The 144,179-nt window shown below is 47.2% G+C and overlaps 1 pseudogene; it reads left to right on the forward strand.

Annotated features, from left to right (window-relative positions):
- Positions 1 to 75,368: 75,368 nt before the first annotated feature.
- On the forward strand, positions 75,369 to 77,214 carry LOC146194412 (uncharacterized; annotated as a pseudogene).
- The last annotated feature ends 66,965 nt before the right edge of the window (positions 77,215 to 144,179 follow it).

The following is a 144,179-nucleotide window of genomic DNA, read 5'->3' on the forward strand; positions in this document are numbered from 1 at the left end:
CTGTACCAACAACTTCTACCTCAGCTGTAACACAACTCAACAACCTCAGACGTAACTAATTACTGGAGTGAATTGCAACACTAGAAAAGTAGCTAAGTATTTAGTGAAAAAAAAAAAAAAAACCGATTACTGTATCGCCGAAAGTTGACGAGTTGGTTAACATTCATGATGGAAAATAGCGCGAAAGTACACGAAGGACGGAAGGAAGTAAGACACGGACAAGCACTACTCGCAACTGCAGGGTTTATTGCTGAAGCACGCAATAAATACAGGTCACATGAAAAAAATAACAGAAAACATAAAAGGAGAGAGCCGAGAGAGAGAGAAGCAGCTTCCTAAATGGGAAGCTAGGTCATAACATAGGCAGTGACACACAGTAACACGTGCCACTCATTGCTGGGGCGGAAAAGAAATATACACAACTAAGTATAGATAAGTAAAGTCAATGTAAAATAGAGTCTAAGAAATCAAACTCGCAATCTACCAAGTTAACCGACAGTACGCTGACGCACAAAGCTTGACATTTTTTAATATAGTAAGCCTCCATAATTTCACGAACCAGCTTGTCACGATGTCTAAAAAGAACGGTGGCCATAGAAAAAAGCGGTGTGCACTTTTGTTTTTCCTTATGGTCCTCTTTAATGCTACAAGCGCGGCAATGCTTCGGAAGATTCCCAGACTGTTCTTTTAAGGAGTTGTGGTGTTCCCCTAGCCTAACGTTGAGACACCGCCCCGTTTGTCCTATGTTCAACCCCAGCATTGAGTGGCACGTGTTACTGTGTGTCACTGCCTATATTATGACCTAGCTTCCCATTTAGGAGGCTGCTTCTCTCTCCTTTTGTTTTTTCTGTTATTTTTTTCAAGTGACCTGTATTCATTGCGTGCTTCAGCAATAAACACTGCAGTTGCGAGTTAGCGCTTGTTCGTGTCTTACTTCCTTCCGTCCTTCGTGTACTTTCGCGCTATTTTCCTTCATGGATTACTGTATCTTTACTTTTCCCAACTTTAATGCTAGAACAAAGCCCGCTCAAACTGCTATGAACTAATGCGGCTTGCTTGCATTTTTCCGCCATTTTGATTCTGAACAAGAAGCGCTTTTTCAAAGTTGTCGCCGCTGATCTTGTAACGATTCCCCGTGAAGATCGCAGCTGTACTTAGCACTCAAAGTAAGCACTGGAGGTTGCGGTGTTGTTATACCGTACAAACATCTTTCACTCCCGGTCGTAGTTTACCAATGCTTCGTTGCTGGTTTCTACTTCCTCGATAAGCTGTCGCGCACCATTGTTGGCGCTGTGACGCTTCGGGTGTTTATTCGGAGCACAAAACACGACTTGTGGTCTCGAATCATAGCACGGGGGGTTTTAGTTTCTGAGCCAAAAAACTTGTGGAGCTCCTGATGTTGCCCTTTACTACGAACTCGTTCGGCGCAAGGTACACCTAGGGCGAAGAGTGCGAAGGGCGCACATACTACAAATAATAAAAAATACATGATATGAACGTAAACGTGAATGTAAGCCGCTCTGTCCAAGTAGACAAAAAAAAAAAATAGATCAAAAGACACACGGAGGCAGATCCTCGAAGCGGCCTGTCGTCGCCTGGGGTTTGGAGAGCGACTTCGAAAAATAAAAACACGCCGCTCGGCCGCATCGGCTGAGAAACACGGAACTTCACCCTTGTTGAGCGTCGAGAGTCAAAGTTTATCTTCCTGCCCCGTGATGCCGGTTTGTGGGTCCGCTTCCTTTCCGCCCTCCCTTTGTCGCAGTATACCGCTGCCCTGACTGCATGACAGTGCTCCTTAGGAAAGTGAAACTAATACCCCTAGCAACACATTATATGCAACGTAAATTATTGCGAATAGGTAAAGTTATATATGGTCGTGATTGCAATGCAACTACGCCACATCATTGGGCGTACAAGTCTGACAAGTAGCCCAGCTACATGAGTGTAGTAGCCCACCATATTTTCGAAGTGAATCTTCTGTGGAATTCTTATTTTAATGTGTTCCTTCTGTAGTTAAGACATTTATGGCGTTAGAGCGGAGTACACCTCGATATTATTGTGAAAAACAAAATCGCGTAGCATTACCGTTCCCAGAAGCGTAATTTAAATAACCTCAACGTTTCCACACAAATCGTCTTCGAGGGTTATTGGAGACTGCAGTAGCTATTTGTGCGCAGTAGGGACTTTTTAATTGCCGCACAGTTTATTTCGGCGCCACCAAAATCAGTGGCGTGTTGCATGTTTGACTCATAAGACAGAATCTAACTAATAATATTACCAATTTCGCTTTTAAACAAAAACCAATTCTTTTTAACATAGGAGGAGGAGGAATCAACATTTATTAAGCCCGAAATAATTCGGTGGTGCATGCTTGCACCAGACGGGGTGGTTCCCTAGTTGCGGGACCCATATGTTTCCAGCAGCTCCTGGCCCCTGTCTGTCAGTGCGAGCTGGATCGATAGGGCGGGGCTGGACAACAAGGTCTCCCATCGCTCAAGGGGTTGGGGATTGGGGGTGTTGGCGGGAAGGGGAGGAGGGGGGGGTTTGAGTTTGCATTCTGCCAAAACATGCGGCAGGGTGCCCTTTTCTTTTTTACAAAAAGGACAGAGCATGTCGTGTTCCGCAGGGTACATGCGGCTCATCAATACGGGATGCGCAAGCGATCCCGCCTGCGCTCGGCGCAGGATCGTCTGTTGTTGCCTGGTGAGCTTGGGGTGCGGTTCTGGCAGTCTGCACCTTTCCTCTCGGTACATACTTGTAATTTCCCGAAAGCTGGTAACCGGATGCGGTAGCTCTTCCGGCTCGTTCTCGCCCCGGATAGACATTTCTCGGGCATGGTAGTCTGCGATGATGTTGCCTGCTACCTGCGAGTGAGCCGGGACCCACACGAGCTCTATAGCTCTTCCCGGAGGCTTGCACTTGGATAGAATGGCTCGGGCCGCGGAGGATATTACCCCTCTGCGGAAGCTTCTGTAGGCTGTCTTTGAGTCAGTGACCACGGTGTCCACGCTCGGCTGTGCGAGTGCGAGGGCCATGGCCGCTTCTTCTGCAACTGCGGCGTCTGTTGTCTTTATGGACGCGCTGACGATCAGCCTCGTTCATGATAAACGTCAGTAGGAACTCATAACAAGGAAAAAAGTATTATGGTTTCTGCCTATTCAAGATATTCTGTGGGTCTCTTTCATCACTATCTCCCTGCGTTCCTCTTCAACCGATACAGCCAGTATTGATATCGACACCTTGATGATTCTTAACCAAACTGCAGTGAGAAGGCCTCTTCCATATTCCTCGAATTAACCTGGTGCTGTGCCAGCTGCATCCATCTGGCTCTTGCGAACTTCTTAACCTCCTCCGCCCATCTGACTTTCTGCCTTCCCCTTCTACGCTTTCCTTCCCTTGGAATCTCATTTGTTACCCTAAGCGACCATTGGGTGTCCCCTCTACGCCCTATATGCCTTGCCCATGCCCATTTCTTCTTCCGGTCCGGATATGCGACTACTTCTTGTCCTAAGTAAAAATATTCGCCTACTACTTCCAGTACTTTGCTACCCAATGTAAACTGCTGTTCCTTTCCGAGACTATTGAACATTACCTTAGTGTTCTGCATATTGACTTTCAAGCCTACGTTTTTACTTTCCCTGTCTAGGTCATCAATCATTTTTCGCAATTCATCCCCTGAGTTACATAGCAAGGCGTCATCCGCGAAATGCCGATTACTGAGGTATTCTCCATCTACACGTATCCCTAACTTCTCCCATTCCAAGTCTCTGAATACTTCCTCTAAGCAAGCTGTGAATAGTACTGAGGAGATCGTGTCTTCTTGCCTAACACCTTTCTTTATGTGAATTTCGTTACTTTCTTTATGCAGAACTATGGTTGCTCTGCAGCCACTATAGATATCGTCTAGTACTTTAACAGACGGCTCATCTACACCCTGATCTCGCAATGCCTACATGACCGCCGAGGTTTCAACTGAGTCAAATGCTTTTTCGTAATTGTCACAAGGCTGCCTCACCTATTATACAGCGGAAGATGCGGGAGCTTATGGCTGGAATATAGAGCGAAATTCACGGGACTCCGTCGCTCCTCTGGACAAGATTCGACAAGCCGATGGGGCAGCGACCGCCTGTCCTTGACGCGGCTGCTGCATAGTCGGCCGAGGGTATAAAATAACCGACAGCAGCACGCCCTCACCAGTGCGTTTGGGAAGATTCAAACTTCCGGCCACTCCGCGGTGCTCCGAAAGCGTATTGTGTTCTTCGGGCCCGCGATCGACGCATCGTCCTCTGCACCTGTACGGCCGCCGCTACCGAGCAACACAGCCTTCGACGCCTCAGCAAACAAGAAAGACGTGAGAATTTCATTCGCCATGGACTGTTGTTCAATCGAACATTATTTTCGCTTTGTTAACTTTTTGACCTGACTTAGTAGTATTTTACGCTGTGTTCTTATGTAACTTTTGCTCATACTTATAATATCTGAAATACCTGCTTTATTATCTTTATAGTCTTCATATTTTTATCACAGTGTTTTGTTCATTGTCGGGTTATTTTTTTTTTCTCTTATCATTTATTTCTTCGTCTTTATCAATATCTTGTCGTGGCGTTGTATTCTCTTTCATTGTACTCTATTATTATCAGTGTAATTTTGGTCTGCTATTTATAAACCTTCAATTGTTTGTAAAAGAAAGCGCCCTAATTGTACTTATTCCTCAATCACACTCCGACACACGTGCTTCACGGGTTGACCGGCCTAACTTTTAAATGTGTTCACAAACCTCATAGAGGAACGACGGGAAATCGTAAAGGGGATCCCGCACCTCTTGTGACCGTAAAGGCGGGGGTTTGTGACATAATTGGCGTCCACGGCAGGACTGGTCAACCAAGTGTCGGTGAGGGAGAGAGGAGTAGGTGCAATTTTTTTAGTGTTGTATCCTAGCACTGCATAACGCTTTCCACCTAACATGGCTGATGCAGAGTTAGAACGGCTTGTTGAGTATGGCCGAACTTTTGGCTTTGAGGGTCAAGAGCTGCTCAAATGGGTAGATCAGGAGCGAGCTCGTCGCAGAGAAGAACGCAATGAGGAACGTACGCGGCGGAAAGAGGAGGCAAAACTAGAATCTAAACTACGGATGGCGGAGATGGAGAAAGAAAAGGAAATAGAGTCGCAGAAAGCCCAACTCCGGATAGCGGAGATGGAAAAAGAAAAGGAATTACTGATGCTCCGACGAGACCTACCTAATAATCCGGCAACTGACGCTAACAGCACCGGAGAGACAAGGTCAGAAACGGGGGAGAGTCAAGCTGCTCGGCCCGAACGCATAAGCCCGCACAAGCTGATGCCGGTTTTTAATTAGGGCAGGGACGACCTTGACGCTTACCTCATGCGTTTCGAGCGCGTCGCTGAGAGTCAGAATTGGCCTCGCGACCAGTGGGCTACAGCCCTTAGTCTATGTTTAAGCGGCGAAGCGCTCAGCGTTTTTAGTCGCATGTCTGCGTCCGAGTGCTTGGACTACAACAAGCTCCGGCAGGCACTCATGATTCGCTTCCGTATGACAGAGGAAGGGTTCAGAGAAAAATTCAGGTCTGCTAGTCCCCGGAACGAGGAAACGTGTTCACAGTTCGTGACGCGTCTTCAGAACTTCCTAGACAGATGGATAGAGCTATCGGACACAAAGAAAGAGTACGCAGATCTCTTTGACCTGATTCTAAAGGAACAGTTCCTTTCTAACTGCGCCACTCCGCTACAAATGTTTTTGAAAGAAAAGAAGGACACATCCTTCTCTGAAACAGTAGCAAGGGCAGAAAAGTATGTGGAGGCCCATGGCTGGTCAAACTTCGGAAAGCGAAGCACCCCGAAGAATAAGGCAGAAAACGCCGTCTCCAAGACGACCGAGAGAAGGGAAACTTTGCTTCAATCATCGGATGCGAAGAGCAGCGATGAAAAGAAATGTTTTATTTGTTCACGCACGGGACACCGCCCCGAAAATTGCCGGGCCGCCCCATCTGACGGATCGGGACCGCCCAAGAAATGCCACAAATGCGGAAAACCAGGTCATCCAAGCTGGAGATGCTGGGCAAATGGGGCCCCGAAACAGAGAGAAGAAAATCGGGAGTCCGCTGCGGTATGTGTTGAGAACGGATACCTCGAACTTAAGGATGGAGGGAAGATCCCCGTCATCAACGCTGGGTTCACCAGTAAAGAATGCGCCGTCAGGGAATGCTTACCTGTCGTAGCCGGCATGATCGGAGGCCAGACAGTCCGAGTCCTGAGAGACACAGGCTGCAACACGGTGGTGGTAAGAAAGGACTTAGCACGGAAAGAAGATATCACCGATACGAAGTCTCCAGTTTACCTACTTGACCGCTCAGTCCTAATTCTCCCAGAAGCTTGGGTCGATGTCGACACCCCGTACTTTCAGGGACGACTTCTCGCTAAGTGTATGGAGAATCCCTTGTACGATTTGGTGCTGGGAAATGTGGAAGGTGCTAGGCCAGCAGACGACCCCGATCCGAACTGGCACAAGACAACAGAAAGCGAGACTACGAAGTCCACTGCAGTAAAAGTGTAAAAGTTGAAGAGCTAGCGCCTGACACCGAGAGCCCCGCACCCATTTCGGATGCCGCTGAAGCTTGTCCGGTAGTGACTAGAGCGCAGGCGTGCAAGGATAAAACGCTGAAAGAGCTTAAAGTCCTGCAAGGCCTCCCTAGTGTATGCCGCGAAGAGTTGGTTCAAGAGCAAGAGAATGACGCGACCCTGCGCTCGTGTTTCGATCGCGTAGGCCCGCCGCAAGCGAAGAAAGGAAAGGGTAGCCACCAGTTTTTCATTGCTAACGGCGTCCTTCAAAGGAAATACGTCGCCGAGTCGGGCGGGGAGTACACTCAAGTTGTTGTGCCCCAAAAGTGCAGATCAGCTATTCTCAAGCTGGCACATGATGGGTTGATGGGAGGCCACCAAGGCGCGAAGAAAACCCTACTGAAGCTTCAGACAGAATTCTTCTGGCCAGCAATGCAGGCTGACGCTAAGCGGTTCGTTGCCTCTTGCGATCTGTGCCAACGCACAACTCCGAAGGGTCACACCACACGAGCGCCTTTGGTTCGAGTGCCCGTCATTGAGACACCGTTTCAGAGGGTGGCGATCGACATCGTTGGTCCACTCAACCCGAAGTCCGCTCAAGGCAATCGGTACATCCTGACCATGGTGGACTATGCCACTCGGTACCCTGATGCAGTCGCACTTCCTAGCGTCGAGACCGAAAGGGTAGCCGAAGCACTTGTCGAAATGTTTTCCCGTGTAGGAGTGCCCAGAGAGGTCCTCAGTGACAGGGGCACGAATTTTACGTCCGAAGTAATGAAGGAGGTTAGCCGTCTGTTGTCAGTAAAACAGCTGCATACCTCTCCCTACCACCCGATAGCGAACGGCCTAGTCGAACGGTTTAACGGCACGCTTAAACAAATGCTCAAGCGCATGTGTCAAGAGAGACCAACCGATTGGGATCGCTACCTGGCTCCACTTTTGTTTGCATACAGGGAAGTGCCCCAAGAAAGCCTCGGCTTTTCCCCATTCGAACTGTTATATGGGCGAAATGTGCGTGGACCCCTGGCTGTACTTAGAGAGCTTTGGACGAATGCAACCATCCCTAACGAGTTGCGAACGACGTACGAGTATGTGCTTGCTCTACGGGACAGACTGGAAAATACCTGTAAACTTGCCCACGAAGAGCTAGAGCGCGCAGGAGAGCGTTACAGCCGCTACTACAACATCAAGAGCCGCAAACGCTCACTCAAACCGGGAGAGAAGGTTCTTATTCTTCTTCCCACAGAACACAATAAGCTGCTCATGCAATGGAAGGGTCCCTTTTCGGTCATCAGCCGCAAGGGCGATGTCGACTATGAAGTGGATTTGGGCCATGCCACAAAAATATTCCACATCAATATGCTGAAGAGATACCAGCAAAGGAAAGACGACACCATTGTTGCAGCTGTCGGTGCAGTAATATCGGCAGAAGAAGACACAGACGCTGGAGAGATTGAGCTTCCTAAGCCCTCCCAGACACAGTCTATCGGGCATGTACAGATTTCCGAGAGATTGAGCCACGTACAGCAGAATGAAGCCAAGAAACTTCTGCAACAGTACGAAGGTATATTTTCGGACCTTCCGGGAAAGACCACGCTAATCGAGTGCCAACTGAAGTTACAGAGCGACCGGCCGATAAATGTAAAACAATATCCGCTACCGTACGCTTTGAGACAGGCAATTGCATCAGAAGTGGACGACTTGCTCCGATTAGACATCATTGAGCCATCGGAGTCGCCCTACAATTCCCCTGTGATCGCCGTACGCAAGCCCGACGGGACGCATCGGCTATGCATTGACTTTCGGAAGTTAAACGAAGTCATCGCAGACGACGCCGAGCCCTTACCACGTGCGGACGACCTTATCGCCTCGGTAGGCCGCAAGAAATTCTTTTCCAAGCTGGACTTATCCAAGGGATATTGGCAAGTACCGTTGTCACTCGATTCAAAGGCGATGACTGCTTTCACGGTTGGCACGGGGCGCTTTCAATTCCGATATATGCCCTTCGGTATTAAGACGGCGCCAGCCATTTTTACGAAGCTGATGCGGAACATCTTGGCCGATATTCCCGACGTGGCGTACTACTTCGACGATGTTCTCATTGCCAGTGCGACATGGGAACAGCATCTCCAAACATTGTACGAGGTCTTTGCTCGAATTGAAGCGGCTGGTCTCACCATCAAACCGCTGAAATGCGAGATCGGAATGGAAACCGTCGCATTCCTGGGCCACCAAATTGCGTCCGGAGAATTGTCACCCCTCACCAAGACCCTACAGAAGATACAAGAAGCTTCACGGCCGACAACAAAGAAGCAGGTCCGATCCTTCTTAGGACTCACGGGTTACTACCGTGATTTCATCCCGAACTATGCTGACCTAACCTGTCCTCTGTCAGATCTAACACGGAAAGGTCAACCTTCAGTCGTGAGCTGGGGCCCCGAGCAAGAACGGGCTTTCAAGAACTTGCGGGAAAAACTGGCTGAGGCACCAATTCTGAAGTTGCCAGACTTTGACCGGGAATTCGTCCTGCGAACAGATGCTTCTGATAGAGGTGTTGGAGCCGTTCTGCTTCAATCGCATGGCGGAATCCTGCACCCAGTTGCCTATGCGAGCCGCAAGTTGCTCCCTCGAGAGGTAGCCTATTCAACCACTGAGAAAGAGGCTTTAGCGCTCGTTTGGGGAATCGAGAAATTTCAAGTCTTCCTCTACGGGAGAAGGTTTCTCGTTCAGACGGATCACCAGCCTTTGAAGTTCATAAAAGAAACAAAATCTGCAAACAGCCGCGTTCTTCGCTGGAGTATTAAGCTTCAGGAATACAACTTCCGTGTCGAGTATATTAAAGGCAGAGAGAACGTGGGAGCAGATTACATGAGCCGGCTGGAATAGTTGTTAAGCTTGCACTACTGCATAGCTGCATTGTGTTGATTGTGTAATGAAAATCGTACACGATGTGCCTGTATATATGTGCACTTGATTGTTATCAGTGATCCGTGACTTGTGACATGTGCGCAAGACATGACTGAAGAACTACAGTGTTGTGGTGTGTGCGGGTTCAGATCAGTGCGTATATGGTGCGCGTCATGAACGGTAGTGAGTGACGAACGATCTTCAGTGCACTGAACGGACCCAATCTACTGCATCCCTCTATAGGCAATATTCTTCAGTGGGGGGCAGTGTCACAAGGCTGCCTCACCTATTATACAGCGGAAGATGCGGGAGCTTATGGCTGGAATATAGAGCAAAATTCACGGGACTCCGTCGCTCCTCTGGACAAGATTCGACAAGCCGATGGGGCAGCGACCGCCTGTCCTTGACGCGGCTGCTGCATAGTCGGCCGAGGGTATAAAATAACCGACAGCAGCACGCCCTCACCAGTGCGTTTGGGAAGATTCAAACTTCCGGCCACTCCGCGGTGCTCCGAAAGCGTATTGTGTTCTTCGGGCCCGCGATCGACGCATCGTCCTCTGCACCTGTACGGCCGCCGCTACCGAGCAACACAGCCTTCGACGCCTCAGCAAACAAGAAAGACGTGAGAATTTCATTCGCCACGGACTGTTGTTCAATCGAACATTATTTTCGCTTTGTTAACTTTTTGACCTGACTTAGTAGTATTTTACGCTGTGTTCTTATGTAACTTTTGCTCATACTTATAATATCTGAAATACCTGCTTTATTATCTTTATAGTCTTCATATTTTTATCACAGTGTTTTGTTCATTGTCGGGTTATTTTTTTTTTCTCTTATCATTTATTTCTTCGTCTTTATCAATATCTTGTCGTGGCGTTGTATTCTCTTTCATTGTACTCTATTATTATCAGTGTAATTTTGGTCTGCTATTTATAAACCTTCAATTGTTTGTAAAAGAAAGCGCCCTAATTGTACTTATTCCTCAATCACACTCCGACACACGTGCTTCACGGGTTGACCGGCCTAACTTTTAAATGTGTTCACAAACCTCATAGAGGAACGACGGGAAATCGTAAAGGGGATCCCGCACCTCTTGTGACCGTAAAGGCGGGGGTTTGCGACAGTAATCAATGAATGCTATGTATAAGAGCTGGTTATATTTCGAGCATTTTTATATGACCTGCTCGATGGTATGGATATGATAGATATTAGGATGGACTTTCTGAAAACCTGTTTGATCTTGAAGGTTGTCTTGATTTTGTTTGCGATTACTTCCAAGGAGCTCCGCAAGTGCATTCGAAGCATCCTTGTTGTTTGCCACATCGTTATTGTGATCCCTCCTTGGTCTTACGAAATTTCCGCTCTCGCCAATGTAACTGTAGTCGAAGTCTGCGCAGGGAATTTTGGACTACTGCAGTGAATGTTTCCTTGCTGCGTCAGTCCTTTACGGCCACCTGCCTTAGCTTGCATGTTGGAGATGCACACCTTAAGTGCTCAGAACGCGAGTCAAACACTCGATCACGTCAGGCACGTATGGCGGCTTGTTCTTGGCCATCACCACCGAGATCACGACGAGGCCAGCGCTCCCCACCAGCCTACGTCATGACTACGGACAAATGATAGAGGGACAGTAAATGAAGCTGCGAGCGCGAATTTGAAGCAGAGTCACGTGGGGTACCCTCGCCACTTTGCTCACACCCGTGATGAGTTTCATTCGCTGACTAATTAACGCACATTCCAAGTGATGGCATTCGCTGCTGGGAGAAAAGAACATGCTCAGGCCTTGTTAAATTCAGTGTGGTGACGGCTCGGCACGAGGAACCAACCGGTGCTGATGGGCATGATGACCGCTAAAGAACGGAATCGATGATCTGTTATTAAAAGAAGCCGCAATGGCCGAGTTTGCGGCGTACTTGACGTAGGTCAGAAGCTCGATATTTAGGCTTTGATCAAATATTTTGGCACGATAAGCGAGGGAGGTCAGGAGAGAGCGTTTGTGACGAGCTGTATGACACAATTTTCAGATCAAATCGCCCTGTAATGTTCTTTGTAGACACCATGGTTTACTGTCAAATTGAGTAGATTGCAAGCTGAGTATCGCCTGAAACCTATCTTTTCAATGTTCTTGCGAAAACGCGTTCAGACCATGCTGCTTGAGATGTATATCAACAATGCTCCCCGTCCAGCATTGTGCACAATACTTACTTCTGCATATTGTCGTGCATGTAATCCCATGAGAATTGACCAAATATCATTTTACCTTCCGTGAAGGTCCTGGCTTCAATAGGATTTTACTCTGCTCAAAGACCACGCAAGAGAGCTCAGTGGCGTTCGCCTGCGCGTGGGCGAAACTAAGACTGGAAACTGCACCCGCAGGTGTATACCTAGCCAAATGAAACGGAAATGTAAGAAAAAAAATGATTATTCGAAATCTTACCATTAAGCCCTGCATTTGCTTCATAAAAGGAGCGAATTGCAAGAATGTTCACAGATAGACATACTGTAAGCAATTTTCTTTCTGCATAATTAACTGATTACGATGCGCAGACAATAATAGCCATACCAAGATAGTCCTTAACAAGCTGTGACAATAGAGAGTTTTAGTACTGCGTAGTGAGCGCTACGTACACACAACCCACGTACTTTGCGGAACGCTACGGAAAGGGGACATACATGCCGCAAAAAGACTTTTAGTAGGGCGGAAGACCATACGTACGCAGGAGTCCGGACGCTAACGCGGCAAGTGCAGTGGCCTGTGTAGTGCCATCTCGCGGCCATCCAAAAATGAATTTTTCAGCCCAGTAACTCTTGCTTCTTTGCTTTTCCGACAGGCGAGAGATAACGCCCATGCTTCAAAGGAGCTGTTTTTGTTCATCGGTGTAGCAGAGGATGAGGATATAATGAATAACTTTGACGGAATCGGGATACTGCCCTCTGCAAACGTAGTTGAACGTTAAATTTAATAATATAACCCCGTGCAATTTAAATGCGGAGAAGCAAACCGTTGGGCCTAATGAAATGATGTCAAAGCAGTTATCTGAATTCATAGTGCGCCTATGATGTCCGCATTCAATGAAAATTACCTATGAACATCAAAGAACACATTGTGAGAAAATGCAGTCTCATTCGAGAGGCGGAGTGTATTTAAAACCTCGATAAACATATGGCGGTACAAATCGGAAGCATGGCCCATGGAAACACATGCAAAGAAATCTTACCAAAATAATTTTCCGGTTTAGGAGAGCACCAGTAAAAGCGGCAGTATGTTAAAAGTAAGCGAATGTTTAGAAGAAAAAAGTATGACAAAATATGCTACATAATTTTGGAGTCAATCAATTTTTAACGTGCCTCGACAAGTCTGCGTTATAACGACCTACATAACTCTGAAAACTAGCTGTGCGTTGGGTGCTTTTCGCAAACGCGAGAGCTTTTCGTATTTTCCTACATAATTTGTGCAGGCTACGTTCCTTCTTAAATACGGCCACTCAAATGATACGAGCTTTTAAGCTGAAGGCAGTCTTTACTCGGCACGATGAACGAACCAGGGCACAGCAGCAGACGACCAACAGTCCATCTGCCCACACGAATGTCGTTTGCGGTCGTTGGCGTCGTCTGCGATCGAACAGACCGTCGGTTGTGTCGTTTGCCATAGAATGGAGCGTCGGCTGCGCTGCGCCTGCTACAAAGGGTCGTTGTTTTCCGTTCTCTTGTTTTGAAGTTTAGACAGTGCTTTAGTGAATGTAGTTTTGTATATGGCCTGCTTACTTTGAATTATCGGTATTATTAAAAATTTAATACTTGCAGCAGCATATCAGGCAATACGAGAAGCTTGCGAGATAGGGAGAAGCACCCAGCGCATTGCGAGCCTGTACGCGGTATGAACGACTTCACAAAACATATTTTAGCGGTATTTATAAATAGACTACCCACGGAATGACGTAGCATACTTTTTCACACATTTATTCAAAACACTCGCCAACTTTTATTGATCGGTAGCTTCCATTGATACAGTACTAAGACGAGAAAGATGCTGCGGTAACTTGTGTTTAAATGTTTTCTAAGGGACGACCTACTAATTCGCACCCCTAAAAGTCTCGCGGTGTTTTATAGTTACTCCGCCTTTTCAATGGTGTTTCATATTTCAGTCTGGTTTAGGATGTTCGTGGCTGCTCTGTACCAAAGACAACATCACAGGTGCCCAGTGAAGACATAAAATGGCTTTGAAACATTTCGCTTCCACGTATTCTCATGGATGGTAAGCCCACTTTTCACCCCCAGTCTGCGGCGGCGCCCCGAACGCCCCCCTTGTTTGTAAACACGGCGCTGGTCTATAGATGTAAGGCCTACGGGAAACTTGGTGCTTGCTCCTTCTGGTTTTAGCGATCCTGGCGACGAAGTACATCAGCGCTTTCTCATATACGAGTACAACACGAAGACGGTTTAGCGAACAAACCCAGAGGTGGGGATTTCTGAGTATGCGAGCAGCGTGCTCGCAGTACGCAAGAATCGTGCTGCGTATGGAGCATGCGCAGTAAGCAGCACGCAGGCCGCCTACGTACGCAAGGGTTCCGTGTATGCTTAAGTACGCAGTACTAAAACTCTCTAATAGCGCGGCAGAAGTAGAAAGACACAAACCATGCGTTGAGGGACGTCGATGGCCTGTTTTGCACTTTTCTTTATTTTTGCCAAGCGCCAGCCAGTTCGAATTTAAACTTTATGAAGGAGAAACCAGATTCTCGCTCGGTGTTTGCGGAAAACATTAAAGATGTGTTCCACACGCAAATAGAGAAAATATTTCGCAATGTCCTTGTCCTCGTTCCACGCCTCGTACCCCACCTGGAAAAGAAGAGGACAACGAAAGATTGGAAATAAAACCATGTTCGCTCTCACGAGGAAACTGCAGCCGACTCGTGACAGACAGCGCGTATCTCTCTCTCCCAGGATCGTGTTGAACGGGCACACAGTGTTAAAAACGAGGCGCAAAGGATGTTAGCGGCTAACAGAGTGCACCACAGTATCTATAATTTGGGAAAAAGGAAACGCAGGTGTACAAATTACTGTTAACTTTGTACCTCGTCACCATTTGTGCGGTTTCTTTTCTGATTTCTCGTATCTCCTCTGAACCTTCTCAATGGTACGGTACTACAGTTAGTGCATTAGAACTCACCTTTGTCATCGGAACGTCTACTCGCATAAAGAACTCTTTTGAGAGCTGTAATGGCAGCGAGGAACCTTTGTGGAATATTAAATAAAAAATCACAGGCCCATCTCCATCTCGAGCCACTAACATAAAGTGAGCACAAAATGTGATATACTTTGCGATCCGAAATGCGATAAGGATAATTTATTTGTTACCTTTCCTTTAATTTTACTTTTCTTTTACTGTTGCGTTTTATTTCTTCATTTTACTAGGACGTATTTTTCGTGCATATGCGTTTTATGGTGTCTATAACGTACCCCCACTCAGTGTAATACCACAAGCAGAGCTGTGGCTGTGCTGAGAAGTCAACGTATATACTAAGCTAAATCTCCATTTCGCTCTCCATTTCCTCACAAATATCTCAATACATATCGTACGGTAAGGGCATGCAAAACAAAAGGAAGCGGAGTTGGAGCTTGCTTACTAAGATCACCAACTGAGCAGTGGAGGCGATGCCTGTTAGCTCATGTTTCGAAGACCCGAGAGCACTGTTACAAGGGGCAAAGACGGGCAGCCGTCTCCTTAGGCTCTTCGGATAAACAGACTCCACCCCCAAGTTCCTGGTCTACTTTAATGTTCTGTTCATTCATTCATGGCATCATCATCATCATCATCATCAGCCTGATTATACCCACTGCAGGATGAAGGCCTCTCCCCTATTTCTCCACTTAACCCGGTTCTGTGCTAGCTGCATCCACTTGACCCCTGCGAACTTCTTAATCTCATCCGCCCACCTAACTTTCTGCCGCCCCCTGCTACGCTTTCCTTCCCGTGGAATCCAGTTTGTTACCCTCAGCGACCATCGGTTATCCTCTCTTCGCACTACATGTCCTGCCCATGTCCATTTCTTCTTCTTAATTTCTACTAGAATGTCGGTAACTTAAGTTATTTCTCTGACCCACTCTGCACGCTTTCTATCTCTTAATGTTACCCCTACCATTTTTCATTCCATAGCCCTCTGGGTTGTCCTCAACTTAAGTAGGACTCTCTTGGTTAGCCTCCACGTTTCAGCCCCATAGGTGAGTACAGGCAAGATGCAACTGTTGTATACTTTCCTCTTGAGCGATACCGGTAAGCTGCTAGTCATAATCTGCGAGTGCTTGCAAAATGCGCTCCATCCCAATCGTATTCTTCTTGTTATTTCCTTTTCGTGGTCCGGATCTGCGGTTACTACCTGTCCTAAGTAGACATATTCGCCTACTACTTCCAGTATTTCGCTACCTAATGTAAACTGCTGTTCCTTCCCGAGGCTGTTGAACATTACCTTAGTCTTCTGCATATTGATTTTCAAGCCTACCTTTCTACTTTTCCTGTCTAGGTCATCAATCATTATTTGCAGTTCATCCCCCGAGTTGCTTAGCAAGGCAATGTCATCAGCAAATCGCAGATTACTGAGGTATTCTCCATCTACCCTTATCCCTAACTGCTCCCATTCCAAGTCTCTGAATACTTCCTCTAAACAAGCTGTGAATAGTACTGGGAAGATTGTGTCTCCTTGCCTAACACCTTTCTTTATGGGAATTTTGTTACTTTCTTTATGCAGAACTATGGTTGCTGTGCAGCCACTATATATATCTTCCAGCACTTTCACGTACGGCTCGTCTACCCCCTGATTTCGCAATGCCTGCATCACCGCCGAGGTTTCAACTGAGTCGAATGCTTTTTCGTAATCAATGAATGCTATGTATAAGGGCTGGTTATATTCCGAGCATTTTTCTGTCACCTGATTGATGGCATGGATATGATCGATAGTAGAGTACCGTTTCCGAAACCCTGGTTGATCCTTTGCTTGATTGCAGTCTAAGGTTGTCCTGATTCTATTAGCGATTACCTTAGTAAATACCTTATACGCAACAGACAGTAAGCTGATTGGTCTGTAATTTTTAAGGTCCTTAGAGTCCCCTTTCTTGTGAATGAGGATAATGTTTGCATTCTTCCATGGTTCCGGTACCGTTCTAGCACGATATCCCCCCCGTCCTTCAGCAAATCTGTAGTTATCTGATCCTCTCCAACTGATTTCCCCCTTTTCATACTTTCTAGTGCTTTCTTGACCTCGTCCTTCGTCACTGGTGGAACGTCTGACTGTTTTTCCCTACCGGCAATCTCATTACGGTCCTGACTCCTTTGGCTACTGTAGAGATCTGTATAGAACTCCTCGGCTACTTTGACTAGCTTTTCCATATTAGTGATGACGTTGCCCGCCTTGTCCCTTATCGCATACATCTGGTTTTTGCCTATGCCCAATTTCTTCTTTACCGCTTTAAGGCTTCCCCCGTTCATTACAGCATGCTCAATTTTCTCGATGTTATACTTCCTTATATCGGCCACCTTGCGCTTATTGATTAGCTTTGATATCTCGGCCAATTCGATCTGGTCTGTTGGATTGGAAGCTTTCATACTCTGGCGTTTCTTAATCAAATCTTTCGTCGCCTTAGACAGCTTGCCGGTATCCTCTCTAACTATCCTACCGCCTACTTCTACCGCGCACTCAGTAATGATATCTCTGAAATTATTGTTCCTTGCCTCTAGGGTAGTGTCGCCATCGGCTCATTAACCCAATTTTCGCAGTGAATCGGGTTCTGTTTTGAACCGCGCGAATCGTGAGGATCCGTAGTGCTCATACTGTGCTCTGCGATTTTGTGCACTTAAGCCATAAACCCCGTGGTATAGCTTTGCCGGGGAGAAAAAAATGACATTATCGGTAAAATGACATATCAGCAACCTTAGATATGCGGATGATACCACTTTAATGGCAGAGAGTGAAGTGGAACTCAAGAGACGTCTGATGCGCGTACAAGAAGAGAGTGAGAAGTTTGGGATTAAACTGAACATTAAAAAGACAAAGATCATGGCGTCTTGCCCTATCGTCCTGGAGCATCAATGGACAAGAAGTGGAAGCTGTGACAGATTTTCTCTTCTTGGGCTCCAAGATTAACCCGGAAGGAGACTGCAGCCATGAAATTAGGAGACGCCTGCTTCTGGGAAAGAGAGCAATGGTTAGCCTTGACCGCCTAGTAAAGAGCAGAGACATCAGTCTGCGAACCAAGATTCGTATAACTCGTGCTATGGTCTTTCCAGTTGTGATGTATGGATGCGAGAGTTGGACTGTGAAAAAGGCTGACCGCCGAAGAATTGACGCATTTGAATTGTGGTGCTGGCGAAGACTCTTGAAAGTTCCTTGGACTGCCAGAAGATCAAATCAGTCGATATTGTCGACCATAAACCCTGACTTCTCATTGGAGGGTCAAATTCTAAAGTTAAAGCTCAGCTACTTTGGTCATCTGATGAGAAGAGAGGAGTTGCTGGAGAAAGATTTGATGTTGGGAAAGGTTGAGGGCCACCGGAGAAGGGGTAGGCAGCGAACGCGATGGTTAGATGGCATCCTCGAGGCACTGCAGATGAAGTTATGTGATGTTAGGAAGATGGTGAGAGACCGGAAAGCTTGGCGTGACATGGTTCATAGGGTCACGAAGAGTCGGACACGACTGAAGGACTGAACTGAACTGAGTTGGCGCCATTTTTTTTCGGTTATTCGTAGCAAAACCGGTAGCGACCACGCCCGATGTTCATGTCTTCAAACGTTTACACGCGTTTCATACTTCGTCAAATACCGGAGTGGTAGGGAATAATATTGTTACGGGCGACAAGGAAGAAGCGGGCAGTGTCGCGGGCAGGAGCGCTCGCGCTAGGCCCGCGAACATTCATTCAACGTCATCTACCATCGCCATCGGTCATGTTCTGTCTCCTGTCTTCATCGGCTTGCCGCTTCGTAACATTTGGTGGAGGTGCTGGGTGCGACATCCCCATCCTCGCCTTGGAGCATCGAGGCCATCTTCAAGCCGGGCCATCACCGAGGGCCCAGGGACATCGCCGAGCAGCTTCGCCCCAGCCCTTCAAGCCCAGACCTGAACAACTACCACCGTCCAGCCCCCAGCCCGGACCTGAAGACAAGGAGAACAGACATACGAATCTGAACCGAGACGAAGGACCCGAAAGACCCGAATGATCCGAAGGAACCGATGGACACGAACACGCAACCCCCGCCCAAGCTGCCTGACGTGACCTCGAGCCATCGGTCCCATGGACTCTGGTGACGGATGGTTGACAGCTCCAAGGGAGGCGGATCACCCATGCATCAGACATCGTACCGGCAAGCCGCTCTATTATCTCTTCTTCCTCTTCTTCAAGCATCCAGACATGCCCATCATCATCCCATAAAATCATTAACATCGCTAAACTTCCTCGTCCACGATCGGGACGATCGCTCGGTGGCCCCGGGTCATGTTACGGACGACAAGGAAGAAGCGGGCAGTGGCGCGGGCAGGAGCGCTCGCGCTAGGCCCGCGAACATTCATTCAACGTCATCTACCATCGCCATCGGTCATGTTCTGTCTCCTGTCTTCATCGGCTTGCCGCTTCGTAACAATAAATGTGTTTGCTTGTCCATGCGTGTAATAAAACAGCCTGTTCTGTACTCAAATGTTGGCTATTTGTATTAAGTGGCGAAAATGTTTAAATCGTCACTTTAGCTCTGCTAATGTTTTTGTAGCAGCATAAAAGATGCGTACAGTTTTTCAGCTCGAATGCATTGTATGCAGCTTCTATCCGTTTTCCATAGAATTCATAAAATGGTAGCATCAGGGAAGAATAAATGCATTCATTCAGCGTGGCATAAAGCACAACAATGCAATATGGCTTGTTGTACCACTCAGATCCCATCGCAGATCCCATTTAGATTAAAAACAGCCAACTACACACGAAGACAACGTCATTCAACTATGGCCGCTGGCTTTATGTACCTACTGTGTTTTTGCCCATCACTGAAGTCGCACTTCTTTCCCTCGCATCTGTTGTTGCCGTCTACCCTCTCAATATTTTTTATTGTTACTGGGGTGCTTCGCGGCCACATCTACAGCATCTTTATCATCAGCCCTCACTGAAAATTGGTTTAGAGGAGAAAAAAGGCGCAGTATCTGTCACACGTTTTCCTGTGGACACCTGAACCGCACCGTAAGGGAAGGGCAGAATGTGGAAGTAAAAGCGTAAAGTGTGAAAGAGGCTGCGCAGTGAAGGGACCCGGAGTAATTTCGACAATCTGGGGACCTAAGGTGCGCTGAAATCGCATAGCACCCGGACGCATCTCCGTTTAGCCTCCATCGGGGTCGGGTTCGAACCCGGATACTTCGGTACAGTAGTCGGGCCCCTTAACCACTGCACCACAGAGACGCGGGTCAAACTGATAAATGGTTCAGTCACTCTACAGTGCTGTATAATGAATATATTCCACAGACAGTTCCTTTTTAGCTAATTTACTCAAAGAGGTTATCAATGATAAACGGTTCAGTTTTTTATTAGTAAGCGCACTGACAAAGACACTGTACGCGGATTATTTCATTATAAACCACTGAAGAATGATTGTTTACTTTTGTATTTCAAGCAGGTCTGAAAAATACCTCTGATCCTCTCCTTCAGTGTTTTCAACAGCAATCGCAGTATCATTGTGTTGAAGACGTAATTCTAATAAAGATCAGAATAAAATTACACTGATCCGTTGTACAGAGTTTAGGGTCCCAAAGTCACATCAGCTATGAGGGACAGTAATGACGTCATTCATCATCACCATCATCAAAAACAACATCATCCGGACAATACTGATAGCAGGGCGAATACCTCTCCCATATTCCTCATTACGCGTCATTACGCACATGTAAAGTGACCGTCGACATCGGCTGGGCCTGCGGACGGGCCTCCACGCTAGCGCTCACACAGTCCAGAGGCGCGCCGAGGAAAGAACTAGGCGCTCCCGTTGAAAGATCTTTGCACAGTGCAATGAAAGAAATAGCTGTGTTTCACCATCCAACTAACGTTCTCGTCGCGCGAGTCTTCAATGTTACCTAATACATTCCAACGAAGTAGTCGAGCTACGAGAAACCGGGGCATGCGAAACTGGATGCGCGAAAAGCGTTAGTAAGAAGGAAAGATGTGGTAACGGGAGGACGAAGGGAAACGCCGCAAGCATGATTAGGACAAAAGAGTTGAGTTAACGGGAAGCGCAGGCAGCGCGTCAGAGACGGCAACCACAAGCAGAGGCAGGACTTGAGCAAAGGCTCCATACAAGGAAGTCAATGACCCTTTCAGTAGGGCATTCATTGAAAACTCTCATGGCAATGCGTTTAATGTGTGCTGTCGATTGTGGTTTTCCAGTTTTGCAACGAAATGTGCTTGTGCAGCTGTAGTTCGAATACTGCATGTTCGAGAGCGAACACGTTCGAAGCGAAAACTCGCCTGTGGCGCCGTAATGCTTGTGCATTGTAACACCTAAGTTGACTTAAATGTCTCTACTCAATTTTGTTTTGCAATTGACACGTTTCACTCACCTCCTGAGGAATGCAAGTGACTATTTGCCTGCGGAGGTGATGGGGATGGTCTTAGCAGAGGTTGGGATGTCGCCGTCCTCCGTCATCTTCGTAAGAGTGGTAGCCGGGCTTGGAGGAATTAATGCTGGCCAGGTAGGCTCCGTCCGGCAACAGCTCAATGGTGATGAACTTTTTCCACAGTGTGCAGACCCGCTCGTAGCAGACACTGCGTGCCAGAAAGAAAAAAAAAAAAACAGTACGCATGCAAGAATGCATACTAATGAAAGTCTGCATACGTATTCAAGCCCATATAGCGGGCCATGCAACTTTGCAGCAATGATGCCGAGGCTCCAGTTAAGGTTTGTGCTGCTGTCTACTAAACACATACTACCGCACCCGAAGCCAACATTCAGTTTCGGCGGCATCAATAAATGATAGATCGTTGTTTTATTCGAGAGAGCAGCGCAGAGAAAAGTACGTTGCTGCCTTTGCTTCCACGTGCACACGAACACATTCATGCTTTATATTTGAATGGTGCTCACTGTGACATCACTGCCTTCATATTACACTAGTTTTTGCTGATATGTTTTAGCGGAATAGTATTCAAAGCCCCATGCACCGAAGCTCCGTTGCCAGCATTGGCGTTGCGAGCGAAAAATCGCAAGCATGCTGCTGGCAGGCGGTAGGTAAGTGGCAGCTGACAAGGACGAGCCCTGGACGTAGGGTTGTTGCCTGACGTTACGCGCGGTAGGAACTGCCAACTCGGATCTCTCCTTTCATATAGGAGGGTGATATCAGAATCAGCCTGTCATGCGGCTTGTAATAACGTTGCCCCTAGGCCACGCAGGAATCTTCACACGGCTTGGCTAAAGCGGGGCTTCATATGCGCGGCGGTATACTACAATTTTCATGTTTCATATTAGCGAAAAGTTTTGTTGGTTAGATTACAGGGTTTATTGTCGCAAGAGGACTTCTACTACGGGACGCCTTGTGCAGGTGTGCGGAGGATTAGATCACATGGGTTATTTGACGTGCACTGCGATCGCAAAGCACGCGGGAGCTTTAGAATAACCAAGCAGCCACACCGCATGAATGGTTGGATTCGAAGCTGAGCAGATGCGTTGCAGTGTCATGGAATAGTCCTGCACCCCGACCTTGAGTACCAACTGCAAGCTTTAGTCTACGGCCACCCCGAAGGCGTAAAATCGCACGCCACGCATGCTGCCTGGCTACTTTCGCTATGAAATGGGAATGATCTGACCGAGAGTAGAAACCTGGGCAAGTTGGTAAGTATTCATCTTGTTGTGGCACCACAGGGACAGATACAGAGAAAGACAGACCAAGTGCTCTGGTCTGTCTTCTTTCACGGCGTTTCTCACGGTCTTAAGAAGGTGGCTCGACGTTACGACGTGAACATTGTGTTTTCGTCTAGACATAAACTAGGTCGATTATGTGCTGCTATCAAGCGGAGAGACACTCCGCGTTTGAAGATGAATGGTGTGGTGTTAAACACTCTGATCCGTGGGTATAGAGTGTGCCTGCGGGGTGGTTTACACGTACCATTCCGTTTTCCTGCGGCCTGCACTATACGGGTCTGATGGGGCGCTGTAATAATGTGAGCCTACGTGAGCATGCCAGGTCACACGAAGGCGGGTCGGGGACACACTTGTACAAGCATATCAAGGGTCATGGTTACACACCGCTGTTCCATGAATCACGCGTTCTCTTGAAACATAAAAATAAGACAGTCCGAGAAATTGTGGAGGCGTTTAAAATAAAACAGACATCCGACAAATGTGTAAGCGCGCCGTCCTTATTGCTGCTTGATGCTGAATTTGGCTATCTAAAACATTTGATACGGTGATACGGTTTGGCACCAGGCCGGTTTTGATATGAGCCTTGTAACCATGGGACCGGAGTGCGCATGTGTTGCCTTTTGTTTCTTTGACATTCGTTTGGTTTTTTCATATATATTACATCTCCCAAATAATTTTGACAGTTGATAGAGGGCACGTGGTCTGTCTTTCTCCGTATCTGTCGTCGTCCCTGTGGTGCCACGACAAGATGAATGATCTGACGCCCAGAACAGATTCAGACCGCTTGTTTAATACGAAAGAAGTTAACCCCCACTGACAACGAAAGTACAGGGTAATGATTCACATTTTCAGCTATTATAACCTTGCTTCTCGAGGTAGAAGCTACGTGAGCTAACAGTCATCTCGAGTTGGAGGCGCGCGGTTGTCATGGAGGCAGGCGCACGCGCCGAAGCGCGCTGAGTATCGTGGATTCAATGAGAGGGGAGGCTATAGCGTTGTGGCTGAACGGGAAGAGGAGGGTCGCTGGATCACGGCAACCGTCCACAGGACTCGAAAAGACAGACGGTTGCCCTCTGGTCTATGTTCGTCACTGTATTCTGTGTTCCTATCGCGCTGCCTGATATTCAACGATGATAACCGAGCAGCTCACGTCAATATATTTAACGAGTGAAGCGCCGCGTAGTCACGTGTTTAGCGAAACGCTACAAAATACCGTAAACACACAACTCCATAAAATCACGCTTCAGTTAACGCGGCGAATGCTTCGACCACGTGGCGTACCGAGGGCTCGCTCGTAGGGTTGCCTGAAGAGAGGGAGGGAGGAGAGGCCACCACACTGTTTGAACAAGCACAAGGAAAACACCACGTAGTCTCGAGTTTGACATTACTCCACCGAATAGAAGAATCGATTTTAACTGCATCAACAAAATGCTGTCACAGGCCTACACCGGGGACATCTTTCTAAAAAGGGGGGGGGGGGGCAATGGTTAGGGCGCTCGCTCGCCTGCTGTGTCCAAGAATGCGGGGTCGAATCCCGGCCGCGGTGGCCGCATTTCAATGGAGGCGCAAAGCAAGGCGCCCGTGTAGTGTGCGTTGTCAGTGCACGTTAAAACAGCCTCAGGTGGTCAAAATTTCCGGAGCCATCCACTACGGCATCTCTCATTGCCTGCGCATTGAGATATGTTAAATCCACAAACCAGACCAAACCAAATCTTTCGAATGGGTTACCATTTGGTGCCAGTTTTTTCTTACATGTACAGGCGTCCGGCGCGTTCGTTAATTTGGATGTTGGTGCAATGATATAACTGCAACGACTGGAGGTTAACCTTGTACAGATAATCACTTGATATGATACGGCGAACATCGACTACGTGAAGACAAGTGGAGAAAAGAAGCCATGCGGGACACTCTCAACGACTGGGCATAGCATGACAGGCGAACTGTCGGTTAAGAACTTATCTGAGATATATATATATATATATATATATATATATATATATATATATATATATATATATATATATATATATAGTACTTGGACTGTTTTTCTCCGTATCTGTCCTCGTCCCTGTGGTGCCACAACAAGATGTATATATAATATATGGCGGACACCGTGGGTCCAGATGCTAAGCACGATATGTAGCTTTTTTATTTTACTTGTAATGATTTACATCCGTAGCATATAATGCTTATATTATTGATTTTCTAATGACACCTGGAAAACATTCCCTTAAGCTTTCCTCTCTGTCGGGGGCTTTTGGCTTTCATCGTATGTACCCCGTAACGAGTCTAGTATTTCCTGCTCGCAGCTAAGGTCACCACAAAAAAGAGAAATGATGAGAACTTTTTGACAACAAACTGCACAAAACGGCAGTATCCCGAAGGGCAATATTTGAGGTTCATTTCTTTTAGAGCAATTTTTCGAAGGGAAAAAGTCGTATTAACAACGTGCAGTTGAAAGAATGTGCTTGTTCAAAATACCTGGATGTCGGACCAGAAATAAGTTTACTCAAGGAAGTTCAGTTTTTCTTAAGCAAACTTCCAAGAGGAAATGAATAATTCGGGCCGCCAATAACCTTAATAATTTCAAGACCAGTTGCCAGTTTTGTTCTAGGAATCAGGTAAATTTAGGCAAACATCTTGAAGGTTATCACTGGCCGTATTTGCGACTAGCCAGAACTCCATGTCAAATACCTGAGATAAAGATAGTGGCTCATAAGATGCTTCCGCCCGTTATTGCTGCCACGATGCTTACGGAACAGGAGAGAGAGAGAGAGAGCGGTTGCTAGAAACGGGTATTGTACTATGGCAGGAGGTGGTGATGACGTACAACACGCGGACGATCTCCACCACGATCCAGATGGCTGTGAGGAAGAGCATGAAAGAGATGACCGCGAGGTTGACGAGACAGGGGCCACCCTCCAAGGCGCTCGCGACGTAGATCCAGGCCAGTCCCAGGACGATGACGTCGCCTGTGCCTGCCACAGTGTTGTTCGCTATGCGACGAAGGTCCTTGCAATTTTCGGGATCTCGGAAGAACTGCCGCAGCGGCTGCATCACGTGTTGGAGAGATTACGACAGGTTTGAGATGGTTAGCTTGAAGGCGATACACACCCGCACATACGCATGCGCGCACACACGAACTCCTAACACACACGCACGCCTACTCATACATGTTTGTGTGCGCGTGAGACATACTGCTCAAATATGATCGAGAGAGCACATTTCGGTACACTATTCATCGATTTCATCTATCGCGGTCCCAATGGCTCATTTAAACTTAGTTTAAATCATTGGGCACCTTTATCTGCTAATGTTTTTTAAAGAAGTTTTTTTTTTTTTTGCGTAACTTGTAGATACTAATTAATGCGCGCCAGATTCTCACTGCTGAAGGCCTGTATGATATTTATGCAAGAATGGTAGGTAGAAAAAATATACTTCCCCGTGGACTGTCGTATATTTAAAATGAATATCCCCACTTTACAGAAATCGGCAATGAAGAGTTGCAATCAACCATTTTATGCGGCGTGCTCTCCAGACTATTATTTTAATGTGACTCCTGGATGAATATGTTCATCCTTCACATCAGCACACAAATGCACATTTATTGTCGCATATTTTGCCTAGATTCCAAATTTTTGCGCTCTAAGAACCACGCTACCTGCTTAATTTTAACGCTCGTGTGTCAATGATGCATTTTTTGGGGTTTCTTGTTGCCTCACGTAACACTTTCAAAATTTTGCTTTAGACGTCATGCTCTGTTCCCTAAAAATTTATAAGGAGGCAAAATTGTGGTTAATTAGTACTTTAGACCATATCTTATTTTTGCCATACAAATAATGCGAGAGAGCGGCATTCTTTTCATTGCTCTCTAATAGGAGATTACCAACCTGAGTGCTGCTAGTTCTAGGATCACTAATTTCTCGACCCCCCCCCCCCCCCCCCCCATCGTGGTGGATCACAAAGCTCCGATATGCACCTTCTGCCTGTGGTAACCATGCAGAACATGGATGGATTAAAATTATCGGTTTGTGTTCAATTGTTTGGTTGACCTGTTGTACGTTACTGCAAAGAGGCGCGTGTTTACAGCATTTTCCACGGCTGCGCTACGCGAGTGGAGCCCAAAAGCAAGTTTTTTATAATGGTGATTGCTTGATGCTTGGACTACTGCGCATTTCCTGACAATTTTATACAGTGCTTGTTTTTAGTTTTGTATTCGTACATAAATACGCCCTTTGTTGTTGTGTAAATTAAAGTAAGCTTTTCATGAGCGCCGCAGTCATAAACGTTGTCAGTCTTATGTGACACATCAACAACAAAATAAAGATATTTAAAATGACTACCGCTTCTACTTTACCATCCTCCTCTCACCCCTTTAAATTTAGACAACCCCTCACTTCAGTTGCTGGGTAAGCCATTGTCCAGGATGAAAAGAAAGCGTGCGCACATTAACAAATTCTATTGACTTTTTTCTTATTTCAAAATTGCGATAAACCTTTTGACAATGCCGTAAGGATGTAGAGTCCTAGGAAAAGTGTCTAGAAGAAATGAAGAAATATTCTGTTCACTATATTATTTGTAGAATAACACCAGGTTTAATGCGGAAACGTTTTCCGTTTCAAAACAGGGATTTCGTCGAACACTGATACATAGCGCACCTCGGATAATTATGCACCTAATAAGGCTAATGTTTATTGTAAAAGGTGTTCACCGCTGCTCACAGCTTATTCCCAAAATGTACCTTTTCGAACTCCGGTTTGTATTATTTTTCAAAGCGTTCGCCGAAGCACCTTAACATAGTTGAGCTCGCAGCACGGCGCGCCATCCGACAGTGTTGTTTGGGAGAGATGGTGAAAGCGCTCGCGATATTCTGTACTGCCATTCAGTCCTCCCGAAAACGCATGTGGGGAGTTTGGAATGTTAGCGTCATGTAAAAAAGACAGCAAGAAGAATAAAAAATTTACTTGTATCGCTACGCAGCCCCTGTCTAATCATTATGTGACCTCTCCCACGTGAAACGAAGGTTGTATTGCCGACATAAAAACCTAAAAGAAACAAAAAGAAAGTGTAGGTGTCGCTACAACCAGCTGGTTTCAGAAGTTACAATATCGAAGTTGGTAGAATAAGCTGCGCTAAACTGCTCTCTACTTCAGAACTGTTGCAACACACCCTTTTCAGTAAGACGTGGTAAATTACGAATCGACTAGTGAGAATATATTTCAGCACATATTTCTGCTGCGAGACGTGCGCCCTTTGCGGCCATATAACAGATAAACGCCAAAGCAGCTAAGAGGATTCAAGTATGGATAGAGTTCGTATCAATGTCCCTTTAAAGTAGGTGTTCGGACAGTAGAGAACTTTTATGGACATGGGTGTGCGTCACTTTGTACGCTTGTACCGTTTTTTTTTTTCTTGTTGGTTTTTGGCGAGGGATGTTTTCTGAGAAGACGTTTTCTTCTCGACTTTCAGTTTATATGACTGCCTTCACAGTGGCAGGCAGTGAGCCCAACGTTTCGTTAGATGTTCAAACGCTCTGACTGAAATGTACGTTTCTTTAACACTATAGCTTCTTTACAGAGCAGAAACAATATATAAGACCATGATCGCAACCATAATCGTGCCACTCGATCACATCAAATATGTTGTGAGTTGATGTTCAGCACGTAACGTCACTGGGACTGGAATAAAGGCCATAATGCATCCCTTTGCTGAACGTATGCTCAGTTGTCGTGTGGAGGCAATTGAGATATGGGATTATGCAATGTTACAAGTGCTCTGCACAAGACGCCCACAATGTTCCAGCACATCGCAGCTGCACACGATGAATGGATCGAATCATGATAAGGAGAGCAGAAAAGAACCCGGAAGAAGTAAGCATAAAAAACGAACTCTGTGACTTATTTACTAGGTCAGTCAATAAAAGCCACATCATAGCGCCGAACTGATCCCAAGAATAAAATTAGTCTGCCTATTTAAAGCCAGAAACATTAAGCTCATGCAGGCCGAATGACAATGCGGATTTGTGATAGTACCGTGTGCCCTATTGAACGATGGTTGCAGATGTGACCAAAAACTTCAAGGGTGTGAAACTGAAGCAGACGCACGAATAACAGTGCAGTTCCATGGCAGAAAGCGTAAATGGTAGCGTAACTCCTATAGAAGCCTGCGTGCCGACTCTGAGCGAGGCTTAATTTAGTTTCCTTGCACCCCTGCGAACTGTGTTGCAAAGTACACGCGTGGCGTTGTAACGTCACGAAAGCTCATGACGTTACAGTGACGTATCATTGGCGGGGGATTTGATTTTTTTTATTTTACTTTTGGACAAACAACAAGGCTAACGACGACGACGGAAGCAGAACGATGCTCGGATAAGGCGGCAAAATGGACACCGTAACTGTTCAGCACACATTCCTTGACATGAAATTTTACTATGAAGTTTTACGTTTACTGAAATATTACGGCATCTGCAACCACCTTATCATAGCATCGTTCTGGCTCCGTCGTCGTTAGCCTAGCCTTTCGTCGCGCGTCATGTAAACGCCTTCTGGGGCTTATTTCTTCTGCAAGTTTCTGAACAAATAGGGCCTTCAAGTGAATTTGGCATGCTGACGGATTGGAATCGCATGGCTTGAGGGATTTCACTAAGGGCATAAATGAATGAAGCTGTGCTGCACCGAAAGCCAGGCTTTATTATTTCACGATTACGTACATAGACGCGTCATGACAATGCAAATCTTGAACTGTAGGAAGTCAACCACCGTTAAGTTTTCTGTCATGGCCTTCATGAAATCCTCGTGATAACAAAAATGACCTGAGCGCAGATCTCCAAACGAGACGCGGTGAGATTATAAAAGGGTAAGAGATTTTGGACAAAGTACATGTCAGTGTCAAAGAACAAAGAAAAACGAACGAAATAACTGTAACGCTAGCGTTAGAACACGCAGCTGTAAGAGGTTAGGTAGGAAATTCAAATGGGGAGTGCTACTGTTTAGAAGTTAATGCGTCCGAGATTTGTCGCAGATAGGTATCAATCTGAGGCTACAAAGTTAAATTTTCAGAATTTAACATATCCACGAGAAAGATCACTGAGAGTAAGAACATTCCTGTGATACCAGCTAAAGCACATTCAGCGAACGTTGGTGCGCTAATGCGAAGCAGTGAGCAAAACACGCCGCAAAGAGAGCGGAACGGAAGGCTCTGCGCACTGCGACACGGGTCCTGGGGCAATAAAATCTCACCTTCACCGTTCAATTAAAACAGATGCAGCGAGAGGCCGCTCATGTAGAAGTGTATCCGCAAAACAAGGCGCAAAGTTTGCAACGTGCCTGGGAGGCCCAGCTGGGCAAGCCAAGTCGCCCAGCTGTGACGCAGCGTGCCCCGTCGTCCGAAAATGTGCACATGCAGCTACAATCAGTTGCTCATCGAGCACACACAGTCTTCGCCTTGCTGTAATGCTCTACCACAACCAGCATAACGAAATACTTACTGACTTAAAAAGTTGGAATTTGAACCGGGCCGATGACGCACCTACCCCGCTGGTGAAAAAGTTTCGGCCTGAGCCAAATCTGAGCTTTGGGCAACTACACAGCGGGTACTAAATTTGGCCGAGAGAGGTCGGTAAAAACAAGTTAAAATATTATTATAAATATCACACATTTTTTCCTACGCAAGGAATGAAAACTGTATTCATTTCTGCGCATGAATATTATAGTTACTTTCTAGTTCTATGCAGTAATCCTATTTTTTTGTGCTTTATTATTTTGCCACAGAGTTTGTAGAGGCCCTTTGCAGCGTGCATCATCATCATCGAGTTGATGCCGCTGGCCATAGGCAGTTGCACGCGTTTTCATCCAAGCGACGCGACCTTTTGCATTGACCTTGGCAGTGTCGCTTTGGAAGAAACTGCAGCTAGACGAACTGGCCCTCTCGAAGAGCAACTGTGAAAAGACCAACCTTCCAATATTCGTCGCCGCAAAAGGGCACAAAAGCGAAATACCTTTCCGGTCTGTCGAAATAAAAGAGACATGCCGCAACGGGAGGCTGTCAGTTCTTACTTATCCACTTGAAAATACCGCAAATGGAATATTAGTTTGCCATCAGTAACTCTTCCGAGGTTAACCTTCATACAGCAGAACAGCACTAACTCATCTCGGTTTTCAAATGATGCGCAAGATATTTTCTATTTTTTTGCACATCGACAAACATTTGGAGCGGTGCAGGAGTATGTTCATAAGAATGGGGTTTCCCTGCGATAGATTTCACTGACTCAAAAAAGAAATAAGCAGCGCTCATTCCGTCCATTTACTTTACTTTCGCCTCCTTTTTTGCGCTCTTGTAGTTTATCTTGTTCGAGACTGAAAATATCAGCGCTAAGAAGTGACAAACGCAAGAGAGAACGACGAGAGGACGAGAAGAGAGAGATGATATTCATAACTCCTCAGGTGTGTTAATTAGTAAGTTTATAAAGCTGCTTGAAGTTTAACTACGTTTGACGTTTGTATCTTTTGATAACAGATTTTACCGAGAAAGAGAAGGGATTTGCACCGGATCCTGCGTAGCCCCAGTGCTTACTAACATTTTTTAGCCTTTATTTACCGCGCCCTAGAACCCAATTTGAGAGGGAGGGTAGTACTAAAGGTGTTCAGGTGTGTTGATGATTTTCTAACAGTTCTTAAAAAAAACAGAAAGACTTGTCTAACACAGATGCTATATGCACAGTTTTAGCCAACTTTCAAGAAGAGGGGCGCGAATTGGGTTTACCCATGAACCCCCTTTTGCGAGGATGTTTGCAGTTTTTGGATTTAGGTATTAACTTGGGCGAGCATCATGTGTGTTTGCAATACTAACCTTGAGCACAGGAGCTGCTGCCTTATTCCTCGGCTTATTTGAAGACTGTGAAACGCGCTATTGCTAACCTCTGCCTTGAGTCTGCACTTGTGAAGTCGTGTGAGCATACTATGCAGGCGAGCCTTGAAAATGAAGTAGATCGACTGGCTTTGACGGGGTTCCCATGCTTAGTAATCACCGGCGTTGCTGAAGCCCTCCTAAAGAAAATCAAACGTGCAATGTTTAAAAAGTCTTGCGAGCCCAGAAAGCCAAGCGTGAAACCAGAAGTGGTACCCTGCGTTCACACGGTTGCGTACAATGTGTAAAAGGTGGCAAATATGACATGGCGTGCCTGTCGTATTTTCCGCTCCACGAAAGCTTGCACAATTATGCGCGCGCATTGCGAGCAATGAAAAGAAGAGCGCTTGCAGCGAAACACATGGCAAGCAGTACGTGAAGTGCTGCTCAGGAGTGGTATATCAGATACCACTGACCTGCGGAAAATATACTGTTTATGCGCGCTCCAGGTATGTTCCGCCTAGAACCCTGTGTCAAGAGGCAGCCTTACCGCTCGCTTCCTCCGGACCGTGATGTGCGCGCGGCACACCTTGCACCTGTCGGAGCCCCACTCGCGCAGGCAGACCTCCATGCAGAGCCGGTGCGCGAATGCCATGGAGCCGCGGCAGTCGCAAGGCATCAGCAGGGACCCGCTCTCGTCGTCGGCCTCGCCGTAGCAAATGCGACACACGGCGGCGGGTGAATCCGAGGCGGGGAGGCCGCTAGCTAGTGCAGAGGGTGGCTGCGGTTCCGATTCTGTTCCACTCGCTGCCCACTCCACGGGCACGTTGTCTCCGTGAGCGCCCACTGTCTCAGTGTCCGCCATTCGTTTAGTACACCGCAGGTTTGTGAGCCGCGACAACTGCGAAGCGCAAAGCAGAAGAGAAAAGGTGAATGCCCTAGGTGCGAAGCACTCTTCGATGCATTCCATAAGCCCACCGCTGTGGCCGTCAATCTAATAAGGCGGGTTATGCATCGACCAGGATGGCTGCATTCATAAAGAAACGAAATTTTGAAAATTCCGCTGTAATGAGATTTCGGTCTGTAGTGACGGGCTTCCTGCGGTTAATTATTTGAAGCTTTTCTTTACCAATTCAACAAGGCGCTTTGACCTCCTCGGTGCACGTTTGGCGAGTAATGTCTATTCTCTGTTTACCAGCTTAGTGCACCTGGGACTAAGAGAATGAACGTACAGTACAGTAATACAACGTATACAAGTCTTATTGGACTTCGTGGGCATTTTATGGTGGGCATTGTATAGGGACAGACGGCGAGAGTGTCTGTTGACAAGCAGTAAAAGTTACCAGTGTAATCCATATTTGGGAACGTGTAATGACACGTTCATTGTGAGGCAATCGGCTTCAAGAGTAAATGAAATTCGCCACCGCCGCAAATTGGTGCAGCTCATACTCGATACCTCAGTGCCGCTGGCGATATCGCAGGTGTTGAGATATTAACGCGCGAAGGGGTAGGAGCAGCTTTTCCGTGGCGAGGAACCGCTTTCTCGCCGCCAGAAGCCGGTTCCAAAGTTGTCACCATTCCGGCTATTGTATTCATCGGAATCTAAGCCGCAACGGGAGATTTCGCTCACTTTTCGCGCCGAGTGATTAGTGAAAACGCAACATACGGTGACGGCTTTTAGTAGGGCCTCATTTGTCGTGAGCGAAGGCACCCTTAATTATAAACCCATTTAACAAAATGCGAGCAGTGTCGAAAAGACATAACAGTTTCTATTCAATTACACGGCATTTTGAGCCACTTACAGGGGCCATGTGGGGGAATATTTGCAAATTTAGTGGGATGCTAACGCTTCGCCTTAAGAGTGGAACCGACTCGCCTTAACACCGGTTTTTCATTCAGCGAATAAAATTACCTTTTCTGTTGCAGTTTGTTTTAGGGGAAACGAAGGCACAGTTTGTCACACTTATCAGTGGACACCTTTACTTGTCTGAGGTGCGCATGTCGTGGTTTCGATTCCTGTCTCAAACTTTCAAGCTGAATGGGAAGCGAAACTGTATGACAGCATCCCGAACCCTTCGTAAAGCGCGGTTGCGCCACAGTTTTGATATGAAATGGCGTTCTGTGTTTGGAAAAAATAACCAGGCTGCAGAGTCTGCTTTTCTGTAGACTACCAGAGAATTCACATCATTTCTGAAGCAGTAATTCTCTGCAAAGTAAAGGCGAACGCCTATTCCCACTTCTCATGACATCGCGATGCTCTGGGAATTGTTATTGACTTCACAACAGAACTGAGCAACAAATCATGCGGCCTGGTTACTTTTGGCAAACGCAGTAAGTATTTTTTCTGAAGTTGTTTTTCTCAACTCGGGTTTACGGCGACGGCTTTTCGGTCAAACGACCTGTAGACACGTCGCGTAACACGAACTGTATAGTGTATTTTTGGCCGGCGCTGCCACGTCGGACACAGCGGTTCGTCAGTATCCCTTAAGAGGCAAGTGCCAGCATTTGTAGTTTGCTACTACCAACTTCTGGGACCGAAACTTGGAGGAACACCAAACGGTTTCAGTATACATTGAGGGAAGCCGAGTCTGTCATGGCAAAGAGGACTGGTCTAACGTTAATAGGACAGTAATAAAACAGATGGACAGCACAATAACTCAGGCCTAGCCTGGGGGCACTTCATTTATTCTTGGCGTCATTCTATGCGAAGTTGTTTGAGAGAATCATCATCATCATCATCATCATCATCATCATCATCATCATCATCATCATCATCATTTATTTACCCTTAAGGGCCCTTTTGTTAGGGCATTACATAAGGGGGGGAACAACCGTGACATAATACATTGGTCGATAATACAATAATATAAAACAGAAATACATGGTACAGGGTTCATCTTGTAACTATTCTAAAAACAAAACATCAACGTTAAACATCAACATAAAAGACACTGCTGCTCAAGAACAACCTGAAAAAACAACACGCACTAAGAAGCGCGGAAGAATCATTCAGTACTTGAAATGTACTGTTAATAATTGCCTGAATTTATTTGGTTCTGTTTCAGTGACAATGGCATCAGGGAGTTCATTCCATAATGAAATAGCGCTGGGTAGGAAAGATTTATTGAAAAAGTTAGTGGAGCCGTGTATACGTTGTAAACTTAAAGAGTTAAAGAGTCGGCGTGAAGTGCGAGGCGGCGTGTGGAGGACAGAGGATCTTAGCTGTGGAAAGTTGTAATGTAATTTGTGGAATAAACAAAGCTGTGAAATTTTACGCCGAAGTGCCATTGGTTGAAGATAGAGGGATGATTTGATAACAGTTACGCTATGTCGTCTGTCATACTGCGATGTGATAAAACGGGCCGCGCGATTTTGGATGGCCTCGAGTTGATTGATTAGATAGGTCTGATAGGGATTCCAGATCGCTGAGGAATATTCGAGTTTGGAACGAATGAATGTTTCCTAGGCGAGTTGGCGGATAGAACGGGGTGAAAAGGCGAGGGATCGTCTGATGAAACCAAGCAACTTGGAAGCATCCTTACAAAGGTTTTCAATGTGCTCAGACCAGGTTAGTTTATTGTTTATAATGATACCAAGATACCTGTATGATTCTGCTTCGGAGAGTGGTATAGAATTTAATGAGTACGGATAGCTGAGGTTATTGTGCTTTCTTGATACATGCATAAACTTACATTTAGAAATATTCAGTTGCATTAACCATGTGGAACACCAAGTTTCTATGAGATTTAAGTCACGTTGAAGCAGAGACTGATCTTCGTCCAACACTTGCTTCAATGCAATAGCAAGAACAATGACCTCCACCCAAACGATACAGCCGCGAACTGTTGTAATATTTATTTCCTGCTGCCAACAGCCGCATGTATGCAGTCTTTCGTCTTTTCGTGCAACGCGTTTAATGATGTAGGGAGTGACACCAAAGTTTTATTAAGCTTGTGCATGATCGAAGCCGGCGAACATGACATTATCATTTTCCTCGTCGTGGAAGGCGCGCCGAATCGCTTCCCCAATGATTGCCGCCACTCGCGCATGTTTCCGCACTGTTCCAGGTTGTTCTATTCACCATCGAGGATTTATCTAAATGTTTCTTCACCGACATCAAATTGAGCGCTCAAGAGAGCAATGGGCATTTGGTCTACGAAGGACAAGCACGCTTGCTGTTATCATCGCAGTCGCGTTGCTTACTTCTTTTGCGGGCGCAACCCAGTCCCTTAAATAGTATATATTTCCAGTGCAACTCTAGTTTTTTCGTTTGTTGCCTTCGGTATTGTACTCAGCCCGTGACAATGTGATCGGAATCGGCGTAGGACGTTCCACACAGGGCGCCTTCATCCTCATCGTGAAGAAGCACTAACGAGCACCTCATCATAGCCCTCAAGTCAAAGGGGGCCTTTGATGAGGTCACACAGGAAGCTATATCCAGGGGACTGAAAAGCCTGGTGTGCTGTCAGTACACCTTCAACTACATATAACTATTTCTCTCTCCCAGTATAGCTATAATTGGCCTGGGCGACAAGCATTCAAAAAAGCTCAAAACGCCCTACAATGACAGGCCATTTGGTTTCATTCAACATCACGATGATTGCACTAGCCAATATACTCTAGACAATGCCATATGTTGGTTTCACCATCTACAAAGGAAGCATCACTCTATGGAGCACACAAGGCTCCCTAGAAGAGCAAGCCCGCCTGCAAGCAGCCTTCCTCGTAGAGATGTACGTGGGCAAGGTGTGGACTATAGCGAGCGAAGAAAATTTTCAGGTTATCAGACTAGAAATACTACAGCAGTAGCCTCTTTCCCGGTATAAATACTTAAAAAAGAAAGCCCTTCCATGACCCCCCCCCCCCCTCCCCAGATACGGTTTTCGGCTTATCAGTCTAAAGCAACCTTCGATCGGACTGTCCACTTCAACCTCAATCAAAAATTTAAAACCCAGCAAATCACATGGGTAATCCGGCGCATCGCCAGGAAAGCAGATACGAGGAAAACAATCACTTCTTGTTAACCTGGTCATTAGTAGCATTACCTGCGGGTCATCATCATCAGCCTGATTATACCCACTGCAGGGCGAAGGCCACTCCCATATTTCTCCACTTAACCCGGTTCTGTGCTAGCTGCATCCACTTGATCCCTGCGAACTTCTTAATCTCATCCGCCCACCTAACTTTCTGCCGCCCCCTGCTACGCTTTCCTTCCCTTGGAATCCAGTTTGTTACCCTCAGCGACCATCGGTTATCCTCTCTTCGCACTACATGTCCTGCCCATGTCCATTTCTTCTTCTTAATTTCTACTAGAATGTCGGTAACTTGAGTTATTTCTCTGACCCACTCAGCACGCTTTCTATCTCTTAATGTTACCCCTACCATTTTTCGTTCCATAGCCCTCTGGGTTGTCCTCAACTTAAGTAGAACTCTCTTGGTTAGCCTCCACGTTTCAGCCCCATAGGTGAGTACAGGCAAGATGCAACTGTTGTATACTTTCCTCTTGAGCGATACCGGTAAGCTGCTAGTCATAATCTGCGAGTGCTTGCCAAATGCGCTCCATCCCAATCGTATTCTTCTTGGTATTACCTGCGGGTCACACCTCAACAAATTGAATAAAACGAAGTAAAACCAAGTGAAGGCCATTCGACGATGTAGTTGTAAACCAGCGTTGCGGATACTTCTTCGTACCTCCACGAGCGGCAGTAACGCAGAAGTCATCGGCATCTTTGATGAGATAAAGGAAGCCATCCTAGCATCTGTGAAAGCCGGGCTAGACAACATGAAAACAGGGCGCGCCATCATACAATGAATAAGCTCCGCTGCAGGCTAATACTACGAGCTGATAGGATCTTCCTTCCAGCACTTGTCAGGAGAAGACAAGGGTGTGCCTCAACCTCCAAACTCATGCAGGAAAAATTTCATACGATAAGACGTGAAGCTAGAGTGGATCACCTGAGTAATCGACTTGAACAGAACCTGGAAGTGGCCTATGTTGATGTGCCTGTCTCTGAGAAAGCGATAAGGCATAGTTGGTGGCGCTCGAACATTACACAAACTTATAGGCCGCGCATCAATGGCGAGCTGTAACGCACAGACGGCAAAGAGAGACCTTATCGCCCTCGCCGTCGCCCATACCGAAGCGAGCGTACGTTAACATCTGCGTCAGACTAAACGGAAGCACACAGAGACTTCGCAACCGACCCAACCTTGAATGTCGCTGCAGCCCTGCTCTCTAGAGTGGGGTCATCTCCTAGGATTTCCCCAAAGAATCAACTCATTTGGACTCATGGACACGATAGTATAGAAGGAAAGGGGGTGACGAACACTTTAATGTGAGCAAATTATGGAGACCGCCTAGGTGTCATCAGGTAAACCTCAAGGACGCCTCACCACGACAGAAGGCAAATATTGGCGACCGACTGAGATGAACACATATCCTAACCTCTACACACGCAGTTAGGTTTTTCTCCTAATCAATATCCTGGTACATGCCCTGGTGCGGTAAGCGTACAGTAACCTTTCACACTTCGTGGTGCTGTAATGATGAACCACCCCTTCTAATAACATCACAAGCATCGTTCAAGCATGCAAGCAGACAATGTGCAGCAATGATCCAGAAGGTCAGCGCAACCTCGTGGAGTGTCTCAAGACGGCAGCACCAGCCACAAGCCCTCAGAAAGATAATACGACAACTACTGATTCAAGTCCTTGTTCAAAAACATTTTCCACCAATCGATCAGCCCAGCTATCAAAGAAATGCAAGATAAACCATGAGCCTATAGGACTGCAGGATAAATTTCAAGGGAAAGCAAACGTAGCAGGAACGGTAGAAAGTCAGATGGGTAGATGCGAAGAGGGAACTTAAAAAGTTAAGGTGCCGCGTATACGGCAGGTGTAAACATTTATTTGTTCATTATAGACACATAGGAGAGGTCATTCCGCTTCTATGGAAGTAGTCAGCCATATTTATGATAATGATCTATGCAAGTACTCAAAGTGAAGGCAGTGCTCATTGATTCTGCATTGCAACACTCCACAAAATTCACCTCGAGTAAAACACCGGGAACGTAAGGACACAGGTGTCACCGCATCGAATTCAGCATTGCAGAAGGCCGTGGGGAGGCAGGTTAGGCGTAATGTTGTTCCAACGAGACAAAGCATGTGGAAACATTGCATGTTGAATAAAATGACTTCTATGAATAGGTTAGAATGACGGCATCAGGAAGACAAACAAGTGGACGTGTGTGCAACATCCCACCAGACGGAATATTCAATCTAGAAAAAACACACAGCTACGGACATCCACAAAAACGAAACGAAATACTGGCATTTCTTCAAAACTCACATGTGATGACGTTAGTAGCAAATAATGTGGACTGTCGTAATCTCCACTCAAACCATTGTTACACGTACATTACGGGACTGCCCTCAGCGCAGAGTCTGCGAAGAATCCTTGCGCGTTTCCTCTTTCTTTTCGTCTTCTTTTCCTTCTTCATGCAAACCTCACGCAGCCCTGTTCTATTCAGCATCAGTCCAACGTTAGCCATAACTTCCAGCTAATATTTATTTCGTTGTTTTAAATATCACTTCATACTGCTCTTTATATACTGCTTCTGCGAGTATTTAATCATATTAAGAGCATAATTGCCTTCATGGCGATAAAATGAGGCTGACGCTGTTGCTAGCAATGAATTTGAATATCCCATGCTATCGTGACGGCGCCTCATTTTCAGTGAGTTCTAGCTACGAGGAGCTGACGTCGACCAAGCAGTAATGGTTATAGAGTTAAAGGCCTTGTGTTCCGGAAACTCTGACATCGGCGTTGTGAGTGAAAAATGATGGAGCGCTCACGCCCCATATAATGGGAAGCAGTTATTATTATTTTAACGCGAAAGCCTTTCTAGGCTATATGTCGGTAAGGTCGTGTCAGCAAAAAGCGTCCGCAGCCGTGTGTCGTTCTCGGGAGATGTTAGGGTCAAACGAATGGTTATAATCAATAGAGGATGATACCAGGATGATGCAAAAAAAGTAAAGAGCGCTGCAGAATCTGCATTGGAGTAATGCGAAAACACGGATGCCGCTGTTGCTTGCTTCTGGTTACTTCCAGTTGCTTAATTAACTTCCTGTTTGCCCCTTTTAGTCTTTGTACGTTTCAAATTGCGCGCCAATTCCTTTCTATGCCCTTGTTCAGGCTCTACTTCCGGTTGCGCACGTCACATCCTTGACGTCATATCCACTACGGCACACCTTTCTGTCTTTCTGCTGTCACTCCCCCTTCCTCCCATCCCTTACGCGCGGTTCAGGTGCTCACAACACGTGGGGCAGATAATGCGCCTTTCCTTTCCTGTGAACCACTTATTTTAATAAGGTACCTAAATAACTTATTGGCCTATTTTATTTTTCTGCAACAACATTACGTCACCCTCTATTGATTGACACCGTTCATTAACCTCTACCACTTCTCAATTACTCACAACTACTGCGGACACGATTTTGCGGACACGTTCTGCGGACACTGTCTGCGGCAGAAATCTGTGAACATGGCGAAGTAATGCTTGCGCATTTAAAAAAAAAGGTTATCTTGATAGGGTGATTAGTTAATTGCAAAAAAAAAAATTACCGACGGTTACGTTACTTCCTAATGCGAAATTTGAGCGCAGCAAATAAGCTGTTCCACCTTTTCGATAGATTGAGGCAAAGAAATCGAGCAACACATGTATGCGCTATCTCAGAATTTTTTTTTTCACACGTATTCCTTTAACAAAGACTCCCTTCTCGGCGGCGGCGATCTGTGCTGAAGCAGTAGTCGATTACCACGAAGCAAGAATCAACGACAAGTTGCGCATCAACCCGCACAACAACTCTTTCACGGTGAGCACACCTTCTGAAGCTCGAATGAAACAGTTTGTCCGCATGCAAGGTCTTCGCCTCAACGACCAGATGTACCCCCTGAAAGCTTATGTCGCGGCCCCCGACAACGCCGTAAGAGGCATTATTTACAAAGCCGTCTACAATCAGACGCAAGATGAAATCTTCCAAGACCTTGTGGCCCTTAATCAGAGCAAGTACTTCACCATCGCCGACGCCCGGCAGCTCGGCAGGACCAAGTCAATTTTAGTCACGTTCATCGACACCGCGGAGGTACCGCGTCAACTGAACTTCTACGGCACTATTTATTCTTGCTACCCATTCAAGGCAAAAGTTGAAGCTTGCTTCAACTGTCGGAAGCCTGGACACCGTGCCGACGTCTGTCCCAAGGAGAAGACTGACCTGTGTTCCCGCTGCGGCGTTGCCCATCCACCCAAGCAAACGCCGGACTGCACGCCCAGGTTTATCTTATGCGGTGAAGCCCACTTCACGGCGACCAAACGCTGCAAAGTGCGCTTCGAACGCTCAGGAAACTCCTCAAAAAAATCCACACCGCCGATAAGGCTTTCGGACGCTCGACCTCCTGAGACAACTCTCAAGTCATCTAGACCATCAAGAAGCCGGTTTCGATCGTCTTCGAAGTCGCGCAGCCGCTCGAAGACGGGATCCCGCCATCGCCACAGCAGAAGCCGCTCGAGGTCCTTCCCGCCACTCCCGGACCAAACAGTCCAGGAATCCACGAAACAGGTGAGCTGGAGGCCGCAGTCTTCCCCGCTCGAGCGAGAGAACGCGGAACTTAAAGCTCAGTTAAAAGCACAGTCTGAAGAAATTGCCGAGCTTAAACGGCAGCTGCAACTCCTTTTAAGGCGAGAGCAGTCCCCTGCAGTATTGCAAACCCAAGCACCTCCCATTTCCAAAACTCCTTCAAACTCTCCCCCCTCCGCGTCCTCTTCGCGCGCTACGTCGCCTGCTCGTGGCGTTCCCGCAAAACGCAAGATAGCCACTGGGGTAGTTCCTTCCGAGCCATCAATGCCAGACCAGACTGCCCTCCTTATGACGGCAATGCAGTCCCTGGAACGCTCGGTACAATCTTTCCGCGCCGAAACCCAGAACTGGATGACGAACGCCGCAAAACGACTAGAGGCTATTGAGAAGCGTCAAAGTGCTCAAGAGGCCTCGTTTTCTCAAATCCAAACCCAAGTTTGTGAGCTTCTCCCCAGAGGTTGCACTGTACTACCCATCCCTTTAGCTATTACTGATAGCACCCAACATGGCGGCACACCCCAACAGAATTAGCGTGTGGCAGTGGAACTGCAGAGGTTTCCGCACAAAGCGGAATAATCTGCAACTTCACTTATCTACCCTATCCCCTAGCGAGATACCGGCAGTGATAGCGCTGCAGGAGACGCTTGTTTCGGTTAAGCTCCGCGACTATACTACTTACGAGCCCTCCACCCAGCCTCAATCCAGGGTAGCGTCGTTGGTGCACCGCAACTTTACCGCGGTCGAACACCCTCTTGAGGTGGATGACGTGGATGGTCTCTTGCTGGAACTCCTGCCCCGCACACGAAATGCACACACCCTTTTTATTCTCAACCTCTATAGCCCGCCCAAGAGCCCTCCTGCCCCCCTCATTGGAGCAATCAAGAAAGCCCTCACAGTTAGCTCGGGAGGATCCCTACTAGTGGTTGGCGACTTCAATGCTAGCCATACCAGCTGGGGTTACCGAAAAAACTGCCGTAAGGGTACGGCAATTTTGTCCTTCGTTCAGGACGAAGGGCTTTCTATTCTCAACGACACCTCCTATCCCACCCGAATCGGATCTAGCGTTCAGCACGACACAAGCCCTGACTTGACTCTCTCAAAAGGCGTTCGAGAAAGCCGCTGGACTAATACCACTCACTCATTAGGCAGTGATCACTACATTTTATGCACTGAGCTCTCCATCTCTTCCCTCACCCCACCCAAACGCAATCGGGCCTGCGTGGTCGATTGGGATCGATTTCGCCGCATCCGGCAAAACGCACCGGACACCATTGTGGACTTGGAGGCCTGGGTGGCTTCTCTCACACAGGATGTGGAGTCGGCGACATCCACTATCCCGGAACCAGAGGACACTTCGGCTGCGGATAGTCGCCTTCTCCATATGTGGGAGGCACACGCCAGCCTTCAGAAACGCTGGCTGTCCCAAAAGCATAATCGCACCCTCAAACGGCGAATTTCCCGCCTTGTGAAAGCAATTGAAGCTTATACAAGGGACCTCGCTCGCCAGCAATGGGGGCAGGTCTGTGACCGCATGAGCGGTAATCTAGGCCTTAAAGACACCTGGTCGCTTTTACGCTACCTCCTTGATCCTGAGCACACCAAGGCCACGCAGCGTAAGAATATTACCCGCATTATTCATCAGCTTCCCCTAGACGATGACGCCCTCCTTCAGACCTTAAAAGATCAGTACGTCCCTACAACCCGCTCTACCCCCCTCCCTTCTTACACCGGTTCTCCCAACCCTACCCTTGATGAGGAAATCTCTTCAGCTGAAGTCAGGGCGGCGACGCACCGCCTCAGGACGACATCAGCTCCGGGGACGGACCGAGTCACAAATAAGATGCTTCGTAACTTGGATGACCCGTCTGTCGATGCGGTCACGGACCTCTTCAACCAATGCTGGCGCACGGGAACCCTTCCGGCCCAGTGGACACACGCCCGTATCACATTTATCCCTAAACCCGGCAAACCACTCGACATCAAGAATCTCCGACCCATATCTCTAACTTCCTGTCTTGGCAAACTCTTTGAACATGTTGTGCTGGCACGCCTCCAGAACCACATAGATGACCACAACCTCTTCCCTGACACAATGATCGGCTTCCGGCCACATCTCTCCACGCAGGATGTTATGCTGCAACTGCCAGAAGATGTCCTTCACCCCCGCCACGCAAAGCGCACCCGAGCAATTCTCGCCCTAGATCTCACAAAGGCCTTTGATAATGTCCGTCACGCAGCCATTTTAGATGCTCTCTCATCGCTTCAAGTCGGCTCGCGTGTCCACCAGTACATATCCGCCTTTCTTAGTCATCGCACAGCAGAAATCACCATCGGCTCGCTCTCATCTCCATCTTTCAAACTCGGTAGCATTGGCACCCCACAGGGTTCTGTCCTCTCTCCACTGCTTTTTAATATTACCCTTATCCCCATGGCACACGCCCTCAACCAAATCCCTGCCCTGTCCCACTCCTTATACGCCGATGATATTACACTGTGGACCACCACAGGTAGCATTGGCGCCATGGAAGATACATTACAGGCCGGAGCAGACATTGTTGTATCTTTTGCAGCAAATGTCGGCTTGGCTTGTTCCCCTACCAAATCGGAGCTTCTCATACTCCGACCTCCTAGGTGTCGTACAGACAAAGGCCCTCCTCCCCCCATCTTCTTGACAATTGACAACACCCGGATACCAGAAGTGGACAACATCAGGATTCTTGGTATTCTGATACAAAACAATGGCAAGAATACCGCAACCATCACTAAGCTGACGGTGATGGTTCATCAAACAATCCGCCTCATTCGCCGCATAGCCAATCGCCATCGCGGCATGCGCGAGCATGACCTCAGACGCCTGGTACAGGCATTTGTCCTGAGCCGTGTTGTTTACTCGCTCCCCTACCTTTTCCTCACGCGGGTGGAGGAAGACAAGGTTAACGCCCTTATCCGACAGGCGTACAGAAGATTCCGACCACAGAATAAATTTCGAAGAAACGTTCATCTTGGAGACCGAGACCAATTACCGCAAAAGACGCCTCCTCGAGTCATGGCACATACAGTCTACCGCAAATAACATCAACCGGACAACAGGCAACCTCCCTGCTGTATACTTGCAAGGTCTTCGCTCTCTCCTGGCCACTTCACAGAAGAAAAGAAAAACGTCGCCAGCGAGCACACCTGCACCTGCGGCACCCTCCCTCGTCTAAACCCCCCTCCTTCCTTCTCATTCCTTTCACACACATTCCACCCCCTCCCCATTCTCCCCCCCACCTTCTTCTCCCCCTCGACCATTCCTTTGCTTATAGCTACACGCAGCCCCGCGTCATGCACCCCTGAAGAAGGAGCCGAGCCGGCTCCGAAACGTCGGGTTTTATAAAATAAAAGTGTTGGTTGGAGAAATTTCAAGTCTTATTTAGTTATCAACCCAACCAGACAGGCAAATCTGTCGAAATGTTTAGCTTTCAGGCCGCCCTCAACTTACCCCGCTACACTTCCAATGAACGCCTTCTTCACATGGGCATCCATAACTCCCTAGCTGAGCTCACAGAAGCCCACCGCTCAGCCCAGTTGGAGCGATTATCATCTACCCTCACCGGCCGGAACATCCTTGCTCGCATCCATCTCTCACCTCCCGGTCACTGCTCTACACAACATACACTTCCCCCTGCGATACACCGCGTTCTTAAGGTGCATCCCCTGCCAAAGAATATGCACCCAGAGCACCATGTCGATCGCCGCAAGGCACGCGCAGAAGTTCTTCACAAAAACTATGGCTTCCAGCCAGAGACCGTTTACGTAGACGCTGCCTCATACCCCTCCCGCCCAGCGTTCGCCCTCAGCGCTGTTTCCAACTCTTTGCAACTGGTCGCGGCCGGTACAACTTTTGCCTCCACTTCCCTGGAGGCGGAGGAGGCGGCGGTTGCCCTCGCCATAGCTACCACCCGAGCCACAACCATCTTTAGCGATTCTAAATCCGCCGTACGTAACTTCGCCCGCGGTCGGATCTCTACCCCAGCCTTCCGGTTCCTCGCCTCCCTCTCCCCACCCGAACACCCTATTCAACTAATATGGGTGCCCGCTCACACGGGTCACCCAGGCAACGAAGCAGCTCACTCTTTTGCTCGAGGATACGTCAGCCGAGCAGGGACTGCCACTGCCTGGGGAGATGCTCGCGAGCGCATGGTATCCTATCACGAAATCTCTCTCCATTACCGTGATCAACGAACCATCTACCCTCCTCCTCATAAATCTATGACTAAGCTACAACAGGTGACGTGGCGCCAGCTTCAGTCCCGTACATTCCCATCCCCCGCTTTCTTATCTTTGATCCATCCAGGACTGTTCTCGCCGCAGTGCACCCTGTGTGGGGCACCTAAAGCTGATTTTGAGCATATTATGATCAAATGCTCGGAATTCCACCCTCCAGCCACTTGGCAACTCTCCGACCTCGAGCGATGGGAGGCTGCGGTGTCCAGCTCTGACCCGGCCGTTCAAAAGCGGCTGACAGACTGGGCTTTGGGTGTCGCTGTGAAGCACCAGCTTTCGGCCACAACACGCAGCCAAGAGCCGACCCGTCATTAGAATGTAATCCCTTAAGGCTCCCAAATATAAAGTTTTTCACCACCACGGCGGCGGCGGCGGCGGCGGCGGCGGCGGCGGCGGCGCCGCCGCCGCCGCCGCCGCCGTTGCCGTGGTGGTGAAAAACTTTATATTTGGGAGCCTTAAGGGATTACATTCTAATGACGGGTCGGCTCTTGGCTGCGTGTTGTGGCCGAAAGCTGGTGCTTCACAGCGACACCCAAAGCCCAGTCTGTCAGCCGCTTTTGAACGGCCGGGTCAGAGCTGGACACCGCAGCCTCCCATCGCTCGAGGTCGGAGAGTTGCCAAGTGGCTGGAGGGTGGAATTCCGAGCATTTGATCATAATATGCTCAAAATCAGCTTTAGGTGCCCCACACAGGGTGCACTGCGGCGAGAACAGTCCTGGATGGATCAAAGATAAGAAAGCGGGGGATGGGAATGTACGGGACTGAAGCTGGCGCCACGTCACCTGTTGTAGCTTCAGCAGCAGCAGCAGCAGCAGCAGCAGCAGCAGCAGCAGCAGCAGCAGCAGCAGCAGCAGCAGCAGCAGCAGCAGCAGCAGCAGCAGCAGCAGCAGCAGCAGCAGCAGCAGCAGCAGCAGCAGCAGCAGCAGCAGCAGCAGCAGCAGCAGCAGCAGCAGCAGCAGCAGCAGCAGCAGCAGCAGCAGCAGCAGCAGCAGCAGCAGCAGCAGCAGCAGCAGCAGCAGCAGCAGCAGCAGCAGCAGCAGCAGCAGCAGCAGCAGCAGCAGCAGCAGCAGCAGCAGCAGCAGCAGCAGCAGCAGCAGCAGCAGCAGCAGCAGCAGCAGCAGCAGCAGCAGCAGCAGCAGCAGCAGCAGCAGCAGCAGCAGCAGCAGCAGCAGCAGCAGCAGCAGCAGCAGCAGCAGCAGCAGCAGCAGCAGCAGCAGCAGCAGCAGCAGCAGCAGCAGCAGCAGCAGCAGCAGCAGCAGCAGCAGCAGCAGCAGCAGCAGCAGCAGCAGCAGCAGCAGCAGCAGCAGCAGCAGCAGCAGCAGCAGCAGCAGCAGCAGCAGCAGCAGCAGCAGCAGCAGCAGCAGCAGCAGCAGCAGCAGCAGCAGCAGCAGCAGCAGCAGCAGCAGCAGCAGCAGCAGCAGCAGCAGCAGCAGCAGCAGCAGCAGCAGCAGCAGCAGCAGCAGCAGCAGCAGCAGCAGCAGCAGCAGCAGCAGCAGCAGCAGCAGCAGCAGCAGCAGCAGCAGCAGCAGCAGCAGCAGCAGCAGCAGCAGCAGCAGCAGCAGCAGCAGCAGCAGCAGCAGCAGCAGCAGCAGCAGCAGCAGCAGCAGCAGCAGCAGCAGCAGCAGCAGCAGCAGCAGCAGCAGCAGCAGCAGCAGCAGCAGCAGCAGCAGCAGCAGCAGCAGCAGCAGCAGCAGCAGCAGCAGCAGCAGCAGCAGCAGCAGCAGCAGCAGCAGCAGCAGCAGCAGCAGCAGCAGCAGCAGCAGCAGCAGCAGCAGCAGCAGCAGCAGCAGCAGCAGCAGCAGCAGCAGCAGCAGCAGCAGCAGCAGCAGCAGCAGCAGCAGCAGCAGCAGCAGCAGCAGCAGCAGCAGCAGCAGCAGCAGCAGCAGCAGCAGCAGCAGCAGCAGCAGCAGCAGCAGCAGCAGCAGCAGCAGCAGCAGCAGCAGCAGCAGCAGCAGCAGCAGCAGCAGCAGCAGCAGCAGCAGCAGCAGCAGCAGCAGCAGCAGCAGCAGCAGCAGCAGCAGCAGCAGCAGCAGCAGCAGCAGCAGCAGCAGCAGCAGCAGCAGCAGCAGCAGCAGCAGCAGCAGCAGCAGCAGCAGCAGCAGCAGCAGCAGCAGCAGCAGCAGCAGCAGCAGCAGCAGCAGCAGCAGCAGCAGCAGCAGCAGCAGCAGCAGCAGCAGCAGCAGCAGCAGCAGCAGCAGCAGCAGCAGCAGCAGCAGCAGCAGCAGCAGCAGCAGCAGCAGCAGCAGCAGCAGCAGCAGCAGCAGCAGCAGCAGCAGCAGCAGCAGCAGCAGCAGCAGCAGCAGCAGCAGCAGCAGCAGCAGCAGCAGCAGCAGCAGCAGCAGCAGCAGCAGCAGCAGCAGCAGCAGCAGCAGCAGCAGCAGCAGCAGCAGCAGCAGCAGCAGCAGCAGCAGCAGCAGCAGCAGCAGCAGCAGCAGCAGCAGCAGCAGCAGCAGCAGCAGCAGCAGCAGCAGCAGCAGCAGCAGCAGCAGCAGCAGCAGCAGCAGCAGCAGCAGCAGCAGCAGCAGCAGCAGCAGCAGCAGCAGCAGCAGCAGCAGCAGCAGCAGCAGCAGCAGCAGCAGCAGCAGCAGCAGCAGCAGCAGCAGCAGCAGCAGCAGCAGCAGCAGCAGCAGCAGCAGCAGCAGCAGCAGCAGCAGCAGCAGCAGCAGCAGCAGCAGCAGCAGCAGCAGCAGCAGCAGCAGGTCTCGCTCATGGCTCAGAAAGAACTGGCAGATAATTTCGCAGTGGCGAACGGCAGCGGCAATTTAGGCTCGGGCGGTGCACATATACAGATCCGCCGCCACATTGGAGGAGGAGCGAAGAAAGGAATTAAGTTCGAGCCGGCGCTTTGACAACCGGTGACTCGCAGGAAGAGGTGGGAGGGGGGCGGCGTGTACACCCAGCGGCAAACGATGGGGGCAGAAGCGCGCGCAGAAAGCGGACAACGCGATAAAGGGAGGAGGGAAGAGATAGCAGCGACTGACTGATGCTGCTGACGCCGATAGTGAGTCAACCCCAGCTGTGGAGTTGGTTTCAGGAACAACGGCGCCGATGCCGACGCAAACAATATGATACCCTCGCTTCCGCAGCGCCAAGAACCAGGTCTAGCCGTGGGAACGTGGTCATGTATTCGTCGACGTGCCGGGGCCTACGTGAAATAACCGGCGCGTCGGCAACTGAAGAGCACCCTATCCGCCATACAGGAACAGGGGGGGGGGACCCTCCCCTCCTCTTTCTGCATGGCGGCGACGGTGTTCTATGCAGTCACGTTATCTTGACTCTCTAGCGGCGTCAGCGGCATCCAGCGGTATCAGTCGGTCGCTGCTAGCGCTGGGGGGATGAAAGGGGGGCGGAGCTGGTTACGAGGCCGACGCCGACGCGAAACCCAGGAACCTACGCCAAAGAGCTGCGCTCTAAAATGGGTGTCAAATAAAACATATGTTGACATTGGCCATACGACTAATGTAAATGCATGTTTAAGAACCCCAGGTGGTCGAAATATCCGGAGTCCTCCACTACGGCGTCTCTCATAGCCTGAGTCGCTTTGGGACGTTAAACCCTATAAACCAAACCAAATTAATGTCAACTTCCAATGAATGTGACGACACTACAACCGGAAGTGGACGTGTTTCTGACTTGATTATCAGCGAAGGGAAGGCACAGTATCTGTCAGACTTTCTGTGGACACCTAGACCCCGCCATAAGGGAAGTGAGAAAGGTAGGAGTGAAAGAGGTGCTGTAGTGGAGGGATTTGGAGTAATTTCGGCCATCTGGGAGGAGGAGGAGTAGGAAAAGCTTTATTTAGCCCTATATTACTTGGCGGTTTTTGGGACCTCTTCAGAGATGTCTGCTTCTTTTATCCACAAGAGTCTTTTCCGCCGACCTCGTCCACTTCTGCACAATGGTCGGTTGCCCTCAGTCCAGGGCTCCGCTGGTTGATCTTTAACGTGTGACATCACAAAGCCTCTTCGTTGCGCCTCGGCTCTTGTTGACCAGGGAATCGAGCGGACGTGCCTTTCATGAGCTCCGCCAATTTAGGTTGCATTGGGCAATTCATCGGCTCGGTGTTTTTGAATTTTGCGTCGAATCGACGGAACGCATCAAGAGGACCACAGGAATACCAGTTTTTCCATGGTGGGACTCTTGTTTTCGATTTTTTCAGACTTTCCTTCGGTGGACTACGTGCTGAAACTCGGCCTAACGTGGCCTAGCGTCTCGCGGCACCCTGGGACCGCTGCGGCCCCGTCGGGGACCCACCCCTAGCCTCGTGAAGCTGACTAAAGCTAAAAAAAAAATTAACGAAGGAACGCCGGTAGATCCGGAGGAATTTCAAGTGCCTGGCCAATGGTATACCACCAAGAAGAAGAGATATGTGCCGCTCGAGAAGACCGTGCAAGAAGTTGAGAAGCAGCGAGCTGCTGAGAAGCATGCTGGAAGAAAAATGGCTGCGAAATCGGTGGAAAAGTAGAATGCTCGGCTACCCGATGAGCCGAGATCATTCTGAGGCCACGTGGCGGCCTCGTGCGTCTGCTAAAGTTTGGCAACGCAATCTTGGCTGACGCAGTAATCGTGGCAGCTGGTATCCTCCCGGGCGAGGCCGCGGAGGACGTCATCTCGGCGAATATTAGGCAGCACTCGATCCTCGTGGCTACTACAAGCGCCAAAAGGAAGAGACGCTACGCGAGCCTAACCCACGTCGTGTTCGAGGGGGAGAAGATCGAATTGACTGCCTACGTGGCGACGCCGAAAGATTGCGGCAAGGGCGTGGTACATGACGTGTCACTTACTTATACCGACGAGATCATCATGGAGAGGCTGAGAATCCACGGCAACCCGCCAGTTTTGGGTGTGCGGAGACTCGGCGAAAATTCTAGAACTGTACTAATTCTCTTTGAAGAGAGAGAAGTACCACGATGGGTTCGCCTGACTCCGATGGCGCAGCGGTGTCAACTTTACCGCAAAAAATATGAGGTATGCGATGCCTGCGGAAGACTCGGACCCGAGCAACCTCAAGTGCAGAGCTGCGGAATGGAGAGGCCACCGCAAGGTCACCAGTGCGAGGCAAAATTCCAGCTATGCGGCAAGGGCCACCTGCTTGGTGACCGAAAATGTAAGGAAATATTCAGGACTCCGTACGAGGTGAAGAAAAAGCAATGGGAGCGAAAAGTCAAGGATAAGCCAGCGCACGACGACAACAGAGGGCGACCGAAAGTCAAGCAAGAAGGAGGAGGAGACTTCCGCGTTAGAGAAGACTCCTTCCCAAGGTTGGAATCTACCGCCAACGAGACGCCACCGCAGCAGCGAGGGCGTTCCAGTTCTCGCTCCATGGGACGCTCCAGGTCTGGGTCCAGGAGACGCTCGAGTTCGAGGGACGCGACCAAACCATGGACCAAGCGGAACGCCAACGGAGACCGGAAAAATGTTAGCTTCAACAGCGGGGCCTCCCAGGCTAAACCTAGGAAAGATAAGACGAGGAAGTCGAAATTCTTAAAAAAGACATTGAGGAGCTTAAGGGGGGGATTAGAAAGCTAACGCAAAATTAAAAATCGAAACAGCATACGAAAAAGAAAGGGCCTCCCACTCCCGCGAAGCAACTGCCACATGCTCAGCCAGTCGCCCCGCCACAAGCGGCGCCACCGGCGAAAGGGGATGAGCAAATGGTGACTGAGGCGTTTCGCCCGCCCCCGGTGAAGCGCAAAATTAATGAGACAGACCCGTTCCAAGCACTCGAAAATAGGCTTGACGAAAAATTGCATTCATTCATGATTCAACTGATGGACCAAATTCAGAGCCAGGTGCAGGCACTTGCAGGGGAGGTGCAAAGAGTTCGAACCGAGCTCATAGCCGTCAACAGGTGGCAGCAGAATGTCGAGCAAACCCTAGCCCAGCTGCAAAATGACCAGGCGCGTAAATGAAAACCAAATTTGGCAGTGGAACTGTCGCGGCTTCCAGCGCAAGAGAGCGCTACTGCAGCAATACCTTCCACTCATAACTGAGACCCCCCTCGCAATCGCCCTTCAGGAAACAGGGAAGGGAGCCAAACTAATGGGATACTAGGTGTTCAACAGCGATAGAGGGGTGAAATCGACGGACCTTTGTCAAGAGCAATGTAGCGGTTATAGAACACAATTTGAATTCGAGAGATATTGAGAATGTATTTCTCGAGATATTAACGGGACGAAAGAAGGATTCCAGTCTATTCCTTCTTAACATTTATAGCTCACCAAAGCAAATGAAAATTAGATTTAGGGCCCTTATGCGCAAAGCCATCAAGGCGGCCGGGAATACTCCCTTGCTGATCGTTGGTGACTTTAACGCCAGACATCAAGAATGGGGCTATGCTATACAGGACATCAAATGTAGGCAGCTATGGGAGGACACGCACGAGCTAGGTCTCACCCTCCATACGGATCCGGATCATCCAACGAGGACGGGTAACAGCGTATGCGCGGACACATCCCCTGACCTGACATTTTCAAAAAAACTTACAGGGTTAAGACCGGCAAAATTAGGAGCAAAAGTTTGGTAGTGACCATTTCATTGTTGTTTCGGTCCTCAAAGATGGCGTCGAGACGCACAGGGCATGCCAGCCGGCCGTTACAGAATGGGATCAATTTAGAGAAATCAGGGCAACCGCGCAATTAGAACGGATTGAGAACATTGAGGAATGGACGGAGGCACTCAAACGCCCCGTTGGTGAGGCGACGAAGACGCTGGTAGGAGACGACGCTCCTGGTATAGCAGATAGCTGGCTGTTCCATATGTGGGACATTAAACAAAGCATGGAACGCAGGCTGAAAAAGCAAAAGTGGAACAAGAATCTTAGAAGACGAATCGCGAGGCATAACAAGGAAATTGAAAGCTACGCGATCAAATTATGCGAACAAAACTGGCTCAGCAGATGCGACGAAATGGAGGGAGGCATGAATCTCTCCAAAACGTGGGGCATGCCCCGGCATCTGCTGGACCCAAAAAATTCAAAAACTCAATCGGGAACAAGATTGGCAAAAGTCAGGCACGCCTTTGAAGGAGACGATGCGGCGTTTATGAATAAGTAAAAACGTAAGTTGCAGACAACCAGCGTTCCCCCCTCCCGAGCCACGGTGGCACGCCCAACGAGGCGCTTGCACGGAGGCAGAGGTAAGGGCAGAAACTATAAGACTGAAAACTAAATCAGCCCCGGGTTCCGATGGGGTCATCAATAAATGCTAAGGAATCTGGACGATAACTTTGGAAAAGGTTGGGGAACGAGTCAGTTGCCAGATCAATGGAAAACGGCAAACATAATACTAATACCCAAACCGGGAAAACCCTCGCAATTGGAAAATTTGAGACCGATTTCCCTAACCTCATGCGTAGGGACGTTGCTCGAGCACGTAATACAAACGAGAATAACGTGCTTCATGGAGCAAAACAACATGTGGCCGCACGAAATGGTCGGTTTCCGACCACACTTGTGCACGCAGGACGTAATGCTCCGACTAAAGCATGATATCATAGACTCGCGATCGAGAGACGCCAAAGTGATCCTGGGCCTTGACCTCACCAAAGCCTTTGACAATGTCAGGCACGAGGTTATCATCGAAGGGCTCGACGTGCTCGGAGCAGGGGAGAGAACGTACAACTATATAAAATACTGTGGAAGAAGGCCAGGTCGAGACGGTGAGGTCGAGACGGCAAGGCAAGGGATGCCGTGTCTGGCGTTTTACTCCGATGGACAAAACCTAAGCGCGTGCCGGAGCCGGCGCCGCGGGCAAAACTACTGGGGTGGACCATGGGCTTGATGGACGAATAATATAGCGACGGAGCATGTCATTCACATTTTCTTCTATTACTTTTCGTTCCTAGAGGGAAACCCGATAAGGTCGTCGGCGTACGATCGAGTTACCTTCAGTAATGATGCGGTGGTGTGCAACACTATTCCCTCCAAGCGGTGGGGAAGTGGCATCAAAAATAGCTTGACGGGCTTGACGCAATTCCAGCAATTCTTTGCGTTGGTGCGGCATGAGGTCCGGACTGATCGTCTTCGACAGCATGAGAAGAAAGACGTGCGATGAATCACGTTGCTGAGGTAGTGGGGCGGTGAGCACCATCATGGACATAGGGTGAGCATCCACTATGCATGGCAGGGAAGTTCCTTTAGTCAGCACGAGGGATTCACGGGATGTGTTCGTGGCAGCTACTATCGCTGAGCCGCTGCGGAATCGTACAAGACTTGATGGGAAGGCAATTCCACGTGCAAGATGACCATGAGATCGAGCGATGAGTACATCCCCGGCGTCAGTGATGTGTTCCGACACAACGGTAACAAGCTTTTCGCACTGTGGAGGCAATACAGTATCAACTGCGGCAATGAGGGAATGGCGTCCTTCAGAAATGTCAGATGAAAAATCACTATCAGTCATATGAATGACACGGCCGCCACAAGAAATTAACGCTGAAGCTGTCGACAAAAAATCCCATCCAAAAATCATCTGATGCGCACACGGTGAAAGTACAGCAAACTGCACATGGTGGCGGACGCCGTCTATAACAATTCGAACTGTACACTTTGCTGAAGGATGTAGAGGGACGTCATTTGCTCCACGAAGTTGAGGTCCATCGTATGGTGTCGTTACTTTCCGCAAATGGTGGCACAAATCAGCGCAAATAACAGAAATTGCAGCCCCTGTGTCAATCAAAGCTTCGACCGGTAATCCTTCAGCTAAAACGGAAATCATATTGTACGGGCGATGAGGAGGACTTTCGGTAAGTTCGCAGATTGCAGTTTCACTTCCGGAAACTGCATCGGTTAGTTTTCCGAGTGACGGATAGAAACAGTTGTTGCTGATCGAAGTGGAGAAACAGAGCGGCAGTATGGGGAAAGGGACCGGCGTCGACATACATGGGCACCACTTGGTTCAGACGAGGATACCGGCGGTGGAGAGGATCGACGATGTGGGCTGATAATATGAGGGTATGTCACTTTCAAAGGCGTTGTAACCACGCCGCTCGTTCTGAATGCGTCGACGAGAGAAGCGGGATATATGTCCTCGTATTCCACAGTAGTAGCACACTGGGCGAGAGGGGCACCAAGGTGCGTAGTAGGGTGGCGTAGGCTGAGCCGTCGTCACGGCGTTGATGTGGTTGTAGGGCGATGCCAGTTGGGGCGGCAGAACAAAAGGAGGGGGTGATGCTGCGACGTGCGCGTAAGTCGATGCTGGGCGGGGTGCAGGAGGGTCGGACGCCATAGGTCGGGTGATGGTTGCAAGCTCATCTTTAATGATGTTGCGGAGACCGGCGTCATTAGAAGGTACGGAAGAATGATCGCACCCGTGTCGACAGACAGGATTGAAGGCTTGGAGCTCCTCCCGGATGATGGCTCGAATCGGTGCCCGCAGATCCAGCCAGGTCAGCAGAGGTCGGGCCAGTAGCAGTGCCGGGCTGCAATCGGGAGGACTGCAGCTGGTCAATGCGTTGGCAGGTCGCAACAATGGCGTCAACCGTAGAAGGATTCTGGGCAATCAGGGTATTATAAGCCACAGAATTAATTCCTTTCAAGATGTGTACGCGTTCAGGTTCCGGCATGGTGGGACTGATACGTCTGCAAAGTGCAAGTATGGCCTCTATGTAAGACGCGTACGACTCATCGGGACCTTGGAGGCGAGAGGCGAGCTTGTTCTTCGCGACCTCAGTCCGAACTGCTGGGTCCGCGAAATATTGGCGGAACTGCTGCTTGAATGTGGTCCAGTTAGTGGTGTCGGGTTCGCGGTTAATAAACGAGGTTCTGGCGACCTCAATGAGGTAGAAAGAAACATTCAGAAATTTTAGATCATCGTCCCACCGGTTGTAGTTACTGCAGCGTTCATAGGTGTCCAGCCAATCATCGACGTCTTCATTGCGACGACCAGCGAACAGCGGCGGGTCGCGTTGTCGTGTGAGCACAGTCGGAGGGAGTGGTGCAGCCGAGGTAGAGGGTCCTGTCGATTCGTGGGTACTCTCGGTAGACATAACGATGGTGGCAGGCGGTAAACAGCGACCGGAACGCAGCTCCGGCGAGAGGCAGGGCACAAAACGGCAAGGGGATCAAGTCTCACAACCACCACTTGTGGAAGAAGACCAGGTCGAGACGGCAAGGTCGAGACGGCAAGGCAACGGATGCCGTGTCTGGCGTTTTATTCCGATGGACAAAACCCAAGCGCGTGCCGGAGCCAGCGCCGCGGGACGATGATGATGGTATGTACAAGCGGAAGAAGAAGATCATGGTATGTACAAATGAAAGAAGATCCGTGGAGGGCTCACAATACTTATTATCGGGCAGAAAAGCCTGCATGAAATTTCAAATTTTAGAGTCTCCTACGATAGAGTTAGAAAGCAAAGGCACACCGCAGGGCTCAGTGCTATCGCCTTTTCTATTCAACGGGGCAATGAGAGGCCTCCCGGGTAAACTTAACCAGATCAAGGGGCTAAATTTTAGCATGTATGCGGACGATATCAACCTCTGGATTAACCATGGGAGCGATGCTAGTACGAAAGAACGCCTGCAGGCAGCGACCGACATCATTGTCGATTACGCGACTGAAAGGGGACTTTCGTGCTCCCCGCATAAATCTGAGTTGTTGGTTTATAACCCAAAGTACCTCCGCTGCAAGAATAGCGGGGAGTTTCATATTCAGGTGGAGGGCAAACCAGTGCCAAAAGTAGATCAGATCACGATTTTGGGGATGGCCATTCAATCTCACGGCCATAACGGAGAGGTCCTGAAAAAATTAGAAAGTTACGCGATGCAAACCCTCGGGCTCTTGAGGAGGGTCGCCACTATGGAAAGAGGCCTTAACGAGAGAAATTCACTAAAACTAATCCAGGCGTACGTAATAAGCAGAATCAGTTACGCCACGCCCTACCTGGACATCAAGGCCGGCGAAAAAGAGAAGTTAGACTGCCCGATCCGAAGATGCGTTAAAATGTGCTAGGACTGCCCATGGGTACCTCGAGCGAAACACTGCTCGAACTCGGGGTGCGTAACACGTGGGCAGAATTGTCGGAGGCAGTGCGAGTCTCCCAACTAGTGAGACTAAGCACGCCCGAGACGGGCAGGGTAATCCTCGAAAGACAAGGCCTCAATCCAGACAGAGGATTTAAAAAAAGTCACAATTATTATTGAAATCAGGAGTGCCTTGGTAGTCCACCCATTCCTTAGAAATATGCATCCAGAATTTAATGTCGAAAAAAGGGCTAAACGAGCCGACGCTCTAGAGCGACGGTTCAAGAATATGGGAGCAAAGGAAGTAGTCTATGTTGATGCGGCAGGTGGCAGAACAGGTGCGGCGGTAGCTTCGGTAGTCTATGGCCGAGGGGCACCGGTACCCGCGGCAGCCATCAGAGGCCGCAACACAACTGCGGAGGAAGTTGCGATAGCGCTAGCTTGCGTAGGAACGGAAGCCAAGTTCATAATTAGCGACAGCAAAACTGCCATTCAAAATTTTGGAAAGGGGAGGATATCGCCGGAGGTGGCCAAAATCCTCACCCAAAGAACGCTGAATAGGAAAATTCAGTTAATTTGGACACCCGCTCACGCTGCCGTCCCTGGTAACGAGGCGGCTCACGAGCTAGCCCGAGCTCTCTACTTCCGGGTAGCAGTCGATCCCCCTGAACACTGGGCATACGACGAGCGTCTGCAAAATTACGGGGAAATCATCGACCATTATAAATTGGGACGTAGACTGGTACCCCCGCCAGATGTTAGCCTAAATATTAGAAAAGCTGTCGCGTGGAGGCGGCTACAAACTAATACGTTCATGAACCCGGTCTGGGCGTTTCACGTGCTACCAGCCCTTAGGGACAATGATCTGTGCAAATGCTGGGGGGCGAGAGGGACCCTCGACCACATAATTTGGGAGTGCCCAAAATCTCCAGGGATTGGACAAAATATTACTAGTAGTAGAGTAGCCTGGGATATCCTGCAGCGAAACGCGGACCCTGCGATCCAGCACCGCACCGTCCATCTGGCGGAAGAGGCCGCAACAAGCCAAGGGCTACCTGCCAGCCTCTAATCCGCGGGCGCACGACTGCCCGTCCTCCCCGGCACGCGTGCCGGGGGCGGAGAAGAGGACGCCATTTCCGATGGAATTAAAAGTTGTACAACCGACCAACCAATCGTTGCGCCTCTACCAAACGCCGCCGCCAGTGGTCGAGGCTGGGTTGGTTGGTTGGCTCACAGGAAGGGAAAGGCGCAGTATCTGTCACACTTGCTCTGTGGACACCTGAACCGCGCCGTAAGGGAAGGAATGAGGGTGGGAATGAAAGGGGAAAGAGAGAAAGGGAAGCCGAAGTGGAGGGCTACGGAGTAATTTCGACCACCTGGGGATCTTTAACGTGCGCTGACATCGCACAGCACACGGGCGCCTCTTCGTTTCGCCTCCATCGAAACGCAGCCGCCGAGGTCGGATTCGAGCCCGGGTATTCCGAACAGTAGTCGGGCGTCTTACCACTGCACCACCCCGGCGGGGCATTAGTTGGGGCAAGGAATGAAAAGTTTTACTCAGCGGTGGTGGTTGTTGTTGTTGTTGTGATTTTATGAAGAAAGAAAGAAAAGAAAATGCACGGGCCTGCTACTGGCTCTCTAGCTGAACCACTTCCGCTGCCTCGTGCGCACAGAAGAGAAACTAGACAAGAAAAAAAAGAAGAGGGAGAGAAAGACGCGCGCCGCAAAAACAGCCGTCGTCCACCACCCCCGAAGCGCTGGCGGGTGGAATGACGGCCTACAACAGGTAAAAATAAGTGGCTGGCTAGCCCCCGCCGCAAGCGGCGCCGACCTACCGTCCTAGCCCCGTAGGGCCAGGAACTGCCACCCTTCACCACCTCCTCCCCTCTCTGCTGTGGTGGTGGTTCGTTCGTTCGTTGGTTCGTTCACAGGAAGGGAAAGGCGCAGTATCTGTCACACTTGCTCTGTGGACACCTGAACCGCGCCGTAAGGGAAGGGATGAAGGTGGGAGTGAAAGTGGATAGAGAGAAAGGGGGGCCGTAGTGGAGGGCTACGGAGTAATTTCGACCTCCTGGGGATCTTTAACGTGCGCTGACATCGCACAGCACACGGACGCCACTTCGTTTCGCCTCCATCGAAACGCAGCCGCCGAGGCCGGGATTCGATCCCGGGAACTCCGGCACAGTAGTCGGGCGTCTTACCACTGCACCACCCCGGCGGTGATAAAATGTTTTATTACCAGACCGAAAAACCCGACCACGACGGCTGCGTTTCGATGGAGGCGAAACGAAGTGGCGTCCGTGTGCTGTGCGATGTCAGCGCACGTTAAAGATCCCCAGGTGGTCGAAATTACTTCGTAGCCCTCCACTACGGCTCCTCTTTCTCTCTTTCTACTTTCAGTCCCACCTTCCTCCCTTCCCTTACGGCGGTGCCCCGCCGGGGTGGGGCAGTGGTAAGACGCCCGACTACTGTGCCGGAGTACCCGGGTTCGAACCCGACCTCGGCGGCTGCGTTTCGATGGAGGCGAAACGAAGAGGCGTCCGTATGCTGTGCGATGTCAGCGCACCTTAAAGATACCCAGGTGGTCGAAATTACTCCGTAGCCCTCCACTACGGTTCCTCTTTCTCTCTTTCCACTTTCACTCCCACCTTCCTCCCTTCCCTTACGGCGCGGTTGCGGTGTCCACAGAAAACAGGTGAGACAGTTACCGCGCCTTTCCCTTCCTATGAATAAATCAGTTTTACGGGGGGGTCAGGTGCCGACAGAGCCAGTGTGACAGATACAGCGCCTTTCCTTTCCTATGAGCAAATTATTATTAATATTATTATTATTATTATTATTATTATTATTATTATTATTATTATTATTATTATTATTATTATTATTATTATTAACCCCACACATTTATGGCACGAAGCAGCCCTTATGGGGTCGCCTTTACAGAGCAAAAGACAGCCCCCGGAGGGATATTCAATTCAGGGCGTTGATGATAACCAAGCGCTGCTCTGTAGCAGTGGAGCTGGCCAGGAAAGTCTTCGAGTATAGCTGCGCGGTGGTTGAGGATAGAGGATGTGAGAATGTAGTGCAGCTCCAGCCCTATCCTGTGTAGCAAAAGCTATACAAGAGGTGCGTAATGTACCGATTGCAGCAGCAACGCTTCGGCTTTCGCATTTCTGCAGTGGTCTCGCATTTATTATTATTATTATTATTATTATTATTATTATTATTATTATTATTATTATTATTATTATTATTATTATTATTATTATTATTATTATTATTTGTAAAGATAAGCACGTGGTCTAATATATTTCTTAATATATGAACGACGAAATACTGCTAGTAGTAGTAGTAGTAGTAGTAGTAGTAGTAAGTTTAATTATTAAAGAACCCCAGGTGGTCGAAATTTCCGGAGTCCTCCACTACGGCGTCTCTCATAGCCTCAGTCGCTTTGGGACGTTAAACCCCACGAACGAAAAGGCGCCGTATTTATCACACTTGTTCCTGTGGGTACCTGACCGCGCCGTAGCGGAGGGAGGAAGGTGGGAGTGAAAATGGAGAGAGAAAAAAGGAGCAGTAGTGGAGGTCTGTGGAGTAAATTCATCAATACTTTTTACTAAGCATTTTAGTCATTTATAAACAATTATTGCTGCAAGAAATCGCTAGACATGCGTCATTAGAAGTCATTAGTAATCACCTTTAGTCTTTATAATCTCTGCCAATCTTTATTATAACCTCTATTAATCCGTAAATATCCCTATCAATAATATTTGCTCCTTTATTCGGTCCTCATACGGCAGATATTTCCTGATGACCTATGGCTGCAGCACTCATAGCTTTCGTTCTATCGCTAGGTTGAAGAGATCCTAAAACCCCCACGTTTTTTTTTTACTCTCACTCCCACATTCATACCTTCAAATATGGCACGGGTCAGGTGTCGACGTATTGTACGAGCTGTGCCTATGACATGTATTGCTCAAGGTCAAACTGCGGAGAGAAAGAGAGAGAGAGAGTATAACTTTTTATTTAAACCAGTGGTTGAAGATTCATCCTAAAATCAGCTAGAAGACACAGCACGAAGAGGAGCAAACTTGTTTGCTTTTCTCTATATTGTGTCTTTTGGCTGAGTTTAAGATGAACCAATTGCAACTCACCCAGTCGTCCACTTTGTTGGATAAAGGGTGCACAGGCAGCCTATACAGCTTTAATTGCATGATACCTTCTAGCAAATTGGAGTAGATGTGCTGAGATGCAACGGACAAATTTCGTTGTAACACGACTTCGAACAATGCTTGCAGTAGAGCTTTCACCTAAAATTACAATCTCGCCTCTGTCAGATAATAGCGGGTGAAGTGACATCATCGGCGCACTGAATGTTTGGCGGGTTCTGTAGACCACATGTTATGTCCGGGCTGGCAGAAGCTGTAAACTAGGGTAGCTCCTTAGAGACGGGATGGTGAGATTGGAATTGAACCTTCCGGGACAAATGGGTATCCGGTCATACAGGCTACTTCTGTGTCGTGAAAGAACATTCGTGCTGCTCGGTAAAGTGGGCTTCGTATATATACGTTGTCTTGTCTTCTAATTAATGTGGTAGCTTGGGCCTCTACCTGAAAATATGCGCGATAATAGAAGCATCAACTCAAGCAGCACAAACATTGGGCCCGACGTCGGTAACAACTGATCTTACATTGGCCCGGACATTGCCAACACTGTATCAACACTGGGTCCAAGATTTGTGCTGCATGGGAACGTAGAGATTAGTTGTTTAGAGAGTGGCAAAGTGCTTCACGAGGAAAGCTTAGGAAACCGCAGTCAAGAGCAGATATCTCTGGTGCCTATGCTATACCCTTGCGATGGATCTTAAGTGCATCCAATATTTTCTGACAGATTTCATTCGGGCTGGCAGAAGACAAGAACCTAAATCCTATGGAATGAGGACTTCGAGGCTTTATTCCTGCCTCAACATGTTAGTAAAAAAATAGTACAAACAATCTCTGGAAATAACGAACGGGTTGCCATATGGTACAAATGTGGACGCATTATGTGCAACAGCTCCCAGTTGTGAACAATAAATGCAGAAGTAAGGTAAGCAAAAATAATTACTAATCACTTAACGGTTTTCAGGGAGCTAGGTGTGCCTGTCTCGCTCCTACTATTGGGAAGACATGCACTGTCTTACTTCGAGTATGGCTAGACGCCTACTACTGGGTCGGGAAAAACTGCATTGCTGATAGTGTATGGGAAAACGTATAATCGGGTTAACGAGTTAGTGGGTTCTTGGCTTGCTAGTGTAGATTGGCGGTTACATCTTGGGCCCATGTCACGACCTGCACGTACTTGGGATTTCAGGTCGGAGTTGAGGAGCAACGTCTGCTACTGGCCTGAGTGAGAGAGCTTTGGAGCGAGTCTGGGTAGGGGGAAGGTCTGCCGGGCAGTCCCAGATACGTATGTTCTACAGTGACTTAGCAGCCACATTTTCTGCCCTCTGGTTTGTATCTGGGTAAACGTGACTAAGAGTGACGGGATTTGTAATTGATTTCTCTTAGATTTGCCTCCAAAGTACCTCCTGCCCTTTGTGCTGAAGTAGAAGGGGGAATCTTTCTAGCCTATAGACCGTTCTACAGAGAGCAAGCAGGAGAGGAGGAAGATACTCTCTAACCAGATTCCTTGCGCCGGCCCATTGTTGCCAGTACCCAGTGGGCTATGCATTCGCATGCTTCATGCATAGCAGAGCGGCCTTGCACCTCGATATATTGTCATTTGAGAGATTTAAATAGCTTTATTAGCGCCCGTTTTAGTGGTAATGTCATCGGGACAGCATTGCGCGATCGTGGACTGCACGAACAATCAAAGAAATCGCAAGATGATTGCCGAGAGCGTATGCGGGAAGCATGCATCGGCAGCCCGAGTTCGGCTGTGATATGTTTCTGCTTCGCCGCTTTGCATTCTATGCTGATTTAATTCGCCCGTGAACGTTTTATGTAAGCCAGATAGGCTTACTACCAATGGCGGACTCACGAATATGATGCCCATTTCACTTCCTCCGCCGTAGTAACCACGCGCGCCGGGCAGGCCGTGCCTCCCGCAAGCCGTCCGCGCCAACGATATACGGTGGATCTCTTCCGTCTAAGCAAGAAGAGCGTGCTAAAATCTGTTCTGCACCTAAAAACAAGCCGACAGCAAAAAAAAAAAAAAAAAAAATCTTTCTTGCGGATTTCTGGCCCATAGCGTGTTATTGATAATTGCAATACGAATAATTACGCAACACATTGCCGCATGGGGCGGCGCGCGGCTCATCGTCTGCACGCTGGATCCGCTGCTAATGCATCACCGAAATTTACAGCTTTCTTTTACTGATACAATGGGATCGGCATTCAGAGAGACCATTTACTGTAGCGCTGAGCAATTACAAATTGCGCTTCGGATGTACCTTCGATGCGAAACAATTTAGGACTAGCGACGACTAGGGAGTAGCGTTCTACGGGAGGGCCGTCGTCCGCCGTGCCAGTGGGCGGATTCATGCTTATTGCAGAGGATATTGCAGAGGATTGTGATGCCCGACTTTGTGCGTGTAAATCTGAGCTTTTGAACTTTTGTGCGCTTCTGTCACTTTGTCTAACGTGTTCTATAGTCCGAGTTGCAGAGGTTTGTCGGTAGTAGTGTTCATGGGTGCTTTGCAAGCCTGTCTGATGAGTTCATCAATTTTGAGCTTATCGGCTTTATACAGTTCCAGATAGTGTAGGGCGTAGATCATTTTGCTAAGGAGGAGAGCTTTCCTCAGTCAGCTGAAGCCTTTCTCTTTAACCCTTTGACTGCTTTTGCCGTACTGCGCTAAACGCATAGCGCTTTAAAAAAAAATTCGACACTGGGGGCGAGTTTTTTTGTTTTTTTTTCGGATTATTCGTGAGTCAAAGGGTTAACACCTGTTTTTCTATTAGCCATGCGTCAGATTTATCCGGTTGATTGGTGGACCGAAACACTGAATATTTTCATTGTTTCGGAGTTTTTTTCTATTTTTCGGCGTTATTAGTCAAATGATTCTTACGGATGTAACTCGTTCAACGGTTTTGCGTTGTACGTACTCACATTTCGGCTGAAGAGAAATTGTGTTTCTGCCCCCTTGGAGGCGCCCTTTTAACCAGGGGCTCAGATTTAGAGTGGGAGCATCTTAGTCTTGCCGCTTCAACGTCGCTTTCAATAGTTTCGACAGCCCTCTGATGTGTCTCTTCTATCTTCTCGTAACAACCCATGTGACCCATGTGGCCATATCGTCGGCGCAGAAGATGAGTATGGGATAAAGCATTGCTTTCAGCTGTCTTGGCAGGCCGATAACAGTTAGGTTAAAGAAGAAAGATGACAATAGCAACCCCTATGCAGTATCCCCGGTATATATTAATGGGAACTGAGATTGTTCCGCCGATCAATATACCATCATTCTGTATTTCAGGACAGATCTGTTGTAGTTGCAGGTTTTGTAGTCTTACTACATTTCTGAGATTACTGAGTATGGTTTTAGGTGATATATTATCGAAGAACTTGTTTAAGTCGAGGCCTAGGATTGCTCTGGTATTTTGCTTTTATGAATAACTTTTGACCTATGGTCTTAAAGCATGGAGGTAAACGAAGAAGGTTATGGAACGGCAAATCATAGGTGTAACGTTAACAGACAGGAAGCGTGCAGAGTGGGTCAGAGAAATAACTTAAGTTAATGACAACATTCTAGTCGAATTTAAAAAGAAATGAACATGGGCAGGTCATGTAGTTCAGATAGACGATAACCGATGGTCTCTAAGAGTAACCAATTGGATTCCAAGGGAAGGTGATTGTAGCAGGGAGCGGGAGAAAATTAGGTTGGGGGATAATAATAATAATAATTGGTTCACAGGAAGGGAAAGGCGCAGTAACTGTCTCACTTGTTTGCTGTGGACACCTGAACCGCGCCGTAAGGGAAGTGATGAGGTGGGAGTGAAAGCGGAAAGCGAGAAAGAGGAGCCGTAGTGGAGGGCTACGGAGTAATTTCGACCATGGGGATATTTAACGTGCGCTGACATCGCACAGCACACGGACACCTCATCGTTTCGCCTCCTTCGAAACGCAGCCGCCGAGAGATTTAAGAAATTTACAGGGGTCAAGTGGATGCTGCTAGCACAGGACTGGGTTGGTTGGAGGAATATGGGAGAGTCCTTCGCCCTGCTGAGAGTATAGTCCGGCTGATGATGATGATGATGATTAATAACTTGTTTGCTAAGTTGGAGTATGAAATCTTGCGTTGACAGGTGCGCTCTAAGTACTGGCATGGAGGGACATTAGGTTGTTTTGAGTCGCATACTCATGTATTCTTTATAAGGCCACGTGTTCTGTTAGCTTCTCCAGACTGGAAGTGCGAAATATGGTTATAAGGCTTTAGGCAGTGAGATCTTTGTTTGCCTTCTGCATTAGGATAATACTCGCCAATAATTTACACTTATAACTCTCTCAATTTCAAAACTGCGCGAATAAAACAAGAATCGAGGAGACACAACACACACAAAGCGCAGAACTTCCGACTTTTCCTTTTCCAAATTTATCTTCCCTTTGTTTGTGTCGCGTCTCCTCGGTTCTTCTTTTATTCGCTCCGTTTTGAAGATGAAGACATTTCGTCAACTAGGCCGCCAGAAGACTCTATTATTATTTTTAGCGTGAGAAATATGATGATCATCCTTAGCTACAGGGACGTCGATATTGAGATCCCTGACGAGCACAGCTGCAGTTTTTTTTCTTTGCACGTGGCACTTATGCTGTGGTGGCGGTAACGATTTAAAGCATCCTAATGATTCATTTATTCACTAGGTCTATATAATCGCGGCGTGTCAGGAACCGAGTGCGAAATAGAAAAGGTATTCGCGTGACAAGGAGGGCTTGCGTGGCAATCAAGCAGTTCTTGAGGTTATGCTGGGATGTATTAGCTAAACTTTCTCAAAAAGCGCAGGTGTTTGCATTGCGCTGCTCGGTTGACTAGGCCATTGCGGTGCCAGGGTTTCAAGTCACTTTAAAATGTGGAAGTGCCACCTATAATTAAACCGTCACCCCACATCTTGTGAATTGTGGCAATGACCGCGCCAGTGCCACGCCAATACCTCTAGTCGAGAAGGCGGCATTGTGACCGTATATGTGCCGACTGATCCCCCGTTCATATCGATATTTAATCAGTTTAAGACCCTTGAATCAGTTGACGTTTAGAAAACGAAAAGCCTAGGGAGTGCAATAAATGATTTTGACAATAATATCCTCTCGCATGTTTATGTCGCAGTGGAAGCAAGGTCAGGGAAATGGTCAACGCGTACGGAGCCAGCCGGTTTCATTTTGGAGGTCACTTTCAAGACACGGCTGTCATCCATATCGTTAGTGTCTTCAACAGAAACTCACAATTATGGCTTTCCGAAAGGGTTCAATTTTTGAAACTGGTGACTAAATAAATGTGGTGAAGACCCCGAATTTTCGGACGGAGTACTTTGGATACGCGAGGCCTGATTTTGCAATAACTTGAATGTCAATTTGCGCATTGCCACTATTTGTGCGACAAAAACACAAATTGGCTACGGCAGCAGAAGCACCAAGTAAGATGATCAGCAAATGTTTGGCGTGAAATTTATGAAGGCCGTATTGTTGGTCTTTACTCGACGGAAGCCTTCCAGTGAAAAGAACACAAAGAGGCGCCGTCTTTGAATTTTCCCTAGAACTATATACCACTGGTCGTGTTGAAAAAAAAAACCTGGTTATAGCATGATGGAGCGCAATTTTCTTTAGGGCCTTGCAATTCCTGTAGAGTACCTTTCTCAATGCACTGGGCGTGGGGAAACAGCAACTCTGCCCTCTAGGTCGCCCGACCTGCCCCCACTGGGTACCCTCCTGTTGTTATAGGTAAAGAATGAGCATTTGATGATGAAGCCAGCGAATCTGGAAGCCCTGAAGCAGCCTGTAAAAATGTCAGTTGAAATGATTCCCGTAGAGAAGCTCATTTCGGCTGTGAACTCCTTTGGGGGTCGCATTATTCGGTTTATCGCAATGAACGGCAAGCAGCTTGAATACGTAAAGCGAAAATTCTTACTTCTCATCCCAACTTCTTCATAGAGTGCCCATGAGGGGCTGAAACCAATTGAAAATTAGAATATACAAATTTCGTTCATTTAGGGGGGTTTATGACTTCTTCCTTAAGCTGGAGGAGTATATCTTGGGTGGATAGGCCAGGCCGGAATCCGAACATGGTGTGGGTACAAGTCGTTTTCTTCAAGATATCGGGTGAGCCTGATGTGTACCGCCTTCTCCACAACTTTCCCTACGCAGGAGGTGAGAGAGATGGGCCGTAGATTGGTAATACTTATGGGTTTGCCCGGTTTGGGGATGAAGTGCACCTCCGCAGTCTTCCACTCGTTTGGCAGCCGGCCCATGCGCCAACAGTTGTTAATGTAATTCGCGACCTGCGTGAGGGCTGCGTCATGGAGATTGGTCAGGAGTCCCGCCGTTATCTTGTCTTTCCCAGAAACTGTGCCTCTGCGCATGGCTAGGATGGCGGCCTGTATTTCTTTGACGGTGAATTCCGCATCTAGTTTCTCGTTTGGCTGCCCAATATAGGGAGGGAGGGGGTCCGTGTCGACTGTGGTGCAGAAGTACTTTTGTTTGATGGTTTGTACGAGATCTCTATTGGAGCCGCGGTAACCATGTAGAGCCCTAGCGAGGTTCTTGCGTTGGTCGCTTTTGGAGTTGTTGGGGTCAATGAGGCATCTGAGTAAGCTCCAAGTTTGTTTCGAGCTAAGGTTACCACTCAGGGAATCACATCTTGTCAGCCAATTTGATTGAGCAAGGTTCCATGCATAGTCATCTGCAGCTTCCGTTGGCTGGTGGCGCCAACGTTTCACCAGGCCTCTGCGGGCGTCCCACAGGTGCAGGAGATGGGAGTCAATAGCAGGGCGGTCTAAAGATGTTTTCAGGGTTCGGGTGTACTTAGAGGACAGGTGCCTAAGGTCCGATGCCCAGGAAGCGTAATCAGTGATATCTGGGTGATCAAGGTCAGCTTGCTCTTTTCGAAACGCGGTCCAAACAGTGATTTTGGCAGTACCGCGTATATGTCGATGCGTTTTGCTTGCAAGATGGATGATCAGAATGAAATGGTCACTGCCTAAAGTTTCCAGTGTGTTTTCCCATAGGCAAGCTTTACCGCAGTGGGTTAGTGTGAGATCGGGGCTGGTGTCACGCGTGACACTGTTGCCAAGTCGAGTAGGTTGGGTGGGGTCGTTCAGCATGGTAAGCATGAGGTTTGATATGGTGTCTGCTAGGATGCGGCCTTTCTTGTTTGCTTTCGGGTAGCCCCAGGATGGGTGTTGCGCATTGAAATCGCCCAAAATAAGGAGCGGAGCTCCTTGGGCGACAGTGAGTGCCTTTGTGAACGCCCTGGCGCAAGGGAAGGCAATTTGGGAGGGTTTACTGGAAATCTTGAGAATGTAGGTGCCCGTACCGTTGCGGTGTCTAGGTAGGATTTGTACAAAGTCGTACACTACATCATCTTCTTCCTCTAGATCTAAAGCAAGTGCAGTATAATCCTTGTGAACCATAATGCAAGTTGTTGGAGTGCGTTGGTGTGTGGAGTACTAATGAGTTTTGCGGAGTTGTTAATCTCCTGTAAAGCGATGACATCTGGTTGGTTTACGAGAGAATCAATGTATTGTTGGAGTGAGGCTCTCTTACGGCGGAAGCTGCGGCAGTTCCACTGTAGGACGCTTAAGTTGTGGGTGGTTGCTGTCCGGGCGGTAGGCATGGTACAGGTGGAGAAGATTCTTCGGAAATGGAACGCATAGGTTCGAGGGTGGGTTCGAGGCAGGATTCCAAGTCTTCGTCCGCGGCAGCGTGTCGGCGACGGAAGCCTTTCAATAGTGGGAAGGCAGACAGCGTGAGTTCCGCCACCTGTTGTTGTAGGCGCGCTATCTTAGCGTCGTGAACTCATTGGTTTTGAAACATAGGTTCTAGTAAGAGCTTAATTTCTTCCCTCATCTGTAGCACGACTGGTTGCATAGCCTCCTGAATCATCTGCCGCATACTTTGAAAAAGTTCTGTCCTTAGGTTATCTATAGCCTGGGTTACCCACGTTTTAATTTTTGTATACTGCTCGGGTTCCCCTGTGGGTTCAAGCTGGATTTGCGCAGTGGCCGCCACCTACCTGGGATCACAACGTCAACAACGGCCACGATTACCTCTGAAACAGCTCCTACCACCGCAACAACATCGCCGAAACCACACGTACTCACAAAAATTCCCATCTTCAATGGCCAAGATGTCGACTAGCTGGATGAATACGAGCGATGCAGCAGGAACAATAATTGGGACGCGACCATCATGCTGGCCAATCTGATATTCTATTTGGCGGGAACCGCTCGCACATGGTTTCAAAATCACAAGCACGAGTTGGTGACCTGGGAAATTTGCAAGCAAAATCTTCACAACTTGTTCGGGAAGCCCATTGGACGGACTCTCGCAGCCAAAACCGAACTTTCGTTTCGCGCCCAATCCACCACAGAGCCCTACCTGGCCTACATTCAAGACGTGCTGGCGTTGTGTCGCAAAGCGAACAGCTCCATGCTGGAAAGTGAAAAGGTAGGGCACATCCTCAAGGGCATCGCAGGTGACGCATTCAACATCCGCTTCTGCATGGATTGCTCTACCGTCGAGTCGGTGCTTCAAGTTTCCCCAAGATTCGAGCAGGCTAAACAACGACGCCTGGTACATCGCTTTGAGCGCCTTCCGAACACGGCAGCCACATCATCCTGCGATGATCTGGCTCCTCTGCAACAGCCTTCTCAGTCCGCAACAATGACTTGGATCGTCAGGCGAGCACTCGAGGCATTAGCTCCTGCACCATTCCCATCTCCAGTGCCTGACACCGTGGCCATGATACAGGCCGACAGGAACTTGCCAACGTCGGTCTTTCCTCCAACCCCGTACCGCCCTCGTCACCATCGCATCCTGTTCCTGTAGTGGCTGCTGCAACCACTAGCCAAGTTCCCCCACGTCGCTACGTTAGTCGCAATCCTGCAGAGTGGCGCACCTCAGACGACAGGCCAATTTGTTTTGTTTGCTGTCGAGCCGGCCACACTTCCCGTTATTGCCGCAGTCGCACTTTCCCCACACCTCGTTCCTATGACAACGCTGACCGTCGTCACTACTACGGACTTCGACGCTTCCCTGTCCAATCTGAACAACTCCGCCCCGCATATGATGGACTCGGATACTTCCCTGTTCACCCAGATGAACCTCAAAACGAAGCCGTCTCAAGTGTCCGTCATTCTAGCCGATCTCCATCTGCACGGTCTCGTCGATATCGTTCACCGCTGCCTCGTCGCAACTCCTCTCCATCATACGCCGGCGCCCACTCGGGAAACTAGCGAGTGCAGCGCCCGGGAGTGACGTACATTACCGACCCGGACTGTCAACTCCGAACTGACCCTCGCACCCAGACGTAACCTCATTGACATTTTTGTGGACGGAGTCTCAGTTTCTGCCCTTATTGATACTGGGGATCAATAAGCAGTGGATGCAGCTAGCACAAAACCGGGTTAAGTGGAGAAATATGGGAGAGGCCTTCGCCCTGCAGTGGGTATAATCAGGCTGATGATGATATTGGGGCCCACATTTCCGTCCTCAGTTCCTCGCTCCGTCAACACCTCAACGAAGTCCTCACACCCGCTTCCTCATCTACCGTTTGTTTTGCTGATGACAATACAGCTACTGTGATTGGTATGTGTACTGCGAGAATTACCATTGCCGACTGCCATATCTCTGTCCTATTTACATTCCTCACCAGTTGCCCTCACGACGTTAAATTAGGACTCGACTTTTTAACTGCACATTCCGCGCTCATTGACTGTTCTTCTGGACTGCTTCATCGGGACCTGCCACTCTGTCCTGACAAACAGGCCTCTGATACTTCAACGCTCCGTCTCCCCTCCTCTACATTTACTCGACTGCCACCAAAAGCTGCAGCGTATGTGCTCATGTAGCCTTTCCCCTCCGTTCTTGATGGCGACTACGTTGTTTGCCCCAAAACCGACGTGACACTGCAGCGTAGAATCGTTCTCCCTCATAACATCGTGCACGTAGAAAATAACAACGCTTATATTCCAGTCCTGAACTTCGGCCTTTTTGTGCACGTTCTTCCTGAGGACAATACTCTCGCCGAACTGACCCCACTGTCTGACGTCACAGTTGCCGCTCTTTTGCCTGACCCTACTGCTAAAGTGTGGACACGGCCTGCACCGTCCCCATCTCCGGAGGCCCGCATATCAGGAATGGTTGCACCTAAATTGCGCCCTGACCGTGCTACAGCACTTTAGAGTCTTCTGAATTCTTACAGCGATATTTTCGATTTTAATGACCGCCCCTTAGGACAAACTTTCCTCGTTACACATCGTATCGACATTGGAGACGCCCGCCCAATTCACAGAACACCTTATCGAGTCGCCATTTCTGAAAGACGCGTAATACAAGATGAAGTGGACAAGGTGTAGCAAAAAACATTATAGAGCCTTCGAGCAGTCCCTGGGCGTCGCCTGTCGTGTTTGTTAAAAAAAAGGAAGGTGTAGCAAAAAACATTATAGAGCCTTCGAGCAGTCCCTGGGCGTCGCCTGTCGTGTTTGTTAAAAAAAAAAGGACAATATCTGGAAATTCTGCGTTGATTACCGACACCTCAACAAAATTACAAAGAATGACGTTTACCCCGCTCCCCAGGATAGATGATGCCGTCGACTGCTTGCACGGTGCCAGCTATTTCTCTTCCATTGATCTTCGTTCCGGTTATTGGCAGATCGCAGTCGACTAACGGGACCGGGAGACGACCGCCTTCGTCACTCCCGATGGCCTGTATCAACTCAAGGTGATGCCTTCGGCTTGTGTAATGCGCCCGCAACATTCGAGCGCATGATGGACTCTCTCCTGCGCGACTTGAAATGAACGACGTGCTTGCGCTATCTCGATGACGTCATTGTATTTTCTTCTACATTCGAGAGCGATCTCCATTGCCTTGATGCCATTCTTGGCATCTTCCGAAGATCTGGCCTTCAGCTGAACTCGAAGAAATGTAGCTTCGGCCGACGTGAACTCAAGGTGCTCGGTCACGTGGTCGATGCCCGTGGCGTTCAACCCGATCCAGACAAAATACGTGCTGTAAGTGCATTTCCTACACCCCATTGTATCAGCGACATGCGTAGTTTTCTTGGGCTTTGCTCTTATTTTCGGCGGTTTGTACCTAACTTTGCGGAGACGGCTCGTCCACTCACCAATCTTTTGAAGAACGACGCTCCATTTTGCTGGGACCAAGAACAACCCCAAGCCTTTTCTGCGCTCATTGCAGCCCTCACCAACCCACCCGTCCTGGCACACTTCAATCCTTCGGCACCAACGGAGGTACGCACCGACGCCAGTGGTCACGGTATTGGTGCCATACTCGCCCAACAGCAGGTGGGTCGCACTCGCGTCATTGCTTATGCCAGTCGCCTCCTTTCTGCGGCTGAACGAAATTACTCGATCACAGAACATGAGTACTTAGCCCTCGTGTGGGCCATTACAAAGTTTCGCCCTTGCTTGTTTGGCCGCCCGTTCTCCGTCATCACCGACCACCATGCCTTATGCTGGCTTCCTACGCTGAAGGACCCTACTGGTCGCCTGGGTCGTTGGGCCCTCCGCCTTCAGGAATACACTTTTTCTGTCGTCCACAATTCTGGCCGGCTGCACGCTGACGCCGATTGCCTGTCCCGCTACCCGGTAGATCCCCCACCTGCGAGCGAGTGCGACGATGAAACACATGTGTTGGCCATCTCTGACCTTTAAAACATTCGCCATGAGCAGCGCTTAGATCCCAAGCTTTGCAGCATAATCAATCGCCTCAGCACTGATCACCTTGATGCTACCCTTGCTCTGTTTGTGCTCCACAACGACACCTTATACCGACGGAATATGCGATCAGATGGCGCCGAGCTTCTGTCCGTCGTCCCCGAACACCTTCGTACCACCGTTCTTCAACAGCTTCACGACGCACCCACAGCGGGTCATCTTGGCGTATCTCGTACGTACGATAGCATCCACCGCCGCTTCTTTTGGCCAGGCCTTTATCGCTCTGTTCGTCGTTACGTTGCTTCTTGTGACCGGTGTCAGCGACGCAAGAAGCCCTCGGCTATGCCTGCTGGATCCCTGCAGCCGATCGATATCCCAGTAGGCCCGTTTTCCCGGGTTGGCCTTGACCTCCTCCGGCCTTTCCCACTTTCTGCGTCGGGGAATAAATGGATTGCAGTGGCCACGGATTATACTACGCGCTACGCTGTCACCCGAGCGATACCCACCAGCTGTGCAACTGATGTGGCTGCGTTTCTTCTGCACGACGTCATCCTGCTCCATGGTGCTCCACGCCAACTGCTCACTGACCGTGGCCGTTGCTTTCTTGCTCGAGTAGTCGAAGAAATTCTTCGGTACTGCTCCATTAAGCACTATTTTACCACTGCGTACCATCCACAAACGAACGGCCGCACCGAACGCCTCAACCGCACGCTCACGGACATGCTGTCTATGTATGCCTCGGATGATCACCGTGACTGAGATATTAATTTGCCGTTTGTAACGTTCGCGTACAATTCCTCTCGTCACGACACAATGGGCTACTCACCGTTTTATCTTCTATACGGCCGCGACCCTTCCCTTCCTTTTGACCGCGTATTGCCTCCCACCGCTAACGCTAGTTGCTACGTTCGTGACGCCATCTCCCGAGCTGACGCCGCCCGTGTTATTGCTCGCCAACGACTGGCCTCCTCCCAAAATTCTCAAAAACGGCGCCATGATTATCGCCACCGGGATGTCCACTACTCTCCGGGCTCTCTCGTCTTTCTCTGGACTCCCGCTCGTAAAGTTGGGCTGTGTGAAAAGCTCTTGCCACGCTACGCAGGACCCTACCGTGTTTTACGGCCAGTCACTCCTGTGACATACGAGGTCGCCCCTGTACATCCGCCGCGACATTCCTCTATGCTACGCACCGAGATTGTTCATGTCGCCAGAATGAAGCTGTACTACCCCTGCAGTAGTTCGTTCTAGTGCGCACCGGGACTTTTCGTCGGGGGGGGGGGGGCAATGTGACATATAGGCCTTGCATCGCTGGAAGTTAAAGAAGACAACGATCAGAAACAGTGACACAGAAGACGACAAAGTGGTAGCAACGTTTAATGCTAGAAGAAGGTTGACGCTGCTGTGATTCTGTGCTTTGTGTGCTGCGTCATCCTGGACTAACCTTCGTGCACTAACCTTGCCACGTATCAATATTAATGGGCGATATTCCGGTTCATCCTGATGTCACTGTATATGTATATGCAGATGACATAGCATTCTTCGCCTCTGCAAAAGATATTCATGACCTATATCGTTCACTACAGGCTTACCTAAAAGCACTTGAGGTCTGGTTGGACAAAATAAATTGCTTTTAAATGTGTCCAAAAGTAGTGTGCTAGTTTTTAAAACCAGAACCCCCTATTATATTTTGTTAAACTACCGCTCAGATGTCATATCTCAAGTGGAATCTGTGCGGTATTTAGACATTAAGTATGATGCTAGTATGGATTGGAGGCTTCGCATCGGAAAGGTGAGCGTGCCCTTGGTAGGCTAATACGTATAAGTAACAGAAAATTTGGTATGCTTCGAGATACTCTTCTACTTTTGTACAAAGCCTATGTGAGACCGATTCTGGAATTTGGCTGCATTCTTTTTTTCTGGGTGTCCAAAATATAAGCTGAATCCTTTGCTGCTTTTAGAAAGACGGGCGCTGCGCCTGTGCCTAGGGCTTCCACAGTCAGTCTCTACCACTGTTCTGTACTTGGAGGCCAGCATTCCGGACCTTAACTCCCGTTTCCACCTTTTAACCGTCAGATCATCCTTGCGATCATTTGAGGCTGCTCCCGGTGTGGCTATACCTATTTTTGTGCCAAACACCGCCCTTTTTCTCACTCACCAGTGGCCAAGGGTCTGCAAGCCCCAGGTTGTGTACACGCAGAGCATTTTAGCAAACATTGGTGTGGACCTTGCTTCTATATGTCCTATTGGTTGCTCATCGTCCTTTGTGGATATAAATTATGATTATATATTTCCATCTAATGTGAAGCACTTGCCCTCAAGTTTAATGTCCAGTCTCCTATGTGAACACCTTGAAAAGTTCCCTGATCACACTGTAATTGCCACTGATGCGTCTGTGATTGCGCACAAAGCAGCGATTGGAATTTTTTCAGAGTCTCTTTCCTGGAGTTTTTTGGTGCGTGTCCCGGATTACACACTGATATTTCTAGCAGAATTTATGGCAATGGGGCTAGCACGACTAAATGTTCCCTGCCGTCAATCAAAAATAATTTTTCTATCAGACTCTCTGTTTTGTTGCCACTGGAGTCAGTACGGGATGCTCTGTTGAGCCGCTCATTAAAGTATTTCATACCGGGGTGGGTGAAAGAAATACGCTTCATCTGTGTCCCCGGTCACAGCGGCATTTTCCAGAACGAAGGGGCAAATTTCCTGGCTAAATCAGCTCTTGATGCATCTGTTTCATGTACCATCCCTAATATCACCATTTTTGGAATGTCCTGTTTCCAGCGATATCAATACTTAGCCGCTTCATGCAATGATCCTTTGCTATCTACAGCCGAATACCAGCGTCTCATATACTCATGGAAAGTTCGTTCATGTAAATCACGGCAGTGTGAGGTAACGATGACTCACCTGAGATGCAGGATTCCTCGCCTAAATCTTTATTTATGTAGATGCGGGATCATCCCCACAAACCTTTGTGAGGCTTGTTGTTGTTGTTCTCCTCTAATGTGATGGCACATACCCACACAGGGGGATCGGCCAATAATTGGGATGCAGAGATATTAGACTTTGAGATGTATAACTACATCGCAAAAAAATAAATGCTTGGGAATAGAGAAGGAAATGTAAATATGATAAACCAAAATATAAAAGATTAAATACTAACGCACGCAGTAGGAGAATAGTAAGATTTATATGTACAGATTAAAACTTCAAAGCGTATTAGCAAGGTAGACGTTTTGTTTCTATTAAGAAGTTTTGAATGGTGTTAAAAACATGCCTGTGGCTGTACTCAAGCATGGTGACACCGAACGATAATAAAATTTGGCTGCTCACATTAAGACCCAGCTGTTGTAACGGCTTCTCTAAATACCGTTTTCTCATCATGGTAAAATGGCGGCAAAATATCAAGAAATGATCTATTGTTTCCGGTTCCCCGCAGAGTGGGCAGGACGGCAGCAGCCTTTACAAGATGCCTAATCGTTGCATGTTCTTCGTGCAGATCCTCGCGGCTGTTGCTGTTTCGCTTTTTTGCGACTTCGACTCAAGAGCGCCTGCGCAACCATCAAGCTTGCGGCACGTGGATGGGACCATCAGCTTCGCTACGGACTGCCATGTCACCCTTGTTGGTGATATACCTGGCGTGCTCCCCTGGGCACCTGACGGCTTCCCACGTGCATGTCTACACCGTCCAATCACCATCGGCCCTTGGTCTACGTCAGCTCTTCCTCGGACTATAAATCGGACCGCACCGGCGTACCGCTTCAGTGGGCAGGACGGCAGCAGCCTTTACAAGATGCCTAATCGTTGCATGTTCTTCGTGCAGATCCTCGCGGCTGTTGCTGTTTCGCTTTTTTGCGACTTCGACTCAAGAGCGCCTGCGCAACCATCAAGCTTGCGGCACGTGGATGGGACCATCAGCTTCGCTACGGACTGCCATGTCACCCTTGTTGGTGATATACCTGGCGTGCTCCCCTGGGCACCTGACGGCTTCCCACGTGCATGTCTACACCGTCCAATCACCATCGGCCCTTGGTCTACGTCAGCTATTCCTCGGACTATAAATCGGACCGCACCGGCGTACCGCTTCAGTGGGCAGGACGGCAGCAGCCTTTACAAGATGCCTAATCGTTGCATGTTCTTCGTGCAGGTATGTTACCTAAAGAACGCTCACTGCGTTCGATCTGATGATCGTTGTTTGCTGCTGTTTTCCTGCCCACACAGTTTTGTTACCTTCTGTTCAAATGCTGTATTTTGCTTTTCTTGCCTTCTACAAAGCGGGGACGTTGAACAAAACCCAGGCCCCCCTAAACGATCAGTCTCAGCTAACTCGTCTAAACATCTTAGTGGGAAGCGGGCAACGCGTTCCAATACTGACTTGTCCTCCACTCCGGGGGTCGCAGACGTCCTTTCTCAGCTCTCGCAACTGATTGCTGGTCAAGAACGAATCGCTAGTGACATTACAGATATTAAGAAAACTTTTTCCGCTCGTCTTGATGTCCTCGAAGCTCGTGTTTCATCACTGAAATCATCTGCAACTCCTTCAGCCTCTGAGTCATTGAGCGCTAACCTCCGTTCGGACATTACCTCATTAAAAAAACAATATCCAACTTGGTTGTAAAGAATGAAGACTTAGAAAACCGGTCAAGGCGGAACAATCTTGTTGTGCACGGTCTACATGAGAGTCCTGATGAAGATGACGCCAGTTTATTGTCCAAAATTCGCAAAATATTTACTGAAAATCTTCGCATAGAATGTCCGCGCATTGAGCGTTGTCATCGCATCGGCAGACCCAGTGATGGACGTACACGACCTGTCATTCTAAGGATCCTCGACTTCAGTGAGAAGATTGTTGTCATGAAAAACGTATCGAAACTCAAAGGGGAAGATTTTTACATCACTGAGGATTTCTCTGCGAGCGTCCGTGCCCTTCGTAAGAAAATATGGAATGCATCTTCCTCGCTTCGTGACGGTGGTTCAAAAGTGAAGCTTCGGTACAATCACGCTTTCATTGATGGTGTCAGGTACACATGGGATGAAGCTTCGAGTAGCTTGAAACGGGACCTCCATCACGATGCGACCGAATCTTCTGAGCTTCATTCGTTACCCTGTTATGAAGCTACCGAATCTAGTGAGCTTCCTCCGTTACCCCGTTGACGTTCACCTAGCTCGCCACCAAGTCTCCTTGTCTTAAATCTTAATGCTAGAAGCATCTCTAACAAACACCCTGATCTTCTCGCGCTTGTGTCCTCCCATGACCCTCACATTATTGGCATCACTGAAACCTGGCTTCACCCTGACATTTTTGACTCTGAATTTACCCCACCTGGTTACCTTGCTATCCGTGCTGACAGGCATGAGGGCAAAGGTGGTGGTGTTGCTTTACTTCTGCGTTCTTATCTTAGATTTTCTATACTTCCTGCTCCATGCAACGAGTCAATTTGGTGCAAGCTTTATTTAGAAAAACAGACTGTTATTATTGGCGTTTTTTACCGACCCCCCGGAACCCCTGCTGATGTTTTGCACTCTGTTGGTCAGTTCATACATAGCCTTTCAGTATCAAACATCATCTTCATGGGTGATTTCAACGTGCCTGGTATTCACTGGCCATCGATGTGTTATTCTGGCCGTGACGCTTCTTTAGCAAAAGAGTTGATGGATCTCTCACTCTCTCTTGGACTCACTCAAATAGTTACGCTTCCCACCAGGCTGAATTCATTGCTAGACTTAACCTTTCTAAGCCCCAACCTAATAGACACCGGGTTTCAGTGTACGGTTGTCGATGGTATTTCTGACCATGAAGCAGTTCTCCTTACCCTGTCCCGCTTCTCTAGTAACCCACAGTACTCCTTCACGTCATTTCCGGATTTCCATCACGCAGACGACAACTCCGTAATCGACAAACTAGCCGAGTGCTTCGACGCCTTCTGCGCGCTCAGCCGTGACGGCGACGTTAATGACCTTGTTGAATATTTCGAAAAAATTGTTAGACTGCGCATTAAACAGTTTGTTCCTGTAAAAACAAAGAAAAGAAATCCTGCTCTTCTTTGGATTAATCGCGATGTTTTACAGATGTCACGTCGTGTAGCCCGGCTGAGACGCATGGCACGTAACAATAACCCTGATGTTGTTGCTCGATTTCAAGCTGCAAAAAATGAACTTCGAATTAAAATGCACTTTGCTAAAGATTTCTATTTCCGCGTTGAGCTCCAAGGGCTGCTAAGAGATAACCCTCGTAAATTTTGGCGCTCTGTTCTACCCTCAAACACTACCTCCACCTCATTTGTTATTAATGAAGAAATTGTGACTGACCCTGTTCAAATATCTGATGCATTTAATGCCTACTTTTATTCCGTCTTTGCACGTGATAATAACATGATTCCAACTTTCAGTCTTCCTAATCATGATCATTCTATCTCAGATATCATGGTTAGCACTCCGGGGATTTTAAATCTTATCTTGTGCCTTGACACAAAAAAATGCGCTGGACCGGACTGTATCCCAAACACCTTCCTAGCACGTTATTCCCTCTGGTCATCTCAATATCTCTCAATTATATTTCAAAAACCTCTTTCCACTGGCATTGTCCCTTCCTCATGGAAACTCGCCAATGTACTCCCTCTCTATAAATCCGGCAACAAACAACTGCTTTCTAACTATAGGCCGATCTCTTTAACTGCACATTCATGTAAGATCCTAGAGCACATTATTTATAAACACATTATGGAATTTCTTGAAGCAAATAATCTTCTGTCCAGAGCTCAACACGGGTTTCGTAAGGGGTTTAGTACAGTGACTCAGTTAACCGAATTTGCACATGACATTCTTCTCAGCATAGACGCCGGTAACCAAATCGATGCTATATTCATCGATTTCTCAAAAGCTTTCGACACGGTCCTTCACTCTAATTTGTTATGCAAACTTAAAGTAATTCTCAATAACTCTCAGCTCGCTGATTGGATTGCCGATTTCCTCTCACACCGCTCCCAGTCTGTTGCTTCAATTCCGTCGATTCTTCTTTAGCCGATGTTACCTCAGGTGTTCCCCAAGGCTCTGTCCTTGGCCCTTTGCTATTTTTGCTCTATATTAATGATTTACCTGACAGTATAACCTCCAAGATCCGTCTATACGCCGATGATTGCGTACTGTACCACACTATCAACTCTGTTAATGATCACCTCCTTCTGAATGAGTCTTTTGGTACGTTCCGTGACTGGTGCAATACGTGGCAGATGAACATCAATTTCAGCAAAACAGTTGTCATGTCTTTCACCAACCGCCTATCACCTTCTATTTACGACTATGCATCACTGCAAAGGGTTCATGAATATAAATATCTTGGCGTCGTTTTTTCTCACAATATGCAATGGTCAAAACACACCGATTACATCACAGCTAAAGCTCTTAAAAAGGTAGGTTACTTACGACGTACAGTACGGGATGCTCCTAAAGAAGCAAAATTGCTCATGTACAAAACTCTAATTCGCCCTATTCTTGAATACGCTTCTAATGTCTGGAATCCATACAAGCAATGTGAAATCGATCAAATAGAATCTGTGCGACGTAAAGCTGTAAGATTTATTTTTCGCCGCTACGACTTTCATTTTTCACCCTCATCTGCGATGTCTTCCCTAAACATAAGCCCGCTTGCATCCCACCGAAAAACTGAGTCCTTAAAACTTCTTCACTCCATAGTTCATTCTGCTAATTGCCTTTCAGAGGGTAAGCATATCTCGTTTTCAAAACCATCTGCAACCAGGAGCCATCACGATCTTAATATCCAGCCTTTTTTTGCCCGCACTAACGTTTTCAAATACAGTTTTTTTCCGCGCACTGTGGAGTGTTGGAATTCTTTGGATGGCAACATTCGTGCACTATCAATCTCTGATTTTGCGTCGGCAATTGAGTCGTAGCATTGTATGTTGTTTTTCTAGCGTTTATATTTGTAATGCTTGTATGTACTTTTGTATGCGTGGAATTGTTCCACATTTTTGTACCCACTCCTGCTATAGCCCCTTGAGGGGCTGCAGTATTTTCAAATAAAATAAATAAATAAATAAAAATGCGCAGACAGGAGAAAGCGCCAAACCAGACCTGTGCATATAGAAATTTAGGGGCGGAATACGACAGCGTAGCCTGGTTAGAGAGACCTCAGTCTGCCTTGACTGACGTGATTTCCTATTCCAGGAATACTTGAGATGCAGGTAGTCATCCGATGATGAAATAGATCCAGACTGCGTGCTTAATAAGGCATGCCGCCGAAATCGTGCTGCTGTTATGTACGCTGTTGCCGGGAGGATGGGCAATACAGGGCCGTTCAGAGAATCTTTAGCTAGTCTGTCAGCAACCTCATTGGCTGTCACATTGCTGTGTCCTGGTACCCACACTATATGTATGAGGCTCAAATGTGAGGGGAGCAATGAAAGAAAGGTGTTTAAAATTGGCGAATCCTTATTCGAAGAAAGCGTCAAGCACAAGGAATAAGAGTCTGTAATTACAGCCACTGTTTAGTATGTTGGGTCTAGTTTGCGCAGAGCAAGCTCCACCGCCAGCAACTCCGCCTGGAAAATTGGAGTAAAATCCGGAAGACGGATTGAAAAAGCCCAGTCTAAAAGCGGACAGTATATTCCAACGCCGGCTTTTTCATTAAATTGAGAAGCATCCGTTGCTATCGTTACGCTAACGGAAAGACTTTGTGAATGATCTTCTAATAATCCATTTAAAATGTGAGGTGATAAGTGTTTTGCATTATTTGGGAAAATGCCATCATAGACAATTTGAACCGACGATGCACTTACTTTTGTATGAAGGATGTTAGAAAGGACTACGTGCAAAGGTTGTAACAGATTTTGCACTAGAATTACCTGCGGGGTATGAAACCGAGGCCATCCGACTCCAAAAAAGGAGTCTGGCTGGCAACAAAAAATTGATATGGAGCGGTGGAATTGCGATTCATATATTTTTAGATACGTCTGGACAGTCAAGAATTGTAATCTAGTTAACAACGGTGGTATTCGGGCTTCAAGGTATAATGCATTATTAGCCACAAATTTGGGGAGCCGAAGGCATAATCTAAGCGCTTCCCGCTCTAAAAGAACAAGCAGACGAATTTTGTAAGCAGGTGAACCAGAAAATAACACAGATCCAAATTTTATAATTGGGCGGACATACATAACATAAATAATTAAAAGTGCGTCTCGCCGCATCCCAGACCTTGGATTGCTTAACCTGCGCAACATACCCACAGCACGTGCCCCCTTCGCTGCAACATGTTCAATGTGATCCCTCCATGCCAAATGGTGATCGTAAATCGCCCCTAGATATTTCAAAGACTTTACTTGAGGAATCATTTCCTGCTTAAATGTTAGAGAAAGATTTACCAGATCCTGAATTTGGAAAACAAGGAACGCGCACTTTTTAACGTTTAATGCAAATCTTAAGTCACATAACCAATTTTGAAGGGAGCTTAGGTACGATTGCAGGCGCCTGTTGAGGGATTGAATGTCATGTGCAGCCGTAAAGAATACGATGTCATCCGCATAGACATACGTGCGAACCTCCTGATGAGTGGGAATTGAACTCATTAAAATGTTAAAGAGCACGGGCGAGAGAACTGCCTCTTGAGGGACACTTCTGGTTTGTTGATATTTGCCAGAATGCACTCCATTCAATGAACAGTAAAATTGTCTGTTTTGTAGGAATGTAGATATCCAATCAATTAAGTATTGTGGAAAACGTAGAGATTATAATCTGTGCAATAAAATTCGGGGCTCTACACTATCATAAGCCTTCTCTATATCGAGAGTCACCAATGCAGCATGCATTTTTTTGCACCGCGCAAGAAGAATTCGACTCTCAAGGTCGGTATGTGCATTCCATATTGAAAATTTTGCTCGGAATCCGATTCGACAGGGACTAAGAATATGTTTTTGTTCGACAAACTCGGTAACACGTTTGAGTACAACCCTTTCTATTAATTTTACCAAGTTTGATGTTAAAGATATTGGTCTGATATTTTCCAAAGTATAGCCACAACAATTATGTTTCCGTAAAGGAATCACTTTGGCTAGTTTCCAGTCACCAGGTATCCAAGAATGAATAACTGAGTAATTTACTAATTCTAACAAGGACTTTGGAGATACCTCAAAGAGGATCTTTAACGTTTTTGACGTTACTCCATCAGGGCCAGGCGCAGCAGTTGGCAACGTCATTACAATCGAAGAAAGCTGAGAAAATGTAATTTTAGGGACATCCTTAACCGTATATACTGGGCCTACAAACATAGAGGATTTGGGAAGTGTTGACAAAAACGCTTTTCTAAACCTTTAGCGATGTTTTCTACTGTTTTAAGAGCTTCTTTAGGAGTCGAAACACATGAGGGTAAATTTTCTGAGACAGGAATCTTCTTCCGTGATTTTAAAAAACTGAAAAGTGCACGTCGGTTATTAGATTGTGAAAGGTAATTGAAATACTCAGTATCATAATTATCTTTCGCTTGTGCGACTGCGCGTTTAAATGTAACTGGAAAAAATTTATCATCGTGCCAATTTTTGGGGCACTGGTTGTGAAGGAGCTTCTTCCATGCAGCCTTTCTTCTTCTATAATCGCGCGAACAATCTGCATTCCACCATTTTGTTGATGTATTGCCTTTAGATGTACGTACTACGAATTCACACTTCTTACGACAGGATGCAATAGCCTGGCATAATGTTTGCGATTTTAACTCTTCCGTAGCCTCAACCACCGACTCAAAAGACGAAATCAAAAATGAGTGAAACTGGTTATGATTTACGTATGATCTTAACTGAGATGTCGGCGAAGTTAAGCGGCAGTTAACCTCAAAAACAATAGGTATATGGTCGCTAGAGGTACCACCATCAATTGTCGACCAATTTAGTATGGAAACACTAGTGCTGGAAAAAGTTAAATCTATCACAGATTGACTGTGAGCACATACAAAAGTTGGTAAGCCAGAATTTATGCAGTTAAGGTTATTGTCTGAAAGCCAATCCCACAGACGCTTGCCGCAGGGATCCGTCTTGTAACCCCACGAAACATGGTGCGAATTAAAATGTCCACCCAAAATAACCGAATTTTGACAATTAACTAGTAGGTGGTCTAGAGATCTGGTGTCCTGAACACCATGAGGGAAATAAACATTCGCTAATGTAAACGGACTGAACCATGGAATTTCAAAATCTAGAGCCAATAATTCAGAATCTAAAGTAGAATATTGAAAAGAAATCTTAGCCCTATGACAAAATTTTGAAGAAACTAGAATTAGTAACCCACCACCTATTGACTGCCGATCTTGTCGGAATGATCTATAATTTTGTAAGTGAAAATGTTTTTCAGTTGTAAGCCAAGTTTCTTGCAAAACGATTATTACTGGATTATGTTTTAAAGAAAGATAAACTAAATCTGTAGTAGCTGAAAGAAGAGATCTACAGTTCCACTGAAGAACGTTTAACTTTCCTATGGTTATGTAATCCGGGCAGCAGCAACAGCCTGCCCAAAAATGTTTTCCTTTGGTTTAGAGCCTAGCTGTTTCTTTTTTGATTTTGCTTGTGGGCGAGGTGATGACGGGTTTGACAACGGGGATCAACTGCGTTTTAGAATTCGCGTACCTGTCTCTCCCATATCTGCATCATGAGCCGCGTCTGACTTGTGGGAATTTTGCGTAGGTGATGCGGAAAGAGACTCATTTTGCGAACAGGGCATTGCAGCTAATGAGTGCTGCACTGATAGTTAGTGCCCAGGTGCCGTAGGAGAAACCAAAGCAGTTTGCACAGTCTGAGAAGTGTGAGCTGCTAGAACGTTGGATATGCATTTTGTGACTGTTGTCACAATCCTATCCACCATTTTGGTCATGGTTGCTTCCACAGCAGTTATTATGGTTTTAGACATCGTGGAATCTAATGATGCTCCTGAACGGGCTGACACACCTGCATACCCATGAGCTCTGTCTTTAATTTCTTGAATTGCCTCACGTCTCGAGCAACGTTCGCGGTCAATAATCTCCAGAATTTTAATTTCATGCGCTCTAGAAGGACATTCCAAAGAATTTGCTGAGTGAAGTCCGCCGCAAAGACAACATTTGACAATTTGATCAGAGCATAAGTGTGCTTTATGGGCATCACCGCATTTGCAACACCGCAAAGTGGATTTGCAACCGCCTGCAGTATGGCCATAACGCCAGCAGTTGTTGCACTGCAGAGGCTTTGATGGTAGGGGATCTACTCTGAATATTAAACGCCACGCTTTAATCTCCGATGGACAGACTGTGCCTGCAAATGTACCAATAATCGATTCTGTCGGCACACGAACATTATTGACCTCCCGGCTACAGCGATAGACCGCAACAACGCCTGCCGCGGAAAGAAGGTCAAGGGCTTCTTGTGGACTTAATAAGGAATCTACACCTCGGACTAGACCTTTTGTGCAGGCCAGGTGTGAAGGGATAAAACTGCTTACCTGATGAGATGCAAAAGTAGAGCAGTTTAGAAGATCCTTTATACATGACAGGTCTGGTGAACGGCAAAGAATCCCGCCGCGACCAAATTGGCGTACCTCTGCTATTCCTTCGTAGAAGGAAGTGGTTTCCTGATGGGCAGCTCGAACAGCTCCTGGGTTGTTCATTTTAATGGTGCCCCCATCCTTAGGTACGAGTGCCACAGGGATGTTGCGGACACCGGAGCTCTGAAAAGCTTCCAAGGGCAGATCATCGGTCAGGAGGGAAGCCGACCAAGGGGAGCGCCCTTGGCCGGTGGACTGCGTCGACATTACCTTAAATTGACCGCGTGCGTTAGTCAACAGAGAACAAAAGAAGCACAGGGGAAAGACAAAACCGGGACCAGCAACCCAATACTTAGCCGATCGTCAAGTGAGCTGCGCTGGGTGCTGGAGCAGGTCCTGCCAAAGCTATCACATGAAAAGTCCGTTCGCCCTAACAATTGAAAATATTGATCACTTCCTTCTCGCTTGCCGAAGGTTTTCACATCAGAGGAGGGTGCATTTAGAAACTCCAATCGCACGCTTGGGACTTACGTTGTCGGTCCCGCTTCTACTCTCCTTCGGTGCGAGTGCGAAATGATTTGCGTTGCCTCAAATTTGTGAGTACTTCCATAACTAAATCACAGCTACAGACAGATTCCCTTGCTAATTGTATTCCAAATTTACAAAATTCCAAATTTTTGCTTAATATTTTTTCTTTCAATAACTTTTGTGATCTTAAATCTTATGTTTTTGTTAAGTTGTCAATTACTGTAATAAACTAATTCAGTTTGTGTAGGACATTTGGCAGTCCACACTGAACCCTGGCCAATCCCTCTTCGTGGGTATGTGTCAAATATCAAGGAAGAAGAAGAGCGGACCGAATTGAGACAAAAAAGAACCCACGGGATGTTGGAGGCTGCCGAAGTCGAACCCGAGGAGGTAAGCTACTACTCTGGGAGAACGTGGTGAAGCAATGGGTATAGCCTAATTTTTCTGGTTCAAACTTAGAACAGTGCGCGCAGGATTACGACAGATATTTGGAATGCATGTAAAAATTCGCTTGTTTATAAACACGGCGCAGAATACCGTACTGCCGGAGGACTTAGTTAATGAACGATTGCATAAGTAATTCAATTTCCTAAGCAAAATGTCTGTTGGAGACTCCGAAGCAACGAAATCAATTTCTTGCAAATACGTGCTAATCTTTTAAAATCGCGGAAACCAATGTTTTTCATGTTGAAGGAATGGGTAGTCTGACAATGTAATCATACCTTTTCTCGAAAAGAAGTTCTACAATTCAGACAGCTATTATGCCGAGTAGGCATTTTGGGTTTGCAATTTTGGCAGTAAACATTAACCCTAGATGGCTTGTCCATTCATCAAAGTTTTTCGCCTTACATAGTAAAAAAAACACCATTAATCTTCGAATTTTTTCTGTTAAAGCGCATATTTATTCTACCATCGTGGGGTGCACGAAGTGTCCTCTAATGGACAATTTCATACGCGAAACCTATTCTTTTGCGAAGAACGGCTGGTCTACGCCAGAGAACGCTCACCTCACCAGGGCTCTGATGGAAAGAATTAAACTCGTTGCTCGCCCTATAGGGAAGATTGGAAGGTTTCGATCAGCTGGAGGCTGTGAACATCCCCTCTTATCAAGTGCATACATTGTAAGCGGTCGGTTTAAGCCCCATGGGACGCACAGGATGGGAGGGAAGGCGTAGTGGAGGGCTCTGTTTTAGTTTAGGCTGCCTGACTTTCTTTAACTTGCGCGGAAATCGCGCAGAACACCGGCGCTCGTTTACTTTGATATCTAAATACATCCGGTGCGGCCTATATTGAATAACCCGGTATTCAACAGCCGAATGTCAAAACAGCGACATTGGATTGAATTGGATTGGTATTGAGGCTTCCCTTTTTTGCCAGGTGAACCAGAAAGGTCTTAGCCAAGTCAATTCCCTACTGTGACGGAGTCTGCCCCGCCGTGGCGCAACGCCACCAACACTATTTATCTAGTCAGCCTTGTGCAGTTCACAAGGCGTCGTTACATTTACGAAATGCATGTTGCCAACATACCTTGTGTGTGATCGCTTATAAAACAGCGAATCTACTCGGGAGCAAACGTACACGGGATCTCGTCAGCAGTCTTCCACACATAAACTGTTCGTCAAAAGCGGTATCTTCTGAAAGTAAAATGATTTTCTGTCCCGTTCCTTTTCAACGGGTAGTATACATGCAGGAATGCTGCCAGGGCCTTCTATACGGCTTAGAAATGAATCCTTGCGCTCTACACTCTGGTGCCCGCCTAAAACAGAAAGAATCAACATGCTTCTTGTCCCCGCAAGTGATCAATCATAAGGTGTGGTAATGTTTATGCTTACAACACTTTTCGGGGTTTCTTTGTAGGGAAGCTACATCAACAACGCGACGTTGCGAAAAGGAGAATTGCATGCTTTTTGTTCTCGCAATATTTTGTTCTCAGCGCCAAACCTCTTGCTTTAAAGACTCGTGATTCGCTGTCTCTCCTTCTCGCCCTGTCAGGTGAGCAAGTTCCGTGGGAACAAAGGTTCTGGTGGAAGGCAAGATTCTCTAGAATTGACGCGGTATGTTGCTTTCTTGATTTCTTTCTTCCATCACGTACAAGAACTACATCCTAAATGGCAACTAACAACAATCAACCCGTAAATCTTGTACGTGAAGCGAAAACAGCTTCAATAACCCGAGAAAGCTGTAGGTTCTACTTAACTATCCCTCTCGTGTGTACCAGCGGCACATGGAGTTTGGTAAGGTGGGCTTCAGTAGGGAGGCACGGGCAGTAGAGCCTTACTCTTTATAAAACTAGCTAACTTGGTCACCCTAGTCTGCTCCCTGACACGTGATGGCCCGTATATATTAGGTTGTATTCTACGGCTTTAAACGCACCCTAAATGGGTATGAAGGAGTGCTGCCATGCGCCTTGATTAATTCATGCAGGCGCAGACGCTGTGGTGCTCTCAAGGGGGTATAATTTGTCCGTTTATAATTAATAACGAGTGACTCTGAATGATAGCCAATACAGCAAAAGGTGTCCCACTCACTGTACTGCAGAAAGTGCAGGGGAAGGCTTCCTTGTTTTTTTTTAGCTCCACCATTTTAAAACACATCAAAACGTATGGGGGGTGCGAGTTGGGAGGGCGATTCATAGAAACGCATGTAAAGACAACTTACCGCAACATTTCGCTCGTTTGTCAGAGAACCAGAAGTGGTCTTTAAACGTTGGCCAGCGCTTTGAAGGGGTGTGTGACAAAGTAAGCTGCGCCATTGTGGAGTTAAAACCCCCTGTTTTCTAGAATCTAGTTAGAAATGCATTGCGGCATCGCGGCCCATACAAAGCATATGTGAAGAACTGTTCCTAAAGAAGCTAACTTTGCGCTTCCTAGAGCAGTCGTTTGTGAAGAGCTGGTGCATTATTTTAAACCATGAATATATGTATGCAACAACATTTCGCGCCTGCCATCTCTGTAAAGCACATTTATCAATATATATATGTAGGTGCGTTTCCATAAGAACCCCACGTCTAGGGTTCTGCATAACCCACAGGTACCACGTGAAAGCAACAGCGGAACGACGACGGACTAACGATGCGCAATTAATTATGCGCCGGCAACGCTGCCACAGCTAAGCATCCGTCTCTTCGGCGTTCGTAGTTGCTATCAATAGAAGCACTTTTCAGGTTGTTCTTGATCTCCGTTGTAGCATATGCACTCAAAGCCGAACATGAGCTAAACGCTGCCGCACTGTTACAGAACAGCGTCCGTTTGTATACAATCTGACCACCGCACATTCTATATCGCTGTCATTTTGATTCCCGAAAAACTAGTAGATGAAGTGGGTAATGTTGTCCAAATAATTTAATCGAGAAGGTGATTTGTTTCTGTTAAGTTGGTTTGTTTTTCGCCTAATTGTGAACATGGAGCTGCTCTCAATTTTCACTGGCTTTCCAATGGTCATTCGCGAACCTCCGTTGAGTAAGTGTCGATTGAGTTCAGTGGTCATTTAAAAGCGCCATGTGGCAATGGCCGATCCCTATGGTGTCGATCTCCGTCGACTCAATGGGCATTGAAAGTGCCAGTGTGACAGGGGTATAAGGTACATTATATTGACATATCCTAACTGTAAGTATTGTTTCGAAACGCATGTGCGCTTTATCATGCAAAGAAAGCAAAAAGAGAGCTCCAACTTTGTAACGCAAAGAAAACCTGCACTAGGCGTCGCCACAAGCGAGAAATTCTTGTGTGTTACAGTTTCAGTTCTTCGCAGTCAGTGCTATGTATTTTGTTTGCCCATATGATTTCATCTTTGACGGGCTTTGGTTTAGAAGCGCGGAGCAGCAGACGATGTTCAAGCTCTTATCGGATGGAATGCATGCCTCTAGAAGCTATTCCCTACTTCCAAATTTGGTATAAAATTCACACACATTGTGCGTATCGGTTCACTGTGCATGATAAATAAATCTGCACGAGACCTGGTGGCGGTGTCGTAAAGACATGCTCTGTGTTACTCGCTGGCCCTAGTTGCGTAGAGGGTAAAGGAAGGTTGGGAAAAGAGCGACACGATTTTTAAAGTGCACGATGCTCAACAAAAAAAAAAGAAAAAAAAATATGCGCTTTGCGAGACCCAAACTCGGGCCCTTTGGAGCTCTGCGGGAATGCCGTCGTGCCGGCCGCTAGACTCGCGTGTTTTATGTGTGCAGCCTAATAGCGCATTGTTCGCAGATTTTTTTAAAGCGTTGAGACTACCACCGCGGTTACACGACTGCCCCGTAAGCGTGCTGAATTTTTTTGGCAGGCTGCTAGTCTGTGTCTCTCATTTTCCGCATGTCTAGAGTTTGGTGGGCACCTCAAAAGCTTTTAATTTGTCAGTATACACCGTTTTGTCTTCGTGTCAATACAAACGCGCATTACAGTCTGGCGCATAAGGTTTTGCATAATGGGGGCTTCAGCTTCCCATGCGCACTGCAGTGCACCGACAACTTTCGAGTAGGCCACTTAAAGTGTAAGCACCAATGGAGGCGGTCAACGAAGAACAGCTTGGTTGGTTAATATTGGGAAGCACAGCAGCGAAAGAAAGGGAAGAAATTGCGCAAAACAGGCCCTGTGTTCGCCTTTCTGTATTCTGTCGCAATGCGTGGTTCACCCCTTGCTACTATTTAAGTACGCTCTTATAGTACAGCCTTTACTCTTCATTCGGGACGGTGGCTGGGGGATGTCAGCGGCGACACCAATATAGCTTCGCTTGCTGCCGACGCTGTCGCGTCGCCGGCTCTCAGACATTCTTGATACACAGCCCCCTCAGCTTTCAAAAGCATCGGATGTTCCCGGATGGCAGATGTCGCTGAAGTGCAGGCCGGCGTTGCCGGCGAGAGCTTTGTTGTTGAGTTCGGGATCTATGGTTGGCGCAAACGAAGCGATGGTTCCTGAACCGCTAGATTTATTTTCGACTGCTGCTAGAGGGCCCGCTCACTATGCGGCTACCATAATGGAATCTACGTCACGACAAGGATTGCATCATTTCGCCTAACTGCGCAGAAAGGGAAACAAGTTTAGATCGCAGTAGATAGAGCTGTCTTTAGTATCCCTGTAAGCTTTGTCTTAAAGGGTGTGACGAGAGAGCGTTAATGGTCCCGTCCTCGGCTTCCCTTGCGGGAACTCCGTTCGCGTAAGCGCACTTTGATACTCATCTAATCTAATCTCGAAATTCTAATCTAATCAATCCTACAAATCTCATCTAATCTAATTTCTATATTTGCGCCTCTATTATCGCACACTTGTTGACATAAAATAGCAAGCTACCCTATTATAGGAAATACCACTTACTGAGACAAAAAACAGCGCTATAAACAAGCCGTACGACGGATACCTTCGTGGCCTACAGGTCACTGTGTATCACTCGAAGTCCAAAAGTTCTCGGTTCGATTCCAGTCTCACCCATCTCAAAGATCCCGCCGCGGTGGTGCAGTGGTTGGGCGCTCGACTACTGTGCTCGAGGATGTGGGATCGAATCCCGGCCGCGGCGGTCGCTTTTTGGTGGAGGCGGAAAGCAAGGCGCCCGCGTGCTGTGCGACATCAGTGCACGTTAAAGAAATACAAGTGGTCGAAATTTCTGGAGCCCTCCAAAACGGCACCTCTCATAGCCTGAGTTGCTTTGGAGCCCTAACTCCATAAAGTAAACTAAATCACGTGATCCACGTGCGGACTACACGCGGACCAATCAGGGTTCGGCCATGTCACCTGCCAGCTACCATCCGCTAAGGGCGCGCTAGTGTTTCTCCTACACCAACGCCGATTTCGCCGAATTATCTACAGAACAGGGCATTAACACCGTTACGTTGACATAACCACTTGAAGGGAATTCAGGACGAGTGGTTACTGAATGGTCATCTGTGCGCGCGTGTTAAAGGTGAAAACAAAAATGACATCACAAAGTGCTGAACCATGAAAACAAGTCTAGCATTTGCACTTAGCATATATTTCAGTAGTGGCACTTGTTTCCATGCTACATTACTTGTAGACAGCTGCGTTCAGAGCTGTTCCGTTGTGTCATCTGAGCTGTCTTCAGGTGCACTCGGTGCTAGCGGCGTTTCCGAAACAGTAAAAATGAAGCAGAACCGACCGTAAAAATGAAGCCAGCTGAGTTAACTGCCCTCAAGGCGCAGAAGAGGTATAGACGTTAGGGTTATCATACGTGCAAGCCACAGGGATGTGACACCGATAGCTGCCCTAGTGTTTCATATATTGCACATATGCTCCACACAGAAGGCGGGCGTCGTTTGATAGCATCTTTACGGCATCAACTAATGGCAGCGGGAATTGGCCAGAACCGCGTTCAGAATTACTCCGGTTGAGATGTACGACCCTCATTGTGTCACATGATAATCAGTGAGCCTCCTGTGTACACTTCTATACAGCAAGAAGTTCCACCACAAGGCCGAGCCAGAACGCCTCGTTATTTGTACCCGCAGCTTGGCAGCTGCTGTGGCTACGTTGTTGCTGATCTTGTTGCTGGTCGCCTACGTCACCGGTAAGCGAGCTCTTGTACCTATCAGTCCCAGAATCCGTTGACTTCGTCGCAACTGGGAGAAATCTAGCAGATGAGGAAGCGTTTCTGATTTTAACTTGAAGTTCGAAACACTAGTCGCCGTGCATAAAGTTCGAAACACTAGTCGCCGTGCATAACCACTGGCTCCTGTTCCTAACTGCGATTGCGAATTTTTCTTGGTTATGACTATTCAAAGTTCAATGCGCCAAGTGTTCTAGCTATATTTAGTAGATATTTACAACATTGCTATCGTATGTCGCACATCCTTACACTAAACTGGACAATGTGCAAACTGGCCCCAACCTATCACCACAAAATTCCTAACCTTATATGCTTGTCTAAAGTTTTCCCTTCCTTTGAACAGTTTGCCAGCCGGTAGAATCCCGTCCATCGCCCGTATCCACTAACGGTGACCTTGGCTTCGCATTATTTACTCTGGCCGTTTCTTCGTTATCTTGGGCAAGGATTTGCCAGTCGCCTTTGTTCTCTAGCCTATACTGCTCTCTCCCTTTGTGTTAACGTTACACATTTTTTCTTCAAATTCGCTGTTTTGTCCTCACACTACCTCGAACCTTTATCGTTATCATTATGGCCTATGTGGTATGATACACAGAATACCGCTAAACGTTTTAGTCGGACGACAGATCAAATTAAGAACTACGACAAGGCATGAAATCCTCTAAACCAACAGAAATTAGATAACTAGGCTCATCAATAAGCAAAAGATAATACATAAGGAATTATATTGTACAGTGAATCGCTCATACCCTTACAGAAGATAGGAAGCGGGATGCAATAAACGAATATAAAGGTAATGAACAATCAGATGTGCGCGTCAAAAGATGAACGGGCAACCTTGTTAGCATTACAGACACGAAAGGTTTCTAGTCTGAGGGATTCTACAGGATCTGCCTATACAGCGATAAGCGAAATCAGGAGAGGAGGAGGCTCTGGTGCGAAGGAATTGGACACAGCGTCGGTAACGTTGTTAGGGTTGAATAAGCTTCACAAGGGGAAAAACAGCAGACCAGGATCCGGTGTCAGCAGAATTGCTTAAAGACAGTAGGCAGATTATGTTAATAGTACTATGCAATGTATATACGCAATGCGCCGTGACCTCGAGCGCACCGGAACCTTGTACCAGCACTAAATTTATCTCAATCCGTAAGAAACCGGACGTCGAGGATTAAAAAGTAGACACCAATCAGCTGACTGTCTATTCTCTGCATGGTATTTGTGAGCAGAATCACTAATTGATACAGAACAATTTGCGGCTTATATCAACCAAAGTGCCAGACAGGCTTCACTCAGTAATTTATGATGTTCACACTCTCAGTTAGGTGACAGAGAAATGTGCAGAACGTAACTGATCCCTGTATTAAACCGCAATTTACTGGGAGCACCGCCTGACTCAGTAGAAGCCTCAGCCGTCATCTAGACAGCGCTGTACCAGGATATTGAGTCATATTGGCATGTGGTGGTGACAAGGTCGAAAGTAGCAACCGAAGATACTGGTGTTTCATTTAAACTAACTCTTTATGAGCTGACTTGCACCTTCAAAAGAAATAAACTTGGCAGCAAGAATAATGAGAGCGTGCACTTGTCGGTGTTCACTTTAAACTCTTCACACAAACATTTGTACAAAGACGCAAATCATGCTAGCACCATCATGAACATTGCGCAAACCAACGCGCATGACTTGAACCATTCGCGATACATCTCGGCGCATCATGCGCCACAAATAAAATCATAAAGGCTCATTTCAGCGAAACGGAGCGTCATTCTTTGGTCTTTCTTTGCTATAAATGCAAAGTGATAAGCCTTGCTACCAACAGAAACAAATAAGGATTACAGGGGTTCATGGCATTACTGCCCCCTTACAGATGCATCATCTCAATGCTTCCAATATAAAGAGAAAAGCATTAGAAATTAAAAATTATAGAAATTTTAGCGTATAGTAGAATTTTAAGCGCACAACATGTACGATGTGTGGGCGCGCCCGGCGCCGCTGTGATATGGTCGCGTTATCGGGGATATGACTTCTTAGTCATGTCTGATGCGCCGAAGTACCTCTGAAATATAATTTCACTTAGTTCGCGACAGCGTATCGGCGTCCAAACCAACAATTGGTCTACTGGCTTGTACTCTGCTTCGCGTCGTACACTGGCTGATCTGGACGGCGACCATACGGGAGGATCATGCACTAGCTGACCTGGACGGCAGGTTTGCAGGCGAAGATCATGTAAGGTAACACTGCGCCTCAGTTCTGGTTTGGTTTTGAGGTTTAACTATGAAAGACCATGGAAAACGCCGTAATGAAGGGTTCTGGAAATTTCAATCACCTGGGTTTTTTTAACGCGCAATGACATCGCACATCCCGCCTGTGCCTAGCTTTTCGCCACTACAAAACAGCGGCCGCCGAGCCCGGGATTCGATCCCGCATCCTTAGGCACAGTAGCAGAGCACTATAACCACTGCGTCATCCCGGCTGATAGCCTGATGCCCCAGTTCTTGTGTTCAGTGTCTACGTACATGGCAATCATGTCTACGATGATTCGGTTCATACGTTTTATAAGTCGGTTCGTCTGTACATGATAGGCAGTTGTCCTCCAGTGGATCGACTTGCTGCTGTTCAAGATGTCTTGCCTGAGTTCTGCCGTAAAAGCTGTTCCCCTGTCCGTGACAGCACGTCAGTAGTGCGGTGTCACATGAGAATTTGTTCGACGAAAAACTCAGCGTCTGCAGCTGTACCGTGAGGTAGGTCTTTTGCTTTGGCTTAGGGCCTCATGTAATGGGTGACCATGATCATCCACTTGTTGCCCTATGTGGGAAGTTGGGAAAGGGCCGACAAGGCCTTTTCCTATTTGTTGAAAGGGTTTAGTCGGAGGTAGATTGGGTTTCGGTAGCCCGGCAGGGTTCTCTTGCGTCGCTGATACACAAGACATGTTTGAACGTAATGGGCGACGTCGGCAGCTAAACGTGGCAATAATGCTTCTCCTGGATTCGGTGCTCATGCGTACAAGCCCAAGATGTCGTGCTCTTGGCTCATCATAAAACGTCCGCAGAATGTCTTCCTCTCTGGTGTTAATGTGTATCCCACCACGATGTGCGGTCCTGTTGAACGTAAACGTCTCCACGAGGACGTCATTGTGTTGCACGAAGGATGCCAATTGAGGCCTAGCTTTACAGAGCAGGAGGAGAAGCGGTCTTGTCGTCCAGAATTCGCAACTCAGGGCCGAAGCTTCAATGTTTTATCTTTTTTTTTTGACATGATTACGCTGCGTTTCGGAGATCGCGCACCATTGCCATGGCTCTACCCCCTTCATGTACCCTCCCCCCACTTTGTTCATGTACCTTTAAATGCGTTTGCTCCGAAATAAAATTGCAGTGGTTAGTCAGCGTCTGTGTTTCTTTTTCGTTCTTCGTGTTTCGTCTCGGTTTCAGCCCTGTTCCTCAGATGTGTTGATCCAGTTTTATGGAGCATGTTTCTTGCGTCTATTGACCCATAACTAAAGCGCAAAAGACAGGACAGAGATGAAGTTATGAATCATCGAAAACACCAACTCCCCCAACAACTGGTTTTGTCTATTGACCAATCCTTGCTTTCAGTTTTTGACACTTTGAGAGTACGCAAAGCATTTAGATATGTCGATGATGTTTCGATCACGCCAAGGAAATAGAACGATGGACTTTATGGTGAAACCGTCTAAAAAGTATGTATTTCAAAGGAGTGAAAAGGACTTAACGTTTACATCAGAATTGCCGGAGCGGGACAACCCGCAGGTTTTAGACCTAAGTCTCAAGTTGACACAGAAAGGAGCCTGCTGGTGATATCTACCCAGAGTTTGTAAGGATTTACTTCCTTGCGATAATCAAGCGAGAAATCTCAAAGCAAGCGCTACAGAGTACTTTGCTGAGATCTTGCTGTGACGTGGAGAAGAAGACATTTAATAACCATCTCATGAGACTACGATAGGCGGACTAGCCCGAACAGTGTCTGTGGCGGTGTCCCTGGTACAAAGCATGAAGGGACGGGCACGTAAGCGGAAAAGTCAAACAGAAGGGGCGGTTACGACCAGATCTGTTGTCGCGTCTTACATCCAAAAGGTGGCGCATGAATTGGAGGAGGTCACCAACAAACGCGGCGTCAGAAAGGTCATCTCCACCCCCGAAAAACTGGCTAACACGTGCGTACGAATGACACGTGTTGAAAGAAGGAAACTTATACCAACGGCTCAAGTGAAGCATCATGTGAAGACGTATGCCAAATGTGCCACCGGGTCATTTATGAAACCCCGTTAACATGTGGGAAGGTATACGTCGACCAAACTGGTCGATGTATGAATGGTCTGGCAGCTGAGTACCAGACCATTAATTGTTTCGAAGAAGTATAACCAGTTGGAGTAAAATCAGCACCCGTCCTGTCCGTGTCTATCTGTGTATTCGTCTTTTTAAGAGCTGTGTAACTCTCCTTTTAGCTCCAATGCACCAACAAGCTCAGCAATTCATTTTTTCACTTTATAAACCCATCAAGTTGCTAATATGCATCCCTGTGGTTTTAAAAAAGTATGCTCAACAGCCGCGCACTTAGTGCACCTATGCGAAATGTTTTTTTTTATATATGCTGCATAGTCTTGCTGTCTTCTTCTATCTAGAGAAGACATACGATGTGACACGGAAGTTCATGATTCTGCGCTGCCTGGCAGATTCAGACATATGTGGCAGGATGCTAAAAGTTTCAAGTGACTTTATCTCGCATCGTTCCTTTCAAGTACGCATGGCTGCCATCTTGCCAAGAACCGTTATTCGGGAAAACAGGATATCGCAATGGCGCATTTTATACAAACCAAATTTCGTGCTAAAAATTAATTTCAGAACCAAAGTAATCTAAAATTATAAGATATCAGCATGGACGTGGCAGGCACAGGTAATAAAAAATCAACTTGGCAGATGAGCGAACAAAAATGGATTTCACTTTTCGCCGCAGAAAAAAGTGGCTGTTAGGTTTTCGTTTAAACGAGGCAGACTAACCGACTCTATAATACCTAAATGAAATAAAATTGCCTGTGAAAATTTGAGAGGAATTGCTCACCATTACTGTTGACATAAAAATTCTCAATCCTTCCTGACAAAAATATACTATGAATTAAAGTCTTCAAACCTCTAAAGTTACTCATATATCGTTTTGTTGCACACTTCTGCTTGGACTATGGGGGCATAGCGTAAGATTAAGCTAGACCAGTGTTTCTCAATAAGATGTCCGCGGGCCCGAGGATGCTTACAGAAAAGCGGGGGCTTTTTTCGGTGATCCACGAAACCGACGCACCCCCCCCCCCCCCCACACACACACACACAAAAGACGTCGCGCGATGACCTCAAGCCAGTCTTGACACAGGTTTGTTGGGTAGCACGGAGGTTCAAAGCCGAGTTTAGTTTCTCAAAGCGGAAGAAACGCAAGATGAGTGTGAAAACGAAGAGCGCGCGTAAGAGAAAGAGAGGAACATCTGCGGCGTTAGTTGATGCCGGCACCTATGAGACTAGCGCTCTGGCTGCACACTTGGGCTGAACTGCGATGCAAAATATCTCGGGAATCCGGCGAGTGGTGCGGTGCGGTATTGAAAGGAGTCGAATCCCTTCTAGCGGCACGCAGACTAGCCACGACACGTTGCCTTTTCCCCAAGTCCCCTGCAGACCATGGTAGGCTGGCTTATCAAGTGCGCGTTTTTTAGAGACTATCTTATCTTTGACTTCGTCCCAATTCCGGGAAATGTTCCTGGAATTACGGTAGCAGTAAGCACAAGATCAACGCACGAGATCCCCCTGCCCCTGGTCTAAAGGGGTCCTCCATCACTTACACTGGCCCGCAAGGAGTTCTCGGCACATCCGTGGCTGAGAACCATGGAGCTAGACATGTGTAAGCATATTAGACCGGGTACATAACCTAGGCTTGCCCTTTTCTTGTTGCGCGTACGGAACATCCCCTGTTGACAGTCTTTATGTGGTAGAAAGCGACCTTCCACAAAAGATAGTCTGGCTTCATCATAATTGCATATATCCCTAGAATAATATAATAAAAAATATGTTTTAGAATCGTCAGACCTTTCCCCTCTCGAGTAATTTTCACAAATGAACCCCAATCAACGAGGATATTCATATTGCGATTCGAAGAGATTTCCCACGAAGTTCATATTCTAGGCGCGCATCGCCAGATGTTGCTCAAAACAGCAAACACTGCCCCCTTGGTTGAGTTTTGCAGCAGTCCTTGATTCTACCTTTAACAATAGCCGAACCCCACCAATTCATATGCATTACTATTGCGCATTGAAATACAAACATAACAATATAGAATTTTATACGGATGGTTCCAAACTGCTTTATAAGTTCTGTGTGCAGCAGGATGAGAATTTGAAATAGTATACTTTGTGGGTATTCGTCAATGTTTACGGCAGTATATTGTTATTTAGTTGCTGTGAAAAGAATATAGAACTAAAATGTCACGAATGGTGTAATATTGTCGCAAGCCATTGAGATCATTGTTATTGACAGCCGCCGACACGCAACCTTATCATAGTGATTGTGGCGCATGGGAACGATCTGGGCTTTGAATGATTGCAGCCAATCACAAGTGCTTTCGTATTGCTCCAGGCTTTTCCAGTATCGTTTTGCCGCTTTCTGTGTCGTTTCTTCACCCACTTTAAATTGAGTGGTGCCGAATGATGCGGGTATTCGTAGCTTGACGACGGACGAGCCCGCTTGTTATCACCGCCACCCAGGTGCTTAGTTCCTTTGCGGACGCAAGTCAGCTCAATAAGGACTTAGTTAATTGCAACACCAGTGTTCTTTTACAGCTTTTGACATTTTCACGACCATGTGACAGGATACAAACATTTTTTAGTATAAGCACACCGCTACAAGAAGTGCAGTCACTCTGTTGTTTCATAGCTTAACACATAACGCAGCTAGGATTGCAACCCGAGGGAAGCACGAGGGTATCAAGCGCGCGTAGGCATTCAAGGCGATGAGAGGCGGACAGCTGAACTCCGTAAGCTCGCAGCAAGAAAACAGAGGGCATATAATTTGCCTCATAGAGATTGTATGAATTTAGTAAAGAGTAAACTGATTTACAAATGGCAGACCGCCCAGAATAAAGAAATGAATAAAACTTGCGCCAAGTATAGCCTATTTTAGGGACTCGAAATGAAGCGCACATCAGAAAAGGTTTATGCAAGTGACAGCACACCATTCTTTTCGCATCGAGCACGCACACCATACACACAATGCTTTTCTAACGAAACAAAACGAACTTACATGCAATGATTGTGGAGAAACGTTCACTGCCAACTTCATTTTAATTTCATTCATAAAGTGTGAAAAATAAAACAAAACCGTTTTAAGATGTTTTACAATCATGCCATTTCATTCCCCCCTTCTTTCTCTTAGGAGAAAACACTGTTGTTAAGTTATGTGTCTTAGTTTCTTAGCAGAATATAGTGCTAAATAAGGTAAGATTTTAACACATGCAGTGTTTGCATTAAAAATGTATATTTTTAAACATTTTTCTTGCTGTAGGACAGCCTTGGCCGCTTATGAGCTAAAAAACCTTGGACAACACACAATATTGTCATAAACATGTGCAGAGAATAGCGGCCGCATAATATAAAACGTTGTCCAAAATTTCTGGGCCTTTGTTGTGCCACTTGCTCTGCTACAAGCGGAACGAAATACAATCCCCATTTTCCGCGGTTCTGTTGAGCCCATTGGGACGAAGTGTAATGAGATTTCTCAGCAAAGAGACACAAGCAGAGTGGGCGTATCAGTTATGCCGAGCGTCCCTATATCCAAGCTTGCACGGACGAGTTGTCTCGTCTAAGGAAAATGTAGAGGTGTCCAAAAAATAAAGCAGACCACGCAAGCGGTGGCAGAACTAAAAAAAAAATAATAATATGTGAAAAATAAGCTCCATCCTTAAGGATATAGCGGTATAACACAAATAGTCGTGACTCGTGGCTATCAGACCGCATATAAAGCCCCACTTTATGAAGTCTTAGAGGTAACGCGAATGTAAGGTTCATAGCAGGCTGATTCTGATATAACGCTTCATATGAAAGGAGACCCGAGTTGGCATCTCCTACGTCAGGCAACCTTACGTCCATGTCAGTGCACGACCATTTTTAGCTGCCAGCTAAAGCCTGCCAACGCCATGTTCGTGATTTTTCCCTCACGACGGCAACACCGATGGACCACAGTCGACCAGATTTTCGACGACTGGGGTGTTTAAAGCTATTGCATTAAAACTGCGCACCAGCCCGCTCTTTGAGTGAACGAGGGTGCGTGAGCACATCTGATTGACCTATCACGATTACCTGAGGTTCGCCTTACCGGCGGCACGAATCAAGCCGCGCTGTTCCGACGACTGCTCGCCAGGATAACGCATCCAGCACAAAGACGCTAATATTTTCTCGTGCGCTCCGTTGGATCAAGCAAAATGTTGACCGCACTTGCCACAGCGATGCACGGCTGAATGTACTCCTCAGCGCACAAACGCGCCTCAAAGTTCATCGCGAACCACGCTGGTCAGGCAGGCAAGCTTTGTGCCATTGCAGGATGGGCGCGCTGCCGTAGGCAAACTTCTGCACGCTATGGGCAAACAACATCTCATGAGCGTCAATACGCATGCTCAGATCTATACTGAGCGCGACAGAAGGCGCCACGTTCCCCTCAAAAGCGGGTGAAGTCGGCACCCAGGGACCAATTAACGCGTGCTATGCTGACGGCGCGCGCGAGCGGTATAGGTGGCCGCGGTAAACTAAAGGTCTCTAATAAAATATTGCATGAATCACTACAAGCGCCCCAAGTGAATAGTAGTGGTAGCAGCGTGGATTCCGTGGTGCCGCGGATAAAGCAAGCACCAGGTAATCGGAAGGGATAAGCAGGATGTGCCAACCGCTTCTCGATCATTGCTGCGCATCTGCTAATAAACCGCGCTGCTATGCAGGTTTCCTTTTCAGTTCAGACACCGCTTGCGTGCTCAGTTTTGCTTGTGGTTTACCTATAAAAAGTGGATAGCCTCGAATGTGGTTTTATAGCGTTGTACATAGGCTTCACACCACTACCAACTCTGTTAATCTTTGCATAGCTGCTCCTGCACGTTAATCATAAGGTCTGAAGCTGCCAGCCTTCATGGCTTGCCTGGAAGAATGATACACCCGTTTAAACCTACCCTAAGCCTGCACATTTCGTTCGAAAATACTTTGCTAATGCGAATACATTAGTTGTAGACGCATGTATGGATGAGGCCCACAGCCTAAATTGTTTTTAGGCTATGGCTGAAGTTACGTCGGATTAACCCGATCAATAGTTTTAAAGGTACATCCGACTTACCCGGTGCGTTTTTCTTCGGGATACGTCGGACGGATCCGGGCAATATTTTTCAGAGGTAAGGTGGATGAACCCAATCAGGGGTTTACGTCTGATGGACCCGATGCGTTTTTCTCCTGGGTACGTCGGGAAAGCCGGCCGGATCCGGGAAATAATATTTGGGACGCCGATCGGTGGCGGTACGTCCGACAGACCCGATGCATTTTTCTCCGGGTACGCAAGGGGGCCTTGGAATACACTTCATAGGTCGGAAAAGCCGGACGGATCCGAGATTCCCGGATGTGTGGTTGTAACAACAACTTGGCAGCAATATCGAAATGTAGCCAAATCGAAGCTGATGCGAGGTGCAAGAAGTGGACGTATTACTACAGTGTTCTAGTACTACGTAATACGTGAAATGTAAAATTGCGAAGAATAGTGCCTAGAATGGGTGATAGACTAGGGGATGGCATGGTGATAGGTTTGCGTGTATTGTACCGCGGCAGGGTGGCAAGCGTGACCAGAGCGCAATACGCATGTAATCGGTGTTGATGACGGGCAGCCCGCTGCCCGCACGCCCACTCATTTGGTCCCCGTTATTATGTGGGTTATCGTATACGACGTTAGTTATCTAGTTCTGGCTCTTCAAAGTTTCCTCACTTCTATCTTTGATGAGATTCGCCACTTAACGCGTCGCTTTCTGTTCGTATTAAATGTGCTTTGCGGTGTGCTGCAAGACGTACGTCAGCCTTTATCAAAAGTTTGCAGTCCAAAGGGTTTGCTTTTAAGCAGTACAATAACTTCTGTCATAATCGTGGAAGTACTAGCCATTGTATATGGTAGGACAAAAAATCTTGCCTTCTGCAAGTTTGAAAACCTGGGACTGCATTACGAGCCACATAGTATCGCTCAGAAGTAGACCCACTGGGCTGTAAACGTTTGATAAAGGCTGTACATACATGTAAGCGGCGCTGAAGAAGCTGGACACCGCTGGCGTGTCTATAGCCTAAGCATCGCGTCATTGTTGGTTGCTGTACGACTGGAGGTGCAGGCGCCGGTTTGTGCTTTCCGTGAGATGCTGTGATGTCCTGAGTACGTCCTACGAGAGTGCTGTGTGAGACTACAAGAATGCTGTGATGAGTGCGCTGATGACCGGAGCGTGTCCATTTATAATCGCCAAAGTTCTATGTGCAGTGCAGTGTGTATTAGGTGCAGTGGTAAGTACAGAAAAGTCGCGTAAAGGGAGCTTCGTAGGAAATTATTGACACGCACTGTGCAACAGTCAGACGAAAATAAGTCATCGACAGTTTGTTATCATCCTGCACTATAGAGCTAGAAACTCGGAAAATGTGGAATTTCTACAAAGTACACATATATTACTTAATAAGGGAGTAATTACTCATTGGCATCCACCCAAGCGCAGCCAAACGGCTACAGAGGAAAGCTAAACAGCTTCGTCAAAACTTCGTAGTTAAAGAAAAATTCATCCTCATCCGTGAATCGAACCCGGGACTACCGCCTTTCAGGAGCATTCGCTATACCGACTGAGCTAACCAGGATGGTCAGCAGATCAGACGGTAGGGCGTGAGCGAATTGATCTATAACTCGAAGTGGGAATGATGTTGATCGAATATTTGATCAACACCTATTCACCTATTACTTACATTTGTGAGTTTTGAAGCTTCTAAAAAAGTTAGAGGGCAATATTTAACCTGGCCTTGCAGAAAGTTGTTGGGAATGCACATAATAGAGTTATCGCTCATTGGAGTGCACAGAAAAATAAATGCCCAGCCCACATCACCGAGATGCGCAATACTACAGGTGAAATGGTTCAGGCTTCTGTAAAATATTAGCTGCCAGGCACAGTACCTTCAAATGTTAAGGCTTTGTACTATTACTGAAGGCCACTTTATCATTATTAAAGGAAAGAATATGCTTCACGTGGTAATAGCTAGAGCTTTTTCAATGTATTATGTTTATTTTTTTTTTACGTTTTCCTTAGTTTCCTCATTTCTTTAGCTTTTTCATGTCAGACAAGCAAAAATGCTACACTTTTAAGCTTGTCAGTTCGAAGCTGAACATGAATATCTGCCATGCATGTGACAGGTGTAATGCTGGAAAGATTGACGTGTATAGCATGTACGTACACGCTGCGACATCTCAGCGATGCGCTCGGTTACTTGCCCCAAGGTGATGATATTTAATCCTAGTGATGGAAGCCGCACTTTGATGAAAGCGAAATGCAAGCGCATCTGTTTGCTGCGAGATGCCAACGCTAAGTACAAAGCCCAGGCAGTGAAATTAACCTGAAGCCGTCTACTGCAGATGTGAAACCCTACATGCCACAGGTAGGATGTGCTGTCTTTTTGGATTTTGTAACCTTTCATCTATGTTCTGCAACATTTGACTAATTGCAGAAATCAAACATTTTTTGAAAACGAAATTGAAGCAGTTCTTGTCATGGTTTCCAGCTTGGAATAAATTGCTAATTGCAGTTCTTTGAACCTCGACGGTCATTCAGGCATTGAAAAATCAGGATGTAGACGAGCCGTACATGAAAGTGCTGAAAGATATATATATATATATATACATATATAGAAAGAGAGAGAGAGAGAGTACACAGCAACCATAGTTCTGCATAAAAAAAGTAACAAAATTCCTATAAAGAAAGGTGTTAGGCACGGAGACAAGATCTCCCCAGTGCTATTCACAGCTTGCTTAGAAGTATTCAGAGACTTGGAATGGGAGCAGTTAGGGATAAGAGTAGATGGAGAATACCTCAGTAATCTGCGATTTGCTGATAACATTGCCTTGCTAAGTAATTCAGGGGATGAATTGCAAGGAATGATTGATGACCTAGACAGGAACAGTAAAAAGGTAGGCTTGAAAATCAATATAAAGAAAACTAAGGGAATTTTCAATAGCCTAGGGAAGAAACAGCCGTTTACGTTAGGCAGCGAAGCACTGGAAGTAATGGCGAATATGTCTATTTAGGACATGTAGTAACCGCAGATCCGGACCATGAAAGAGAAATATCAAGGAGAATAAGACTAAGATGCAGCGCATTTGCCAAGCACTCTCAGATTATGACTAGCAACTTACCGGTATCGTTAAGAGGAAAGTATACAAAAGTTGCATCTTACCTGTACTTACCTATGAGGCTGAAACGTGGAAGCTAACAAAGAGGGTTATACTTAAGTTGAGGACAACGCGCAGGGCTATGGAAAAGAAAATGGTAGGCATAACGTTAAGAGTGGTTGAGAGTAATAACTCATGTCACTGACATTCTAGTGGAAATCAAGAAGAAATATGTGCATGTAGCGCAAAGATAGGATAACCGATGGTCACTTAGGGCAACAAACTGGATTCCAAGGGAAGGAAAGCGTAGCAGGGGGCGGCAGAAATTTAGGTGGGTGGATGAGGTTAGGAAGTTCGCAGGTGTCAAGTGGATGCACATCGCACAGGACCGGGGTAAGTGGAGAAATATGGGAGAGGCCTTCGCCATGCAGTGGGTGTAGTTAGGCTGACGAGGATGATGATGAATCTTGTATCAATGCTGGGCAGTTCAGATAGCAGGTTGTTGAATTACAGGAACGATGTGGATCATGCATTACAGCTCTGACAAATGCAAAGTAATGGTCCCATTCATACATGCACAGGTACCTTTAGACAAATACATAATCGGGTGCGTGATTGTCACACATATCAAGGGTCGACAGAAGGCGATGTGAAGCCAGTGTGATATTTTTCATGAAGGCTAACATAAAACTGTCGAACAGCTGCTGTCCCATGCAGAAAGAAATGGTCATTTTGTGTATGATTAACTGACCATAAATAGCATATTATGATGCTGATAAATTGATATATAATATCTGCTTTAGCATTCCAAAACAGCAGCTGCTATGAGCAACGCAACAGTTGAGGGCTCCTGTATAATGTCGACCACTTGGGGTCCTTTTACATGCACTGACACCGAACAGTGCATGACAGCCTATTGTTTTGCCTCTATGAAATGCCTCTGCTGTGGCTGGAATCAAATCTGCATCCATGGGTTCAGCAGCCAAGCACTCTATACTGATCCAGCACAACGGGGCCAAGTAAAAAAAATCTGTGCTATTACATTTTCTTCTAGCCGGTGGTTTCCTTCACAGAACTAATGTATACAAGAAAAAGTAAATAGCATGAAAAACACTTGTTTGATTGCACATTATAATCACATTTCAGCAGACATTCTCTGGGAAGAAATTTCTCATAATGTTTGCAAGGAAACCATTAATATCTTACAAAAACAAAACAACGCACTTAATATATTCCAATTGTTAATGGGCAAGGTTGCATCTATGCTACTAAACTTCACTTCTTACAAAACGGCAATGCCATCTGATTTGGTCGTCTCGATCACTTGATGAAGCTAATTGAGACAGATGCCGCACACCACAGACTGGTCGTCTCGAAACATATCTCTGCATTCGTTCGTTGCATTTTAATTTCATGCCTTTCCGCGTAGCTTCAACTTTTACCAGCACTACCAGTCAGCCATCATTTGTGGAATAATTTTTTACGCTGTTTGGATCAGCACCCTAATAACGATGGTCTCGGGTATTCTCGATGCTATCATTTTACATCTTTCTCACCTGGTAGAACGAAGGAAATAACAAACCTTGGGAGCAGACAAAAAATTAGGGAGACACATTATCTCCACCTATAAGGGTATGACGCTCCAGAGTTAACGGCTCTTGTCTACGAATCCAACCGTGGATTCCCGTTAATATACGTGCCCTGCGCTACAAACGTAATCACTAATTCCTTACTTCATGTCTCTGTTATTTCATACATACTTATTAGAGTACGGACGTAGGCGGCACTGTTAAGTGATAGCCAACCTGGCGTAGTAAGGTTGAAAGTTGGGCAAGTTGAATCTGGTGCATTTCGCTGGCCGCCCTAATAGCTATTTATGTGGTGAAAAAGCGCTCGTGTTGCGCCCTTCTACTCTTGGTCCTTGTTTTGCGCTCTACCTTCAAAATAAACCTGGCGTAGACCTCTGTAAGACTCGCTATAGCCAAACTGTACAAACATGCCTCCATGGCCTAGGAGTAACCTTTCTTACTCGACGCTGAAACGTCCTGGAATAGACCACCGATCTGTGACGTAAGTGCGAAGCGGTGGCGCTTCTATCGCCAGCGTGGTCCGACTGGGGGTGAAAAATAGGCTTAGCGCCCATAGGAATGCATGGAAGCGAAATATTCCAAAGCAGTTTTCTAATTTCACGGGTCATCTGTGATGTCGTTATTCGGTACAGTGCAACCATGAACATCCTAGAACAGATCACGAAAGGATGAAATCTTATTAACGAGGCGAAGTATTTTTAAAACACCGCGAAACGTATGCGGGTGCGAGTTGGGAGGACGCCCCATAGAAACGCATGTAAACACAACTTACCGCAACAATTTACTCGGTTCAGCAGCGTTGAACCCTTCTCATTTTTTGGTGAACGTCTTGTATCACGCCCCGACATCATGTTGCATGACACACTACATTCCCTTCAAGTACTGCAAGTCTGACGACTTGCGGGACAGTTCACAACACGATAAACTGACCGCGCACAGTTGCAGACGGCAATGCGCCACCGGCGCTGCCGTCAGCAGACGCTCCGGAGCTGGAGGCGGCCGCGGTGGGTATCGCCAGATACTCTGTCGTCTGCTGCAATGCGCGAATCTCGTTCGGTTCATATTGTATGGCGTTTGACAACCGCTTTTTAAATGTAATTCTGTCTAGCACGTATCACTGGAGCGACAGTATTATCAAGCTTATTTACCCTATGCGGCAGCATATCAGACTAAGCAAAACTGCGCGATTCGCTACACCCAGCTTGCCTTTTGGCGGTGTCTGGATTCATAACACAGGTTATTCGGGGAGTTTTAAAAATAGACTGCCTCCGTAATGACGCACCATACTTTATCACACTCTTCTTCAAAGCGCTGGTCAACGTTTAATGACCGGCCACCACTTCTGATGCTTTGCGAAATGAGAAAAATGTTCCGGTAAGTGTTATGTTTACATGTATTTCTACGGGCCGCCCTCCCAACTTGCACTCTCACACGTTTTGCGGTATTTTAAAAATACTTCGCCTCATTAATGAGATTTCATACTTTCGTGATCGGTTCTAGGATGTTCATAGTTGCTTCTTACCGAATAACGGCATCACAGGTGCGCTGTGAAATGAGAGAACTGCTTGGAAATATTTCGGTTCCATGTATTCCTATGGGCGCTAACCCTATTTTTCACCCCCAGTCGGCTGCGACGCCGCGAGCGCCCCCTTTGTTTGTAAACACGGTGTTGGTCTATATATTTTAAAATATAACTTTGTAAGCTCGAGTTTGCAGTTCCTGCCATGTTGTGTAGCCTCGTGAATTTTGGCTCATGGCACTTTTGGTTTATGCAGAGGGTCCATCTGTTAATCATTTTACATTTTAGAACATTTGAGTCATTCCGCACCAAATAAATACATTATACTGTTTCTTGATGAATGACAGCATTAGTAGCTGATGCATCATAAAAATCAGCACAAAATTGTAAGGTATACCTTGGTTAGCTATATTATATAAGCTTTCAGTCCGTTGTGTTCATTATTCACGTGACAGCACTGTCATGCGGGTCTAATGTCCCAGTGATCAGAAAGCCTTTTCCAAATTCCAGCGTAATTTTAAAAACTGTGGAGGCGATTCTACAGATCTCTAAAGAAGCGCAGGTGTTTGGTGGTTTCGACTGGAGAGTACAATTGTTTTATAAGCGTCCGCCTGCTTTCTTTATTAAAAGCAGCCTGGAGTGAAAGTGTTAAAGAGAAGAAATATATAAGTTTTAACATTTAGCGCTTTTCTGATGGCGTTGCTTTCTATTACTGGGTCCACAAAAAGCAACTGAACGGAAAACGCCGCCTAGGTTGGTTTTCTATCAAGACAGCACTTTAGCATGGAAAATCGCTCCGCCAGTGCAGCGCTGGCCGCGGATTTGAAAGACGAACTATTAGAACTTATAGCTGCTGACCACACTTTAAACAATGAGTTGTGCATGGTCAAGACTGAATTTCCCTAACACTGAGCACTGCAGCAAGTAGCTGTCAATTTCGTACCCTTTAATTGGAAAATTCGTCCTGTCTTCGATCAATGATACCATCCACAGTGCAGGTACATATGGATACTAAGATATTGTATAAGACAGTATGAGAACCTAAACTTCACATACTATGCTCCGGCTCTTGAAGGAGTTGCCGCGGTTTATACAGCAAAATTATAGCACTTGGTACTTTTGCCGCTTATCCTTCAGATGGCGTTTTGTTTCTCCCTCACCGCCTTGATCGTTCGACAGTAGCGGATATAGAAATGATAAAACGTCTTCCTGTACTCCTCTACAGCAGCTTGCAGCCCCTCGAAAGCAGAATGTTTATCGTGCAACTGCATGTTTCATTTGACAGCGCGCGGACGTACAGTCGTGAGCAAAAGTGGTATACAACACTCAGCTGGTGGCGGAGCTCGAGAAAACTGCCTCCTAACTTTATCTAGCAACAGCTATCTAAGATCAAGATAATAGTGGCGATGCTCCATTTTATCCACATGTCGGCGTCGCTGTCTCTTACGCTGCAGCTAGAGGGTATTTTGATGTAGCTTTCCCGAGCTCTGTCTATATCACTTTTGCTCACGACTGTCATAGTACGTTTGACACTGCATATATGCAACCAAACTACATTCACGGAACAAGTGCGTGGCGACAACTGACGTTTAATTGTGCATACACCGAAACCCTATATGGAAGCGTCCAAAAGGCAAAACAATACAATGACGAACGCGGGAGGAGGGCGCGTACCCGACTGCATTTATGCGCCTCAGGGTAGGCCAGCCCTGGGAACACGGATGCGTAGTTGTAGCAACGAACGCTTGCACATGACCCTCTGCAAAATTTCAAAAGTCAGCTTCTGCAACGAAATGTGCAGCGCACATTTTCTACCGCGTACCGAAGTCCGCCGACGGATATCTTCCGCTCGTTTCAAAGTTGAGGCCATTCAGTCGGATCACGCTAATCTCGATCACGCGGGAGTTTAAGCTACATATACGCAAAATTCAACGACGAGAAAAAGATGCAGGCTGAGCACTTGTCTAGTCTTTTCCTAAATACCAAAGAACATTGCTGTTCCTACGGAAGCGGATCATTCGTGCTTCCTGCTTTCCGGTCGTGCACTTATGTATTGCGGTGCAGCGGGTCTTCGCCTCGACATGCAGCTCGCCGCTGGAGAGCAGCGTCCCCTAGTAGATTCGGCGTGTCTTTTTCCACGGCTCTGAGGTAGAACATAAAGGAATTATTTAACCAGAAACATCCTATTTCCTCTATCTGCATGAGAGGAACGATCATGGAATTTCATATAGATTGCAGCGCTTATACACACATTGGACGGCCGAATGTTCTACACGGTGTGTGTGTTGCGCCAGCGCTCGATCTTCGGAGGTCGATGCAGGATCTGAGACAGCGTAGATTCTAGGAATAGTTCGCTTGAATTATGAGCAAATTCATGGGATAGTTTAATGCGAAGCAGAAGCTGCAGGAGAGTGTGCGTATCTCGATGCGAGCTGGTGTAGTACTTCGCATCGCCTGCAGATATATGCGCGTGACAAGCAGTGCTTTCCGTACACAATCCTGAGTGAAGGCCGTGATCTATGTTAGAATGGGCGAACTCTTTTTAGCATCTGATCTAGAGTCGCGGCTAGCTGATGTCATAGAGGATAAGATTAAATCACTCGTAGCCATACGTACTACGTTCCACGTGCATTTAGCCATGAGCTTATATCGACGTCCTCCGTATCTTTACGAGAATCGAATGGGTACGTCGTAAGTATCTTTAGACACTTCGGTTTTTTTTAATCATTTATCTTCGGATGAAATGAACGCAATGTAAAACACTGATTTACTGTATGCGGTGATGTACAGTATGCAACGCTTTTTGCGAGCGGCTAAAGTTCACCGGTATATTTGTATATGCTGTCAGGTGACAGCTACAACACATGGTATATCACCCCCTCTCACACACACACACACACACACACACACACACACACACACACACACACACACACACACACACACACACACACACACACACACACACACACACACACACACACACACACACACACACACACACACACACACACACACACACACACACACACACACACACACACACACACACACACACACACACACACACACACACACACACATGCGGTTGAGAAATATTGTTTCATTTTGCCTTAAGCTACTCATAGCGTATGAAATTTCGTGTATGGAACTCTGATTCCCCACCACCGTTGTTAAGCACAAAGATCATGGATCATTGCTTTAATCATACTCTTCTTAACATCGGTGGCGTCATGACGCGACATGACAGCGGTGAAGCTAATGTCTGTTCCACCATATTTTTCCACCACTAATATTTATATGAGCCACCTGTAATCATCACTTCCTTTCGTGGTACTGCGGAGAGCACATGAAGGAACACGCTGATATTTTTCCCGGGACAGCGTCAAAGAAATCAGAAAGGACAGAACCGCAGATGTGCTTGGGACATCCCGCAAGTGCGCCAAATTAGGCGTTGAGACGAGCTCATTTTTTGAGCGAACATGCTGTTACGTTGCTATTTCATTACTGCTTAGAAGCACTATCACTGTAACGCTTAAGCGCTTCAAACGTGTATTTCCCTCATGAAACATGAACTGAACTGGAAAATCCTTTTCTTCATGTTGCTGCTTTCAGCTGGTGGAAAGAGTCGACCTTTCGTAATGTCGGGTGAGTTCCAGGTAGCTTACTAGCTTTGAAATTCTACGCGGGATTCAGAATATGTTTATATACGTGGGAACTGACCTTAAGAATTGCATTGCATGGCTCGCTTATAAAGAAGATCGAAAACTAGCTATCAAAAGTTAGTGTATACGTCCTGGTTCACAATGCATGAAATCTGTTTGAAAAAGAGAAGCTTGTCCACTTAACCTTTCTGAGCTGAAAGAACTGCACCTGTTTTTCGAAGGGGATGTGTGCCTAAATCAAGAACAGAGTCATGGTTTCACGACAGTCAACGCGCACGTAAGGAGCCCTGCACTGCTTCCTCCAGTGCAGGGCTTCTGGGACGCGTCTTTTTGCAAATCAGTAGATGCCGAAGGCACAGCCAGCGCCTAGCGAGAATTGCAAACACTGTTCCTCATTCAGATTTATTGTATGCTTTTTCAGTATATACTGTTTCCATTGTTCTTTTTTTCATTTATTAGACGTCAAGTAAGTATGACGGCCTTTTCATATTCGAAGGCTTTGCTAAACGCTTTTTAAACTTTCCTCACTAGAACTCGTATGTGCGTGTGTGCAACGGAAGGGGTCACAATTGACCACTACCCGTGCCCGTGTCTGTTTTGTTTCTGCCGCGTCCGTTGCGCTGGATCAAGAACTATAGGCCAATAGCTTTGATTTTGCTTTCGAATAACCGCTTCAGGTGTCCACATAATACGGACGCGAACTAAACATGGTGGTACTCTCGGGCATAAGCCAAACTTTTCCCCTTTGGACTCACTGTGGGCGCTTAACACTGCGACACTGTCCGTCCGTCTCGTGACTTTTTCTCATGCACAGCGCAAAGTGCTTGGAAAGAAGGAGCAAGAGTAAGGGTCGTCACCTGTTTAAACAAGACGAAAAGCTAGCTTTTATTCTGTGACATTCTCTTTCCAACAAGTAGTTTATTATTCAGTTTAACATATGAAGTATGTGAATAAGATGCTATGTGAATAACGCCCTGACTTTTGTTGCATAAACGAAACATCAGTAGCACTGGACTTTCCAAATTTTGCATTCTCCTCTGCGGACATGCTTATTGCTCAGCATCTCCGAAGGTGAAATTTCAGGAATGTGATACACGTAGCAGGTTTGAGGCGCAATGCCACCATATATGCGGAGATTTCAAAAGTTTTTCACAGTGTTGAACCTATAGCTTTCTCTGTTTCAAAAGGAATACATTATCTATTTTTCTCGCCAACAGGTTTAGCATAGGAACTTTAAGGGGTTAGCATAGCTTGGTTCAACTAGTATTTGCTAGTCACGGTTGGGGCAACAGGCGCACGACCAATTCAACCTTAAGAGGTGGTTCAGGGAGGCATGTATCAGATTAGGATGATCATTAATTAGGAGGAGCAAGCAATAATTGGCGAAAAATTCTACAAAAACTTTCCTTTCAGTGCTTTTCTTGGAGGTATAAACGTTTAACTAGGCTATATTGATACTGAGCGGGCTTGGAGTTGCAATGCCAACATTTGTTCAGCGCTCACTTCGAACTATGATATTAATTTAGAGTTGCCTTCTTGATTGGTTGGTTTGTGTGGTTTAACGTCCCAAAGCGACTTAGAGTTACCTTCTTCCTGCCACATTTATGAAAATAAGAATATAATTAAATGACCTGGCGACCCTTTGTAAACGGGTTGTATTGCCTCGTGGCTTACCGTTTGGTTGAGAATTGCGCAAGCAGAAACATATTTTTGCGGAGGAGTTGCCGTGCATGTCGCTAAGCTATTCATAACTTACGTGGAGATTAAATGAAGACCAAGTCAGATATGTTCAAGGACAAACATGGAGTGTCTGCATTCAATGGGCTTAGGCAGTGTTGTCAAAGCTGCACAGGTGGAAAGGCCCAAAAATCTCCAGAAGCAAGCGCAGCCGATTACGCAATCCAGAGCACCGCGTTATAACCGCGCTGCTTCTCCTCACTCCCGGCGACATGGGTAAGAAGGCATGCTGGTCCACGCTATTCATTCATTCATTTCATTCAACCGCACGGACCCGGTCCTGCTCACAATTTGTCTTTTAGAAGGCCGCGTGTCCAGGTCTCCAGCTCTCTGTAGCGAGCCGGAGGAGGAGAGTATATCATTGTGGGTGCTGCTCTCTTTGGGCTTCTCCGCGTCTTGAAGCTTCGGTCGCGGTTATTTGAGAGCGCGCCGCGCGACAAACGCCTGTTCTCGAAGAAGCTATGATATCGGTAGCAGGATAAGGAGAGCTAAACCCATGTTTTAGTTAAAGCACCTAAAAGCGCAGCAACGTGCAGCGTGGGTCAGTGTGTTTGGTAAAATGTGGTTGCCTCCCTGTTTTTTTTTAATATCTTATGTACTTTGTGCTTTTTGTTACTTCTAGTCTCCCTTCGCCTTGCGCCATATCGACGAGCAACCCGGACAGGTGCGGAAGAAGAGAACAAGAAAACCTAAATAACTTTTTAACTATGCCGTTGCGGAATCTTATTCAACTTATGCGAAATTATGTGCATATAGGCCCTGCTTCGATATTTTCGCTCTTTCACGTAGGACATTTACATGGTATCCTTGAGAGGTACTCGAGGAAAGGTCAAAAGAAATTTGGGCTTCATGCAGAAAACACCTGGGCTGCCCTGAATAGGGCTGCCCACCAAAAACTTCAATAATTTCGCCATGGCATGTCACGAGGCTCGAAAGTGCTCGTACCCGCTTTTGCCGACATCGGTCTCTTGCGGGGCACTTTAGGGCAGATGCGATGTAAATATGGACCCAAATCAAACTGAAGATGGCGTAGACAAAATGGCGCTGCCAACTCAAAAGTCGAATAGGCCCGATGGGGTTCTCGGCCGGGCTGAAAAGCAGGCATGCCCTCAGATGCCTTTTTTGGGGCACTCGTTAGCACATGCAAGATATATTTGTATTCTATGCGGTAAAAAAGAGATGAGCCTAGTTGGGGCTGCCGATGGAAGGACGCAGTGGACTCCAAATTGGCGGTAGGAGGGCTTATCACTCCAAAACCCCTCCATCCTATCTTTAAGGGTCCATTTTATTTATGCAATTCATATTATGCGCGCTACTAATTGCCTCTTATTGAAGTTTCACATAACTATTGCAAGCATATTGTTATGGTGCGCAATATCGAGATGATGACGACGCGCTGGTGTGGTGTGTTGTGAAGAAGACGACGCTCAGACTAACCTGGGTTCGTTCTGGTGGTGTGTGCTTCTGACAGTTATCTAGCGTTTACCGCTGTGTACGTTTCCCTTAACATTTGGTGGAGGTGCTTAGCGCGTAAGCAAGCACAATCATTGGGACGCGACCCTCATGCTCCCCAACGTCATCTTCTATCTGGCGGGTACGGTGCGCGTCTGGTTTGAGACGCATGAAGATGATATCACATCCTGGGATATGTGCAAAGAGAAGCTTCGCGATCTATTCGGCTAGCCAATCGGACGCAAGCTCGGCCCACAAAAAGAGCTCGCATCCCGTGCCCAGTCTTCGACGGAATCATATTTGTCTTATATTCAAGATATTCTAGCCTTATGCCGAAAAGTGGACAGCGCCATGTCCGAGTCAGACAAAGTGGGCCACATATTAAAAGGAATTGCAAACGATGTTTACAATCTGCTGCTTTGCAAAGACTGTCCGACGGTCGACTCAGTCATCCAAGTTTGCCGGCAGTTTGAGCAAGCAAAACACCGTCACATTACTCCCCGCTTCGACCGCTTGCCAAACACAGCTGCTACGTCTTCGTGCGAAGATAGTCCAGCACTGCAGCAGCCATCTCATCCCTCCAACTTGGCCAGGATTGTTCGCCGAGAGATAGAAGCTATGGCGCCCGTTGCATTCGCTCCTCAGCCGGCAGATGCTACTATAGCCGTAATACAATCTGTCGTTTGCCAGGAGTGCGCAAATGTGGGCCTCAACGCGAACTTGGGCTTCAACTCTGGCCAGTCTTCCGCACAGCCCTCGTTCCAACCTAACGTACAGCCATCTGTCCAGCCCACCGTTCCGGTGGTAGCAGCTGCGGCTCCGACTGCGCCCTTGACGACGCGATAGCGCTACCGATACCGCAACCCGGATTAATGGCGAACCTCGGATGACCGACCCATCTACTTCAATTGCTCACGTGTCGGCCACATTTCTCGGCATTGCCGCAGCCGTTGGATTCCGCCACCTCGACCCCGCTCCTGTCCTTATCGCAGCGCCGAATATGGTCCCCACCCAAACCATTTCCGTAATACGCGCTCTCGTGACTTTAACTCGCCAGCCCCGCGCATGTCCAGCCGCTCACCGTCGCCTCAGACCCGGAGGTCCAGCTCACCCCTACCTCGCCGTCCATCATCTCCCTACTTCTCTGGCTCTCTTTCGGAAAACTAACCAATGCAGCTCCCGGAGGTGATGCTGCATTGACGATCCGGCCCGAAAATCCTCTGCTGACCCTCGCTTATCGCCGCAACCTTCTAGACATCTGTGTGGATGGTGCCCCTGTTACTGCCCTCATTGACAATAATGCTCAAATTTCCGTCATCAGCTCATCCTTTCGTCGCCGTCTCGAAAAGGCTGTCACACCAGCCGCTTCATCCGCTGTTCGCGTCGCCGATGGAAGCGTCGCTGCCTCCGTGGGATTGTGCACTGCGCGCGTATTTCCGGTCGCACTACCCCTGTCCTCTTTACTGCTATCGACCGCTGCCCTCACGACGTGATCCTCGGCATAGACGTTTTAACGGCCCATTCTTCCCTGATTGATTGCTCAACTGGCCTTCTTCGCTTAGACCTGCCCTACTGCTCCCAAAACACCGTTGTCAAGCCCCGCCTCCGATCCGCCGAATTTGTTCGTCTACCGACCGAAGCTGCTATTTATGTTCCACTGGCCCCGTTCCCCGCAGTTTCTGACGGCACATACGTCACTTGCCCAATTACCGATGTTGTTCTCCGTCCCAACATTATACTCCCTCATACTGTTGTGACTGTCACTGCTAACCGCACCTATCTTCCCGTCCTTAACTTCAGCCGCTCGACTCAAGTTTTACCCATGGCATCGCACTGACTGATCTGTTTCCTTTGGCGGACTGCGAAATTGCTGCTCTAACGCCTTAGCATCTGTCGGCGCAGCATATATCAGCTTCTTCCCATTCGAACCTCTTTTCAAGCATGATATCCGCGGATCTGCCAGGTGACCAAGACAAAGCACTCTGCGACCTTTTGCTGTCGTACAGTGATATATTTGATTTCCGGGACCGAACCATTGTGCCAAACATCCGTTGTGACCCATCGAATAAATGCGGGTGACGCCAGCCCCATCCACAGACGGCCTAATTGTGTTTCCTTCACTGAGCGGCATGCTATACAGAAAGACGTTGACAAGATGCTGGCGCAAAACATTATTGAGCATTCCTGCAGTCCCTGGGCGTCCCCTGTCGTATTGGTCAAAAAGAAAGACCAAAGTTGGAGTTTTTGTGGCGACTATAGCCACCTTAATCAAATAACAAAGAAAGATGTTCACCCTCTTCCGCGAATTGATGACGCGCTTGACTGCTTGCATGGTGCCAGCTTATTTTCTTCCATCGACATGCGTTCAGGCTACTGGCAAATCGCTGTCGACGAACGTGATCGCGAAAAAACCGCATTTGTCGCCCCCGACGGGCTCTATCAATTCAAGGTGATGCCATTTGGACTCTGTAACGCTCCTGCGACATTCGAGCGCATGATGGACTCGCTCCTCCGCGACTTCAAGTGGACAACACGTTTATGGTACTTCGATGACGTCGTCGTTTTCTCTTCCACGTTCGGAACCCACCTTGATCGACTTTCTACAGTCCTGGCCGGTTTTCGCCGTGCCGGTCTTCAGCTGAACGCCAAAAAATGCAGCTTCGGTCGGCGCCAAATCAAAGTCCTGGGTCATTTGGTTGATGCAAATAGTGTGCAGCCCGACCCAGACAAAGTTCAAGCCGTGCGCGAGTTCCCTACCCCGCGTAGCTCAAGTGACGTGCGAAGCTTTCTTGGCCTTTGCTCCCACTTCCGCCGCTTTATTCGGAACTTCGCAGACATTGCTCTTCCGCTTACCTCTCTTCTGAAAAAAAAAACGTACGTTTCACATTGGGTTGTGACCAAGCCTATGCTTTCACGACGCTTATTTGCGCCCTCACTACACCACCTCTTCTGACGCACTTCGATCCTTCTGCATCTACCGAACTGCGCACCAACGCAAGCGGCCATGGTATTGGTGCTATCCTTGCCAGTCCCAGCATGGATCTTCCCGCGTCATTGCTTATCCCAGCAGCCTGCTTTCGTCCTCTGAGCGTAATTATTCAATTACGGAGTGGGAATGCCTTGCACTTGTTTGGTCGCTCACCAAATTCCGTCATTATTTGTTTGGGCGGCCCTTCTGTGTAGTAACAGGCCATCATGCTTTGTGTTGGCTGTCCTCACTTAATGACCTCCCTGGCCGTTTAGGTCCCTGGGCCTTTCGAATACAAGAATACGAATTTGCTGTGGTATACAAGACAGGCCACTTACACCAAGACGCCGACTGCTTGTCCCGCCATCCAGTAGATCCTCCCGATTTCTCCGAATGCTGACGACTACATTTTGCCCATCTCGGACTTTATAAATATCGCCTCCGAACAGCGTCGTGATCCTGCTCTGCAACCAATTATAGACCAGCTGTGCAACAACCCCGATTCTTCCGCCAGCATGTTTGTGCTCCATAATGAGACATTATACAGACGCAATATGCGTCCAGATGGCGCGGGCCTTTCACTGGTTGTTCCGGCTCATCTGCGCTCTACTGTCCTTGCCCAACTTCACGACGCCCCTACAGCAGGACACTTGGGAGTATCACGCACGTACGACCGTGTGCGACGCCGATTTTTCCGGCCTGGTCTCTACCGCTCTGTCCGTCGCTACGTCGCCGCTTGTGAGCTATGTCAGCTCCGTAAGACACCCTCGCTTCAACCTAGTGGGGCCCAGCAACCAATCTCAGTGCCGACTGAGCTGTTTTCTCGTGTGGGCCTCGATCTTCTTGGGCGTTTTCCGACGTCGACTTCTGGAAACAAATGGATTGCTTTGGCGACTGATTATACTACCCGTTATGCTGTAATCAGGGCCATCCCCATCAGCTGCGCCTCCGACGTTGCCTACTTTCTTTTGCATGACGTAATCTTGATTCATGGCGCTCCGCGTTTCTTTTCTAAAGTTGTTCATGACCTTCTCGGCTCATGCGCTAGTCGTCACCAATTTACCACTGCCTACCATCCGCAAACCTACGGTCTTAATGAGCGTCTTAATCGCACACTGACCGACATGCCATCTATGCATGTGTCCGATCACCATCGTGACTGGGACATCTCCTTACCTTTCGTCACGTTCGCCTATAACTCCTCACGCCATGATACCGCCGGATACTCTCCCTTTTATCTACTTTTCGGCCGCGACCCTTTACTCCCCTTCGACACTTCGCTGCCTCTTGACGACTCTTCCTGTAGTTACGCTTCGGATGCCATCGCCCGCGCTGATGCCGCCCGCCACTTTGCTCGAGACCGGCTTGGCGCGTCTCAGTGCTCACAAAAGCGTTGTTATGACTAACATCACCGAGACGTACACTACCCTCCTGGTTCCCTCGTGCTTCTTTGGCTTCCGGCCCGCCGTGTGGGCATGTGCGAGAAACTTCTGCCTCGTTACGTGGGTCCTTACTACGTCCTGCGACAAGTCACCGATGTGACCTATGAGATCGCTCCTCTACAGCCCAAGTATCCTTCAACAACCCCTCATCCAGAAATCGTGCTCGTTGCCCGTCTGAAACCATACCATTCAATTTCTTCTGTGTAGGCAGCACCGGGACTGTGCTTCTCCACGTGGGGAATACTGTTACGGTGCGCAAAATCGAGATGACGACGACGCGCTGGTGTGGTGTGTTGTGAAGAAGACGACGCTTAGACTAAGCTGGGTTCGTTCTGGTGGTGTGTGCTTCTGGCAGTTATCTAGCGTTTACCGCTGTGTAAGTATCCCTTAACAATATTTATTCCATTACTAAAAGCTATCTTTTTTGTTCTGGCAACTATGCTAATTATGCAGTATTGGCAGAAAATAGCAGCTGTAATAGTTTCGCTTTTGGAGTATACGTACTAAACCACCTCCGAACTTCCCTCCGCCATTATTATTCGACACAAAGCACCGAAATCAATTTTCAGACTAACGTTTAAGGGGCAGTGTGGAACAGCCCACTTTATTATGGTGTTGGGAATAAATTGCCATTATGTTGCTGCGTGCAGAATACAAGGTAAAGAAATAGTTCTCAATGTTTCACACTTGGTAGTTAATGAAACATGGGAAGCCCAGAAAATTCCAGATTCAACCCAAGTGGGCAACGCGTGGGCTGGCCCAAATATGACTGGCCTCTCAAAAGCTCGCGTCAGTACAATTCGGGTATTGGAGGGATTAACCAACATGAACATTTAAACGTTGATCAAAAGGGCGGCACCCGCCTGTACTAAAGTAGGGCCCAATAATTATTTTGGTATGCTGCCCACATTCGGCTCTCTGGGCCGAATGCGGGCAGCCCTATTTGGCTGCCCACACACACGGGTACAAATTGGAGCTTGCCGTGGCAAAACTGGAAGTCCACACGGGGCCCCTCTGGGCCCGAGTTGCAAATCGCGCATGGAGCTTACCTGTATGGTCTGCCCCCACTGGCCCAGCGCCGGCCCCCATATCAGAGCTCACCTTGGGCTACTTGGGTTTACTGGACGTATGATGCCAAAATCCTGGTTTCTGAACCTCGAGTAGACGATTCCAGACTGGACCACTTTAAAATGCAATCTATGACATCGTCGATACGCGGGACAGGGTAAACTACCTTTTATGAAGGGTTTGAGGCGACGGTAGTCGTTGCCGAACCTCCATGCTACGTCTTTTGTTTTCATCTATATCAAGGGAGCAGCCCAAGGACTGGGGGACTCCTAAATCATGCCGCGATTCAAAATGTGTTGGTCTTGCTGGGCAATGACCTAGCGTTCGAACGGTTAAATGCGGTACGGCTTTTGGTGGATGAAATCGGCAGATCCCATGTTATTCCTATCGCGTACGAGAGACCGCGAAAAGTGTTGTGAGCAGCAGGACGGCTCGAATTGAAAGACAGAACAGTTTCTTCAAGATCTGGCGTTGTGAAGTGTTGAACGGTGCGCTTATCGGAAGAAAGGTCTGGTCAGCAAGCGAGTGAGTAGCGGGGTTGTCAGGGGATGCCGTAACGAGAGTAATATAGTTTGGCATAGCTAGCATAGCGGCGTTACATAAGGCTGTAGCAGATCTGAGTAAGGCTGACGTCACTCGCTCTAACCTAATCTGCGCATGACTCAATACGTCAGCACACAGTATATATACGCCTTCCTATCAGGAATAAAAGTTGTTCATCACCCGACGCGGGGCCGTGCACATGGTGGCAGCGGTGCCTACAAGCCACTTGGAACCACAGGCAATACCCAGCAACGTGGTTTGCTGCCGGCTTCGTGAAATACGCCAACGCCAAAGGACTTACTACAACCGCGGCAGCAGGTACCTGCCACCTGCGACACCAGGTCAGCAGGGCACCGTGTATGACGCAATCCAGCGGAGCTGGTCACCAGCTGTCTTTCTCAGGCCAGCTAATGAACCTCGCTCAGCGATCGTCAAAACTGAGGACGGCAGGGAAATTCGATGCACACGAGAACATCTACGACTGATGGAACCGCAACCTGAAACACGTCCCGCCCCTCAAGAAGGCCCTCGCACAGAGCCCGCCCAAGAGATACGCCGAAGCACAAGGCAACGACGCCAGCCATGTCGGTACCCTCTGCCCGAGCGACGCTAAACCTTGTTTTTTCCGTAAAAAGGAAGATGTAGCAGATCTGAGTAAGGCTGACGCCACTCGCTCGAACCTAATCTGCGCATGACCCAGTACGTCAGCACATTGTATATATACGCCTTCTTATCAGGAATAAAAGTTGTTCAGCACCGACGCGGGGCCGTGCACAAAGGCTAGTTTCGAACCCACTCGATAAGCAAGGGGTCAGGTGAGCAATTTGTAGTCCCCAGACCGGTATGACCCTCTTTCAAGGAAACCAAGGAATGCGGCACAAATACATTGTTATTGACGCACTGTACCTGAAGGGCGCCGCAGTAGCCTCAAAGAATTTGTTAATGGCACGGTACCAGGACACCTGAACATACATAGTAGAATATGGTCACGACAACTATGAGCGCACACACACACACACACACACACACACACACACACACACACACACACACACACACACACACACACACACACACACACACACACACACACACACACACACACACACACACACACACACACACACACACACACACACACACACACACACACACACACACACACACACACACACACACACACACACACACACACAAAACGGGTTCATAATTTGACAACTCTTTCAAGAGTTCATGAGGAAGAGAACGAATAACGCTCAACGCTCCCGTCCGACAATCAAATGTACACGCCACACAAACGCAGGAAGTAAATTCCCATAATTACGTCGTGTGCAGATAGGGGCAGTACTGCAAACTCCACCAGAAATACTATGCTCGCCAAGAAAACTTTAAGCTGCGCACCCTGAACGAACGCAATAACTCTCCACTCACTCCATAAAAATTACCAATTTTGGTCCCAAAGATAATTTTGTTCTCCAAAAGGTCCTTAAATGCTAAACTCATGACCGAAACGCTAGCGCTAGTGTTACTAATGCCATTGTAGACAAACCTTCAATAAGCACATTAATCGTGTTTTTGAACATGTAACAGTTGGAGGAATACGTCAGCAGAGCACACTGTCAAGCGACCTCACCACCTCCTGCCGCTCTGGCTAGTTTTCCTTCAAGGGTGGCGGGGATCGGGGCCGTGGTGACGGGGAAAGGCACACACGAAACGAAGGAGATGTGTTATTCTATACTAGAAAGTAGGAGAATGGCCGCAGAATTCGTTTTGCAAACGGCTCCTCCGAGTAGAATACCCTGGCCGATAAGTGTCGGTGTAGGAATGGATGGCGGGTAGGGTCGATGCCGTAGGAGGATGATACCCTCTTCTTCGGCACGCTGTCTTCTTGTTTCGTTCCGACGCCGAAGTCTGCCTTCTTCCAGTCTAGCCGACTAGTCGCTCTCATAGTGGCTCGCCACCTGCTGTGACAAATCCTATATCACAGAAGGTTGCCGGGCCAGTTGGTACATCATTTTCAACAAAAACAGTGTGCCAAAACAAGGCAGAGAAAGAATACAACACCCAGACACAGCGCAGGGGAGGCCGGCACTTCATGGCCGGGGCTCCGCTCGACACGCCGGCAGCTGCGGCAGTTGCTAGGGGACAGCTCAAGGTCAGAGTGCGACCACGGCTGTCGCGGCGCCGTTACGCGACCAGATGAACTGGCTAGTGTAGTGCTGCTTTCGCAACAATACACAAGGTTAGGCTCGGGAGTCGGTCATAGAGTAAGATATATATAAAGAGAGGACACTCGACACCATTTGCGGCCCAGCTAGATATTCCACGACTCCGCCAGACGGCGTTCCACCTACAAAAAAAGTTCTAGCTTCAGTCTGTATTTATTTAGAAATAGACTGTGGAGAGGTCGAAGAGACGCCATTTGCGGTCCAGCTAGAGGTTCCACGACTCCGCCAAACGGCGTTCCACCTACAAACAATATTCTAGCTTCAGGACTATGCAGTTATTAATAGACTGTAGAGAGGTCGAAGAAACGGAATATAGATTATTTGGTTACTCAAAATAAGCCAAGATTAACTGCAAATAGTATTAGTTGTCATGCCTAGGTGACATGCGCCGCAACCTCCCGATTAAAAGGGTTCTGATTTATCCATAACCCGATATGCCCGTGCGAACACTTCTTGCGTCCCTGTCGTGCCCTATAAAAGGGGCACGAGAGTGGGTTGATGCCTCTTTGCTGGCATTCTCCGTAACAGTAAGGCGTGGTAGTGCACCTTTAACTTGGTCCTAGTCTTAACACATCTCTTTGTTCTTTTGTACACGGCAGTATCTTGTGTGTTTGGTTGAGACGCGTACGAAAAACCGAAACCGAAAGTAACATTGCGGCCTCCAAGATTTGGTATTTTGAATCGCCCCGTTCTGTGGCTGGCACGCTTTGCCGACTCTGCTGTGCGTTGAAACTGAAAAGTATGCCGCTGGCGATGCCGTCGGAGGATTCTACCTGAACGGTGCGTGTCAACTGCAGTAGCGGGAAATGTTACCCGCGACACCACACGGATAAACACGGGAATATGTCGATAAAAAGCGTTGCTTCAGCGTACTCCTGAATGGTAGCACGCGATGAATATCCAGATTAAGGGTCCGGGCCAATATGTAGCTGTCCAGCGGTTGGCGTAACGTATGGTTGGAGTATAAGCGAGGGTTTTCGTGCTGATGGTAACAGAACTGGTGGGAAATATGGTCGGGTCTTGGTCGCGGGCTGCCCAGGTCGGCGCGGCTGGCTAAGTCGGTGACATTCACTGATGTATACCTGCATATCGGTGCGCACGCACGTGCATGAGATGGAAAAGTATGTACTAAATCTGCGAAGCCTGAGGGCCTGGCAAGCTGCTCACGTCATGACATCTCCTCCCGAACAATTTCACGGATGGCGCGCAGGAGACTGAGAGGAAGATACTTCGACAGAGAGAGAGAGAGAAAAAACTTTTAATGAGCATATAATCAGTAAAAATTCCCAGGAGCTGCGTGGTCGGTGCCCTTAGTCCAGGGCTCCGCTGGCAGCAGCTGACTTGCGGACAAGCTGGATAATCCAGGCTTGCTGGTCCAGGTTGTCGCTGGTCAGGGCCGCCTCCCACTGCTCGTGTGTCGGGCATGGCACTATTAACGTTGGGTCAGGTTTGTCCTGGCATTCCCAAGAGATGTGATAGAGTGTGGGGCTTGCACCGCACCAAGGACAGTAACTCGTGTATTTTGTTTGGCTGATCTTATTTAAAATTTGAAGATTAGGGAATGTGTTTGTTTGTATTTTTCTCCAGTCTATAGCGTCCGAGGAAGGAAGTTGTTTGTGTGGTGGTGAGAAAATTCTTCTTTCTAACCGTAGGTGTTCCAGCCTGTCACCATAGGATCCTAGGAGAGGGGTGAGGTAGGGATGGGGATCCGCCCGGTTTGTGAGAGCTCGGGCTAGGTTATTCGCTACCTCATTTCCTTCTAGGCCTTCGTGTCCAGGTGTCCATGTGTCACGAAATCGGCGCCCATTTTCATCAAGCCGGTACAGCGCTAGGCGCGCGCGGCGTCGCGTGGAGAGCATGGAGAGAAAAGCCCCTTCCCCGCGCGGGAGAGCGCGTAGCTTTGTACGCGCTGCCGTGACCCTCTTTCCCATTGCCCGGGGAGGATGGTGGTTCATCGGCCTGGAATGTGCCAGGCCCTTCGAGAAAGGTCTGTGGGACCTGGCCAATGACGACGCGCGGCTCGACTGGAGGAGAAGAGGGAGCTATAACCAGCGAAGTTATGTGTGTGTGCGCGCTAGCTTTGGCGCGTGCTAACAAACAGACGCGGCGCGCCCTATTTAAAGAGACCGCGCCGCTTGATGAGTCAGTCAGTCAGCCAGTCAGTCAGTTCGTCAAGTGCTTTGCGACGTGCTCGCCTGTGTTTCGACTGGACTCCCGGGGATCACCCGCTGCGGGCAAGCCCACGGACTTTCAAGGGAGCGGCGCTCGTCTCGTATGGCGGCCACATCGTGACTCTTGAGGCGTCGGACTGCAACAGTGCCCGGTGAACAATTTGGTGTTTGTTTATGTACTCTCTCGTGTTTCATCTGTTGTAAAGCCTCTACGTTATTGGATACCTGTGTAATTGCATGCTTAGCGTTTGTATTCTGTGAACCTCTCGTCTATGTATTTCAAGTGATCTTGTGTATTCCTTTGTATCGTCGCTTGCTGTGCATAAATTGTGTTTTGTTTGTTACTTCTGACTCCGATCCTTTCTCTGGTTTGAACCGGCGACCGCTGGGCACCAAACGACGACCCCCTTCTGTCACCACACGGTAGTTGAATTCCGGCTGAGCTTGCCACGCAGGTCGAGGGCATCTCCTTTGCGACCGGAACAGCTACCCCCACTCACTCAAAGGGTGTCTGGGAGTGTACGCACCGTTAAGGGCGCATCGTTAATAATATCCTCTTAATTATTAACGGGTGACAATTATTCTGGCGTCCGCGACAGGACGTTTGGTGCACTCAAGCTCAGAGGACGGAGAACGAGTTAGAAGAGTTTACGAAGAGGTCGTAAACGGTGTAGCAGCAGAGCGATAGCAAGAGGTACCGCGCTGACGCGGTTGTGTAAGGTCCATTGAGAGTGCTATGTATTAGCATTAGGCAGTGCACATTGAAGATGAATCTCAAGGAGATTATTGCGTTGGGCCTAGAGAAAGGTCTAAAAGGAGCTGAACTGCGAGAATGGGTGGACCGAAAAGAAAGAGAGGTTCTAGAACAAGCTAAGAAGGAAAGAGAAGAGGCTGAGAAAGAAAGAGAGAGACAACGAGAAGAAAGAGAGAGAGAATGGCAGAGGAAACAAGCAGAGGCAAAGAGACAAGCAGAAGAAAGAGAAAAAGAATGGCTCAGGAAGAGAGCCGAAAGAGAAAAAGAATGGCTGAGGAAGCAGGCAGAAAAAGAAAAAGAATTCTTAAAAGAGAGAGAGATCCTTCTCAAAAAGCTGGCTGAAGTTCGGCGTTTGAAAGGTATTACCGAGCCTCCGGAGGTTACCTTTCCTTATATTAGAAAGTACATTGAACCAAGCGATACATGGACAGCCACAGGTACTGTAGAAACTGGCTCCAGCAGCCAGAATGAGGTTGTGGATCAGCGTGTTCCTGCAACAGAAACTTCAGATGACCGAACTGAAGTTCAGAATTCTCAGAAAAAAGAGATTGTGCCCTCCGAGACGACAGGTTGCAGAGAAGCTGCAACGGCAGATGTCGAGCCAGAAACCTCGGTGTTTTCAAAGCCTGAAGATGAAGAAGGGCAGGATTGTAGCTCCTCATTAAATGACACCATGGCTGAGTGCATGAGCGACCGGGATGAGGAGACTTCAAATTGCAGTGAGCACGAAAGCTGGGATAAAGGTGACAGTACAGATCCTAACCTTGAGGATTCAGGAAGGGAAGAAAGCGAAGACTGTACTGCAATGAAAGGATTCAAGAAACATTTTGAGGAAACTTTTAAGGAACGGGATGTAACTGAAAGTGAGGAGAATGAGCCTCCAGTTGCAACTGAGCTCTGCTTCAAGAAGGTACGACTGAAGGTCGTAAAGAAAAGAAAGAAAATTGGGATTGAGGGAGAACAAAGTTCTCAAAAAGACGTTCCTCGGCCAAAGGTGCGAATAAAAGTGGAAACAAAAATAAACGAATCCAAACCTGCCAAGTCACACAAAGACGACAGGGAAATGTCCTATAGAAAAGGAAGGAAGAAGCGGCCGAACGCCTGGACGTGCAAGCGCATGTGGAGCCGCCCAGATCGAGAAAGAATGAGACGGCCTGCTCGAAGCGCTGCTAGGCAAGGTAGCGTTAGATCTGGCCTAACTTCCGATCGGGAAGCAGAACTCAGGAGTAAAGACCGGAGCGAGAACAACTCGCAATGGAAAAGGCTCTATAGTAAACGGGAAAAGAGCCGAACTCGCGGGAGGAAGAAACGGCAGTGTCTAGTAAAAAGGAGAACTTGGTTGCCTGAAAGTTGGAGAGGAACCGATACGTTCCAAAAAGTTGCATCCCGAGTGTGGAAATATAGGCGAAAGCATGGCTTAGGTTTGGGTGCTGCACATTTGAATATTTGTGTGTTTCTATGTTACTGATCCTTGGCATGTATCTGACGACAGCGGGGTGCTATGTTTGTGAACATGATGGCATTGATGTGTGAATTTTGTAATGTGTTATTGCAGTTTGTGAAATCTGTGCAATGTGTGTGTTGTGGACATTTGCCCCATATACTTGTGAGCGCATGCATGTGCGCGCGATGTTCGTGGTTATTGTGAATATTGTGGGACAATATTCTTTAAGGGAGGGGCAGTGTCACGAAATCGGCGCCCATTTTCATCAAGCCGGTACAGCGCTAGGCGCGCGCGGCGTCGCGTGGAGAGCATGGAGAGAAAAGCCCCTTCCCCGCGCGGGAGAGCGCGTAGCTTTGTCCCTATTTAAAGAGACCGCGCCGCTTGATGAGTCAGTCAGTCAGCCAGTCAGTCAGTTCGTCAAGTGTTTTGCGACGTGCTCGCCTGTGTTTCGACTGGACTCCCGGGGATCACCCGCTGCGGGCAAGCCCACGGACTTTCAAGGGAGCGGCGCTCGTCTCGTATGGCGGCCACATCGTGACTCTTGAGGCGACGGACTGCAACAGTGCCCGGTGAAAACTATTTGGTGTTTGTTTATGTACTCTCTCGTGTTTCATCTGTTGTAAAGCCTCTACGTTATTGGATACCTGTGTAATTGCATGCTTAGCGTTTGTATTCTGTGAACCTCTTGTCTATGTATTTCAAGTGATCTTGTGTATTCCTTTGTATCGTCTCTTGCTGTGCATAAATTGTGTTTTGTTTGTTACTTCTGACTCCGATCCTTTCTCTGGTTTGAACCGGCGACCGCTGGGCACCAAACGATCACCCCCTTCTGTCACCACAAGGTAGTTGAATTCCGGCTGAGCTTGCCACGCAGGTCGAGGGCATCTCCTTTGCGACCGGAACAGCTACCCCCACTCACTCAAAGGGTGTCTGGGAGTGTACGCACCGTTAAGGGCGCATCGTTAATAATACCCCCTAATTATTAACGGGTGACACCATGTAATTGTGTGCGTCTGGGAGATGGAACGTAATATTGCACACGCTCTTTTGTGAGGTTTTCCGGCCAGGTAGTCCCTGCAGGCTGATTGGGAGTCCGTCACTACGTGTGATGACTTCTTTTGATTGTCTTGTGTTTTTATGGTGATGGCTAATGCCAGTGATTCCGCTTCCGCAGGATCCTTGGCATAGATCGAAGCCTGAATAATTGGCCTCTTCTTGTGGTCAACTGCAGCTATTGTGAACTTGCCAGGTTCGCCGTAAGCCCCTATGTCCACGTAGACAACTTCCGCGTCTTTAGACAATTGTTTTTCCAATGATTTGACTCTGGCTTTCCTTTGACCCTTCTGTAACTCATGGTGCATGTGCTTGGGTATCGGGTTCACATAGATGTTGTTTCTTGTGGATGTCGGAATTTGTGATTTGATCTCAGAAGTTCTTAGTGCCTGCCATAGCCCTAGTTTTGACAGGATTTCCCTACCCGCCTGCGTTGTTGTTAGGGGTTGTTTCTGACTCTCTAGAACCGCCTCTTTGAGCTCCTCGAAGTTGTTGTGCACTCCGAGTGCCCAAAGACGTTCCGTTGATGTTGTTGGCGGGAGGTTTAGGGCCGTTTTATAGGCTCCTCTTATGATAGTGTCAATGGCCCTTTTATCGGTCAATCTAATTTCGTGATATGGGAGCCCGTAGGTAATCCTGCTAACGACTAGGGCTTGTACAAGGCGGAGGGTGTCCTCCTCCCTCATCCCTTTCCGGTGCCAGGTCACCCTTCTAATCATTCTGGAAATTTGGTTGACTGTGGTTTTGAGTGTTTTGATTGTATAATCCACTCTCAAATTGCTTTGCAACCACAGCCCCAAAACTCTGATCTTGTCCTTCTCTTGAATTATCTGGTCTCCTAAAGAGAGCTGAATTTCTCCTGGTGACTTGTAATTTCTTCTGTGTAGCCTGATAAGTTCGGATTTTTCTGAGGAGCATTGAAGACCGCTCTCCCCGGCAAATTCCTCGACTAGGTCTATAGCGGCTTGCAGAGCTTCTTCTTTTTGCGCCAAGGATCCCTGAGTAGCCCAGATGGTGATGTCATCCGCGTATAAAGTGAAGCCAATATCAGTGCGGGTCAACAGTTTTTTTGCTAAATTTATCATTGCTATGTTAAATAGCATTGGAGAGATTATAGAACCCTGCAGTGTACCTTTGTTCGGCTGGGTACTTCGACACTTACCACGATAGTAATATTTGCCAGCCGTCCAAATTTCGGTGTGATGCGGTGAGGCTTGAGGGTCTCCAATCTCCGGCAGTATCGAATAATGTCGGAGACCGAACTCAAGTTGTCCTTTGCAATGAGGAAGCGGTGGACGTCTTCTGCAATGCACTTGAGCAGATGGCTTACATTATCTTCCTCAGTCATCTGGCTGTTTACGGTCTTCCAGACCTTTAGTATTGTCTCGGTGTAAGTGGGGCAAGTTTCACCGGCCGCCGGGGCCCTCTGGGCAAGTGTGCGCTTGGCCTCTTCGCAGTTAAATCACCGAAACATTTCTTGATGGCTTCTATAAAACTCTCCCAAGTGGTCAGGGGTCTTCGTGGTTTTCGTGCCACATTAAGGCGGTCTTCGTCAAAAAAACGCGGGATTTGCAGCTTAACCACCGAAGGCCAGAGGTTACAGCGGCTCTCGAGTTGATCATGATTGAGCCACTCATCAACATTTACTCTGCTTGACTGGCAAAGAAACGAGGCTCTCGAAATGGTAGCGTCGCATTCGTGGTGGTGGGAGGCACATCGCTAGATGGGGACAGAAGGTCTCGCGTTGAGTTTCAATAATGCTCAGTAGTCTATTGATTATCACTGGAACGGGAGGGAAGCCAGCAAGACGACGGCTCCGGCGAGGCTCCAGCGGTTGAGAATGCATCGTGAGGGTAGGCGTACCTCACACTTGCCACCAATTTGTTACGACGGGGCTTTTGGTTTGAGTGCTTTAGAGACGGAGAAGGCAGACAGCTCAGCTGGTCTTCTTCTTCTTGACATTTTAAACTTGACACATACCCTTATTGGTGTATTGGCCAAGGCGTAATGATGTATACATGGAAATGTTCACAGGCGATTACGAGAAAATAATGGCGCTAATCTGGAATTTTGAAAGATGTGTTGATGAAATGCGATAAGATCAATTAAAGTGAAATAACTAAAGACTATCTTAGTGCTAAAAGAAGATGTCGAAGAAATTTGGAGTAGTTTGCAATTCATCCTACCAGTTGCAATAATATAATCATGGAGCACCCTTCATATTGAACCCAATGCAAATCCTTTGACGCTCGCACCAAACGATAGTAACACTGGTAGAGACAAGGGTAGGCCTAACCTGGAGCGAGGCACCTGAAAGTAAGTTTTTCTTTGAAGAACTAACTTCTGGCTGGAGAGGAGGAATTGTTTTATAGATTCAACACCCCCACTTGAGTAATATAGGCTTGGGGGCGTCCACCCACTCCTGCAGAGATAAAAATTCAAATTGGGAGTTCTACACCGCAGCAGTGTTATTGATACTTCGCACATTCTAATTTACACGACTGGACGTTGCACTGATAAGTGGTGGTATTTAGTAAGGAAATACGTAGCCTGGTCGATATGTGCTAGAATCGCTGAAACCTGGAACCGTTAACAGGCTGAAGTCAGACAGGATGTGTCATAGACGCATTGAAATCCAACATTGCTATAAATTTGGCCACCTCAGATGATGGATATTCAGGGCCCCAGACAAAAAAAGGCTCCTGTAAAGTGCATACGAATAAAAATCGAAGGAAGCAGGCTCAAATAATATCGTGTGACGTTTCCAGCGACAATAAGACTAACAATCAGCGAGGATGATAACGCGTGACACGTCACATATAATTTGTCTAGACGAGCCAATCCGAGAGTCGAACATTCCGCAAAAAATATGGGACTGTATTCCAGAATGCGGGACTGTATTCCAGAAGCGAAATCCTCCGCAAAGATGCTAACGGCCGCGTTTTCGCAAGTGACGGAAGTATCTGTTGAAAGAACAGCTATACGAGGGTATTGCTCTATGTGTTCGGAAAGAAGACCGTTTAAAAAGATCGCGGGTATGTGCTTCTCCTGAGAGTGAAAGATTTGGTCGTATAGTAATTCCGCTGTTGCCTGCGAGCCATCAACTCTCTCCAATGAGCTAAGCTCAATGTGAATCTGGGTAAAACTTTATGCGTTAGCATAACGTGGCATTTTACATCATTGGCCAATGATTAGAAAAGACTAAAGCCTGTTGAGACGGAAAATTGGAATTACTTAAATTGGTTCACAGGAAGGGAAAGGCGCAGTAACTGTCACACTTGCTCTGTGGACACCCGAACCGCGCCGAAGGGAAGGGAGGAAGGTGGGAATGAAAGTGGAAAGAGAGAAAGAGGAGCCGTAGTGGAGGGCTACGGAGTAATTTCGACCACCTGGGGATCTTTAACGTGCGCTGACATCGCACAGCACACGGACGCCACTTCGTTTCGCCTCCATCGAAACGCAGCCGCCGAGGCCGGGATTCGTTTTACTGATATCAATTATTGGGTAAACGACCTGAAGAAAGTACGCACCGTGAGTAGCCGAAAGCGGAACTTATAACAGGAATTCAGGATTCCAGATAAAGCAGTGCGTTTGAAAACGATCTCGGGAGACCAAAGCAAAGGCATAGATCCCGCCTTTCCACTAAGAGTTTGAATGTTGTATTTCGCACTACCAGAGAACTGCATACCACCATATTCAAGTATAGGTCTCACGTAGGTTTTTTATAGTAACAGTATAGGAGACAACCTGGGCCAGGGGGCGCTGCGCCACCCTGTGTGTCAAGGAGGAAAAAATGGAAGGAGGAGGTCAAGAAAGAAGAGCACAAAACAGAAATTTAACACTAGGATCAGCTACGTAAACATGCAAGGAGGTAGAAGAGTGAAATGGCTACAGATTGAACAGCAGTTGAAGGATGACAAAATAGGTGTGCACGCTCTTTGCGAGACTCATCTCAGGGATCTGATCCGCCGTTTATAAAAGGCTACCTCTGGGAAGGGTGCAACAGAACGAGAACGGAAAAAAAGGGTGGAGGGGTAGGTATGATGATATGCCAGGGAACAAATTGGCAAAAAATTAAATCATCTTGTAAAAAACATATCGGGGTTTCAGGAACAATTGCCGGCATAAGGACATGGCCAGGGGTAGATTATTTATGAACAGGACATCAATGCAGGCAAGAAAACAAGGATCTTGTTGAATGTCTCAGTCACGATATAACCCAGTGTTGGAAACGGGGCCAGTATTATTCTGCTGGGGGACATGAACGGCCACATCGACGATCTGGATGGATACACGGATTGTAAAGGAAGTTAATGCTAGATTTCTGTGAGCGACACGATCTAGTTATATTAAATAGAGAAACAAAATGTGAAGGCCAAATCACGTGGGAATTCCGCAACAGGCAGACGACCATTGACTACTGTTTAATGTCGCAGGAAATTTATAGCAAGGTCACAAAAATGGAAATCGACGAAGAAGGGGAATGTAGTCTGGGAAGTTATCATAAACGTATTAGTCCGCAGATGGGGCACTTGATGAAAAGAGAAATGGAACTTAGACAAAACGTAAACGCAAAATTAAACGACGATCAAATAGCGCAGATAGCAGCAGACACAGAGGAAGCAATAGAGAAAAGCCCCATGGAAGACTGGGATTATGAACAGGTAGACCTACTCATAAAGAGGAACATTAAGGAGGTTAAAGTAGCAAACCGCTGGAATGGAAAGAGGAAGCCACGGAGCTGGTGGAATAAGGAAATCAGGGAAGCTATTGAACAACGACGGGCTGCTTCAAGGGAACACCGAGTGGCAAAAAAAGCACAGGTATCTCAGGAGGAAATCGACCAAAAATGGGAATCATATCGACAAAAGAAACTTGAGGTGCAGGCCCTCGTCCAAAGTAAAATAAGGCCCACCGATCGCTGGATGGCTGAAATACACGATGCCTCTAAAGACGCAACAAGCAAATTCTGGAATCATATAAGCTGGCTAGGGAAGAAGAATCAAAGAAAGCAGGATCGGATTCAAGATAACGAGGGAAATTGTTTAGAGGGAGACAACGCAGTGAACTACATTACATCAGTTATAGCCGAGTCATTTAAGAGCGACGATAGGGTCATTTCCGCAAATCTGGAAGCAACACAAGATAGCAGAATACAAAGCAGCTTAGAACTGACCAATCTAAACTGGAAAAAGGCAGAAAAAAATATTCCTAAAACACATATACAGGAATAGATGGAATTCCGATCAATCTGATTAATGAACTTGGTCCAAAAAATAAGGAAACGTTGTTTAAAGCTCTGGAAACAGTCATAACGATTAATCAAATTAGGGACAGCTGGCGGCAGAGTAAAATGAATTTGATTTATAAAGGGAAAGGAGAAGGGATCCATATATAATCCTACAGGCCGATTACCATAACATTTGTTATGTACAGGTTGGCCATGCAGGCGGTGAAATTAAAGGTGCAAGCATGGGTAGGAAGTAACGAGATACTCGGAGAACTTCAGAACGGCTTTAGAAATGGTAGGCGCTTAGATGATATATATCCTGTTCGTGCTTACCCAATACATCGAAATATCTAGAGTGGGAAATAGACCTTTGTATTTGGCCTTTCTGGACATAAACGGGGCGTACGACAACGTAAGCAGGGAACTCCTGTGGAACACATTAAAAGAAGGTATCGGTTATGAGGTAATAGAGTTCCTACTGGAAATATACCGGTATAACAAAGTAGAAATTACGTGGGAAGAGATAAGAAGTACGGAAGATGTCAAAATATGCAAAAGATTAAGACAAGGCTGTCCTCTATCACCGCTGCTGTTCATGTTTTATATGATAAACCTGGAACGGAGGATACAAGACACTAACCTAGGTTTTAACCTGTCATATAGATTAGCTGGAAAGGCGGTAGAGCAACGCCTCCCCGGTTTGATGTATGCAGACGATATTGTGCTGCTAGCTGAGAGTCTGGAAGAATCGCAAACTCTAGTTAAGTATTGCGGAGACGAAGGGGACGCTCTAGGCTTCAGTTTAAGCGCAGTTAAGTCGGGTTTGATGATTTTCAACGGCTCAACTGATCAAGGTCTTAGAATACAAGGCCATGAAATACCTAGAGTAGCTGAATATAAATATCTGGGGTATGGGTAAACGAAGGATTTGCATACATTGGAAAGCATGAGCAATCACGTAAGGCCAAAGGGCGAAGGAATGCCGGGGTAATTAAACATAAGGCATTGTGGTGATACAATAGGTATGAGGTTTTGAGGGGTATTTGGAAAGAAATTATGGTGCCCGGACTTACTTTCGGAAATGCGGTTTTGTGCCTAAAATCAGAGGTACAGTCGACATTAGAAACAAATCAGAGATCCGTTGGACGATTAGCATTAGGTGCCCACGGCAAAACTACAAATGAGGGGGTACAGGGAGATATGGGCTGGGCATCTTTCGAAGTACGGGAAGCTCAGAGTAAAATATATATGAGGAACGCCTGAGGAATTTGGACAGTAACAGATGGGCAGCTAAAGTATTAAAATACCTGTACCTAAAAAGCGTTGACACAAAATGGAGGAAAAGAACTAGGAAACTAACTAGTAAGTATGCTAGTCACAAGGACGGAGAAATAAAGAGCATTAAGCAACAGGTGAAAAACACACAAGATAAAAATTGGATAAATTCGATGGAAAAGAAACAGAGTGTGGAATTATACCGAAAGTGGAAAATGCAGATCAGGAAGGAATATTTCTTTGATAACTCAAGAGGCAGCGCCCTACTTTTTGAAGTTAGATAAGGGTGCCCTAGAACACGCAGCTACAAAAATAAATTTAACAATGGAGATAACGCATGTGGTAACTCCAGTGAAACAATTGACCATATTATACTGGAATGTAATGGTATCCATCCGGAAGTTGATGCAGGCGCAATCACTGTTCCTGAAGCTCTGGGGTTTCGAGATACCAGTGGCCGGGTGAATAAACCGGCGGTGGAAACTAGCAAAAAACGACTGGAAGATTGGTGGCTTAAAAGCAGAGAAGTGACATAATGTTAGTAACGTAGAAAAAGAATTATTAAATAGAATGATGGTTTAGTTAGCCAATCTAAATCAATAATTAAGATATAGGGAGAAAAATGAGCATGATAGCTACTGCTACCACCCCGTTTCAAAGCGGACGCTCCTATATTCATCCATCCATCCATGCCAGCGCCCTCCATGGAGACCTAGGGAAAACTTCCGCGCAGCGCGGCCGTTCGTCTGCTCCCCGCTGCATTGAAACGCGGGTTGTCGTCTGCACCGTGCTGCATTCCAGCGCGTTTTTACGCGCGCGTGTGGTTTCTGTCCTCCTCCCGCTGCGTTCTGGCCGCCGTCGCGTTCCAGTAAAGGCGGCAAAAAAAAGAGAAAGCGAGTGAAAAAAATCACGTCGTGCTTTTTCGCAAAACTTGTGTGGTAAACAAAACCTGGGTGGTTTTCGCCCCCTCCAGTTTTTTTTTAAAGTCGATCGTTGTACTGTCATCTGCGATCCTGCTTCCGGAGCGCAAACGCAGTGCGCTCGCTCGAGCAGGTGACTGAACTAGATTGCAGAGAGTTGGTGTAGAACTGCGAATACGAAGGTCTCTGTGGAGGACTGTCACCGGTGCGCCGAAAGTCGTCACGCATTTCCTCAGTGTTCGTTTCGTGGAGAGAGGAGAATGCTGCAAAAATAGCATGCCTCGGCTTCTCGTCAGTTACCTAGGTCATTAGAAGCCCCTCACCGTTAAAGGTAGATATGTTACTGATTCCGGATTGCAGCGCCGCAGCAGCAAACGTTTCCTGGCCGCTGTGGTTTAAAACCAAGGGGTTGGTTTTGTGTTGTGTTTTCTGTCATTGTAAGAAAATCATCAAAAAACGGGCCGAAGACATGCAAAGCGGCGCCGGTAGCATCCTGTGTATTCGTCACCCTGATGATGCGAATGGGTCATCGTAGATGGCAACGTTTATTTTTTTTGGCTTTGTCGGGGGGTTGACTAGAATGTCTGTCCCCAAAAAGTTGAATGGGCCCCCAAAGGAAAACGAAGCTCCCCAACTTGCGCCCGGAGCAGTGGTCGAGGCATATCAATGATACTCCATGGGAATCGTTGATCAAGTCTTTGTGCACCCGGACCCTTTCTTCCTCGACGCACGTGTTTCTCAGGCGAGACGCTGTAAAAAACGCCTCTTACCCCCTCATACGACGGCCCGTACCACGTCCTCAACAGGACGACCAAGTCAGCGACAATCCTGCTGGATGGTGAGAAAGAGATCGTCTCTCTGGATCGCCTCAAACCCGCGTATACCTCGAGGCACCTTCCCAGGAGCTCCCCTCAGATGCTTCCGGCTTATCTGCAGACCTGCTTGCCGCCGTGGCACCTCCATCTCTTCCCCGTACATTTCGCTGTTCCGTCTAGGCGGGGGGCCCTGTACTGCCCGCCGATGCTATAATCGCGCAGGCTCTGAGATCAGCGTTACCAGCCCGTGTTAGAGGAAAATAAAGATGTACAGCGCGTGCTCGGAGCGCAAGCACGGTACGGGCTGTTCAGAATGAGAAGCCTGCAACGCTGGTCATCTTGCTCTGGTGCTCCGCTGCGACCCTGCAAATTCGCAACATCTTTCTCTGACAAATTCTCTGAACAGCATGGACAGAGACATCGGATCTTCCGCATTATGCTTACTCTCCCACATCTTAGCACAAGAGCCTCAGATCCCTCAAAGAAAGAGAAGGTGGTGACGTGCGTGTCGCGTGGCTCAGCATTGATAAAGTGGAGCGGCCCCACAGCGCAGCAGAAGCCGCTCCCTTTATCTCACTCTATCCGTCTTCGTGAACGGAAAGAGGAGGAAGGGAAAGTTGTGACGCCCGTATCACGCGACTTAACATTGAGGGGGCGGAGCTGCCGCATAGATGCACCCAGTGAGAGAGTAAAGGCCGCTGTGCGGTTGCTTTTTAGACCCGCTCCGCACGTATGCGGGTGCACCGAGACGACTGATTCGGAGGGACATAAAATAGTGCACACTCGCATCCTTCATCCGCAGAAAAGTTTACTCAATCTCAACTTTTCGCCCGCACGTGCTGATCAGCAAGGCGACCGGATTGCAGCTATTGGTTGCCCCGTTGGCGACCTCTCCGGCTCCTCCTCCTCGATCTCGTCAGGGCAACAAGGCCACCAGCAGTGCGAAGCGATGAGCGAAGCGTAGATGGTAGTTGGTGCTTTGCCGCAAAAACCAATATACTTAGTGTGCATTGCTAATACTAGTGTTCCTATCGACTGTGATTTCCCCTCAAGTCGGATCATATGCGGCACTGTTATCTGCGCTGAGCTGAAGAGAGTGATCTTCCAACCGGCGAAGTGTACTACGTCGCACCGGTGTCACGATGTGTTTGTGATTATCGCAAAATAGCTTCGAGGATGTTAACGGCTGACGGCCAGCAACAGTAGTTCACTGTGATTTTCATGCGCACGAATCGGCTCCTCAGCGCATAGAAAAGCGCCCGTGCATGTGTTGCGAAAGTGCTTACGACTTGAGAGACTGCCTCCTAGCAAGGAAGAGGACTGTCCATGTTTGCAAAGTTCGTCACACACTGTGTTTTCCTAATGCTGAAATTAACGTGGTGACAGCTAGCCTGGCACCCGTTCCGCTGGTCGCAGTGACCGCAACTGAAACGAGCACACGGTGTTGTTTCCGCGACGTGTCGATCACATGTGTTGATCGCGGTTCATGTGTGTGCTGTGCTTGAAAAATGCCGTGCGTGCGCCGAGCCCTTCGAAAAGGACATTGTGAACAAACCGACCTTAGCTGCACGGTTTTCGGGATACTTGCCACTATTCTGTGGCCTGCGCTTTGTGCTGATATGGGTGCTCGACAGTGCTGTTTAAACTGTCAAAATATCTGAGTACTTTCACGGCAGCTGTCACTTCTAGAGTACCTTCCTGTTCATTTATATTTATTTCCGGCTAGCTATGTGCACCTATATCTGCAATTCGTGTTTGTGCGATGAATCAGTCAACTGAACACAACTTCTGTATGTGATGGGCTAAGCACTTTGTCACCACATCGGATCTTTTAAAAAAAATATATAATAATAATCTAACACGATACCAAAAAAAACACAGTATGGCGGGAGGTTAAAAGACACACCATATGCAAATGTGCCTCATGATATGGACCCTTTGGTGTACCTAAGACATGCTTAGCATAAAAACATTTTTGGTTAAAAAGAAAGAAGAAAAGGGAAATTATTGTGATTACCAATTTGCTTTCTTCCTGCATAACTTAGATGAGTTAAGATCATTGGACAACAGCTGAGACAAATGATGTGATGCAGGCTTTATACATGGAGTTGCACACATTACATCTTATACTTATAGAAGAACGGCTGATTGGGCGAGTTGGTGAACCATGATGGACAGTAATGTATAGTGCGCAAAAAGACCAGACAAAAAGGAGAAGTGGACAACGACAGCGCAGAAATGACAACTGATTTTATTCGAAGAACGGAAGAGTATATATAAGTACACACACTTGTTGTACCCACATGCGCATAGTCAAAAATGTATAAACATCTATATCAACATATGTAAAACTCCCCCCATCACACGCACGTGGTGAAAACTGCCGACGCACTATCGATTGTGCAGCATGGTCATCTCTTTTTCTGTCAATGCAACGGACGTTTTACTCACACAAACATTTTGCTTTCGGTTAATATGGAAAGCCTCGGTGATTTCTCGAGTAGTCTGGTCTTTATGAAGAAACAATATATTAGTATCAACGAAGAAAGGTACACACTCACACTCGTTACAATGTTTTGCTAAGTTTGTTTCATTCTTTTTTAAGGACTGCGCATGCTCCATCAGCCTAATGTTGATGCAACGGCCTGTCTGCCCAATATACGTACGGCCACAGGACAATGGTATTTGGTATACTACACCCATCCTACAACTAATGAAACTCTTGGCGTGATTGACCTGGCATCTGTTCTTACTTCTTGTGCCCCCCAGCTTTCTTTGAACCGCTGCACCTACCTTGCCAATCTTATTAGGGGCTGAAAACAACACCTGTACGCCATATTTTGCGCCTACTTTTTTAAACCGATGTGATAATGCATGTATATAAGGCACAACTGCAATTTTATTTCTTTCATTTTTTCTTTCTATCTGTCCGGAACACTTCAGAGAACGCAGAACCTTATCAGCACTAGCTACAAGCACTGAGTCTGGATAACCAGCCTCCCTACATCTGTTAGCTTGGATTTCAAGGCTATTATACATTTGATGTGCACAAGACTTATTGACAGCCATTCTAAAACAAGCTGTTACTATTCCAGATTTAACAAGTTTGGAGTGACATGACTTGTAGTTTAAAAGAGGCTTTACACTCTTAGGAGAGTACTGCCAACGCACATGATTCATATTAAAAGTCAACTTTAAATCTAAAAATTGCAATACATTTTTCTGAGGAACCTCAAAGGTGAAATTCAGTCCCGTACCAATCCGAGCAAAAATGTCAAGGATTTGAGGCACATTTACAGCATCCAAGGATCTAACTAAAACAAGGAAATCATCTACGTATCGGAATATACGAATGATCTTTCCTTTTAGGTCGCTCTCTATTTTTCGGTCGACATAACTAAGATAAATGTTGCTGAGAACGGGGGCTACTTTAGCGCCTATGCACACGCCAGACTTCTGCATGAATAATTTATCGTCCCACATTACATAGGTGTTCTGAAGGTAAAATGACAAAAGTTTCAGGAAGGATCCAACAGTTATACCGCACTCATTTCGAAACAAACACTCATCATTATCCTCTCTGATGCAATTCTTCGCACATTGTAGAAGTTGATTATGGGGAAGAGAATAAAACAAGTCAACCACATCTATGCTAAAGCCAGAGCAAGAAGCCATATTCTCGTCCAAAAGATGCTTTACAATGGTCTCTGAGTTAGGCACAAGAAACGGGTCAATAACGGAAAGTGCTGACAAATGATTGTTAAGGTAAGACGATACGACTACTTGCCAAGTCTGGCGCTCAGAAACTATTGCCCGGAAAGGGATGCCAGGCTTATGCGTTTTTGCTGAAAAGAAAATTTCAAGAACTGGAAGTTCAGCTTTCTTTACTTTGCTTGCCAAATTCTCTAGCCCAAATTCATGCAATAACGCCACAGCCTCTTTCTTGCACTCAACCGGATCCTTTCTGCTCAATTTAAAATGCTTCCTTACTGACTAACATGCATTGAGTGCAAGAAAGAGGCTGTGGCGTTATTGCATGAATTTGGGCTAGAGAATTTGGCAAGCAAAGTAAAGAAAGCTGAACTTCCAGTTCTTGAAATTTTCTTTTCAGCAAAAACGCATAAGCCTGGCATCCCTTTCCGGGCAATAGTTTCTGAGCGCCAGACTTGGCAAGTAGTCGTATCGTCTTACCTTAACAATCATTTGTCAGCACTTTCCGTTATTGACCCGTTTCTTGTGCCTAACTCAGAGACCATTGTAAAGCATCTTTTGGACGAGAATATGGCTTCTTGCTCTGGCTTTAGCATAGATGTGGTTGACTTGTTTTATTCTCTTCCCCATAATCAACTTCTACAATGTGCGAAGAATTGCATCAGAGAGGATAATGATGAGTGTTTGTTTCGAAATGAGTGCGGTATAACTGTTGGATCCTTCCTGAAACTTTTGTCATTTTACCTTCAGAACACCTATGTAATGTGGGACGATAAATTATTCATGCAGAAGTCTGGCGTGTGCATAGGCGCTAAAGTAGCCCCCGTTCTCAGCAACATTTATCTTAGTTATGTCGACCGAAAAATAGAGAGCGACCTAACAGGAAAGATCATTCGTATATTCCGATACGTAGATGATTTCCTTGTTTTAGTTAATTCAATTCAATTCGGTTTATTTTCCATCAAAGCGGCAGGGGCTCGAACAAAAGTGAAAAACACTTCACTTGACGAGGTTCAAGCCCCTGTGTACAAGGCATACAGCGGTCGTACAATACAGCATACAGCGGTCGCAAATGTTTAGATAAGCAGTGCATAATCTGCAGGACAACCTTTTATAGAAAAAAATAAATGTGCAAGGACATTGCATAAACTGAAGCAAACATAATAAAATAAAGCTTCATTTGTATGTTCAAAAATTGCTCAATCAGTGTGATGAACACAATACATATATACAGTATGGACAAAAACAAACAAAAAAAAAAGATATAAAGAAATGGTCATCATTATACAATTCTTTACGAAGGTACCATCTCTATTATGATGCAAAAAAAGTCTTCAACGTTGACATACTAACATTTTCTACCATGATATTGTGAGTGTGGAGATAATTAAGTAACGATGGAAGTGAAAATTCCAACATTTGACGGCTAAAGGTTGTGCGTAAAAAAGGAACTTTCCAAATTCCTGGTCACCGGGATGTAGACCTACCCTCCCTTAAACTTAAATTTGCAATAGATGTGATAAAGGCCTCATTGTTATGTAGACCTTGCTTGTACCTTCTGGCCAAGGTGAAAGAGTAAAGATTATGTATGGGAAGTATTTTAAACTCCGTGAAAAGGCTTTTGGTGTGTGTATTTGGTTCTGCACCTGCAATGAGTCGAACGGCTTTCTTTTGTAGAATGAAAATTTGGTTTAAATTTGTGAATGTAGTGTTGCCCCAAACAAGAAAACAGTAATTTACAATGGACATAAATAACGAATTAAACAAATGAAGTTTAACAGCAGGCGGTAAGAAATATTTGAATTTAGCTAGTATACCCACGGTCCTTGAAATTCGAGAAATCACGTTATTAACATGGACATCCCAGAACATATGTTTATGGAAATATACACCAAGTGTTTTAATTGTATCAACCACCTCTATTGTTGAGTGACCAATAGATAGGTTTATACCCTTTGTCGTTGTAGACTGTCTTGGGGTGAAAATTACTGCCTTAGTTTTTTTGCTGTTTAGTTTCAGGGAATTTGATGTGCTCCATAAATATAAATCGCTGAGAGTTTTGTTTGCCATTTTCTAGGCAATCGTAACTGTGACTACAAAACAACAAGGTGGCGTCATCGGCATATATGACAAACTTTGCAACCGAGGTGATGCTCGTTATATCATTGATATAAAAATTAAATAGTAAAGGTCCCAGGATGCTTCCTTGAGGTACTCCTGTCGTAACTGCTTTGTAGTTCGATAAATATTTACCTATTGCTACACATTGCTTACGATTTTGCAAGTATGATGTCATTAATGCTAATGGAATTCCCCGCATGCCATATAATTCTAACTTCCTTAATAGTGTTAGGTGACTGAGACTATCGAATGCCTTAGAAAAATCAATGTAAAGGCCCGCTGCAATTTTCTTGTCTTCAAATGCTTTCAGGATTATTTCTTTTTGCGTTAAAAGAGCAAGCTCTGTCGACCTGCCTTTACGAAATCCAAATTGAGATGCACTGATAAGATCATGCTTATTTGCAAAATTTGTTATTCTCAAGTGTATTATCTTTTCTAAGCCTTTTGAGAATACCGGCAAAATCGAAATAGGGCGGTAATTAAAAAATAAATTTTTGTCACCTGATTTATATACTGCTATAACTTTGGATATTTGCATTCTGTCCGGAAAGATACCAGTTGAAAGGGCGAGATTGTATATATGTGTAAGCTGTGGTAAAATTAGGTCAAGAACATATTTAACAGGAATTATTTGAATATTGTCAATGTCGGTAACATGGCTGTTTCTGAGCGATATAAACACTGTGTAGATTTCGCTTTCGCTCGTTGGTTCCAAAAAAGTGTGTTTGAATTTCTACTCACACGGCTTTGTGTTTCAGGATTATCAGAACCTGATACCAAATTACAAAAAAAGTTGTTAAATGCTTCGGCTAAATCTTTATTACGCAGTATTTCGTTGTTCACTGTCATTTCAGTGAGGTTCCTGTTGGCAGGGAAACGATTTAATAAGATATTTATTTTGTTCCACATTACTTCAGGTTTTTTGTTGCAGCCGAGTTCAAAAACATTATATAAATAGTTACGCTCTTGATTTCTTAGGAAAGAATTTGTTCTGTTTCTGTGCTTCTTAAGCTTGTTCCAGTCATTTGGATCACGTGTGGTTAGGAAATGCTTAAATAGTTTGTCTTTCTTTTTTATCATGCTAATGCATTCTTTCGTGATCCAAGGCTTGCGAGAGTTTTTAGCTTTTTTAATTAGTGTCAAAGGAAAAGATTGAGAATATGCAGATGTGAAGAGATTGAGAAACTCGTTATACGCGTCAATTACAGAGTTCAGTTCATAAACGTTATCCCAGCTTGTCTCCATTATTTTCCTCCGAAAATTATTTAACGTTCGTTCATTGATGTTTTGCTTTTCGCACCGGTCTTCAGCTTCTGTATCAGAATGTGTGAATGGTAATTTTGTGAACATGTAGATGGGTAGGTGGTCACTTATGGTTGCAGCGCATACGCCTGCGGAAATCTCGTGGGTAGGTAAATTTGTAATGAACAGGTCTATTAAAGTATTCGCGTTTATTGTAATACGGGTTGCAGTTTGTATTAAATTGCTAAACGCGTTTGAGGTGAGTGTAGTTTGAAATTTACGTTGAGCTGTTGAGTGACTTAATAGATCAATATTGAAGTCACCTCCTGAATATAGCGTCAGGCCATTTTCATTTGTGTACCATAGCAGTCTTTCCAAGCTAGCAAAAAATTTTTCTATATTGCCATCAGGAGGGCGATAGACAACAGCAAAAAGGTTTCTGGAGCTGATAGCAGCAAGACATTCAATGTGTTCGGTGATAAAACAGAACTCTTCAAGTAAATCGCAATTTAGATTTTTCTTCACATTAAGCAATAAACCACCACCGCGCTTATTATCTCTGTTCAAAAAATAGGTATTATATCTTTTATCAGTCATGACATCGCTATCGCTGGAATACCAAGTTTCCGTCAACATTATGACATCAAAAGAAAAAGTAAAACTTTCTAGAAGAATATGCAAGTGATCTTCTTTATTTACTGCGGATCTTATATTTAAATGGAAGCACTTAAGAGCAAATATCTTTTCAGAAAAAATGTTATTGATATCCCACGGCTGTAATGCCATTCTGGACAAAAATGAAAACTGGGTGCAAGTTCAGTGTGGGTTTAGACAATTAACTGCACGTCGCGCTCGCATCGTACATTGACGACGTTAGCCCGTTCATCTTTTCGAGCAAAAATTTTGCCATCCCTGGTCCACGCGAACTTCCACTGGCATTCCTTCTTCCTTGCCACAGTCAGTCCCAAAAGTCGCTTCATTACGGGACATAAATGCTCATTAATGTAAACGGGTGTACTGTCGCAGTTTTCGTCAAGGTCTTTCATGGAAACACGTGTTTTCCTTGCTTTAAGAAGCAAGGCATTTCTTTTAGATCTGTTCTTAAATTGTACAATTATGTTTTCAGATGAATCCTTGCGAGTTTTCACTCTGTGACACAGTTCAATGTCTTCTTGTGTCACTGGTTCATTCAGGACATTTCCAATTTCACTGACAATCTTTATCAGGTCTTCACTGTCCACCTTTTCAACGCCTTTTATTTCAATGTTTCGATTTCTTGCGTATTGTTCACTAGCTGTGATTCTAG

The sequence above is a fragment of the Amblyomma maculatum genome, chromosome 3 (genome assembly GCF_055883805.1).
Source record: "Amblyomma maculatum isolate TAMU_Amacu chromosome 3, ASM5588380v1, whole genome shotgun sequence".
NCBI classification, from domain to species: Eukaryota; Metazoa; Arthropoda; class Arachnida; order Ixodida; family Ixodidae; genus Amblyomma; species Amblyomma maculatum.